Source organism: Dreissena polymorpha, chromosome 3, assembly GCF_020536995.1.
Source record: "Dreissena polymorpha isolate Duluth1 chromosome 3, UMN_Dpol_1.0, whole genome shotgun sequence".
Lineage (NCBI taxonomy): Eukaryota > Metazoa > Mollusca > Bivalvia > Myida > Dreissenidae > Dreissena > Dreissena polymorpha.
Window position 1 is genome coordinate 87,543,972 of NC_068357.1, and position 144,179 is coordinate 87,688,150.

A 144,179-nucleotide genomic window follows, 5' to 3' on the forward strand; every position below is an offset into this window, starting at 1 on the left:
TAATAAAAATCTTCCGTCAAAACGTCATCTTAAAAAAGACGGTTCGACTATGTATGTATAGATATTGACAAGGTAAATCACTCGCCATTTTCTAAAGCAACGGAAGTGCGTCATTATGCATAATTAAATCACTGTCACCCCGCTCGCTCATTGAAATGCGCGCGCAGGCCGGGAACCTCGCTCTTTATACACATACAAAAATGTGTATGTGTATGGGCGCCAGATTTGATTTTTGACGTGCTGATTTTTTTTCTGGAAATCACCATGGCGGACGAAATCAAGTTAAACAATTGGTAAGGAATGATTCATGTGTATGCAATTTACAATATCTTTTGTTGATTGCCCCATTAATTGAGTGAAACAATAGTTACAAGGATTTATCACATCGTCTTTGGATGTTTCTGTTGAAACTGTAGTAAATAGAGAAAGAGCGAGGTTCCCGGCCTGCGCGCGCATTTTAATAAGCGAGCGGGGTGACAGCGATTTAATTATGCATAATGACGCACTTCCGTTGCTTTAGAAAATGGCGAGTGATTTACCTTGTCAATATCTATGTACATAGTCGAACATTCTTTTTTAAAGAGACGTTTTGTCAGAAAATTTTTATTAATTTAGTATGTGTATGCATTATAATAAACAACGGGTAACTAAAAAACAAATAAATAAATAAAACATTGTTATTGACATCGAGCGCCTATGGACCGGTGATTCTGCAGACAACTCACTCTCTGCCAACTTCAATACCTCATCCACCTGACAAAAAATGACATGATATAATAAATCAGATTTTCATACATGTGTTGCTGTACCTTTGATATTGTTCATGTATGTTTGTTATATTTTGTCAGAACTGGTGCCATCAGATTTTTCAAATAGCTTTTTTCCATTACAAATTAAAGTGGTTTCATCATCTACTGTTCTAATTAATAAAACTGTGTTCAAATGTACCAATCATCATATTAAGGTTAGGTCATTTTTATGACCTTGTGCCAACAATTTTAAACTAATTCTTATGTTAAATAATAACTTCTAGTGGTAAAACTGCATATATATCATCTGTGCAATAAAACCATTTTATTAGATTTTATATCTAATTATAACTGGCAACAATAAGTGTGTTCTAAAAACACTGTATTATGTGAATTGGGAATAAGACATCAAACAGGGAATGGACACCATTTTGGTGATTTTCTCAAACAAAACTATACATTTCATGATCTACATTTATTTTTGCAATATAGTATTAGTATCTATAATTAAATCTTTATACCGGTAAGCAATTTTCCATGACTATTTCATTAAAAAATGATTGTATTTTTTATCATTTTAACTGTATTTTAAAACTGTGTCCATGCGCAGTTTCATTTCATGAGGATTTGTTTTTTAATTGATAAAAAAATCAAGTTTTGAAGAAAAATCTATTTAAATGATGCTAGTATATATGCAAGTATCTGTTTTAATTATAATTTGTCAAACTAAATAAATACAATATATATATATAAATATCCCAATTAAAATAATACAGTGTTTAATTAAAAGAAAGCAGAAGACAAGAATAAAATTGTAGATTGTTGTTCTAAATTAAAATGCTGATTTATAATTTTTGCATTTTATTTCATATCTTTTTTATAAATACTCTTCTATCTACTAGTGCAGTATGTTGTATATTCAGTTGTTATGATTACTGATAATCTGTTTGTTTTATTACTGTCAGTGCCAGATACAATTGATAACAGTAGATCACTGATAACAATACTTGACTTTACAGACACAAAGAGGACCATCTATTTAATGACACCAGCTTGATTTATGGCAGCTGTAGTGTGGTAATACACCAAATTCTGATAACTTGGTGCCTTGTTGGCATGGTGATTTGCAAAAGTACAGCCAGTTTAGTGACCAACTTATTTTGTACAGAAACCACCTAATTAAATCAACTTTATAAAATATAAAAATGATAACCCGAAAAAAGCTTATTTAATTTTACACATATTATAATGCTGTCATTTATTTTCTACATGATTTGTAACACAAAATTGTAATATAAAGTTAACTTTCTAATCATAATAGTAAAACAACATATTTTTCTCTTTCAACTTAAGAAATTAATCAAACAACACACCTTAAGTTCATTTAATGCTATAATGAAATCTCAAAATGATTACCGGAATAAACCCCCTTCGGAAGAAATCGCCTTCCCTAAAAAAGGCATAGCGGAACAAACCCCCTTTCATATTTTGCATACACGGAACAAACCCCCTTCCATAGCGGAAGAAACCCCTTTCCCTAAAAACGCCATAGCGGAACAAACCCCCTTCAAGTTTTTAGACAGGCGGAATAAACCCCCTTCCGAAGTGGTATCCAAAATCCATTATCAAAGTGTTATGCGCATCTAGCAGCATATGCTATGTTTTAAACTTTATGAGTGTGTGTCGCAACCGTTGTTTATTTTTTGGTGTTTTCACTTCATATATACTAATACTTGTAAATGCAGCATCAACATATCAAAACAATATCCAGGAAAGATAAAATAATGCATTGGAATATAAACCGTACTTTCGTTCTGACAATTGACGAAATTACTCGATGTACGACGTGAATCTTAATTTACTTTAAGTGCAGATTCATTCATACGACACACAGACACAATTTTGTTATACGGATAATTTCGGGACAGTATTTTGACATGTTAATTCTTTTCTTTTCAGCTTCAACTCAATTCAACAGTGAAACAAGGGACAAAATTGTCACAAAACCAGGTTTTCATTGTGAAAAAAAAATCTGATAAAGGGAGAAAACTCAAACTGAACTTTTGAAATGACCAAAAAAAATTAACCCCCTTTGTAAGTTTTTTTTTTTTTTTAAATCTATTTTTAGTCGTGGCGACCTTGACATTGGAGATATTGACGTGATTCTTTCGTGGGACACACCGTCCCATGATGGTGAACAAATGTGCCAAATGATTTTAAAATCTCACAATGAATGACATAGTTATGGCCAGGACAAGCTCATTTATGGCCATTTTTGACCTTTGAACTCAAAGTGTGACCTTGACCTTGGAGATATCGACGTAATTATTTCGCGCGACACACCGTCCAATGATGGTGAACAAATGTGCCAAATGATTTTAAAATCTGACGATGAACGACATAGTTATGGCTCGGACAAGCTCATTTATGGCCATTTTTGACCTTTGAACTCAAAGTGTGACCTTGACCTTGGAGATATCGACGTAATTATTTCGCGCGACACACCGTCCAATGATGGTGAACAAATGTGCCAAATGATTTTAAAATCTGACAATGAACGACATAGTTATGGCCCGGACAAGCTTATTCCGCCAGCCCGCCAGCCCGCCAGCCAGCCAGCCCGCCCGCATTCGCCAATCTAATAACCAGTTTTTTCCTTCGGAAAACCTGGTTAAAAAGCACATAAAATCACTTTGAATGAATGTGCGAAAATCGGATGAAAGAAGTGTACCGGCCTTTTGTTCACAAGTTGTTAATGATACACATTAAATATTCAAGCTGTGAATCTCAATTCGCGCATAATATCACTTTAAAAGAAGGTGTGAAAACTGATTAAAGGAGTGTATCGGTCGTTAGTTCACAAGTTGTTAATTCGTCTGTTTAATTAAATTTATTTCCAAACTGCTTTGTGCTGATTAAAGAAGTGTACCGGCAGTTTGTTAACAACTTGACAATGTTTAGATGGTCGTGTGAATTTTACTTGCATTCATTAAACTGAGATTATAAGAGTTTTATATGTTAAATTGTACTATATAGATAAAAATATGTTACAATAACCCCAAATAGGCAAGAATTTTTTTACATTGAAGACGAATTTAATAAAATGCAGCAACGACAAATTAGCGCCCCGCGCCGATCGTGACGACGATATTACGTACATATTTTCCTACAATAAAACGACGATATTACATACATATTTTCCTACAATAACCGAAGCATTCGTCTTTTTATTAGGATCGGAGTTACTGTTCCTGTGTCGTAAGAATAGCTAGCGTATTTACAAAATATTTTACAAAAACGTGCATATTCTTTCTTTATGGAAGGGGGTTTGTTCCGCTATGGAAGGGGGTTAATTCCGCTATGGAAGGGGGTTAATTCCGCATATGCAAAACTAGCGAAAGAGTTTATTCCGCGTATGCAAAATATGAAAGGGGGTTTGTTCCGTTTCTCGGGAAGGGGGTTCCTTCCGAAGGGGGTTTCTTTCGTACAACCAGATATTTAGCTGAAAGTGTACATTGTAGTGTATCTAAAACATGCGTAAGATACAGCTCACCTGGATGTTCTTAGATTGTGAAAGTAGTGAAGAACGGTAATTACTCGGCTTCTTCTTAAAAAAGGAGGTCATTCGGATATTTATTTTCTAGGAACAACGATTCTTATGTTTTATATTCCATTACATTTTATGACAAACATAAATTATTTATCATCTAACCATTTAGAATAAAAACAAACACATTTGTTTAGGTGTCATTACAAGCAGGGTATTTTATTTCTTGAAACACACGCACGGAGTGGGTGTTTGTATCTTACAAGGCTATTTACACATAAATGCAAGAAACAAATCTTCTGACGATTGTATGTGTTCAATGAGCAACAGATATCGACTCCAATGGCACCGCTCAGTTGAAGAGTCTCGAGACGTCAGTAAACGTTGCGACATCCTTCTCATATATTTAAGAACTGAAACGATACTAAATCCATTCTGTAGAGCACGTCGTTATACGTATCATTAAACATGCTCATGCGTTACATGTGAATAATTGAATATTATTAATACCCATCAGACGTCAAGCCTAAACTCAAAATCATACAATTGCACAATTTAACTACACAATTCAAAATCACAAGCCCAACCAAGGACGCCACGGCCCTAACAACCGCCCGACCGCCGCCGATGCCCAAAAAGCACCGAGGACGCCCCCTATGCCCATCCACAACGCCTATTTGCGAAAAGTACATAAAGTGAAGCATTAGTTTTTATTAAAGCAGCTGCGATAATTACAAGATTTATTCATTACCATCAATTAAGAGAAGTGCACATGATTTCACGTACACCCCAAACAATAATCGGTGGTAACGAACGATTCAGGTGTAACCGCGAGCGGGATACGCAACCCTACTGCTCATTTTTCATTTTTCTTTTAATGGCAGGGGGACGTATGAGGACCCATGGCTCAAGACCGGTGTCTAGGTGCCTTCATCACCTCCTGAAACCTCTAATTTTAGAGAAATCTACAAATAATCAGCTGTTACTATATCGTAAACGTTAAGTATTCTTTTTAGAAAACTATGTAAATCCCATGGTAAAATGTCCGGAACCAATGCCCCTTTCTATCTCAAGTCCGTCTGCTCTCATAAAACTCACTGAAACACATAAAACATAATATTAACATCAACACACAAACAGAGCTTAAATAAATAAAACGATTTAAATCAAGTCTTCGCTCTACCCTGCTTGCCTGTCGAATGACTAAACCTACAAATCTGTGCACGAGGAAATCTTGATTTCCGCACCATTGGACATATATCACCTTCAAAAACCTGTATAACCAGTTTATTCATTCACACAACGATAATAAATACATTTATGTTTTATATTCCATTACATTTTATGACAAACATAAATTATTTATCATCTAACCATTTAGAATAAAAACAAACACATTTGTTTAGGTGTCATGACAAGCAGGGTATTTTATCGACAGAAAAAGAACGGGGCAAAAAAACAACGCACAACTAACAACATACAACACCAAGTACCATATATATTTACAAATCCAAACGTGAAGAAACAATTGTTTGTGTTTCATCCGAATCTCTCACGCAGCGATCCTAAGCGCCAACAGTCTTCCACTGCCCGTGCTTTTTTTAACACTATCAGATACACCGCTATTTGCAACAGCAGTTGCTTCCCCTGACCGAAATGAATGCAACCCGTGAACATTAGGTTTAAGTCAAATTTCACGAAAGATGTGGTGCAAAACATCTAATTGCCTACTGTAACTCATCTGCTTTGAGCCAACTATAATGTATTTATTCATTTTCTTACAATTTGTTATGTTTCTAAACGAAACATATATTGCAATATTTAGAATAGTTTCTACCAAGATTCATTTTTTCAAGTAGAACACAGGGCATAAAACTGCATTTGTTTTACAAAATGTCAAAACCTGTTCGCCCTTGCACAAATGAACCATTTTACTATTGAAAATAATAATTATTGCACAATCCTCAAAAAATCTTGTATCGCATCCTTTCAATTCAAAGTCCCCAAACCGCAACCCCCCCACCCCTAAAAAAACGCACCAAACACACCGTTAAAAATCTCAAATCAAAGAATCAAAGCCTCTACACATCCGCTTTAGTCACTAAGCACCTCCGAACCAGCGGCCCAGAATTGGCCCTTTTCAATCCATCATCAGAAAACACAACCAGACCAGAATTACAACGACCACACGATCCCACAACCCCATGAGCCCACGAAATGCCACACACAATCGCGTCTACCCCAGAGGCAGACAGACACGAAACACACACACCAACATTTTAAATTGACTTTCTGTAACAAAACCGTTTCCCTTGCTTTCTTTTTTGCAAGTATTTTCCAATTTGAAATAAATATTACCCTTGCTATCTTTTTTGCAAGTATTATACTTTTAAAACTATTATTTTTAACCCTTGCTTTCTTTTTTGCAAGCACTGTTTTTGCTTTCTTTTTTGCAAATATTCCATTCCTCGTGTACTGTACACGACTTCGTAAGCACCAGGTGCAAACGGACATACACCAACATGGTTTCTATACATACTTAATGGCTATACAAAAACAACATCCATTGAATAATTTCTACACATATAAACACGTGAAAAATTCCAACTATACCATAAGTATAGCAAAACAGTCAAACCATTCATATCACCGATTCACATATAAACGACATATAGTATAGTTAAATTCGAATAGCAAGAACATTTCTTGAAAAAGGTCTTGAACTGAAACAGAGTGGTTATTACTCATACAAATAGTTTGCCCTTTGTCAAACACAATAATATCCTTCTCAAAGTGCATTTGTACATTACCAGCCTCAAATAAGAATGGCCAAAATGCTGCACTAGACCATCTGTGTACCACCAAAACGCCATATGCGTTGCATTCTAGAAAGTGCAAAATTGTTTTTCCTACGTGATAAATAGGGGCATCAACCAATTCAAATCGGCACCCCAAAATTGTGTAAAGCAATCTGCTTCCGTTTCAAAATCAAAGAATTTTGAATTATATCTTTAAGTATTTCTATTTTTAAAAGTAGCCAAGCGATCAATCAAAAACGGACCCGAGCTACCATTTAAATACTCAAAGAAATCTCGTGAGATTTACCAATCATCTGTATTGCTCATTTTACTTATACTGTCGGCAATGGAGTTTAATTCTCTTGGAACCCATTGTATTTCTAGTCCTATATTCATCTTCAAACACATACTAAAAATGCTTAGTGCTAGATCATGTTACTCAAGTTTAGAACTTCCTACCTTTACCAACTTTACACGTGATTCAGAGTCAGAAAACCTCTTAACAGCCCCCCCCCCTTAAAAAATTCCCATAGGCACGTAAAACTAGAACTACTCCATTAATTATTCTATAAGTAGAAATTGTATTGCAATCGTCATTTAACCATATATCGTGAAAAATGAAACCTTACATATCAACAATATAAGCCCCACCAACAAACCCACTTGCATCACTGTAAACTTTTAAAACTTCGACACATGTAGTTTTACTAAAATGTCTTGATTGTATGCCATCTATGCGACCTAACCAAAATATAAATTCGGAAATAAATAAGCTATCTGGTTCAAGGGCTATAACTCTATGCAATGACGGTCTAGAAACGATTTCAGAATAAAGATATCTAGTCATTTACCTTGCCAGACTACCTATAACAGGCATCATTGAAACAATTTTCCCCGTACATCTAGCTAAAGCCCTTGCCGAAACCATTGGCATGGAAGAAAATACCTTTAAAAGAGTATTTTTAAAATCAGTTATTTTTCTATCGGGAATTTCAAAAGAAAACATTTGGCTATCCCAGATTAATCCTACCCATTCTAGCCTCTGAACTGGTACTTATATTGACTTGTCCTCATTGATCACAAATCCAGCTTCCGGCTTCATTCACGGCTACACTTGATTGACTAACAACATGAGGGATGTCTTTAAATACTTCAATACAGCCATTATTTTACATATTCTGCACCGACTCGTTAACATCTGCTAATCTATCTGCTTTAAAGCTGATTGGTTATTTCCAGATACACATTTTTCAGGTAATTGTAAGAATGGTAATGTGTAAGCGCCGACAATACAGTCAATTATATCAGGATTGGCACCAATGATTTTCCGAAAAAAAGGACATGCCTCTCTTTAAACTACATTTTACAAGAGAAAAACGTGAGAAATGATACTTTTCTTCACAATGTGCGTATTATATGTAAACCAAACACGTCAATCAATTCTCCTCTATCCCCGAGGGCCTACCTTCTTGACCGCTGACACGTGGTCGCTACGTGTGTCCATTTACTGTGCCAGCCCTGTTCCCGTCCATATTAATAAATTGCCAACTCCAATACGAAACAAAAATAAATCAAATTTCACAATTAAATGTGGTTGAGAAAATAAATAAAACGATTTAAATCAAGTCTTCGCTCTACCCTGCTTGCCTGTCGAATGACTAAACCTACAAATCTGTGCACGAGGAAATCTTGATTTCCGCACCATTGGACATATATCACCTTCAAAAACCTGTATAACCAGTTTATTCATTCACACAACGATAATAAATACATTTACATGAGATTTCTGTGTGCACCGCAACGCTTATTTTGTAAGGTGCATTTAAGATGTTTGATTGGCACAAGCGCTATGTATAATCGTCGAATGCATATTTTAACTACCTGATAAAATTGCATATAAGATAAGTGCGTCGTTAAATTAGATGATGTGTTTACTTAAAGTGGTGTGCGGTTAAGAAAGCGTAGGCGAGCATGGGAATGTTATTGTATCATATAAAAAAGCAATAACAGATGAGCAATACAAATCGTTTGGTTAGCGAGCATGATTTCAATGCATTGGTCGTGAACCTGGGATAAACCGGGGTGTGTTTTGTGGTAATATAAACCAGCGTGTAATTTAATACACGTCTGAAGTAGATTAACCGAACTGGCAATGTTAAACAGATTGCGCCAATTGCACTGGCATAAACAAACATGAATCCGGACGATAAACAGGTCGAATAACAGATAAATAACATAACTGATAACAATTGTGAATGTGATTTAATTAGAGTCGAGAACTTGCGATACGTTTTGCAGTATTATCAGTCAGTTTGTTTTTTTACAGGCATAAACAGTCATGACTCCGGACGATAAAATCCGACATTTTCTGAGACTGTGGTTGCTTGTTTTAGTGCTGCATATCGGGCAATGTGTCAAGGTTAAAGTCGCCGTTTATGAACATGTTGTTATTTCTCATCCAAAAGCGAATGAGAGCTTAACAAGAGAGGAAGCGTTTGAGTTTATGAAGAAAAACTTAAACATTATAGAGACAAGGGCTGTTGAAGCTTCAAAACAGGCAAGTTGAAAATATTGTAGGTTATTGGTGTGTGATAATGCTTTTTACGCAACATTTCGAATTACCCAATAAAGATTAATTGTTGACTGTTTGCATATGAGTAATGATGTCATTTGTCTTTACATGGATGAGAGGATTCTTAAATATTTCATATGAAACGAAATTGTAACGCATTATAATGTACAAAGTGTTACTATAATGAATAATTCTAAAGTTATCGGGAAATTTTAACTAATTAATATGAATGATGGCTTACAATCACATTTTTAGCTCATCTATTTTTTTTTTTTAAAAATTTGAGCTATTGTCATCACCTTGGCGTCGGCGTCGGCGTTGGCGTCGGTGTCCGGTTAAGTTTTGCGTTTAGGTCCACTTTTCTCAGAAAGTATCAATGCTATTGCATTCAAACTTGGTACACTTACTAACTATCAAGAGGGGACTGGGCAGGCAAAGTAAGATAACTCCGGCGTGCATTTTGACTGAATTATGTGCCCTTTTTATACTTAGAAAATTGAAAATTTTGGTTAAGTTTTGCGTTTAGGTCCACTTTTTTCAGAAAGAATCAATGCTTTTGCATTCAAACTTGGTACACTTCCTCACTATCATGAGAGGACTGGGCAGGCAAAGTTAGATAACTCTGGCGTGCATTTTGACAGAATTATGTGCCCTTTTTATACTTAGAAAATTGAAAATTTTGGTTAAGTTTTGTGTTTAGGTCCATTTTATTCCTTAAGTACCAAAGCTATTGCTTTCATACTTGCAACACTTACTAACTATCATAAGGGGACTGTGCAGGCAAAGTAATGTACATCTGACTGGCATTTTGACAGAATTATGTGCCCTTTTTATACTTAGAAAATTGAAAATTTGGTTAAGTTTTGTGTTTAGGTCTACTTTATTCCTACAGTATCAAAGCTATTGCTTTCATACTTGCAACACTTATTAACTATCATAAGGGGACTGTACAGGCAAAGTTATGTATCTCTGACTGGCATTTTGACGGAATTATGGGCCCTTTATACTTAGAAAATTGAAAATTTGGTAAAGTTTTGTGTTTTGGTCCACTTTACCCCTAAAGTATCATAGATATTGCTTTCATACTTGGAACACTCGCAAACTATCATACGGGTACAGTAAAAGGACAAGTTGCATAACTCTGGATGTCATTTTTACGGAATTATGGCCCTTTTTTGACTTAGTAACTTTGAATATATGGTTAAATTTTGTGTTTCGATCCACTTTACTTCTTAAGTATCAAGGCTATTGCTTTCAAACTTCAAATACTTTCATGCTATCATGAGGTTACTGTACCGGGCAAGTTGAATTTTACCTTGACCCAAGAATCCCCCCACCCCCCTCCCCCACCCGAATCACCCCCTAATTTTTTTATTTAAGATTATCTCACAAATTACCACCACACCCTCACACTATACCCCCCCCCACCTCACCCCCAAATTTTTTTTTAAACGGTTAAAAAACACAAATATTTATTTTTATTATTTTATGTTTGAAATACCGTCCAACCATCGCACCCAAGAATCCCCACCACCCCCCCCCCACCCACCCCCACCCCCCCCCCGATTTTTTTTTTTGCATTTTTTTCGCATTTTTGGAAGATAATGGAATAAATGTCCACACCTCCACACTATACACCCCTCTTCACTCCACCCCTCCCTCCTTTGTGATTGAAAATGAGAGTCCCTTCACCTTTAAAAAGAAAATAGATGAGCGGTCTGCACCCGCAAGGCGGTGCTCTTGTTTTCATATTGTTATTTTCTTTTGTTTTAGGGTGCGAAAATAGTTATTTTCCCCGAGTATGGAATTGCGGGATTTGACCACACACGCAATTCTATAAGTCCTTTCTTGGAAGACATCCCCGATGGATCACTTTCGTGGAACCCGTGTGAGGAACCTGACAGATTCAAAGACACGCAAGTGCTGAAGGTCTTAAGTTGCAGGGCGAAGACGTCGAGTATATACATCATAGCAAACATGGGTGACATAAAACCGTGCAGCAAAGTTACCGATCCGTCTTGTCCCCGAGATGGTAGGTACCAGTTTAACACCAACGTCGTTTTTGACGACAAAGGACGTCTGATTGCACGCTATCACAAACGGAACATGTACGATGAGACGCCTTTATTTGATCCTGCGCCCAAGACCGAATTTGTGTTTTTCGATACCGATTTCGGGAGATTCGGAACTGTTGTCTGCTTCGACCTACTTCACGAAAACCCGACACAAACTCTCATTGAACAAAATGGGATTCGGAACTTACTTGTTACATCTGCCTGGAATGTGTTTTATCCGTTTATTTTACCGGTGCAAATGTATGCTGGAATTTCGAAACGCAATAACATAACCATTGCTGTTTCCAACGCTAGGAACTCTGAATACACAATGGCTGGATCAGGGATATTTGGAAATGGCGTCGATGCAAGTACAAGTATGGATTACAAAAATTCTGAGGGTCAGTTGCTTGTAGGAGAGATTGACACTTTTGACACCCGTGCCACTACAGTCAAACCAGAAGATCCTTCTTTACAAGGTATTGGTGGTATAGCTCCAAATGACTTTGCACAATACGTGAACTCTTCGATCATTGGGCGTCACTACTTATTTGGCATGAATTTGTCATTTGTAATGTTAACCGGTGAAAAAGGCCGGGTATACACTTGCTATGAGAAAGTTTGTTGCGCAGTACAGTACGACTTCAATGTAAAGGTCGGAGAGGAACTGTTTGTTTTGAGTGCCACAGACTTTAATATGCACAAACCTGGAGAAATTCATATGCAGTTTTGTGCCATCCACAGATGTGCCACAAATGAACCTGCGTCGTGTGGTGATCCGGTCAACAGCACATCGTCTACTTTTTCTTACGTTAAAATTCAGGGATTTTTCGACCCTGGCGTTGTGTTTCCTTTTGTTTCTACGTCCTCTGTTGCCAATTACCATACAATGGAACTTGACAAATATAAGTTCAGTAGAAGCAAAGCCATCATAGAGAGCGACGCATTTGATAAGCCCATGTTGGCAATTGTTGTTTTTAACAGCGTCCCGGCAGAATCCGGAAAGTCAAATAGTGATGCATCAAATAAAGCCAAACATTCGCTGCCGTCAAAAAGTCTCCATTGGATATGCATTGCATTTGTGTTTTTGTTTTCATGTGACACATTTGCTTGGCGTTTGAGCTTGTGTATTAAACAAATGTTCAGGTACATTTGCTATATTACTACCCATTTCGCGTTATCCTATACATATATATAATACATGCACTATGAAGTCTTTGTTAGTGTCATTGTGTACTTGAATTTATCGTGCGAGTTGAAAAAAGGTTTACACGACGAGGCTTGCCGAGCCACGTAAGCCTTTCTAAGACGAGTCGGATAAATTTAAGCACACTGACTGACACTAGTATAGTATTCTATTTATCCTACAATATTTATATAAAAAATCTTTGTTTATCAAAATATTAACGTTAAATTGTTTAAATGGCAAAAACATATTAAATTGGAACTGAATCAAACCTTTTGTAGTGATATCAAAATTATTTGCGATCTTTCTTGGTTACGCCACGTCAAATAGTCCGCAACAATTCAGTGAAAAAGCAGAGTAACTAGACAAAATATCGCTACATGTATATGCATCGATTCAAATTTAATCACCAAGTAAAACATAGAAGGATTTTCTTGAACTTAAATACTCGTGTCACCTAAGCAAAATACAAAAAAGTGGCTGTCATTTTTCAACTTACAAAATGTCTACTCCTAAGTTAAGCATGATGCGGCATTTACCCCGTCGATATTATAATTTTTAGGCTATAAATAACTCTTCTTTTGACTCACTCTGGACAACTGGCATATAAAAGTCCCACCTCTACAGCCTAATGATCTTCTCGCCAGTTCTTGTATGCATAAAAATCACCATGTTTATTTTCGTTCAGTTTTGTTTGCTTCCGTGATGAGCAGAAAATCTGCACGAAGATTACATGAAACATGTGTTCATCGCCATATTCCTTTTTCATTTTAAAAACGTTTGTGTAAGCAGACATTTTTTTGTGGATAGACATTCTTTGATCAGCTAACAAAGGAACGACCTATTTATCTAAGAAATTACCCTTTTAAATTCTACGTCAATTTCCGTCGAAAATTGAAAGAACAATGCACTGTAATTATATGATTTGAAGGGACTGGTTCACTTATTTTGGCATGTTTTGAAGTTTGTCATTAAATGCTTTAAAATGATAAATGTAAACATCGGGACTAAATAGCTCCTGTATAAAACAAGAACAAAAAAAAGTAATCCACACCGGGGCTCGAACCACTGACCATTGGTGCAATCCTCGTTATGTCACAATATATAACGATAACAACAGAACTCTCCAAAAGTATTCAATCGTTTTACGTTTGTAACGTTTTATAATTTTCAGGTTTTTAAATCGTCAAAAGATGCATAATTATTATGGAAATTTGAGAGCACGGTTAATGTTCAGTGTTACTGTTTCCTCGCAAATATCATAACTACAACGAAAATTTGAAAATTTGAAGCCATTTTTTTCAATTTTGTCAATTTACCAAAAACGTGAACAAGTCCCTTTAACACTCTTTTAAAGTAACTGACACTGTTCTCAATCCTTAAATAATTAACTAATGTGTTTAACAGAAACACGTTATTTAAAACATCGCGCTATTCGGGTACATTCTACATTATTAAAGAAATATACGATGCAATATCACCGGTTTTATTACAGCCATATAGTCCAACACTTTTATTCACAATTTATAACAATAATCCATCCTAGACACACATAAGTCATATTTTAACGCAACTGCGTTTCAAAATTCCCAGGCACAAGCGTCCTTGAACTGAATGAATTGACATGACGCCTTATCAGTGATCGCTCCGCCCACTTAATCACGTGGCTCAGCGGGAAGAAAACCTAGACAAGCTAACACCAAAATGGCTTCTTTGCCTATAGACTGCATATAGATTTACGCGATATTCCGGATGATTTTATGGACTTGTTTAACACCATATTACACTTGTAAAGGGGTTGATGCCATTTAGTTATTCTGCAAATGCAAAAAATGTACGATTAAAGAGAACATCAGCTATTTATAACGGGTAAATCGGTACATTAAACACGCTCTCAAACGCTTGCGCGCTAACCGAAATCGAACCCGTTATTACGTGTAATGGTGGTATTTGCAATAAATTGACACTTCACCGGTATTTACCCGTGTTATTAACAAAATATTTACCGAAACATTCCCCCCTACCCGTGTATTTGACACGAAATAGCGCTTTATAACAGGGAATTCGGTGAAGTTTTACGCGCTTTCTGACGCCGGTTGGGTACCTCAATCCCACATGTTATTGCGTATAAAAGAGATATTAATCATATTAAACATTGCTTATGGGACATTTATCAATCACTATAATTTAAAGCGCAAAAACAACACAGTTTGGACATTGTCTGATATAAAATTAGCGTTGTACGAAATGGAATACGGTCAGGCTATTATAAATTAATAAGGCTACCAATATCAGACGCTCGCGCAGGTACCGAATTCCCCGAAGTTACCGCATTTATTGGTTAACTAATATCAGTAATAATAACTCTTTTACAATAGCATTTATCGATACGTCTTTATTAAAATAATAACAAAATTGTTTTTACTTGTTTCTGACACACACAGAAACGCGATTTTTAACGGGGAATTCGTAAAGTTACACGAATTGGGTACCAAAATTCTCAATTATTTTACATGCACACGTGACATAATACATACTTAATAATGCTTAGTTATTGCTTATATGACATTTCAAGTTTTTGAAATAAATTAATGTTCTATAAAGGGGATCTCGGTAATTCTTGAAGCTTCCACTCGCTCTTGTCAAGACCGCATTGCCGCGTTGGAAATGGTATAAATTTAATTCATCTAACTTATCTTTCTGGATACCAAAATGTCAGAGATGCATTAAACCCTTTCTACACCGTTTTTGCCATATTTCATTTCCGTTTTTTAATCCGAACAAAATAAACGAAACTCGTTTAAAAAATGAGATCTAGGCATTCGAGCTCCTAGTGTGGATTAAAAGCGTTTATTGGTGACACCACATGAGTGCAAATGTGTAGATACCGTTAATAAGATAATATATCACATGTCACCTTCAAATAACATGTATGGTGTCAATTAAGTGTATTACTATCAGAGTAATAAAACACAGCATGAATTAGGCTTCATGCCGGGTTTTATTTATCTTTAAGTAATGCAGATGAACCTCGCTTCTGACCTAGTAACTGATAAAACTATTTTTAAAATAGTGAAATAGTATGTGATAATCAGATCGATAACATAAACTATTTAAATCTGCTTGTATATCCGATAAAATATATTATAATTGTCTTTGACAGTGTTGACGTTCAGTTGTTCGTGGTGACGACCGCATGTATTTATACATCTCTTACACTTCTCAAGATCTCTTTTCGGCTTTGGAAACGATATAAATTTACTGTCACCAACTAATCTTTCAGATTATCGATAGTCCGAGTTACATAGCCCCCATTGACACCGTTTAACCATTTTTAATCGTTTTTTTAAAGAGGAAAACAAAAGAAACTCGTTGGAATAAAAGTGAACCTAAACATGTAGCTTGTCTAAAAAATGGCGGACAGGTTGTTGCTAACGAGTGCGCCCGATTAATCGATCGCTGATTGGTGGATCAATTCTAGTGGGCGGAGCGATCATAGATAAGGCGTCATGTCAATTATGCAATCCAGATGACGTAATGTCAGCCGATAAGCGCGTGCAGTTTGGCGATGTGTTTTTCTTTCAGTTAAAAAATCTTTAGAATCGCTGTATTGTATTGATAACTTTTATTGTTATACGGTACATTGATTTTAAATTTGATCATTCAATAAATGTTTATTGAAATTTAAGAACAAATGAATGAGGATGTTGATACATTATAATGAGTTAAATCGTCTACAAGTCTGAACTGCATATGACATTTTACCGCAAGTGAAAAGCTAAACAAGTAGTCCACTATATACATATAGTAGGTGTATAGCAAACTAGGCGTGTAAAGCAAAAATGTACATGAAATGTAAAAGTTCCTTGTATAAAATCATTCAGTGGCAAATTAAAATCTGTAAAACTATGGAGCACACCATGATCACCATCTTCTCTATAACCATGCAACATCTTGACTACAATACTTTCAATACGTCGATAGCAGCTACAAAGTCTTACGAAACATAGCTATATTACGGTAACAAGACAGTGAATATCAAGGCATGCAATTATGTCATACCTCCATGTATTGAATATTCCTTGCCAATCTGCGACCCATTCTACGTAACAAGACATACACTTGCCATCGCATTGGACACTGTTTTTGTGAAGATTATACTTCTATACAAAGTCCCTCTTTATTAATTCGAATGATTCATACGTAACTAAACAAATAACGTGGTTCAGTCACCATGGTGTATATCGAGACATTATGACATCTCGGAATTCATAATTTACAACCACTCTCACAGTGTCACACTAGCAAGATACAAAAAGTCATAAACAAATAATATTATATAAAAAAAAGTCATCACCGGTAAAGACATCTTATTATAAAAGCATGCGTGCCTTTATTTATGACATTGGGACCAATCGCCAAACAGGATGGCATCGAGTTCCGACTCTGTCAGCAGATATACACAGCCTAAGCCAACAAGACCCATGCTGCTTTTATTGTTATTGTCAGTATTTGTTGTTTTATGCTACAACTCACGATCCTTTATCGCCTTGTTGATCAGCGAATGCACTGTTTTCGACAGAACAAAACAGAACATATAAGTACTTTATTAGTCTTCAAAAAAAACGAATCATTTTGCAATAATAAGAATATAAAGAAGTATATCGATATTCAGCTCCTAAACAATTTGCAGTCATGTTATTTTAGAAAACCAGATCTGTCCACTATTGAATTAATATAATCGTCTTCGATACCAAATTCTAACGGAAATTTAGACATTAAACACAACAGCTCCTCTAGTTGAATTTGATAAATTAAGCAGTGCATTTGCCTATTACGAGCATACCTCTAGCTTTTGTTTAATTAGATTGTACAATTATTGTTTAATAACGTTAATATAATAGGAGAGATAAATGCTGCGAGCACTCAAACTTGGTGCACATATGAGTTCTAGAGGTACAAAGGGAAATCTGTCTTACAGCCTCTGCAAAGGTGAACATGTTTACAATAAAATGAACTTCAATTTAGAATAAATGATGAAAATTCAAAATTGGAAACATGTAATGAACTAGAACAATTCAGGTTTAAATATATTTACCCCCCCCCCCCGCACCCGCAAGTAGAAAATATTCGATTGTGTGAAAGCCTATTAAAATTTGCATTCTGTCATACATTCTGCAATCCAAGTAAAACTTCTTATGAATAATGGCTTTGTTTATAACCTATTGTAGTGAAATTCATAAGTTACATAAATTTTTAAGATTTTTTTCTTGAAACGTTTTAAGTCAATATGAGCGTCGGCTACGAAATATACACAATTTGAATTTTGAACTATGCCATTTATTCCATAATTTATGAGCTTAACTTCACGAGTGATGTTGCTAGCCTTCAGTTATTCCATTCGGAATTATTAATTAACAAATCTGATTATTATACTTAAGAGGGCGTTTAATTGTGATAAAGGACCATGTGAATACTGGACACTGAATTCCACAATTATTGAATAATTTATGGTACTGACATCTCTAAATGAGTTCAATCATTGAATCCATACCCTCATTTAGCGCTTTTTAAATATTTTAGTCTGACCATTTTCTTTCACTTTTGTGTGATTTTTATGGCATACTGGTGTCTAACTGTGTGAAATGGAACAATTTATAAGTATGGTTAGTTGTGGTGGGGGCGGGACATGCACGAGTTGCAAACATCAATAGTTTCATTTAATTTGTTGACATACAAAATATCAGTCAAGAATAAAGCTCTATTTATCGTATTTATTAAACATTTGTTTAACTAGCGATTGTAACTGTTCCTTGCGGGACCGTGCGAGTGTCGATGTATCAACATTACGCAATAGATGGCACTTGTAATCTTTATCTTTAGCAAAGTGTAGTGTAACCTTATTTGTAAATCTCACAAAACGATAAATATTTCTATCATTCTAACGGACCAATGAGATTGCAGCGTGGGAGCTTCAACTTCAAAACAAACAAAACAGTGTTAAATAAATTAATGTAATTAATTTGACGTTGTAAGATGAATTAATATTGTACGTGTACAAAATTTTCAGTAATTTTTTTGAATTTCAATTGAAATTTAATGCAATGAGGTGAATCGTAAACACTGAAAAATCATAATCTCATGTTGTTATCCGAAAACATGTATGGTGGACGAACCAGTTATCGAACATCTAAGAAATTACGTTAAATTACATTAAAATTGAAACACTTAAATGACAAAAACATTTTATTTTAACAATTGACTAACAGTTCAATCATTGAATTATTTATCTGTAAAGTTTTCCAGCAAACTACCTTCAAGAATTCATAACAATGATTCCCTGATTATTGTCACCTCTTGCAGACAAAACAAAATGGCGGCCGATGTAAACATGACCTATTACCCGACACTTCATAAATACTACTCCAGTATATACAAAGTCACATGACTATCACGTGACCCCGACTCGGCGAAAAAATCTGCGTCTGCTGCAATCAAAATTGCAAACGGAAATATGCTTTTTGGTGTGTAAATGCGAGATATCCGAGATATCCTCAATAATTAGCGCTACTCGTAGGACTCAGATTTGAGTTGCACGTACAAATGTCATGTATGTATGTTCTCATAAAAGTTCGGAGCATTCAAGAAGAACTAGGCTCAGGTCGACATTATTGAGATTCTATGTATAATATATATGGACGATATTATCTTACGACAACAAAATTTGAATAATCAAAATAATGGTGAAATCTTTACATTCATGATTCAAAATTGAATTTTATAAATATTAATCATTGCACGTATTCAGTTTTTTGTTTGTTGTTAGTTTAATAGCCTATATTCACCTTTATACCTGCTTGTCGTGTCCTGCACCAAATTGTTGGTGTACATTAGAAATGTCATTAGATTGTGTTTTAAGATATTTTTTGGACAAAACACATTTTATATGAAATTATTCACGTCCGCATATATGCTCTGTTCTTAAGATACCGGTCCTATTAGACGTTACAGTGGATGCTGTAGGCTATAGTTTCAACTCACAAGTTATTTAAACGCAACAAAATATGGGAAAAACATTCAACTTTAATTTAAAAACCAAAATCACATCAAACATCAACGTTCAGTGCCTTCCACAGGAATATTTTCTGGCGCCCCGGGCCAATCGGGGGTGTCCCCTCCCGACGTTATATATAATATATTTTAAATTTAACGTGTCAATTGACGTTCTGTGGTGCGTAATAACTCTTAGAAAAACAGCTTCAAAAGACGTAATTTGGTGCGCTATGTTATGACTCTTTAAGAAAACCCCACCAGCTATAAAGTCATTTATAAAGATAAATTTTTTAATTGTTTTAAAAAGTTTCCCGCATAGATACTTAAATCCCGACACGAACGATTCCCTAATTCATCTGTATCAACCCGACTCTATTACTGCATACTTACTACTTTTCAAGTTTCTATTCATTACCCGATAATCCCATAATTATTTTTTCAAAACTTCTGGTAAATATTGACGTAATAAGTTCTTAATAATTTCTTTAAAACAAACTTTGCCATTTGTCTAAAGTATCAAAAGTATCAAATAAATTTCGGCATTAGTGTCTATTTATAGATTTGATGAAATATTGCTACTGAACATGCGTAAATCCCTTGCCGTGATGTGAGCTTGTTTGTACAACGCTCAATACACGCACGTTTTCTATGCAAATGACGCGACGTTGTACATGCTGCACACTTTTCGCGCCGAGACAAAGGTCAACACAAAATAAATTATCACTGTTATTAAAAGCAAGAATCGGTTAATCGAGTTAAAATTTACCTTCGGAAGTGTATTTCGGATTAGTAACGTGTTGACATTAACATTCGGGAGTGGGTTTCGGATTACAAATTTAACTATGCTCATTTGAGATTTCAACAACACATTAACAGTTGCGTTATGAATTCAACGATTATTTGTTAAAACGCTTTACCAGTCGAGTAAATGTTTTACAGTTTTTTGCATGAAATGAACAACTTCCATGAGGATTACCGCCGGTTGCCATCATCAGTCTTCTAAGAAACTGTCCAAGATTTCTGTGGCAAGTCTTCTGCATGATTTAATTACAGATAGTGCCTACCTTGAGTGCGGTCACTCATTCAAAGCGGGCGCTTTCATTGGCCAATATTGATTTTCCAAAATAGCGACGCTCCGCCTTTAGGCGGGCTTTAGTTGGGTAAAGAGAAACGTGATGTAATTGACAGAGGGTCGTAAATCGGCTCTCACAATTTTCGGCAAAGTCGATATCGCTTTGATCTTAAGAATTGCTAGTTGCCGTATCTGAAAAATATACACTGATCGGAAAAATTTTAGGCGCCCCGCAGACTCTGATTTCGAAATTCAAGTACCCCGGGGAGGGACCGTTAAATGGCCTGTGGAAAACCCTGACGTTATAATCTGTGACCACTACCTGAACATACTCGAACGTGACGATCTGCATTCAGAAAGCGCTTCTCGCGATACCGTTCTTTTCATTGGCCAAGTGCTGACGTCACAAACAATGATTCACTCGCTACGGATCGGCTCATGAAAGTCAATCCATTTGTAATAACTCAATTTAAAATGTAATCAACGTATGTAACTTGCAAATTGTATAATGCAAAACGGTTTTTAACAGATACAGATATGATAACGAGATTTAAAACATAAATAAAACTTAAATGTGAATTGTTTGCTGATTTGTTTGTTAATCCTCGCATTTTGGGCACACAAACTCCGACTGACGTCTGACGAGACGAACGGTTGTGCAGAAAGCTAGATGAACCCAATCGTCGCATTTATCACACTGTGCCCAGTTGACGATCTTCAAATGTGGATGGAGACTTAAGTCTGGAGGTGTAATCTGCTTGCAAACGCAGCACGGTACTGTGTCGTCCAGCGCATCATCATCGGTGTCCGTCTCCATGACAACATCAATTTCTTTGAAGACCACACGTGGGTGGTAGTGGACTGCTGGGCGTTATCTTGCTGGGGTCTTTGAGCTCCTTTCTCTGTGGTGTGTATATTGCGAGCTCATTTTTATACGAGTCTGACGTAATTTCTCGTCCTCCTGAGTTTGGTTTCTGCGTCCGTGGTTTTGCATTGTTGCAAGAAGGGCATTTCATTTCTGTTTGGCAAATGCTGCATTTCTTTGATGACGCTATGTCTTTTTCTATTTTTGAATAAAGAATTTAAGAAATGCGAGCACCGCATCTTTCCCGCCCTTTAGTGTCTCTACTTTGCGAACATGACTTTCTTCGTGGAATCCCTCACAAGTTATCAGCCTAACTTAACTTAGCAATTTTTCTTCAATATATTTTTTTTTAACTTTTTATGACACTGACATGTTATATAGTGATCAATGTTTTGTTTTTACAAGGCGGGTTATTAAGATCTGCGAAGAACTACTTTTATTGCGCATGAATTAAGTTGAAATTCAGAGTTTTTGGGAATTTGGTTTTTGGAAGCCAGCCAATTCGGATAGGCTCAGATATGGGTATACATCATTGTTTAGGCCTTTGTGCTACGCCCCAGGCCAAAAACAAGTCCTATATTGATCTAAAAGTTTCTGTTCCAAATCACAGCTTTTCTAAATATGAAGCAGCTTTAAAATGAAGTATCGGTCTGATATAGTTTATCAATAAAACAGTATGTGTGGTTGTGTGTCTTGACAAGCAGATAACTTTGCTTTCATATTGAGTGTGATTTATCAAATGTGGCATTATCTTGTCCAAAAGTTTATGTTTGCCAACGTTCAAATTGTTTAAACCTTACCAGATAAACTTCGATAAGTTCACAATATAAAGAAGTGAAACTCCAGCTGCTGGATTTTGAATTTTCGGTACAAACAATTAGTTGGTCCTTTATTTAAGGCAAGTGACCGATTGCCCAAACAGTACAAAACAGCACAATACAGCACAATATAAACCAACATAAACACAAAATATGAATAAAGCTGCGATCACCGCCTTGGAACGGTCAATGCAAAGCATTGGGGGTTTAAACCTTGTTATAGAGCGAAACCTGGTTATAGAGCGCTCAACCTCACACTTGGCCCAGCAATATTCATAATACATTTAAGTGTAAATAAAATTTAACGTCATAGCATTGTAACTCAAATTAAACAATAATAAAAGGGAATTAAAACGCATTCAATTAAATTACTATTTAATTACTCAATTACATTGAAGATACAAGAGTAACAGAGTTACAACTTTTTGACGAACGATCAAATAAAACTATTAACAATTGTCAACTACATTCCTTCTTTATAGAAAAGATTTGAGAATATAGCGTCATGGAGTTAATATCTCAGATAATCATCGCGCAAATACAGAAAGAAGCAGCAATAATGGGTGTAAAAATTCCATATTACATAGCTTGGTTGTTTATGTGACTGCTAAAAAAATATAAATAATTAAATCATACGAGAAACGCCTATCAGAGAGAAAATATAAATAAAATGGAACGTTATAAACAAGTCCCAATATACAGATTTAAGGAAAACAAGATACATGTTAAATATCTAAGGTTACACTTGTTTAATGAATACTAGATTTCAAACAATTTTCAACACTGGTAAATTGTATACCCAGAATAAATGTTTACAACTGAAAAATAAATATTGGTTTGATGTCTTGAAAAATGTTATATTGTATATTGAAAAGCCGCCAATAATTAAATGTAGGGATGCAAGAGGTTAACCGGTTAACCTACCGAAGCGATAAGTTAACCGGTTACTTTTTTGGAAAAGGTTAAGCTGATTTTTTTAAATATGCTTTTTTTCATGGAATAAATCGTTCGATTTTACTTTTTGCCTGCTAAATGCTTCCAACTTACGCTGGCGTCTAGTTAGAACAACATGCCACACCAATGACGGTAATAAATTGTGTCAACAAACACAATTATAAAGCAATAACTTAGTACCTTCGTGGTTTCAAACAGGGGGAACGTTTTGATAATAGGCACTTTTGTATTGTTTTACTCGCAAACTGCGAGGAATGGGGGCTATTAGCGTAGACGTAATTGACATTATTTTTTCGATGTTTTGTTAACCAATATCCAACACTGCTCGCGAAAATAAGGTGTTTATAAGTAACAATTTTATCAATATTTGCATTTGAAGTAAACATCGTTAACAGTTTATGTCTTATTTGTTTTATCAGAATTTAAAAATATTATTAGTCATAAATGTCATCAACTATGCCACCAAAACCGTCTGAGGAAAGTTTTAATTAGAAAAGCAAATTATTTAATCAATTTATTTACAAAACAATTAGAGTTTAGACATTGAAAACGGAATGAACAAAGAAACACAACATTGTTGGGAGCGATACGACGCAAACATAACATAAGCGGCAAAAAAGTATAAAATAATGACACATGTAAATAAACATTGTGTAGTTTTATGCAAAGAAACTTCCAAAATTTTTGGTTCAGTGCTTTTCGTGTATCTGTCACTGTTCGGATAACAGCTGCCATCAATAAACTAGATGATAATTGGCATACGTGTGAGTATCAGGAGAGGGTTTTATCCGGGCATCTACACGGATGTTAATACACCGCCGCTATTAATTTATTGCCAAAGGTAATTAACATGTTATTCACATTACTGTTTCGTTATTGAGATAACAGAGACTTACTTCTTCTTCGAATGGCCATTCATTTTAATTACTTTATCCATGTATTATATCCATTATTATATTCGCAGAATTTAGTAACTCAAATATTAACAAATTACATCGTGTTTTTCTGGAGTCCGTTCAGAAAAAATGTTTAACAAGTATAAAATTATCTAGGGGATGTAATCCAAATAATTTGGTATAGAGTGGAAAGTAATGAGAACTACGGGAGAACGTTTTCTGGAAATGTCTTATGAGAATAAAATGTATAAAGTAAAAACATTGAACATTATCTTCAATGTGAGTTTATTATCTGGATACTAATTAAGTATTAGTGAAACAAAGCATGGATATACAATTATGAATGCTACTGATATATACACAGAGCAGCATTTCATAAAACGACACTTACAACAACAAACAGTAGCATATAATAAACATAACTAATTTGATAATATTCGTGGCTCGTCGTATGTGTTAACATAGCATACAGTATGAACACTTTATCAACTTTTACTAACATGATTTAAAAAAAGCATATCATTAAACAACCACATAGATTTAAATTCTAATAATGAAAATAATATTCTGTATTTTCAGAAAAAATGAAAATATAAACTAAAACATACAACTGAAGAGTGAACAGCATTCAACTACATGTATCTGCAAACATATATACCTCTTAGATAACAAAGAAAGCTCTTTAAAAAACAAAACCCGTACATTGACATTGTATGAGTTTTTCACATGGTTCCAGCATCATCACTACATAACTTAAATTCTGAACGATAAATGTTGTTTAATACTTGGAAGGCTTCATTAAGAAGAACCGCATAATATGTTACTTGTTTGCGTGGTAGCGGGACAGAGGGATCGTTGGATCCCTCAGATTTTCCCACTAGCATTGCAACAGCATACAACGTCGTTTTCTTACTGTCAGTAGCACATACCATAGCACCGCTGTCACCAGGTTGACTGAACGGCTGATCCTTTCTGCGATCATGAACCTTTATCCACAGCCCATTTGTTGTTTCGAAATCTATTTTAGCAAGTGTCCCTGAGCCAGGCGATGTGTTTGCTCCCCATAAATACACTGGTCCTCCTATCCATTCCTTCTCATATTCGTCCCTTTTAAGTAAATGTTCATGCATCAACTGTCCTCCATCTTCGGTTTTGAATTTAGTTTCACAATGTTTTCTAAAACTTTAATCTACGTCAAGTGGAAGAATATCAACTAAAGGTTCCTGTTGGATATTATTTATTCCAGCAATTATATTACCATTAACACGAAGGTATAAGCATTCACCCTCTCTATTAGAATTTGCCACATGACGGGAGATGAGGGCAGTAAGTATTCCAGCTGTGTGTTCATTGCCTGGTGTTTCAACTGTGTGGTCATCACCTGCTTTTCCAGCCGTATGTTCATGGCTTGATTGTTCAGATGTGGGTTTATAGTCTGAATCATTTGTGCCAACTGTTTTTGTTCCGTTGTTTTATTCAAATGCCTTCCTAAAGAAAACCTCTGTGTAAAACCTCCCAGTGTTCCATTCAAAACACTGTCTCCAGATGAAAGGAATTTTGTGAACATACCATAAATAATTATGGCTTTAACGCTTTCATCTGTTTCAACGCTTTTAAGGAGCTGATTAACTCAACGTGTGGTTTAGTCGCTGCCCTTTGAGTTATCAACAAGGACTTCAATGTGACCAATATTCTTTGAGCAACCAATTACCCCTTCAATTTTGAGAAGGCCTTTGATAATCTGAAATAAAACGTAAAATTATAGGATGTACACTGCAATAATTTAAAGTAATCTAAAACAAAATATAAAAATATTTCGTTATTTCAGGTAGGATAATACACTTTAGTCTGTTAGAGTTGGAAGCAGAAAACACAACAATAATATCTATAATAACATTATTTATGTTTCTACATACATCGTCAATATTTTTTGAATATCGAAAAGTATTCTCTGGCAGTGTTAATCTTTCATGTATTGGTACTTCACTTCTCTTGTATGCTGTACTTGCGTATGTGTAAATGCTTTGCAATGTGTCTTCTTTCTCAAAGTCTGAAATAAAATGAATCAATATTTTATGCAAAAATAAAATGTACTAGAAAATCTGTCTAGGAAAAAAACGACAAATGGAAAGGAAGACTCGTACCCGCTTTGACCCAGTACGTCGTTCAAATTTAAGGCCGGTATCGGGCCCCATTTCCAATCGAAAAAAAGTATATATTTTTCCCAAAAGTGACCTAAAAATTCCAAAGTGATTTTTTTTTAGATCTTTACATTAGGTCTTCTCCCATCCAGCTCTATCAGTTGAATCTTAATAAATATAATATTGAAAACACTAATTCTCAATTTTGAAGCTTTTGTTAGCAAAATAGCAAAAACAATAATTTCCCAATTTAAGACAAAACACCACGATTGTTCCCAATCCAAAGGGACATCCATTCCCAAATCAGTGGGGGAAAAAACACCGCCCAGTTGTAGATCATGTAATAAGAAGCGTATCATGCAAGAAATGGAAAGTGAGATGTTTCATTTAAAACAAAGATGGCCTTCAGTCAGAATTTTGTAGTTTCACCAAAACACATCTCAATCTCAATTTATGATGTAGATCAAGGGACAGAAGTTTCTAAAACAATTGTCAAACACTTAAAATTGACCAGTAGGCAAATCATAGTGAAGGACTGAATTGAACATTCATTTGCTAGCAATATTTGTTTGGTGATGAACATAAGCTTGTGGTCGCACAACACAATCGATTGTGTAAAATGTCTGCAAATTGCATGCCTACTTTTTTTTTGAAAATGTTGTAATGATTATTGCTCGAAATGGCTGCATACTTGTACTCCTAAACTAAATGAGCTGTTAATTGTTATGTCAAAACATTGCAAAACGATCCAAACGCATTTTGTTTGACAATCCTACAAATCAATTTATGATATGTATAAAAAGCACTTCTAAACATTTACCTGAGATATTTATGGATTCTCCATATTTTTTGACGCACTTTTCAAGAAGGTTCTTTAAAACTGCAAATACGGTTCGCTCAAGAAGATTATCTGCAGCTACCATGATGTCCGATATTGTCGTCATGCTTTGAAACACTCCCCATCTTGGAGCGATATACTTTGTCTCTTAATCCTCGCCCACCAATAGCAAACACAAGCCCGTTATATCTTTATTGAGATTGCTAATCCAATGTTTAATCTTGTCGTGCTGTTCTTTGTCAACAGTAATTAAAGCAGGAAAGGAAATGTTTTACTTTTTTAAGCTAAACATTTTAACAGGAATAAGCAGCGCTGTTTTTTTTTGTTAACTTCTTTTATCTTGTCCATTAGAATAGACTTGGTATAGAGCTGAATCAATCCTTGATATACAATTTGGTTCTCGGTCTCATTAAAAAAAGGTTCGTCTAAAATGCTTGTTCCTCTGGTCACAATGCCTTGCAAAGCTCCACAGCCATGTTTGAACGCTGGGAATAAGGCAGTTCTGCATTCTGCCATGATGTCAATTTCTACTGCAATCAGTTAAAAAAAACATTTAAAATATAATCAGTCAAATAAACGGAAACATTTATGCAGCCACAAACATGTGAGAAATTTTACATTTTCGATTGAATAATTGTAAAGAAGTTTTGCAAGAAAAACTGTCAACTTTTTAAAATGACAATTTAAAATCAGTCATGGCAACACATTTTTTTTTCAAACAGTATAAGAAGCTCAGCAATATGTAGAAGTAGGGATAAAATTGTGTGTTGCATTAAACATTTACATAAAATCGTGTTGAGAACTTCTCATGAATGAGATTAACCCTAAAAGTGCTAAATTGATTTCAACTGTATAATTTGACGTTGCTGAATTGTTTTATGATTAACAGAAACTGATGTCAAATTATTTATATATATAATAAAAATTGGCATGTTAATTAAACTGTGTTATGTGTACATGAAAACCTATCAATAGACTGGCAAAAAAGGATAATTTCATATAAATATGTTACCATGGTAACCATAATAATATTAAGAATAATCTAAAATTTCCCTTTTTGTAATGCATGTTTTTTTTGTTTTTTTTTTGTATAGTTGTTAGTTATTCCTTTAAATATTAAAAGTTAATAGTGTAAAAAAAACTACATTTTTTTTACTAACCAATACAAGACATTATCACAATTAGTGTAAAGGTGCAGACAAATTATACCATGCATAGCCATATTTTACTGACAGCATACAGATATTGAGATACAGAATTGTTCATACATTGGGAAACAGAAAAACTATTGCTGTTATTTAAAAGAATGATCAGTGTGACTTGCATATATCTGTGTGTAAAGAGTTGTTTTAATAAGATCACACATTGTTGTCATGGTTACAAAACTGAAACAGTAGAACATTCTTCTTTGTTTTAATGATTGGCACAATTTTACATATTAGTATGTTTTGGGCTTTTTTTTCTGCAGTAGTTTTAATATCAATTCACCAGTTGATTTTTTTTCCAGTGCACTAAAAGAGAATATTTAAATGCCATGTTTATAAGAAGTAATCACACAATTATACATCCTAGAACAAACTGAATATTGTTATGATCTCCATCACGGTGGCTGGACATGTTGGTGGCACGGTGAATAGTTTACCACCTTTGTCTCAGATCAAAAAGGAAACAATCTTGATGAAATACTCCATATATATACAGTATTGGGATAATGATTTTAGGTAATTTGAATACCATCACTATGAAATCAGAAGTTGTTAAGTAATAGCCCTTGAGTAATAGATGATTGGCTTTTAAATATTTACAATACTTATGTCAAACATAGGCCATTTTTCTAATTCTATTCCAATATATATTGTATTATTTTAAATGCATGCATACATATTTAGTTATTAAATGTAATAATCAAGATGCATGTAATCACACATTTCATTTTTATGATATTAATTATTTCGTTATTATAACCCTAAGTGGGCGCTTATTTAAATTACGAATGTTTCTTCTTAATTCCTTCATTAGCGTTTTTCCATTTTATATTACGAAAAATATATATGGATTACATGTTGGTATAGAAAAAGTACACACTGATTGAACCAGATTTAAAAGTGTGTCAAGTTATTTTAGTATCATTATTTGTATTAGGAATTTATATATAAAATAAGATGTTATTAATGATACAAAAGAATATTGTGCAGTGTGAGCTTAATATATTATAACTTCAGGAAGACATACTGGAAACGTCTTCAGATCACTGAAGCCAATTTCCACAAAACATAATTAAATGCGTTATAAAGTGACCTCAGTTATTTCCAATTCAATAAAGTTTATTTCTGAAAACTATTTTATTTGTGAGAGTAAAAAGTAATTATGTTTATGTAAGAAAGCTTATGGTGAAAAAAACAAAACATCTAACCTACATGGACTTTACTGTACTCATGGTTTACTTACTCTTTGTACTTCCAAGTCATCACATACGAACATGATTATTAATAACCAAGAAACTATTGTTTTTAATAAAATCCAAGATATCCATTAAAACAATCTATGTAATTATGATTTTAAATGTTTGCGGACTGGGGCTTAAAGTGCTAACTTTTGCATGGCATTACGTCTCATATGCGAGATAACATCTGTATAATGAATTGAAAATTATTGCATGCGGTACAGAAATAAGAGATTTCATACATTCCTATGTGCATATATATATATTTATGTTCCCGGTTATAATTTACTACATTAAAAATTATATCACGGTATTAAACAATTTTGACAACTGAATTAATGTCGCCTATTCATGAAATTATTAAATATAAGTTTGACCAATCTGAATATACTAGATATTAACACCCATTAAAATAGTGACTTGTTATTTAAAGTATAGGGGAGATTATTACTAACACACATTCATGTTAACGTTCACATGGACAGGGCAGAGTAGGTTGTATAACTTAAAGGCAAACAAGATATATTTACGTATTTCAAACAATCTCCTCAGGTCGTCATTGGTTGAAGACTCGGTTGTTGGCTCCATATGTACAATATGTTCTTCCTGTAAAAAGAAATTGATTTCAGAATATTTCCATCAAACATTATACAATATAAACAAGACATATTCCTTTTTTTCACAAAATTATGTTATCTGCGCTTAGAATGTCACTTTCGATGTTGCCAAACACTTATTTGCCAATCAAACACCATCTCAGGTAAACAATTAAACGAATATTTTTAACAAGTTGTTTTGCATATATTGAATTTTTTTTTCAATAAATGAATTTGATCTTTGACTTAGATATTGACAAAAGCAATTCGCACAGAATACATACATGTACAATATGCTAAACATTTGTACAAAGCTATTTCTAAAACAATTAAAGCTTATGGCATTTTGTCCCCCTATATAGGATACCATGGCAACCAAATTTTCATTTCTCCCTATTTTTTCATTTTTTTATTGAACACATATAGTTTAAATTCTACTTTCTAAACTATAGATGATTATCTGGTCTTAATCTTTGCTTATTAAAATACTCAACAATTATGTCAATGTAAATTTTGACACACATTTGTTTGCTATGTTTACCAGAATATTCATAAATAAAGCCAAAACTCGGTTACTATGCTATATAATTTACTCACTTATCGGTGGGTAAAGAATTAATTTTTCAAATAATTGCCAATAGTTTTGAGTTTATTCACTATAAAGTTTTTGTCTTATTATTCATATAAATCACATATTAAGGGGACTGTTGATTCCCTTTTATTAATAAATATTATTGAAAATGTTCTGTGTTGCCATGGTAACCACCCTAAAATACATCTTATTTTGGTGTAAAATGTTTTGTATTAACAGTGTTATTGAGTGTTTTGCTTCACCATGTATTTTATGATTTTCATATCAATAGAATTAGGTAGATTCAAGAAAATAGAGAAAATGTAATGTGGTTTCTAAGGAAATTCTTAATTGTTTACATAGCAACAGACAAACATACACTCCAGTCAGTTGGCATTGTGATAAATACATCATCAGACACTTTTCAGACATTATTGTGCGGAAGGTTTGACTCAATTGCACACACAACATGTAAGAACTGCTGTCGCTCAGGGGTAGCATATATCACTTTTCATGTACAAAAATTACTTCCCTTTGAAATATTACACCATTTGTACAACATCAACAGAGAAGCAGACGATAGTTGACTGATTATCCAATGAGGGATTTTTTGCCATTTCAGGGTTAGGGTTAGGTAACATAAACAATCAAGTATGTACTGTAATTTGGATCTTTTACACCCAATATTGCTGCTTCTTCCTGTAGGTGCGCGATGATGATCTGAAATATTAACTATATGATGCACTGCTATATTCCTAAATCTTTTTATATAAAGGAGGGATGAAGTTGATGCATGTTCGTAATTTCATTTCATCGTGCCTCAAAAAGTTGCAGTTTTGGGGCAAATATTATCAATTATTAAAACATATGGGACACTCAAAACCGACGTTTCACGCAATCGTTTGCTCTTTTGTAAATAACTGTGAAAAAACACGTTTTTGAATTTACAAAATGTACTTGGCAATGCCCCTATGCTCTCTTGAGTAAACACCATTGTTCAATAAAAAATTGGATGCATCAATAATAACATTTGCAAAAATATTTCTTTTTGTTACACTGCTTAATATAAATGTGATTTATTTAATAATAATCAACAAATACATACAATTTTATACTAAAACCTGTAACTTGCTAAACATTAATTTTGCTGGCATGCTTTAATTAAATTTTCAGTTTTCATTGTCTGTTCACGGATTTATTTGTGAGACATATTATATGATACACTGTAGATCCAATATAACGCGCTCCGGTATAACGCTGAATCCAATACAACATGTTTTCTCCAACCTTCCATGTTACGCAACTTCATGCATTTTCAGAAAATCAACGATGGCGGAGCTCACAGTTTGATTGCTTTATTCGACAGTCCGTTTAACCGATTTTATTCGCTTAGAGGTTAAACGACACTCAGTTAATTGGTGTTAATCTGTTGTGTTATGTCAATAAAGGTGTGAAAACTTGTCAGTGTTTATTGTTCCGTATCAGAGTGGTTCATTGCGCTATATATGCAGAATAATTATCAAATCAAAGTTAATCAGAACGATAATAACATTCTAACTTTGATATTATTGGAGTTTGTCTACATGAAAGGATTGGCTGTCAAATATTCTGCGCCCAGTATTTAAAGTATAAAACAGAGTCTTTCATCTTTCATTATGTGGGAGAAAAAGAGAGATAATCGTGACGATTTATTTCAAGCAAACGCAGAGTAATTTTTTACAAAAAATCACTTCATTTTAACATTTCTTTGTCTCATATTGCATTCAATTTAAATTCGCTCGTCCATTGGTTGCCATAATTAAATCAGAACAAAACCCAATGAAAGCTCTGTCCCATTAATTTATGCAATGTACTCTTTATAGTTCTGAATAAATGCGTAGGCATATGTTCGTGGTTATGGATTTCTTAAACACATTTATCGTTATAGATGGTCAGGATTATTTTTTTAAGTGATGTAATTATTACGGATTATCGGATATATATGCACTTATAAAAAGATTATGTATACAGTTATTGATACGATTCGGTTTAAATGCATGTATTGTCGAATGACAACACAGCATGACAATAAACAGGGACCAATATAATACCTGTTTGTATAGGCCAAGGCAATAAATGCGTTCAGAACTTATAACGGAACTTTTTTGTTCTTTCCGGTCTTGTTTGTTTTGGTCTATTTTGATGCATTGGCCCAATTTCCCATGTAAATTGGGCAAAGCGGAAACACTGAAGAATAGTAATTCCTTTAAAAGTGAAAGTAATTTGTTTTGAAATGAGTTGTTTCCACTACAGTGGAATCGATTGTAGGACAAACGGCACCTGGACAATCGGCACCCAGTGTTTTTTTGCAATCCCGGACAATCGGCACCCGGTAAATTTGTCGACCCGGACAATCGGCACCCGATTAAATTGTAAACCCAGACAAACGGCACCCGATTTAAGGCTATGAAAGAATAAATGTTTTTTATTTAAAAAAAGGCATTTTACACCGTGTTGGACTTGATCGTACTGATAAGTCTAATCCGCGTATTGGTTTGAAACAAAGAGATTGCTAATTGTCAGGGTAAATAATACCGAACGGATAACACATTGCGATAATAGGAGTAATATCTCCGTGTACGGTATTGTTTTGTTTCCAAATCATATCTACACTCAATCAAATTAGTTTGATAAAACAGTTTTTTGACGGGATTTATTAATCATCTCTTTTACCGAACCAATTAGCAGATTAAAAAAAATAGCCCAACAAGGTGCTGACGAGTTTTATCAATCGCCTATAATCGGGTGCCGTTTGTCCGGGTTTACAATAATATCGGTTGCAGATTTTCCGGGTCGACTAATTTACCGGGTAGGACAAACGGCACCCGGACAATCGGCACCCGGCGTTTTTTTGCAATCCCGGACAATCGGCACCCGGTTGATTTGTCGACCCGGACAACTGGCACCCAATTAAATTGTAAACCCGGACAAACGGCACCCGATTATGTATGAGACATTTAATGTTTGTTTGTTTACTTATAAAGTCATTTGACACCTATTGGACTTTATTGTACTGATTAGTCTATTCGGTTTAAAAAAAAAGAGATCGCTAATTGTCAGGGTCAAGAATACCTCACAGATATTGCGATAATAAGAGTAATATCTCTGTGTATTGTGGTGTTTTCAAATTATAGCTCGTATACATATATAGGAAAATGCAAGCCAGTTGTAATGTCCGTCCTGTAATTTATTTTGTTGTCTAATAATAAATGTATCTATCAAAATTTAAATACATAGGTATTCCACGCAGTTTTATCAAGCGCCTTTAATCGGGTGCCAATTATCCGGGTTTACAATTAAATCGGGTGCCACTTGTCCGGGTCGACAAATTTACCGGGTGCCGATTGTCCGGGATTGCAAAAAAATGCCGGGTGCCGTTTGTCCGGGTGCCGTTTGTCCGGATACCGCCGTTTCTCCGGGATTGCAAAAAAACACCGGGTGCCGATTGTCCGGGTGCCGTTTGTTCGGAATCCGGACAGTATTATGCTTCTCTTTGCAATGAATGTGGAAATTTTATGAAGAGGACCAAAACAGTATGGAATATGGATTATTTAAGTTGAAGTAAGATTTTTAAATGCAGTTATATCCATTTTTCCTCATTTTAGTTGTAATTGTATTTATTTTCAAACTTGGTAATGTTAGTGAAAAAGAATACTCTAAGCACTTGCCTGTGAGGTCATCATGAGAGCTGCTTTCTTAATGTAAACAAAATGATAGATATCAGGAGGCGCTTGGAATAATCATATGTCGAAAAGATACTCATAAAAGCTCAGGGCATTCAAGAACCACTAGAATAATACTAAAATACTTAATACTGCTTATTACTGAAGTATCAGTATCAATCAATTATTGTGACCAGATTTACGAGTGCAGTTTCACATGAAAACTCTAATTTTCAATTTTCACAAACCAATTTTTCTATCTGCGCGGAAGAAAAATCAAATGTATGCTATCGGTAATGTTCATGATGCTCACTTTCACATCGTCAAATTTACCGTAAAAATGCATCGCTAAATTTGAAACAAACGAACAAAACAGCTTAAAATGGTCAAATAACTGTTGACCTTAATATAATTAACAACGTCTTTCGTTTACAAGCATTTAACTCCAAAGATCTGTGGTCTTCAGATTTCCTGTTCGTGATCAAAATGGCGTGGACTTCTAAACAATCGAACTTTCAATCTGGGCCCGGTTGCTCAAAGCATCGTTAAGTCTTTACGGACCGTTAAATGATAACGGGCCTGTTAAAATCAGCGTTAGCGTTAACATTGGGTTGCTCAAAATAACGCCGGCTTTTAACGGCCAGTTTAACGCCAGTTTCTGCCGTTAACTTTAATTGAGGTTTAAAGCACAATTAAACAGTTAACGCTAGGTTTCATAATGGCTGCTATAGCTGTTATGCCATTTAGGAATTTCGATTGTCACATCATCTTGATGAATTAACTAGTGAAGAGTTTATTGCACGTTATCGTTTTTCTAAGAATGGAGTCTCTTTCTTGGAAAATCTTCTTAAGGACGATTTGCAACGGCAAACAAACAGAAACCATGCGCTGACATCGATCCAACAAATCCTCATAACATTGAGATTTTTTGGTACTGGAGCATTTTATTCAGTCATTGGAGACACTCTAGGATTCCACAAATGTACGGTATCTAGAGTTGTTGAAAATGTAACAGATGCCACCATCAAGCACTTGCACGAGTTCGTTGTGTGGCCATCACCAGCGGAGAAGGAAAGAGTTAAACAAGGCTTTTATGCAGTTGCTGGATTCCCGAATGTAATTGGCTGCATAGATGGAACACACATCCGCATTCAGGCACCTCATGATGATGAAGCTTCATATGTCAATCGGAAAGGCTTTCACAGCATAAATGTCCAAGCTGTCTGTGATCATCAAGGTAAACTTAATGCTGTTTTATTGTTTCCATTGCACATATATATATATCATCTGAAATGAATAAATAAATGCATTTAGATCATGTGCTTATTTGTTTGTACTTGAAGATTTTTATTTGCAAAATCAGCGTTCATATGAAATGTTTTGTAACTTATGTAAGCATTGTTAGCAGTGAAATATCTAAATTAATCAAGTAAAATACTAAGGATATTATAAATTTATATCTGATTATTTAATATGTAAAATAAGTTTTACATGTACAACTTACCGGTTATTATTTTTCTTTATCAAATGTTTGAACGTTTATTTTTTGTTGCAAGGTTTTAATGGGAATATTAAAAACATGGGAGATAATTTATTGCAGCATTTTAAGAGTCAAAACGGTCGTTAGTTAAAACGGGTTTCGAAAGGGGGTAAATTATGCCTCATCTTAAATAACTTTAAGGTGTCACACTCAAATACAAAGCCTTCGTGTTCATGTATAGTTTGTGTGTGATTCAGGGAAATTTACAAGTGTCAATGCCAGTTGGCCAGGGTCATGCCATGACAGCCACAACTATAGGACGTCGGGTCTCTGTGCAAAGCTGGAGCGGGAGCATACAAACTTTGCAGATGGTTTGCTGTTAGGAGATAGTGGGTATGTTAAACTTGTTTTAGCTAAATAAAACTTATTGGTATATATTCAATGGAAACTAGGACAGAATAGTATTAAGTTATCACATAAATAAAATTTCATCTAGTGCGGGGCTCGAGTTTGCAACTTGCTTTACCAACTGAGCTGATCTTTCTGACTCACGCACAATTAACGCCTGCTGCAATTTAACTTTGACGCAGACTTCCTGATATTCCTACCTATAACATCTGGCCTCATATAGGTCACCCCAAAGGAAAATTGCGCCCGCTGCGGATCTCGAATCCCTGACAGACACAACAAAATCATAGCAGTCTTGCTTACCGCACGGCTGATTCTTTCAGAATACCTCACAATAGTTTTAAACAATACTAATATGGTTTTCATACAATTCAAATGTAACATTCCCATATTTAATCTTATTTTAATGAAATGGACACATGCAAATAGTTATGGTGTCTGTTCAAAAGCACTGAACAAATATAAACTTTCACCACTTTCAGTTACCAATGCAAAGTGTATATGATGACTCCTTTCCTTGCGACGGATTCTGTGGCAAAGGAAAGGTATCAGCAGGCCCAAACCCGGACACGTGCAGTCATTGAAAGAAGCTTTGGGAGACTCAATCGTAGATTTGCTGTTCTACACTCTGAGGTATTTTTTAATGAAGCAAAGTGGGTAGGACATACACTTTTCAACCAAATTAACATACAGTGAATATGTACATTTGCCATCTAACAATAACATTATGCATTTGTATATTTCCTTTTTTATTGCATTTAAATAACTTTGATTTCTAATTTTTTTTAACACTTGACATTTTTAAAATAATACAAAATATATTTTACCTTTGACCTTGAAGGATGACCTTGACCTTTCACCATTCAAAATGTGCAGCTTCATGAGATACACATGCATGCCAAATATCAAGTTGCTATCTTCAATATTGCAAAAGTTATGACAAAACTTTAAGATTTCTTAAAGTTTTGGACAGACAGACAGACAGACAGAATGACAGACAGACAGACAGGCCAAAAATAATATACCCCTTTTTTAAAGGGGGCATAACAAATAGTAAATGTTCATTACATAATTTAACCTAGAAATTATTAAAGGTTTCTATATTTAATATGCCCATACCTGTCATATAATTTCAATATTTGCAGGTTAGATTGAAGCCTGCAAAGATTTGCAATATAACAACAGCATGTGTGATACTGTACAATATTTGCATCAAACTAAATGAGCCTGACATTGGGGATTCTGATGAAAATCAAGACAATAATGATGCAGTATTCAATCTTGCGATGAACGGGAATGGAAGCGGGACACACATACGTGAATACATTGTGAATAGATATTTCACATAATGGAAAAAAATTGTTTCTCAAATTTATGTAAGGACATTAAATATATAGGGTATAATATAACACAATTATTGCTAAAAACACTTTTATTATATTCATTTAAAATAATTAATGTTAATCATTTTATATTCAATAAAGCACTGAGGCAACTAAGTCAATATAACCATTATATTTAGTCCTCGAAAAATTTTCCATTGATGATCTCATCAACAACGTTCTGGTCACGTCTCATTTCCTCTTTCAGCAGCATACGAATCCTTATATCAAGTAGTTGTTTCTGAAATATAATATTGCATTCTTAAAGACTGGTTCTTAACAAGTAATTAAAACTGAAACTTAAAACGTAGATCATTTTGATTTTTTATGCATTCACAGTACAGTAAGATAAGTAGTCAGTCTGAACAATTTAACATTAGTTCTTTTGAGACCTGGTGAATGTTATTGATTGAATTTTCATATTGTGTATATTTTCCTATACTGTTAATCACTAGTGTATTACAGTTATACTGTTTCATACAGAAAATTCTGTTAACAGTTGTCACTGTATCGATAGCAGTATAATTATTGATCAATACCTTTATCAGTAAATAAAGACTGTTTTAGCAAATGTTTTATTTAAATCTATGATTTGTTATTGCAATTATTGTATGTACTTAGATTCAACATTCTAAGTTAAATAATTTTGCATATTTTCCCTGTGCATAATTATAGAGTTCCATTCTGTTTACATTTGGCTGAGAACTAGGTCAGCCATCAGCTGATTGAACAGATGTATTTAAATATAGGTCATGAATATTCCCACGCACTGTCTACTCTAGTGGAGAATTTACTGCATTAATGTCAATTTGCTAGTAAAGGCAAAGGTGTAAATTTGTAAGAATAACTTACTTTATTTAAATTTGTGTGTTTATTGATAAAAAAATATTTAAAACATGTCAGGAGCCATTTTCTCAACAGAGGTAGTATGTAACAGGGTATTCACATACACTAATTATCATTTATTTGAAAGTATGATATTTGAGTAATAATATGGAATACATAATGCCACATTGTTATCACATTCTTACCTCCTGTTCCTGCTTTTCCACCTCCCCTTTGAAATATTGTACCTGCCAGTACTGAAGTTCTTCAGACTTTGTTGCAAACTTCTTTTGTTTCTTTGCTGGACCTTTATTACAACACTCACTGAAGTTAAAAAAATTATATATGCAATAAACACTAGGCTAATTTTAATCTTGAATTAAAATGTTTAATGTATGATACAATTATACTCTGGTTCAAAGTTGTTACTTTACCTTTCTTAAAATAGATTTCTGAGTGAAGTTAACCTTTTTTATGATTGGTTGATTTGTAAACTCGGGCGCACGGGTTTTTAAAGATTGTTTATACTTGTTTTTTGTAAGCGTTGAACACCCAGTGTTAAAACATTTGAATTTCCCACTTCCACCCTCCCAAATAAAAGTAGTTTTGCGTAAATCATTTTATAGAATAGGTTATTGTGATAAGAGAATTGATCATTTGTTATTGCTTACTAATTTGCTTTGTATCTTTGTTTGTAAAGTGCTTTGCATTTCTGACATTGTCTGTTTATTTACATATTTAATATTTGTTTTCAGCTTGAATTGTTATTAACATATTGTATAATGTTTAATGCAAGGAATGCTTGTATTATGCTTTGAATGCGTTTGCATGAATTTTCTACGAATTATTACACGTGACTTATAAATGTCATAAATGAAATTGTATGTATGATCAATTTATATTTTTGATTTACATTACGTCGTGTTCGATTTAGTAGTTCAATTATGATATTATTTGAATTAATTTTTCTGTGTTACAAGGCCAATAAAATTTGACTATCATTGAATTTGTTATTTATTGTAGTTATTACTATATATATATAATTTCTCATCGATTAAAACTTAAGGAAAGATATTGCAAATTGTATGATGAAGTACATGGAGTTTACAAATATTGTAAATACAGCATTCTTAACAGCATTTGATCATTTCATAGTACGTAATATAATTATCACAAATAATAATAGTAAATACTGATAGTAGAAGAAGTGTGGTTGGAGAGGCAGCAACTACTACTTAAGTAACTAGCCATTATATTAGTAACTACTTTTAGTAGCATTAACTACAATTAGTTAAAGTCAAAACTACTAGAAGTGGTAATTTTTTTTAGTATAAGTAAATACTAAAATTAGCAGTAACTTTTATTAGTATTTGTGTTATTTTATCAATACTTTATTCTTACGTTTACTGCTCCATAGATAGTTGTATTTGTGTTATTATTATTTTAGAAACATTATTTTATATACCTTGACTGCTCCATTTGTTCAACTGTTCCCACAGCGGGCGCAACTGTGGTGTTGGACAGAAAGTGACGACCATCTGTAAAAATAAACACAACACCATCAGAATTGTGTGTAACCTTTGCAGCTCACGACGGTGAAAATAAAACTCATACTGTAACCCGCAAATGGCGCAATGCCATGTGTCTAAGCGAGTGTGATTGTGAGAAATTGGATACTTATTGGACATAATTTCACATGAAATGGTGAGTATTATTGTTGCATTATGATTTGTGAATGTTTGTATGCAGTTTGAAATATCACATCAATAAAACTTGACTTAATTGTTGGTTTAAACAGTGTTGAACATGGGAAAAACCCTGTTACTATAAATAGCATATATCAAAGCAGACGGCCATTGACATTTCATTATTTACTTTTTTATAATTGTTTCAATTGGTAGTTTTTAAATGAAATATTAAAAAAAAAATTGTTAGAACAAACCAGCTTCATCGCTGTCCAATCCTCCAATAATCCCATTGAAGGATGCCGAATCTTTATACATTTCGGCGATCCGAACTTTTTTTTCATCGGCGACAGCTGTCAGTGTCAGGGTCCCTCCGCCCGTTTTACGCCGTTCTAACTTTTCACTGGTAACTGCTGCCTTGCTCTCTCTTTTCAAGTTCTGCCATTTATTACTACATTCATCCGCAGTTCTAACTGCAATTCCTTGTGCAGAAATTACTTCAGCAATTTTCGTCCACATATCTTTTTTCATTTTATTATTTACAGTGTTTGAAAATTTATTAGTTAATATTGAAAATGTTTTCTCATCTTTAACCAGCTCTTCCAATTTCAATATTTCTGTATTGCTAAAGTTAATGCTCCTTTTCTTTCTTTTAATTTCAGGTGAAGTCACTGAAGATGCGTCTGCTTGGGATGCCATTTTGGAATTGGATAACAGGAACAGGAAGTGGAAATTTGGAATGGATTGTGGGATTTAACATGGATGTTAAAGTCTTAACGCTGCGTTAATTAACGCTAGCGTTAAAACTTGTTGAGCAACATGAAGTTAACGGCTGATTAAATTACGCTGCGTTAGGGTACTTAACAGAGGTAAAGCTTAACGGTAATGTTATCTTAACGATGCTTTGAGCAACGGGGCCGTAAATAACAAATACAATAATAAAACAGGGGAAGTCTACCCTGTGTATAAGCAACCTGTTGTGATGATCCCTATCTTGTCAGCTCAATACACAGGCACCTGGCTACTGTACTGGAAAAAAGGATTTACTGCCAAAATAACTGATTTCATTTATTGCTTAATTGTTGTGTACATTTAAAATGAACAACGAGAATGGATCAATATCACCGTTGCACATTTTTATTAATTTCACAGTAATCTGTTCTTTAAATAGTGATAGCCTAATTAAAGACGGCGCTAATAAAGAATAAAGTGTGAAGGTGGATATCAAGAAATAAGATCCATTTTCGCATGACACTGGCAGTATAGAATGTAGTCTTATATAAATAATACACATTTAAGACATGGGTAAAAGATAACTAAGACACATTTGAATCTCTCATTTCTTCAAAAAAATAAACACGTAGTCACAAATAAATAAGATACATTAAAGAAACAGAAAATATATATATAAGATGCATTTGCATATTTCATTTCTTAAAAAAAAGCTTTTGAATCTGAAGCAATACATTTATTACTGACACATTATTCTAAAAGTCGACAGACAGCATAAGTTCAAAGAGGGAACAACAATTAAATAAGATCTATTTTCGCATGATACTGGTTGTATAGCAAGTAGTCACATATTAATTCTAGCTCGCATTAGTTGCGATAATTTTGTTAAGTGCGCGTGCCATTGAACGTTGAGTTAAGCGAGAGGTGCGAATTAAATTACACACAATTAAAAACTGATACTATTCTGTCAGCTTGAATTGTGCTAACATCATTAACTCAATAGTAACCACAAATTTACCAAGTTAATTGGAATCTTATAGGAATAATTCGTGCGTGTCTGAATTAATCAGTTTTTAAAGGGATCTTTTCACGGTTTGGTAAATTGAAAAAATTGAAAAAAGTTAATTCAGATTCGCAAATTTTCGGTTTAGTTATGATATTTGTGAGGAAACAGTATTTCTGAACATTTGCCATGGTCTAATATAGCCATTATATGCATCTTTTGACGATTTAAAAACCAAAAAATTATAAAGCGTTGCAACGCGAAACGATTGAATAATTTGGAGAGTTCTGTTGTTGTCGTTTAAATTTGTGAAACTACGAAGATTGCTTATACAAGGTATAAAATGCGCATCTAATGTATGCTTGGCAGGATAGCTCAGTTGGCTAATGCATTTTAACTTCAAGATTCCGGGGGTCACTGGTTCAAGCCCTGCTGCGGGCTATTTTTTTCCTTTTTATAAAATTTATTGTTGATTTTTAACTGGAGCTTTTAAAATTTAATGTTTACATTTATCAATATAAAGCATTTAATGACAAATTTGTATTTAGCAAATGTGAATATTCATAAAATTCTACTAAGTTAGTAGAACATTTAACAGTATTTATCACTGCTCCTGTGTGTATATGCATATAAACGCATGTCCTTATCACTCGACATTTGTTTCGTTCATGATGTTTTTTGCGATTTTAAAATAACTTGACACAAATGATTACCATGTGGAGACATGTGTCGCACAAAACACCCGTGCCTTAGGCTCCTATCGTCAAGATGAAACATAAAGATCAAAGCGAAAGAATGGCAATTCTATCAGAGGGTTTAATCCCGTGACGAGTACGATCTCAAATTCGAAAAGGATCGGGGGTGTAATATAACAAAATTACTGTGCACGGAGGATGATCTTTGACACTGTTTCGCACCAAATATTTTTGTATTCACGAAGGTAAAGGATACATGTGAAGGTAACTAACAGAAGGCTAAGTTCACCGATAAACGGTGATGCGGTATTTTTCACTAGATCGATACTCTGCAGCGAGTCAGTGACATAGAATACCGCTGCCTATATGTTAAGGATTAATTGAAGGCAACGATATTGAAATAATAAAAAGAACATATCATTCTACAGTCAGATCATCAGTATGCCAGTACAATCTACGGCATATGCCAGTGCGTGTGCAAAATAGTAATAGATTAACAAGAAATATCTTTAAAAAAGATATACGGCGTTGATTGTGGTCGATGTTTATGAACGATCAAAAGTTATCTCCATGAGATAAAAAGTAGCGGATGCCTTTTTTCTGCCCAGTTCTTAGCTACATCATAAGCAAATCAATTACGGGGTGTTGCGCCAGATTTCGTGGCTTATTTTGCTTTATGTGATATTATTGCTCAGATATCTATATTTACAGAATAGAAAAACACAACATGAAAATAAACGAGTGCATATAGGTCAGCCGGCAATACTCGAATCTTATTTAATTGAATAATTATAGTATAGTGAATTATTGTGCTCATGCTTAATAAACTGGTCTAAATGGATAAAAATTTCTAATTAATTTTATCAAAATTGGTCCTTATCATGCAAATGTTGAAACCATATTAAAAATCGATGATTGACATACCACAATAATATCGCCGAATATCTTTATTTAGTATCTTTCTGATCAAAACAGACTTCAAGTGCACAAAGTTTACGAGACGGCGTTTATATAAAGATTTCTGCAACTGACCGCAAACTGACCTTGATACTTTGCGGATTGAATGCAATGCATTACAGTCACTACGTTATTGTCAGTAAGACCGGTGTAACACAATGATCGCAACCCCTTCTGCGAACTCCGGTGATGAACTGTATATAAACTCTGACTTACACAAATGGCCGCTTTTGCGCTGGTAATTCTCTGAAAATAAAAGGTGAACGCACAAACTGTAATTATTTGGAAAATTGATTGTAAAACTGTTCTATCTATTGAGCCTTTTCATTAGAGATAAAATTGTTTCATGCAGTAAAACAGTGTTACAAAGACGCGGATATGTTTCCAATGTTCTGGTGTTATACTCAAATCACCCAATGGAATAAATGAAGTGTATTCATTCGTACCTAGCCGCGGGAAATTGTATTTGAGTATTATTGGACACTTACAAAGGTCAAGTCAGGGTGAAAAGCTGGCTTAATACAGCTTACGCCGAATAAAGAAAATGATACATGAACATGTATTCTTCTTCGTCACTTATATTTGAAGAAGATAACGTTTAAAGAGGCATCTATATCAATATTATCTATCACCCGTGGTATTAAATGACTTCTTTTAAAAAAAAATCTAAATTCTTTTGGTTTTTAAATCACATTTCTTTCATTTTAAGAAATTGATTTTTTGTTAAAATTACGCTTAGATTGTCTGCACTGATAGATCTACGAATAATCTTTTTTCGCTATAAGCATCGCATGTCTACTATAACTAGGTGCGTGAAGTTGGCTCGCCGTTCGACGTTCGACATTAGTTCAACATTCAAATTACCGAATGTCGAGCTGGCTCGGCATTCCAGCTCGACATTCAGTTCGGCATTCGCATATAATGTATGCTTATTTTTGAATGTCGAGCTGGCTCGGCATTCCAGCTCGACATTCAGTTCGGCATTCGCATATAGTGTTGTATGCTTATTTTCGAATGTCGAGCTGGCTCGGCATTCCAGCTCGACATTCAGTTCGGCATTCGCATACAGTGTTGTATGCTTATTTTCGAATGTAGAGCTGGCTCGGCATTCCAGCTCGACATTCAGTTCGACATTCGGATATACTGTTGTACATTTTTTTGAATGTCGAGCTGGCTCGGCATTCCAGCTCGACATTCAGTTCGGCATTCGCAAATAGTGTTGTATGCTTATTTTCGAATGTCGAGCTGGCTCGGCATTCCAGCCCGACATTCAGTTCGGCATTCGCATATAGTGTTGTATGCTTATTTTCGAATGTCGAGCTGGCTCGGCATTCCAGCTCGACATTCAGTTCGACATTCGGATTTAGTGTTGTACAATAATTTTTGAATGACGAGCTGGCTCGGCATTCCAGCTCGATATTCAGTTCGACATTCGGATATAGTGTTGTACAATAATTTTTGAATGACGAGCTGGCTCGGCATTCCAGCTCGACATTCAGTTCGACATTCGAAGATAGTGTTGTACAATGTTTTTTGAATGTCGAGCTGGCTCGGCATTCCAGCTCGACATTCAGTTCGACATTCGGATATAGTGTTGTACAATAATTTTTAAATGGCGAGCTGACCGATGGACGACCAACCGAAGACCGATGGACGACCGACGGACGGGAGAGGGATAACCGATGGACGACCGACAGAAAGATTAGGGACGACCGATGGACAACCGATTGGCGACCGATGGAAGACCTATGGACGACCGATGGACGGGAGAGGGATAACCGATGGACGACCGACAGAAAGATAAGGGCCGATCGATGGACGACCAACGGACGGACAAGGGTAGACAATTGACGACCGATGGACAGCCAACAGTTGGAGGAGGGACGACCGATGGACGACCGATGGATGGGCGACCGATGGGCGACCGATGGACGACCGATGGACGACCCATTGATGACCGATGGACTACCGATGGACAACCGACGGACGACCGATTGCCGACCGATGGTCGTCCGACGGTCGTCCCTGGTCCAACTGTTGGCCGTCCATCGGTCGTCCATTGTCTGCCCTTGTCCGTCCGTCAGTCGTCCATCTTTCGTCCCTTATCTTTCTGTCGGTTGTCCATCGGTAATTCCTCTGCCGTCCATCAATCGTCCATCGTTCGTCCATCGTTCGTCCATCGGTCGTCCATCGGTCGTCCATCGGTCGTCCTTCGGTCGTCCTTCGGTCGTCCCTCGTCCAACTGTTGGCCGTCCATCGGTCGTCCATTGTCTGCCCTTGCCCGTCCGTTGGTCGTCCATCGTTCGTCCCTTATCTTTCTGTCGGTCGTCCATCGGTTATCCCTCTCCCGTCCATCGGTCGTCCCTCGTCTAATTGCTGGCCGTCCATCGGTCGTTCATTGTCTGCCCTTGTCCGTCCGTTGATCATCCATCGGTCGTCCCTTATCCTTATGTCGGTCGTCCATCGGTTATCCCTCTCCCGTCCATCGGTCGCCCATCGGTCGTCCCTAATCTTTCTGTCAATCGTCCATCGGCCGTCCATCGGTCGCCAATCGGTCGGCCATCGGTCGTCCCTTATCTTTCTGTTAGTCGTCCATCGGCCGTCCATCGGTCGCCAATCGGTCGGCCATCGGTCGTCCCTTATCTTTCTGTCAGTCCTCCATCGGCCGTCCATCGGTCGTCCATCGGTCGTCTCTTATCTTTCTGACGGTCGTTTATCGGTCGTCCATCGGCCGTCCATCGGTCGTCCATCGGTTGTCGCTTGCCCAACTGTCGGCCGTCCATCGGTCGTCCATCGGCCGTCCATCGGTCGTCCCTCGTCAAATTGCTGGCCGTCCATCGGTCGTTCATTGTCTGCCCTTGTCCGTCCGTTGATCATCCATCGGTCGTCCCTTATCTTTATGTCGGTCGTCCATCGGTTATCCCTCTCCCGTCCATCGGTCGTCCATCGGTCGCCAATCGGTCGTCCATCGGTCGTCCCTTATCTTTCTGTCGGTCGTCCATCGGTTATCCCTCCCTCGTCCGTCGGTCGTCCATCGGTCTCCGGTTGGTCGACCGGTCAGCTCGACATTTAAAAATTATTGTACAACACTATATTCGAATGTCGAACTGACTGTCGAGCTGGAATTCCGAGCCAGCTCGACATTCAAAAAAAAAGTTCAACAATATATCCGAATGTCGAACTGAATGTCGAGCTGGAATGCCGAGCCAGCTCGACATTCGAAAATAAGCATACAATACTGTATGCGAATGCCGAACTGAATGACGAGCTGGAATGCCGAGCCAGCACGACATTCAAAAATTAGCATACAACACTATTTGCGAATGCCGAACTGAATGTCGAGCTGGAATGCCGAGCCAGCTCGACATTCAAAAAAAATTGTACAACACTTTCTCCGAATGTCGAACTGAATGTCGAGCTGGAATGCCGAGCCAGCTCGTCATTCAAAAATTATTGTACAACACTATATCCGAATGTCGAACTGAATGTCGAGCTGGAATGCCGAGCCAGCTCGTCATTCGAAAATAAGCATACAACACTGTATGCGAATGCCGAACTGAATGTCGAGCTGGAATGCCGAGCCAGCTCGACATTCAAAAAACATTGTACAACACTATCTTCGAATGTCGAACTGAATGTCGAGCTGGAATGCCGAGCCAGCTCGTCATTCAAAAATTATTGTACAACACTATATCCGAATGTCGAACTGAATGTCGAGCTGTAATGCCGAGCCAGCTCGTCATTCAAAAATTATTGTACAACACTATATCCGAATGTCGAACTGAATGTCGAGCTGGAATGCCGAGCCAGCTCGACATTCGAAAATAAGCATACAACACTATTTGCGAATGCCGAACTGAATGTCGAGCTGGAATGTCGAGCCAGCTCGACATTCAAAAAAAATGTACAACAGTATATCCGAATGTCGAACTGAATGTCGACCTGGAATGCCGAGCCAGCTCGACATTCGAAAATAAGCATACAACACTGTATGCGATTGCCGAACTGAATGTCGAGCTGGAATGCCGAGCCAGCTCGACATTCGAAAATAAGCATACAACACTATATGCGAATGCCGAACTGAATGTCGAGCTGGAATGCCGAGCCAGCTCGACATTCGAAAATAAGCATACAACACTATATGCGAATGCCGAACTGAATGTCGAGCTGGAATGCCGAGCCAGCTCGTCATTCAAAAATTATTGCACAACACTATATCCGAATGTCGACCTGAATGTCGAGCTGGAATGCCGAGCCAGCTCGACATTCAAAAAGTATTGTTCAACACTTTCTCCGAATGTCGAACTGAATGTCGAGCTGGAATGCCGAGCCAGCTCGTCATTCAAAAATTATTGTACAACACTATAACCGAATGTCGAACTGAATGTCGAGCTGTCATGCCGAGCCAGCTCGACATTCGAAAATAAGCATACAACACTATATGCGAATGCCGAACTGAATGTCGAGCTGGAATGCCGAGCCAGCTCGACATTCGAAAATAAGCATACAAATGTCGAACTGAATGTCGAGCTGGAATTCCGAGCCAGCTCGTCATTCAAAAAATATTGTACAACACTATTTTCGAATGCCGAACTGAATGTCGAGCTGGAATGCCGAGCCAGCTCGACATTCAAAAAGAATTGTACAACACTTTCTCCGAATGTCGAACTGATGTCGAGCTGGAATGCCGAGCCAGCTCGACATTCAAAAATTATTGTTCAACACTTTATCCGAATGTCGAACTGAATGTCGAGCTGGAATGCCGAGCCAGTTCGACATTCGAAAATAAGCATACAACACTATATGCGAATGCCGAGCTGAATGTCGAGCTGGAATGCCGAGCCAGCTCGACATTCGAAAATAAGCATGCAACACTATTTGCGAATGCAGAACTGAATGTCGAGCTGGAATGCCGAGCCAGCTCGACATTCAAAAATTATTGTACAACACTATATCCGAATGTCGAACTGAATGTCGAGCTGGAATGCCGAGCCAGCTCGTCATTCAAAAAAAATTGTACAACACTTTCTCCGAATGTCGAACTGAATGTCGAGCTGGAATGCCGAGCCAGCTCGACATTCGAAAATAAGCATACAACATTATATGCGAATGCCGAACTGAATGTCGAGCTGGGTGCCGAGCCAGCTCGACATTCGAAAATAAGCATGCAACACTATTTGCGAATGCAGAACTGAATGTCGAGCTGGAATGCCGAGCCAGCTCGACATTCAAAAAATATTGTACAACACCATATCCGAATGTCGAACTGAATGTCGAGCTGGAATGCCGAGCCAGCTCGACATTCAAAAATAAGCATACAACACTATTTGCGAATGCCGAACTGAATGTCGAGCTGGAATGCCGAGCCAGCTGGTCATTAAAAAAAAATTGTACAACACTTTCTCCGAATGTCGAACTGAATGTCGAGCTGGAATGCCGAGCCAGCTCGTCATTCAAAAATTATTGTACAACACTATATCCGAATGTCGAACTGAATGTCGAGCTGAAATGCCGAGCCAACTCGTCATTCAAAAATTATTGTACAACACTTTCTCCGAATGTCGAACTGAATGTCGAGCTGGAATGCCGAGCCAGCTCGTCATTCAAAAATTATTGAACAACATTATCTCCGAATGTTGAACTGAATGTCGAGCTGGAATGCCGAGCCAGCTCGACATTCGAAAATAAGCATACAACACTATTTGCGAATGCCGAACTGAATGTCGAGCTAGAATGCCGAGCCAGCTCGACATTCAAAAAAAATTGTACACCACTATATCCGAATGTCGAACTGAATGTCGAGCTGGAATGCCGAGCCAGCTCGACATTCGAAAATAAGCATACAACACTGTATGCGAATGCCGAACTGAATGTCGAGCTGGAATGCCGAGCCAGCTCGACATTCAAAAATAAGCATACAACATTATATGCGAATGCCGAATTGAATGTCGAGCTGGAATGCCGAGCCAGCTCGACATTCGGTAATTTGAATGTTGAACTAATGTCGAACGTCGAACGGCGAGCCAACTTCACGCACCTACTATAACTAACTTAATTAATCTTTGCATTGGCATAGGTCCTGGCTTAAGCGATTAACTCCTGTATCCGTTAAAACACTATAATTATTATCTCATTTAACGTTATAGCTTTCAGCGTTTATTACATGAACATATTTATTTGTATTCGTTTTGAAATCAAATGTTAGTGGTGCGTGATTTGAAAATTCGGTAAAATCTTGATAAAAGTCTGCTTAACAAATAATTAACCACGCTTTCGTTCTAACATATTTCGTCAAACATGTGAATTTACCAACACTCGCATCGCTCCCTAGTCGACCGTTACATATTCATAAATCACGAGCTATGCATAACTTCAGAAAACTGTCGCCAAAAGCGTTAGTTCGATTATCATTAGATGCCCGACGAATGTAAAAATCAGTTTCGTTATCTGCTGATTGAGAAACAGATCGATCATCGTACAAAAACCGATTTTAAGGCGTTTTAATCACACGAATACGCTACATTCCCATAATAAAAGAAATAATGCCAATCTCTAGCAGTAAGTCATTTTAAGTAACGATGTTCAAAAAAGGAAAATATACACCGCACATTTTTTTTTACTTGAATCAATCGTCAGACATTTATCAGTGCATATTGCTCACCTACCGAATAAAACAGTGGGCGTCTACGTTGTGTATTAGCAACCTGCTGTGATGATCTCTATGCTATCAGCTCAATACACGGGCAACTAACATTGTATTGGAAAAATAGGATTACTGCCCAAACGACTGCTTTATTGCTATATTGTTGTGTCCATTTATAATTAGCAACCTTAAACAGAATTATGTTTATTCAGGAATAGCAATAGATTTGTTTCGACCATCACCGTGACTACATAACAAAACTAGCCTACTTATAAAAATCTATACAATTATTAAAATTAGTATTTGCATAGGATTCAATAACAAGATTACGATCGGTAATCCTCGGACAATTCACTGTCCGAAGCGTTCAGTTTGAACAAGATTAATTACCTTAAAAATAATAATCGATTTTAAGGCAAAAATACCTTCAATCAAATAATATATAAAATAAAAATACATTAATTAAAGCTAAACGTTGCGATTTATACCGCACCAGTCATACCAGTTTTACCTCAGTTATGTACAACTAACACCTCGAGATCAAAATCTAACGAATTTTTCAAACATTCAATTAATAGAGAGCAATATCTGGCTGTCATCATCGAACCTTAATTTGGTTACAATGAAAGTCAAAATTGATATGTAATGTTTTGTTTTTCAACTTCTTGCTCCAGAAAATGTTTTTTATTTACTTTCTCCATGTACATTAGTTAGTCCGTTTTAGCGTTATGATTAACTCAACAATAATGGTGAATTGAGTGTTAAAGATTTTTTATCAAAGTTGTAGCATTATGCAGTTCATAAGGAAGACGTTATACGAAATATAGCAAAATAACGGCGCACAGACATTTCACTTAACAACCGTAGTAGGTGTACGTTTCGGCGGCTATTACGTCTGACTGCACTTAAATAATTACAATGCTATCAAGCAATGATCGTAAAATTATATTTGTTAAAACACACACGGCAACATAAAAAACGTTATTTCATAATATGTAAGCTTTCCGAAACGTCACATTTCAACGTTGAAACTTCTAAAACGCAGTAATGACCATAAAAAACCGCTTTAATAAATGTTAATAAATGTAAATACATGTTCTACCACAGTGTTATTTATTATCTTATTTGTTCTTACGTTACTGACGCTGTTAAACATTTGCGTTACATTTTGTATAAGCGAATAGAAAATTTGTTTGTGTTAATCGATAAAAATATTTGTAACAAAATATAAATTTGATTTATGTTTAGTTGCTTAAACCGAACACGAAAGTAAAAAGATACTGTTTACGCATATTTTAGTCGTTTCGAGTAGGAGTCCTAAACATATATCTTTAAGAAAGCAAAATGAAGTTGTAAATGCGATTGCAAATAACCCACAGCCGGTATATTGCTTTTTGTATAATATCAGGTACTTCGTTACAAACGTGTGTCTTATGCCGTTGATAACTGAATTTGTCATCCGTCCGCAATAATAATAGCGCCTTCAAGCGTTCCATACATAAACTGTGAAGAAAATGGTCGAAAACCAATAATCACTTTGTTAAAGATGTATTTGATTTAATATTAAAATGTATACGGTATCCGGCATTTGAGCGGACTATACCAACGCCGGGCACAAAAGTGATTGCGGTTACACATCACTGAATCATACAAACAGAAGTAAACTAAACACAAAAGCAACTTCCAAAATTATATGGCAAAAATATAGACAGAAAAATTAAACAGCAGATACTCATGCATATATTTCATCACAATAACAATATTCATTACTCATATATATACATGTATCTTGTTGTTACCCTGTTCAATGTATACTTTTCATTTTTGTTTCCTTTACTTTGTGTCTTTTTCCCTAAGTTTTCAACTAGTTTGCTATTATTTGCCTGCATGCATCCATATATTTTGCTGTTACCCTGTTTAATGTATGCTTTTCATTTTTGTTTCATTTACTTTGTGTCTTTTCTCACTTAGTTTGCTAATGGTTAGCTATTATTTGCTTGCATGTATCCATATATTTTGCTTCCCTCCAGCTGCTATGTATGTTTGTCAATATGTATGTAGACAATGTTTCTGCTAGGTAGCCAATCCTATGCTGCAATGCAATGTAATTTAGTTTCCAGTGAGGTAGATGCTGATCAGTTTTCTCAAAATTTGATTATGGGGGATAAGTGTTTTAAAATCTTTCTATTGGTCACACTTTTGTGTTTATATTCAAGTCCTCAGCGTCTTGTTTCATTTCCTTTTAGAGAAGTTTTTAGGCCTTCATGGTCAAAATCAGCAGATACCCAACACGTTTAAAGTTTAAATACTATATTCTGTTTTATTTATTTTAATTTATTTCTTACAAAGTTCTTTCGAGCTAATGCTATAAAGTGATATGCATGCATGTAACTTGCTATATTTTAGCCTCCGCCCTCTCTAGAGGATGATATAATAATACTATGATTGGTTAGATAAATAATCAATTGTGCTATGCAATATTGTATTGCCATGTTTTGTTCATTTTGTCATGCTATAATTTTAAAAATTTGTTTTAAGTAATGTAATTGTATGTGCTATTTTGTTATCATGTAAATGTTTAGCTTATAAGTCGGTTTAAAAAGCTCTTCAGAGCGTGTGTTGTAAAAATGTTGTATACATCCGACTTTATAAATAAATATTACTTGACTTGACTTGAAGAGTGTTCAGGTGTTACTATATATATATATATATATATATATATATATATATATATATATATATATATATATATATATATATATATATATATATATATATATATATTTATTTATATATATATTTATTTATATTTATATACATATATATTGGGTCCGGAACCGCAATGCACTTGGATGTCAGCCACCGAAGTTTAGGAGCCCGACAGGAGCCGGTGGAAATTGACCGGAAATAAATAACTTTCCGACCGAATCATAGAACGAACAATTTTGTAAGGAAGTTGCTGGGCCCCAGCACCGATATGCGCTTGGATGTCGGCCATGGGATTTGAGGAGCCCGCCAGGAGCCGGTGTACATTTACTGGAAATAATTAAAGAACTTTCCGGCAGAATCATCTAACAAAAAACTTTAGTCCGTTAATACGTTAATATTTATCATTGTTGTGATAATGTTGATGGGTGATTATGAAGATGATGATGATGACGGTGATGATGATGATGATGATGATGGTGATGATGGTAATGATGATGATGATGATGATGAAGATGATGATGATGATGATGATGACGACAAAGACGACGACAAAGACGATGACGACGACGACGACGATGATGATGATGATGATGATGATGATGATGATGATGATGATGATGATGATGATGATGATGATGATATTGATGAACGTACGTAGGCATGATTACGGGTATTGCATGTTAATCATAGATTGAGTAGAGATTCTCCTGCGTACCCAGGTATTGCTCTAATAACATTTCATGCATTTGCAGAAATTCTTTTTTAAAGTAGTTAGGCATGTTTCTAAAAATAAAATAGTCATGAATATTTTATCAAGTAAAGTGTCTGATCTAATATGATTTTGAAAACAACAAATGACACCGAACTACTAGAATGTTGAATGTAGAATGATCGCCGCGAGATATGTTGTCGCCCCGGACAATGCCTGCCATTTTTAACAGTTTTAACGCCATCGGAGGGGCGCTCTATATAGTATGTAAGTCTCGTTTACTTTCACTTTCGCTTTTGAACTTCCAGGTACATCAGCTATAGCATTGAGATGGCGTATTGCTTTGCCATTCATTGTGTGCACAGGACTGGGGGCAATGGAACCTGTAGTCTGTTCGGGTTCCCCATAAACCCAAAGGAGAAGAAGAAATGGGTTGATAGATGCAGGTATAGTGATTTTGTTTGCACAATCACAAACCAGTTTGTTTACCCGTGACGAGTGTGAACGCTTTCGGATATGATACGTTTCGGATTGTTAACGCCAACTTTTTTGTTTACATACATTAAACATTTATATTTGTAGAGTAAGTATCAAGTTTAAAGCATATGTTTTGAATCAAAGACGGCTAAGTTTATTTAGTGAATTGATTGGTATAACATGTATCCATAAACAAAAAAACACATTTTATGACAGTATAATTTGTTAAATGATTATATCAAATGGAATGTTGCAGATATTATTTACACCAATATCATACGTAATGAAAAAGAAATTAATTATTTCCAGACGAGCGGACAGAGATGTTAACGGGAATGACCGGATATGTAGCTGTCATTTTGTAGATGGCAAGAAAGAAAATGGACCAACTATTTTTGATTACCAGAAACAAGATCTACCTTTCCCAGAAATGAACACACCACTAAAGGTAAATTACTAAAATTATATACGGAACAAAATATTGTTAAAGTTAACTTTCTGTTATTTTAAATATCAGAGTAAAAAGAGTAGAATATTTATTATAACATGTTATATTTTGTTTGTAGTTATTTAACATAAGCAAATTAAATTTTCATTTCACAGTTTAAATTTGAATACAGAATTTGTAGTAGAATGTACTAAGTATATGTTCATAAAAAACAGTATTAAATCATGGTTCGCATTAACCATTCAATAGTGCTGATCCCAGATGTCCTCATTTTATGTTTATAGTTGGTATTCTGTTATAAAAGAAGTGGATAATAACAATAATTTCTCTTCTGATAAGGTTTCTTCAGTTTCCGTTTTTGCTGTATTAATTATTTTCTTATAACAGATGCAAAAGGCCGAAGTTGGAGGAAAGGGAAGATGTGAAAGAAAGCATACCAGTAGATGTTACTAAAATTTCCCAGGACCATAATCATTACACGCATGACTACAGGGCTTATGATGACATTGATGCTAAACTACCAACAAAATCTAGTATGTTAAAGAATTTTTTCAATTATGCTTACTTTAATACTCACACGAACACTGTATTATGTGAAGTTGGAATAAGACATCAACTTGGGAATAAATTGTGTTTTTTCAACTGTGCATAATATGCAGTTTTACATGTTGTATTTATTTAGTTTGAAAAATTATGATTAAAATAGATACTTGCATATATAATAGCTTCATTTAAATTGATTTTACTACAAAACTGGATTTTTTATGAGTTTTTATTATAATCCTCATAAAATAAAACTGTGTCCATGCCGCGCATGAACACAGTTTTAAAATACAGTTAAAATGATAAAAATACAATCACTGTTAATGAAAAAGTCATGGAAAATTGCTTTTTAAGCTTGAAGTATTGATAAAGTAAATTCAGATCTTAAATGATTAGTTTTGTTTGAGAAAATCACCAAAAGGATATCCATTCCCAGTTTGATGTCTTATTCCAAATTCACATAATACAGTGTTCGTGACAAGTGATTTTTTTTTTACAAATTTTCTAATCTGAGTCCTGGGACTCAATAACTTGCAAATCTATGAGCCCCAGAAATGAAAGAATGAGTCCAATTATTAAACAATATTATTTTTTGAGAAATTTAAATGCATTTTTGGGACTCATATAATTCGAAACTTTGCATCCCTAGAGGTTTTTGTGAGTACAGGATGCAGGACTTGCGTGTAAAATATCACTGATTGACATTCAATATACAGCAACATTTTAATAATAAAAGTTTTCATTATTTTTCATTCGCAGTTCAAGAGTTAGAAAGGGTGAACTTGGCCGCATGAAAGTGCGCCCATCCAAAATGTCGGTTCAGGACATTATTGGTGAAAACGATAGGGTATTTGTTTTTATACTTGTAAAATGTACTCAATGAAGAACTACATAACAAAATATATAATTTATTCTGGTTATAATACAAGTTTCTTTTTTCGTAATTGTTGTTCCATTTGAAATTCGGTACAATCCATCATTTCGATACTGTGCACAAGTATATGAATGACTGTTATTATGCTCCCGGTAGGGTGGCATAAGCAGTGGAACTGTCCGTCAGTCATTATGTCAGTCTGTCCGTCCGTCCGAAAAAAAACTTTAACGTTGGCCATAACTTTTGCAATATTGAAGATAGCAACTTGATATTTGGCATGCATGTGTATCTCATGAAGCTGCACATTTTGAGTGGTGGAAGTTCAAGGTCAACGCCATCCTTCAAGGTCAAATGTAAAAAATAAATAAAATATTTCAAAGCGGCACAGTAGGGGGCATTGTGTTTCTGACGAACACATCTCTTGTATACTTATAAGTGGCTAATTGATTTTCTTTTTAAGTTGGAACTCAAGAATAATTATATCACTGAATCCGAATGATTTTTTGTTACACAAATTATGGAGTAAAGTCAATGGAGTACAAATGTAATGTTGATTGCATTAAAAAGCTTTATTTGTATATAATTTCTAATCCTTTTTATTTCCTACCGCAGTTAAAACATTGCTCACTCACAACTCAATATGTTCATGTCACACTGTTTTATTTCAGATGCTGCTCTACACATCTTTTCCTGTCGATGTCTTCCAAGTCCTGGTGGGTGTTCTGAAGAGGTTAGCTCCTTTCAACTACTATGCTGGCTGGACTGTAGCCTGCTTCAGCCTAGAGGATCAACTATTAATCACCCTTATAAAATTACGTCTGAATTGTAAGGACTTAGATTTGGCAGTTAGATGCGATACAAGCAGAGGAACTGTTTCGAATATTATAAATACATATATTTCTGTGCTTCATGAAATATTGTTTGAAAGAATTTTACTTAAAGTAGGAATTCCAAGCCAACTCAAATGCAAGGGATCCATGCCGAAGTCATTTGAAGACTTTAAATTCTGCAAGAATCGAAAATATTAGAGTAACTTAAACCAGGTGACTTGATTTTGGCTGATAAGGGCTTCAATATTTTTGATAAACTTCCTGCTGGAGTTTCTTTAAACATTCCTCCTTTTCTTTCTAGTAAAGGTCATTTCACAAAAGAGGAAGCTTTACTTTGCTTTAAAATTGGATGGGGCCGAGTTCATGTAGAAAGGGGAAATGAAAGGATAAATAATTATGATATTTTAGATCATATTCCTGCAGAATACAGACATTTAGCGACAATTTTTTTCAATTGTGTTGTTGTCTTGTTAATCTTCAGGCTCCATTGTTAAAGGAAATAGCAAATACATATGAAATTGATTAAAACTAGAGCTTTGTCACAGACGTGACGAATACCACCACATGCCGCATTGATACAGAATATTTTGCATGTTGTCTTCACAAAAAACAGCCGACAACATGCTCAATGATTAAAACGCACTAAGTGACCCAATGAACTAGTTTTTGACCCGGCATGGCCCATGTTCGAACTTGACCTACACATCATCTAGAAAAAACTTCTGACCATGGTGAAGATCGGATGAAAACTACTTGAATAAGAGAGCGGACATCATGCTGAATGTTAAATAACGCACTAATTGACCCTGTGACCTAGTTTTTGGCTCAGCATGGCCCATATTCAAACTTGGCATAGAGATCATAAAACTTCTGACCAAGTTTGGTAAAGATATTGGATGAAAACTACTTGAATTAGAGAGCAGACAACATGCTGAATGTTTAAAACGCACTAAATGGCCCAATGACCTAGTTTTTGATCCGGCATAACCCATATTCAAACTTGATCTAGACATCATCTAGATACAACTTCTGACCAAGTTTGGTGAAGATCGGGTGAAAACAACTTGAATTACTTTGTGTACCTGTAAAATTCCTTCAAACAATATTTCGTGTATATGATGCTGTATTCCTAAATCTTTTAGTTGTGACTTGTATGTACCATGAAGAGTTGATCCTCTATGCTGAGACAAGTTTCAGTCTAGCTAGCATAGTAGTTGAAAGAAGCGAACCTCTTCAGACACTCTGAAGACAGTGCAGAGGAATGGTTATTACATTTTAGTTGGCAATTTGTATTTCTAATTTTAGCATATGCTTATGCCAATTTTATATGGAATGCTTGTTTGCCTGTGAATTTTTGTGTGTATTGTTTAAATCACAAATCATGCACATTTGGTTGTTCTGTATTTTTATTCCATAAACATCTAACAGACAGAAAGTATGACTGGTATATTCCAACCTATCGGAGGCATAAATTGTATTTCTAATTTTAGCATATGCATATGCCGATTGTATGTGGAATGCTTGTATTTTTGTGAACGTTTGTGTGTATTGTTTAAATATCAAATCATGCACATTTGGTTGTTGTTCTGTATTTTTATTTCATAAACATCTAACAGATGGAAAGTATGACTGGTATATTCAACCCTATCGGGGGGAGGGGCATAAAACACAAAGAACCAAATAAAAACAATTACATTTTATTGATTATGGCAACTCAGTTGACCATGATAAAGCTGCTGTTGAAAGGCATGTATTAATTACGACATGAACAAATGAAAACTTATAAAAAAAGCGATGTGTTTGTGAAACACTATGTCCCCATTTATTTGACCCTGAAGTATGACCTTGACCTTTCTCCACTCAAAATGTGCAGCTCCATGAGATACACATGCATGCCAAATATGAAGTTGCTATCTTCAATATTGCAAAAGTTATGGCAAATGTTAAAGTTTGCACAAACAAACCAACCAACCAACAGACAGGGCAAAGACAATATGTCCCCCAATATAGTGGTGGGGGACATAAAAACAACATTCTGCTGAAAATGTAGAATTAAAGAATATCTGTACTGTCACAAAATGGTGCATTTAACTTTATATAAACAATATATAAATAATCAACTTATTGGTAGTACATGTATTAACATATTTCTTCAAAGGGGCCTTTTCACAGATTTTGGCACGTGTTGAAGTTTGCCATTCAATGCATTACATTGATAAATGTTAACTTTGGATCTAAAAAGCTCCAGTTACAAAAACATTAATAAAAATAAAAGGTGTAGTCTTCAACTGGGGTCGAACCACTTACCCTGGAGTCCTGGAGTAAGTCTACCACATAGACCACTCGGCCATCCGTGCTCATACAATGAGGAATGTATTTTATACTTTATATAAGCAATCTTCGTAGTTTGACAAAATATAACGACTACAACAGAACTCTCCAAATTATTCAATCGTTTAGCGTTGCAACGCTTTATAAATTTTCAGGTTTTTCAATCGTAAACAGATGCGTAAAATGGATATTTTAGACCATGGTAAATTTTCAGTTTTAATGTTTCCTCACAAATATCAAGTGATCAGAATCAGGTCAATATCTGAAAGCAATTGTAACCGGTTTAACTTTAACTAGTTGGGTGTAACCCCTAATAGATTATTATGAGGGTATATAAGCAAGCGTATCATTCAGCACGATTTGCGGGAAAGCAGTCATCCATATTGGTTGAAGCAGTTGTTCTTCACTTTTATTCTGTTTTCTATAAAGGTATGTTGTATTTTAACTATGACTAGGTTCACGAAGCAGCTTTATATGCCCTATGAAATTGTAAAAAAATAAGTTTCAAAAATCATCATAAATTTGGTATATTTGTGGAGCTTAACATGTTATCTGTCTCATTCAAAAGCACTTTTGCCTTACAAATTGCGTTAAACATCTCTACAATTGACCACAAACATGTATAGTTCAGCAAAATAACCTAAATTTTGACAATTTTTGGACATTTAATGACATAATAGAATATGAAGGCAAGTTTCCCACACTTTCATATTTTAAGTTTTGATTCATATTTCGGAGTTAGATGCAATCAAAAAATTACTTTGTGTCGGAAATATGCCTTCATATTTAATTTTGAACTTTTGTGAATTTTAATATTGGTAGATGTAAGTTACAGTGTAACCCAAATGCCTCGTTGTTTTGCACATTAAAACACAAAGTAAATTATATGTGTTTTGTTGTTGATTGATACTGTGGTTATATTTAGAACACGTTTTCCATGCACAGTGTAATGTGTCTTTTCATTTATGCGAAGATAAAATATTTTTTGGTAAATATACGAATTTTGTTAACTACTGTTAGTAAGGGCATCAACTCTTGCATGATTGTTTACATCGCTCCATGACAACATGTAGTCAACACTCAGATCGATAATTTTAAAGGATCACTAGCATTCACGTAAGTTTTAATCTTTATTTTACTTTCATACATTTAAACTTACCATTTTAAATGTTTTATTATCGTAAAAATGGTGTTCCTTCTGTTGAAATAGTCAATAAATTGTTGACAGATCCATTCGATTATTCTGGTGTATTGCGACTGCAGACGACTCCAGCAATATTGTTGTGAAAACCGTTGTTTTCTATCGCAATTTATATATAGTTGTATAGAATTGGTTGAAAAAATGTTTAAGCTTTTGAAAACATGCAAGTTGAGAGAAATTACGATTTAAACAATTAAAACCATTTAAGATGACAAACGACACTTGCAGTGAACGTCATATTGCTCAATCAATATACATCATTATCGATATTTTTACGATTGTCTGTGTGGTGTAATGGATGAAGTGTCAGACTCCCACGCGGATGGTTGTAGTTCGATTCTCGATAAAGTCATTTTTTTTGTTACAATAACTGCAAAAATAAAAACGTAACTTTGTAAAAAATATTGCACCTAATTTTTTAACGTTTTTTAACCAGGTTTTCCGAAGGAAAAAACTGGTTATTAGATTGGTGAATGCGGGCGGGCGGGCTGGCTGGCGGGCTGGCTGGCTGGCTGGCGGGCTGGCGGAACAAGCTTGTCCGGGCCATAACTTTGTCGTTCATTGTGAGATTTTAAAATCATTTGGCACATTTGTTAACCATCATTAGACGGTGTGTCGCGCGAAAAAATTACGTCAATATCTCCAAGGTCAAGGTCACACTTTGAGTTCAAACGTAAAAAATAGCCATAAATGAGCTTGTCTGGGCTATAACTATGTCATTCATTATGAGATTTTAAAATCATTTGGCACATTTGTTCACCATCATGGGACGGTGTGTCGCAAGAAAGAATCACGTCAATATCTCAAATGTCAAGGTCGCCACGACTAAAAATAGATTTATTTTAAAACAAACTTACAAAGGGGGTTAATTTTGTTTGTTCATTTCAAAAGTACAGTTTGAGTTGTCTCCCTTTATCAGATTTTTTTTTCACAATGAAAACCTGGTTTTGTGACAATTTTGTCCCTTGTTTAGTATTATATTTGTGTTAAAGAGAAACATCTAATATAATTTTTCTTTTTCTTGCAGAATGCCTCTCAAAGCGTGTATTTTATGCGAAAAACGGCTTAAAATACACCAACGCCGTCCTGTAAATAAACATGTCGCAAAATATTTAAAAAAGAATTTCCTGATATAAACAACACAAGATCAATTTATTTGTGGCAAGTGTAGTCGGCCAGCGTATTACGCTGCATCACAACAACCTTCATGTGCACAACAACCTTCTTGTGCCTCTACCAGCTCATTGCCGCCGCAAAATGTTCTCCCAAACAGTCCTCCTTCAATCAAATTGAATATTGAAACAACATCAAAAAGCCATGCTTATTGTTTCATTTGCAAGAAACCTGGACCAAAATTGATTGTCGTTCCTACTTCTACAAGGACAGAAACCTTCATTCAACATAATATTTTAATAACAGCGGAAAGTAGGTGTTGTCCCGGTCATTTCAAGCAAAATGGTACATCCTTTGAAGAAAATGTAATTTCAAAATTGTCTACAATAGACAATGTTTTTTTAAACAGATCATCTCTTCTTAATCTTCTTACTGCAGTTCGAGAGTACTGCGTATGTTCAAAAAGTAAGAGGCTGTCGTTTGATGACTAAACAACTTTCAGTGAAGAAGACTTGTTAAATCTTACCGGCATTTCGGTGTCGAATTTTTTAGCACTCTTGAAAGCCGTCGAATTATCAATAAGAAACACGCCTGCTAGAACTGTAGCAACTACTATTGGAATTTTCTTGTTTAAGTTAAAGTCAGGTCTATCAAATAAGGTCCTGTCAACTTTGTTTGACGTTTCAAAATCAAGCGTCAGAAGAGCCATACAAACATCCAGAAAAGTACTTATGACCGACTTTGTGCCTTTTAATCTTGGCTTTTCACACATTTCACGCGAAGATGTAATAAATAAACATACGTGTAATTTGGCACAACTTCTTTTCACGGAAAATAAGGAACAAGTCATCCTCGTTCTCGACGGAACCTACATCTACATTCAAAAAAGTGGAAACTTTCAATTTCAACGGCAAACATATAGTATGCACAAGGGAAGACCATTAGTTAAACCCATGGTTATTGTAACAACATCAGGATATTATATTTCCGTAATCGGTCCATATTTGGCCAACAGCAAAAATAACGACGCATCAATTCTGCATCATATAATTAAAAACAACATCGAAGAAATTAAAAACTGGGTCAAGGAAAACGACATATTTGTTGTCGACAGAGGCTTCCGTGATGCCACCTCTCTGCTTGAAGAGCTCGGGATCCACGCGCAGATGCCGTCATTTTTGCCGCGAGGAAGCAAACAAATACCAACTGATTTGGCAAACTCTTCACGGCTAGTTACAAAGGTATGTTTGCTTTATTTGCACAATACACCGTCAGATTATACGCTAAAACATGAACAGCACAATGTGGAATAACTATGTGCCATTTATAGGACCCATGTAAGACGATTTAATAATTACTGAAAGGGTTATACCGTGTAATGCAGATGTAACGGGTGTGCAATACTATTTGTTCGGAGAAGAAACAAAAATCGCCTTTGTTTAAGCACCAAATAAACATTGACGATGCAAATCGAAATCTCTACTTTGTATTTTTGTCTTATTATTATTATTAATTGTATTGTTATGTTGAAACGGAAATGAAAATGAATATATAGTATTATTATTTAATCTACAAATGAGCCCATGCATGAAAGTCTTATGTCAGCATACCGATCTTAACTTAATTTCTATGCATCGGATCAATTAACTTATGTTTATAGGGGAAAACATCGAACGCTGTACGGTAGTGAGCTAATTTAAACCAAATATAAGCTGTAAAGTTGAGTTATTGACTTTTAAATATTTTACAATACCTTTTTAGGTAAGATGGGTAGTTGAAGCGGCTAACGCTAGAATCAAGCGGTGGAAGTATTTGGACCACATCTTGCCAACGAATCAAGTGCCATACATAGGCGACTATATTAAAATTATTTGTAGTTTATGTAACAAGTTTCTTCCACCTTTGAGTGCCAACTGTGAATCGTCTGAAGATTTTTTATGTGCGGAAAGGATGATGGCCAAACTAAAAGAAGAAAATAAATTGCAAAAATTTGTAGAAGATAATAACCTCCATCGCCGTAGTATCAGTAAATGGTCGTCTGTTAACGAATCTGTTTCCAACTTTCCTCAACTTGACGAAACAATGCTTAAACTCCTGACGCTAGGCGCCTACCAGTTGAAGCTCTGTCCGTCTTACATTCAAGAATATATGGGCTCTGAATGCACCATCGATGTGTTCAGAGAAACTTGTGATCTCATTCGTGTCCGTCTTCAAAGCCGTCATATTTCATCAAAGACTTATCAGGTCTGGATTCAATATGACTCAGACCATGTTAAAGCATGGTATTGTCAATGCCGGGCAGGTGCGCGTACTGTTGGCACGTGTTCGCACGTTGCATCTGTCATTTGGTATTTGTCTGGTTTATCCGGGCCAATAAATGATTGTGGCATTCAGGACTGGGGCAAATATATTGATGACGCGTCTCATGTGCCACAAACTGTGGACACTTCCGACTCCGAGTCAGATGTCAGTACTGTTGAGGAGTAAATAAGTCTTAAGTCTTTGGAATATTTTTGACGGAATATATCGACGACTAAGGTCTTATTTACTCCTCAATATGTCGGTATTTTCTACTGGTAAAACTATCTGAATTAGCTAAAGGCGTATCTCGACTTTTAACCTGTAATTGTTTCAACAGTCGGACATATTGTATTAAGCTTTTATATATTATGTAGCGAAAAGATACGTAATAGAAGTTTTATGGTAATAAAAATGTTTAAACCTGGCAAAATATACATTTTCACAAACAGATCAGCCTTAAGTACGGAATCCGGATAGTGCCAGTCATAATATCGATCTTTCATCAAGGGCGACACATGACACACGAAGCGATACCCGATATTTTGCGCGACAGTCGCGGCGACGCAGGGTAATTTGCGCGACAGTCGCGGCGACGCAGGATAATTTGCGCGACAGTCGCGGCGTCGCACTAGATATTCAACGCGACATATAGCCTTATGGGCTACCTACACAAGGGCGATGTATCGTGTTAAATATATCGTGCGTCACCGCGACTGTCGCGCATAATATGGTGCGTCGCCGCGATTGTCGCGCAAAAATTCGTGCGTCGCTTCGTGTGTCGCCCTTGATGAAAGAAGGGCGAGATTATAGATGGAACTATCCGGATTCCGTACTTAATAGATACATATGTGCGTGTCACTTATAAGATTTATGTGAAACACCCGGTACATTCGCTTTTATAGTCCCTTGCCAGCTGTTGTTAAAAGCTTTCGGCTGATAAAACACGTTAATCTTTTTGGGATGATAGGAATATTTAAATGTAATATTGTATCATTTTGTTACATAACTAAAATCCGTTGTCTGTGAAGTGAAAAGTATACACTCATAGATGAGACATTTGTACGTTATTTGACGTAATTAAGGTATATGCAGGACTGCTTGTGTCAGTAACATTTTGAAACGTTGATGCGTTTGTAACGCTGAAGACGTCAATTCTTGTATAAAATACTGTTGTTTATGATATTTAATACCATGAAGTGTTGTGCATTATAACAAATTGTTATCATATGCAGGACTGCTTATGTCAGTAACATTTTGATACGTTGATGCGTTTGTAACGCTGAAGACGTCAAATCTTGTGTAAAATACTGTAGTTTATGATATGTAATACCATGAAGTGTTGTGCATTATTACAAATTGTTATCATATGCAGGACTGCTTATGTCAGTAACATTTTGATACGTTGATGCGTTTGTAACGCTGAAGACGTCAAATCTTGTATAAAATACTGTTGTTTATGATATGTAATACCATGAGGTATTGTGCATTATAACAAATTGTTATCATATGCAAGTCTGCTTATGTCAGTAACATTTTGATACGTTGATGCGTTTGTAACGCTGAAGACGTCAAATCTTGTATAAAATACTGTTGTTTATGATATGTAATACCACGAAGTATTGTGAATTATAACAAATTGTTATCATAATGTAATACTGGGTAACTGGTTTATTATTTTAAATTGCCAACCGGATGCTTGATGTTAAGCTTGTATTTAGTATGTACATTATTTGTTTGCATTCTAATTAAAAATCCGTTACCATAGTAACATCTTAATCATCAAAGATTCATTTTTTATTGCAGTAATTAAACAATTGAATAATACAATAATTAAGATATATTTTTAAGTTGTTCGGTTTATGTTGTTTGCCGATCGATATTTACTGTAAAAAGTGGCATATATCATATACATTTAAATTGTTTCCATGGAAACGGCAATTGTAGTTTCAGAAATTATTAATTAAAACTTACCTGCATATATTCCGATCAATTGGGTATGCATTAGGCAAAGTATGCTGTGCATGTTAAATTATACTTTATATTCTTTGATTTCTTTGACAAAAAATGTAGAAAAATGTCAATGTCTTACTCGTTACCATGACAACCAAAAACTATTTGTTGCTTTTTTACAACATGCTGTGTGTATTCAATACTCATGTACAATTTTAAAATTTTCATGATAACGTATAATGTATATATATACGTTTGCGAATTGATTTTTATATACCATAACAAATATTCTCACGTATTTATCATGTTGCCATAGCAACCATAATAAAGCGATACTAATTATAAATATGTTGTTTTCCTATATACAATAGTTTGCCCTATAAGATAAAAGTAAATTCATTTAATTCTGAAACAGGGCATATTTCAACCCTTCGTGAACCTAGCCCTTTATTAGTAATATGCTAGTCTAGATGGACATTGAATAGTGCTTTTGTCGGTATTTTATTTATCAGTTAAATATGGTTGTTTTCATTGACCTTGGTATTGTTTATGATGGCAGCATAATTCTTTGTATTTAACAGTCATAACAAAGATCACTTTCTTTTCTGTATGCTTGCACATATGAGCTAATATTGCAGTCACAGCACTGGGCATCATCTGCAGTCAAGACTGGGGTCATAAGCTGTCATAGGAGGCCAATCCACAATTGGTATGTCATGTTATTGGATGTATTTTTTATCAAGTTCAGATTTGTATCTTTTATTATTTTGATGATTAGCATTGGAAATGTAATGCTAGTTCGATCTATTGTAAGTTGTCGATCTATTGTTAGTTTTCGTGGTATTGTGCTACAATATAGCGAGACCTTATATTGACGACCACTAGATATTATGAATAACATAGTATTTATTTATGATAACATACTTAAATGTTATTGTAAGTCTGTATCAATTTATATTATTGTAGAATATTGTTATTGTTATTTCAGGGCTTTGACAACTTTGCGACGCCTTTGTGATTTCTCTGAGACGCTTTAAATAAGCTGTTTATCATAGTTATTTCCAGAGATTGTTATAATTATGTAATCATTAAAAGTTATAGTGTTGAGGGAAAACTAAACTAAATGGACATGTAATGAACCCAGCTTGTGTGTTGTCTGTATATATTCATTTTTATAATATAAGGAACACAATTGCAAGCCACAAATGGCGCCCAACGTGGTTATATTTTAGATTTCTCTCATTTAAGAACTGAACATTAATTTTTAAAAAAATAATAAAAATAAATGAGTATTGATGACTGTTAAAGATTGTGGAAAATCTTTGGTTGTATGGAGGACGTACAGCTTATTCGGTAGCCAGTGGTCGGAACAGTTGGCGTGTGCAGTGGAGCAATCCAGGTGGCATTCTGAGCGATTATTTGTTGGGAGCGACGAGCGATCTTTAGGAGCGAGTAGAACATCAGTGCCTGCAAAGTGACTGGAGCGTGTGACATTGACATTTCCGTGTGATTGAGAAAAACACATTTGTATATTGTGAGTACCAATAGTGGAAGGCCATTATTTATTAAATTGCAGTTTAATTTCTTTATTTAGTTGTAAATAATCCATTGTGGTTCGTATGCTGTAAATAATTTGTTGTTGTTTTAAAACTTTTGTTTTTAACTGCAATTTTTTAAATATCCTGGGGAAAAAATTATATTATTAAACAATTGATTGGGAAAGTGTCACAATTGCATGATACCTTAGCAATTTTAAAACATATTCCTTGGTGATGGTTTCTTTAACTAACAAGTCTATTTAGTTAACTATTTGAAGCAATTTTACTATTCTTAAATACTTCGTAATATTGCCATCATATTGAAAACCTTACATACAGGGTATATTTGATTGGTTTTGTGTTATTACAGTACTTTTCAGTGGCCACCAAGTTTATTTCAGTGGTGTTGTTTGTCTGGAGGTGGTGACCAGCATTCAAATCGCACAGCTATTAAATTAACGGGTAGTTAATTTTCAATCGTGCTGAAAGCTTCACTTGCTTAGTATTATTCGTTGGGGATTTGACATTTCATTGACATGTACACTGTGACCTTGTCAGAAAATTGTTGACAACTATTTGACCTTGACATTTTATTTTCAGGAAGTACACAATTTTTATGAGTTTATAACTCATTTAGTGTATTATTTGGCAGTTTTGCAGTTTAATTGTTAAATTAGTTATTCATTCGTGCTGTAAACAGTGGGAATATTAATTTAATATACTACTTGTTTCCACCATTTTAGAGTTTCAGATTTCCAGAAAATTCTGTGTGTATTTTGTGAATTTGTCATACAAGTTTGTATTTATTGTACAAGTTTCAATTTTTATAAGTCTCTTTATTTATTAGTTGTTATATTTGGAAAAAAATAATGACTAGTAGGTCACATGAAGAGGAAGATTCTGATAAGAGTGGACTAGCAAGTGGTGGATGTGAACAAGAGCGTACACTTACAACAAAGGAACAGAAGCTGCTAGATGCCCTCAGAGAACTGAACATGGATCCTCAGACAGAGAGTGGAGAAGATATAGGTCTTTTTGTGAGACGACTGACAAAGAAAACAGACGAAGAGAGGAAACCTAGGGTGAGTCCATTTGAGTATTCCATGCCAAGATTTTCAAGTTATCCCGAAACAGGGACCTACCATTTCCCCAAACTTTCAGCATTCTCTGGAGAAGACAACAAAGGGGAAGCAACCTGGGATGCCTTTAGATACGAAATACATGCACTGTTGACAGAGGGAACATTTACAGAGAAGCAAATTATGCTGGGGCTAAGAAGATCAATGAAAGGTACAGCAGGTGATATTTTACGCAGATTAGGACCAGGTGCATCTCTACACGAAGTGCTGAAGAAGCTCGAGAGCACTTATGGTAACATAGAGTCCCAAGAGTCTGTGATGCGAAAATTCTACTCATGTACTCAAGGCGCAGAAGAAGTGACTGCATATGCTTCAAGACTAGAAGATCTCTTTGCCCGAGCCATAGAATTGAAGGCAATCAAGCGTGGAAATGATGAGATCCTGAAACAAGTTCTATTTCAAGGGCTGAAGTTAGACTTGAAACACATCGCCCAATACAAGTATGACACGATTGATGATTACGACAGATTCAAGATTGAGTTAAGAAGACTAGAAAAAGACCTTCAAATGACAGACAAGAAAAGGACCTGCAATGTTGCCCAGAAGCCAGAAAAAGAAGAAAAGTCAGAAATCAATGAATTAAAGGCCATGGTTCATGAGTTAAATAGGAAGATAGAAGACCTTCAGAAAGGAAACAACAATCCCAACTACTATGTAGGCAGAGGTATAAGAAGAGGCAGATTTCAACAACCACCACTACAAAGAGTAGGAAGAGGGATGTACAGACCTTCCAGACCACTGGGTAGTAACAATTTTAGAGGACCATGTTATGCATGCGGTGATCGGGGTCATTTTGCGAGAGACTGTCCCAATGATATGCAGAAGGGAAAATACGGAAACAGAAATTTAAAAGAGTAAGTGCTCTTATTGAGGGATCGAATGCGGGCACTTCATCTAAAGATCCCAAATTAGTAGGAGAATCCAACGAAGCAAGCATATCCATCAACAACATTAAAACACAAGCACTATTGGATACAGGCAGCTGTGTTAGTGTGATTTCCAACTCATTCTACACCAATAACTTTAAAGATATCAAGTTACAGCCTCTGACAGAAATTTTACATGTGGTATGTGCTGATGGACAGATATTGCCCTACTTAGGTTTCATTGAAGCAGATTTAACAGTTAAAGGTATTCCAAAGTCTGAAAATCAGCCATGTTTATTTTTGATTGTACCGGATACAGCTTATTCTGCACGAACACCTGTTATTTTAGGAACTAATGTATTATCTGAACTTTTAAGTAAATGTAAAGGAAATTTAGGAGAAAGGTTCTTACAGAAGGCAGATCTGCATGGTATCTATGTTTTAGAAGCATAGTACTCAGAGAGAAGAAATTAAAACAGAACAACAACTGTATAGCTATCGTCAGAAACGGAGTGCCACACCAAGTGATAATAAGACCAAATGAAACAGTGACAGTTCAAGCCTACACAGACAAAGAAATGGATTATCCAGTCACATCAGCTCTCATTCAGAGAGTAATCTACCCAGTACTGTAGAAGTCAGTCCAGCATTAGTTATGTCTGGGAAGAAGAGTTTAACCGTCACATTGACCAATCTATCTACCAACACAGTATGTTTGGCACCGAAGGCTATACTATGTGAACTACAACCAGTAGAAGTCACAGCAGAAGTACTTGACAGATTAGAAGAAGAAAATCTAGACATCAAAAGAAAGAATATAGTAAAAGAACTCAGCATTGATGAAGATAACATTTTAGATTCTGAACAAAAACGAGCCTTAACTGATCTGTTAATGAAACACAGGAGCATTTTCTCTACGAGCGACACAGATATTGGAAATTGTACATCAATCAAACACAGAATAGATTTGCATGATGAAAGGCCATTTAAGCAGAGACACAGAAGAATTCCCCCTGGAATGATCAATGAAGTAAGACAACATATAGAACAACTACTAGCCTGCAACATCATTAGACCATCTAAATCTCCCTTTTCATCCAACATAGTCCTTGTAAGAAAGAAGAATGGAAAACTGAGACTTTGTGTGGACTACCGTATGTTAAATGACAGAACCATCAAAGATTCATTTGCCTTACCAAGAACAGAAGAAATTTTTGACTGCTTAGAAGGGGCCAAGTACTTTACAACCCTCGATATGAAAGCAGGATATCACCAAGTGGAAATTCTAGAAGAACACAAGGAACGCACCGGATTTACAGTGGGGCCACTCGGTTTCTTTGAATTTAATCAGATGGCTTTTGGGTTATGCAACAGTCCCGCTACTTATCAAAGACTAATGCAGGAGTGTTTAGGTGATTTTAATATGAAAATTTGTGTTATTTTTTTAGATGACCTGATTATTTTCAGCCGCACTGTGTCTGAACATTTAGAACGGTTAGAATTAGTTCTTTCTAGATTGCAGGAGTGTAACTTGAAACTGTGTCCTGAAAAATGTCAATTTTTTAAACAACGTGTTAACTTTTTAGGTCACATTGTGAGCAACGAAGGCATAGAAACTGATCCCGAGAAGATTGAGAAGATACGAAATTGGCCAAAACCTCAAAACCCTAGTGAACTTCATTCTTTCTTAGCATTTGCAGGTTACTACAGGCGATTTATAAAAGATTTCAGTAAAATTACAAAACCTCTCTCAGAATTAATTCCACACCCCACAGGCAAGAAAGCACAACAGAAGAAAGATGCCAAAGAATGGACATGGACAGAAGAAAACCAGCAGATCTTTGATAAATTGAAAATAATTCTTACATCTCCACCTATTTTAGCTTATCCTGACTTCCAGAAACCCTTTGAACTTCACACAGATGCATCAACACAAGGACTAGGAGCAGTATTATACCAACAACAAGATGACAAAAGGAAGAGAGTGATAGCATATGCCAGCCGACAACTAACAAAGTCAGAAAAGAATTATTCCGAATTTAAACTAGAATTTTTAGCGTTGAAGTGGGCCATTACGGAGAAATTTTCAGAATATTTATCACATAGTCATTTTACAGTGTACACTGATAATAATCCACTAACTTATGTTTTATCTTCAGCTAAATTAGATGCCACAGGTCAAAGATGGGCAGCAGCAATTGGAGAGTATAATTTTGATATTTTTTACAGACCAGGCGTACAAAACACAGATGCTGATGCTTTAAGTAGATACCCACCAGGAAAAGTTTCAGACTCGAACAATCATGTAGTACTAGATAACAATGTGGTTAAAGTTATATGCAATTCTCTTCAAAGTATTGAATGTTATTTTGAGACGTTACCTTGTTTATCTTTAAATGTAGTAGACATAGCGGACAATTTCGGACAACCTTTGGCACAGATAGAAATGCGTGAAATTCGGAGAGCACTGATATCTGACCCTACCGTTGACAAATGGAGAAGAGCAGTTATTGACAAGAGCCTACCACAACAAATACAAAGTAAGCAAGACATTAACATGAAGAAGAACTTTGCTAATTTGAAGATCAAGAGAGGTATTTTGTTTAGAGATATTCAAGATCAAGGTACACATATTGAACAATTAGTGATCCCTGAAGTTTATAAAAGTGATATTTTGAAAGGTCTTCATACAGACGTAGGACATCCAGGAAAGGAACGAACGATTAAACTGATTCGAGAGAGATTTTTTTGGTCAGGAATGTCTTCAGAAGTAGAGCAATGCGTGTCTAAGTGTGACAGATGTTTAAGAAGGAAAACAGCAACTAACACAAGAGCACCTCTGGTAAATGTACACACAACCTACCCACTCTAGAGCTTGTTTGTTTTGACTATCTCTCATTAGAACCAGCAAAAGGAGGATTCAACAGCATATTAGTTATTACAGATCACTTTACCAAGTACGCACTAGCTATTCCGACCAGAAACCAGACAGCCAAGACGACAGCAGAAGCTTTCTACAACAATTTTATCATTCATTACGGTATCCCAACAAGACTCCATTCTGATCAAGGCGCAAACTTTGAATCTGATTTAATCAAAGAACTTTGTAATATCACCAACATGAAGAAAACACATACATCTCTATACCATCCACAGGGAAATGCCGGACCAGAAAGGTTTAATAGAACTCTACTAGACATGCTGGGAACTTTGGAAAACGAACAGAAAAGTAACTGGCAGAAATACATTAACTCATTAGTTTATTCCTACAACTGTACGCCTCATGAATCAACAAAATTTTCACCTTTTGAATTGATGTTTGGAAGGAAGCCTAAATTACCTATTGATGCTAAATTTGAAAGATCACAAGAACAATCATGTAATAAGACAAGTCAGGAATATATTGAAGATTTGAAAGATAGGATTAAAACGACAAGAGAAATTGTAGAAAGGTATATTTCAAAGGCAAAGGAAAAGCAGAAACATTCATATGACCTTAAAGTAAGAGGAGACAAGGTTGAAGTAGGAGATCATGTCCTGGTGAAGATAATGGCTCATGGTGAAGGAAAACATAAACTTGCAGACAAATTTGAAGAAGAACTATATATCATAACAGAACAACCGCGTGAAAACATCCCGGTATTCAGGCTTAAAGGTGTAGAAAGTGGTACACAGAAAACTTTACACAGGAATCATATATTTCCAGTGAAGGCTCGGGAAGATGTGGACAGAGAGAGTATACACGAGGTCATAGAGCAAGCGGGAATTTCTAAAGCAATAGGAAAGGATGCATCCGGAGTTGGATTAATGAAGGAAGAAAATGAACCGTCCGAGAGTGACAGTTCCGATGAGGATTGTACGAGTTTTATACATGTTCCCAGAACAAGTATTTGTGGGGACGCCCACAGACACGAGGAGAAGATTATTAACAGAAGAATGCACTCGAGTGATGTTGTAATACTCAGCCCATACCCGCTGGAGAAGAAGTGAGTGGAACAGAGAGGGAAGAAAACGCGATAGAAAATGGCTGTCCGGCTGTAGAAGCTGGTAGGAATACGGATGAGGAAGAGGAACAAGTGGGAAGGAGTGAAATTATCGCAGAGGCTGGGAATGGATCCACAGAGCCAGGAGTAGAAACCGATCAGAACACGACTCAGGACACTGCACTGCAAGAGCAAGATTCCAACAATGCAGCGCAAAGAAAGAGAAGACAATTACCTCTACAGCCTGTTAGAAAATCTGAACGGCATAGAAAATTACCAACTAAATATGATGATTTTCATATGTTTAGTTTAGAAAACAGACCTTTTGACAATAGATTTCATGCTTTAGAAGTATTAATGTCTTCAGGAATATTAAAAAGTATGGAGTGTGAAATCGCCAGAAAGATAGTAAATGCTATCATGAAGTAAATGTTTTATGAAATTTGTATAGATGTATTTTAACAATTTTTATGATTTTTAGATATTTGTGAGGACACAATTCCTTCAGAGAGGAGGAGAGATTGAATAATTGTTTGAATAATTGTTTAGGTGCTGTATTTAACAGTAATGTTATATTGTATTGTAAATTTGTTGCAGATAGACAGGTACATTGATGCTGCATCTGTATTTATTATCAAATAATTACTGATTTTTTTCGTTTTTCAGGTTTTATCTATAATTACTGTGTACATGTATATATATATAATGTTAAGTGCGAATGCTGTTGCACTTGAACTATGTTTTATATGTTGACAATGGACAAAATGAAGAATGAATATATATACGTTATGACTATGACGGGACGTCATTTTCAAAGGGGGGAAATGTGTAACCGGTTTAACTTTAACTAGTTGGGTGTAACCCCTAATAGATTATAATGAGGGTATATAAGCAAGCGTATCATTCAGCACGATTTGCGGGAAAGCAGTCATCCATATTGGTTGAAGCAGTTGTTCTTCACTTTTATTCTGTTTTCTATAAAGGTATGTTGTATTTTAACTATGTAAATTTATTAGTAATATGCTAGTCTAGATGGCCATTGAATAGTGCTTTTGTCGGTATTTTATTTATCAGTTAAATATGGTTGTTTTCATTGACCTTGGTATTGTTTATGATGGCAGCATAATTCTTTGTATTTAACAGTCATAACAAAGATCACTTTCTTTTCTGTATGCTTGCACATATGAGCTAATATTGCAGTCACAGCACTGGGCATCATCTGCAGTCAAGACTGGGGTCATAAGCTGTCATAGGAGGCCAATCCACAATTGGTATGTCATGTTATTGGATGTATTTTTTATCAAGTTCAGATTTGTATCTTTTATTATTTTGATGATAAGCATTGGAAAGGTAATGCTAGTTCGATCTATTGTAAGTTGTCGATCTATTGTTAGTTTTCGTGGTATTGTGCTACAATATAGCGAGACCTTATATTGACGACCACTAGATATTATGAATAACATAGTGTTTATTTATGATAACATACTTAAATGTTATTGTAAGTCTGTATCAATTTATATTATTGTAGAATATTGTTATTGTTATTTCAGGGCTTTGACAACTTTGCGACGCCTTTGTGATTTCTCTGATACGCTTTAAATAAGCTGTTTATCATAGTTATTTCCAGAGATTGTATTACAATTATGTAATCATTAAAAGTTATAGTGTTGAGGGAAAACTAAATTAAATGGACATGTAATGAACCCAGCTTGTGTGTTGTCTGTATATATTCATTTTTATAATATAAGGAACACAATTGCAAGCCACACAATAAGGAAAAAAGTCTGGAGTTCTGGGTATAAAAGAATGTGCATGTAATAAATTCTAAGATAGTACAATTTAACTATAACCAATTCATACCAATAACATTTCAGATTTAATGTAACCTTTATTCGTTTAGTGATGGTAAAAAGCTCGAAAAATAAAAATCAATCATTTTTGACAGATTGACCGACCAAAAATAATCCTTTGCTATTCTGATCACATGCAAGTCTTTATTCGTCCACACAACAAGATCGCATGTATTAGTTCCCGTTATGTGTAGCTGTCCTTGAATCTGATGCCAGTAGTTGTGTGCTTGCTTGAGGGAAAGCCGTCCATCAGAAGATTGATCTGAAATGAGTATGCATCCATGTGTTATAAGGCAATTGTCACCTAATAGCAGGAATTTCAATTGAAGCACAATCATGCTTTTTATGCTTTTGATTTTGAAATTGATGGTCTTTCGACTCCTGCAAATAATCTGCATAGCATCATTTTGACACAAATGTAACAAAGAAGCTAACTTCAAGATATATTTCTTATACAATTATTGTTTGCATAGTATGTCATTTTAGTATATGCAAAACAACATTTACAGACTATATAAAAATTATTCAGGAACAGATAACTTCATTTTTTGACCCCTGATAATTTTATTTGACCCCCGAAAAAGTCAAGCATGGGGTAATTTGACTCCTGGTTTACACAAATCTATTGAAATCCCTGTAGTAGTGTTATATACATAAAGAGATTGTAAAAGCAAGACCATCTCTTACATCACACTGATTTTAATTATAGGAATGGATGTAATTGCACGTTGTATGCAAAATGGGTAATTGATGCATATTTTTTAATTGTATATACTATACCAATATACATTACAACATTGAAAATGTAGAAATAATAGTTTTACCTAGGTAGAAATCCTTGATAGATGAACACGCCTCCTGGATAGTCATGTCTCTGGCGGTGTAGGGGCACTTTACTTCTATGTTGTCTGCACTACATGTTGCTTGGCCATGTTGTTGATGAACTAAACCCCTAAACACGCCTTCGACAAAACCATCTGGTGATGCACCCAAGACACCAGACTCGTGCAGCCAAATTCCTGTAATAAAATGATAGAACATAAGATATGACCTTAAAAATTAATTTTATTACAAAGCATAACTGCATTAACAGGAGAATAAGCACATTATGAAATTCTATTACAACTAAAAATCAATTCAAACTTATAAAAAACACATTTTCCACTTGCCTGTCGGGCGTAGAGCGACTCCTCCAACCTTACAGTATTCAGCTATGCATACCTGCTCATGTGTTACTCCCTATTGCACAGGTGCTCTTTTTTCCAGGTTATACGCGCTCAGAAGTTTATTTTCAAAGACACTGTCAGTCTTGAAAAACATATAAAAACACTTATTTATCTTGTATGTTATTTTACAAATAAACAACAGTATAAGTAACTGCAATGCATTAAAAACATGGCAGAAAAAGTAAAGCAAGTCTATTTTTTGATGTCGGGAAACATATATAAGGAGTTCATATTGACCACCCAATTTAAATTTATATTAACTCACATAACATGAAGACATGTGCGTCATATATATTAAAATTATAGCAATACGTACTAGCACTTACTTTTTTTTGTCAAACGCTGACAAGATATGTCCGAAGTTAGAGGCGGTAAATCTCAACTTCAAATCGAACAGCTGCCCATAAGGCATTTTCCCTCTGGCCAATAGTTGTTGCAGCTGTTTGGTTGACCTTTTCGTGCGACACCAGCAACTGTCGTCTCAGCCATGTGCGGGGGTCCTCAGCTCCCAGATAATCAGGATGGATCTTCAAGTCATCCAGGAGATGCACTGGTACATCCGGTGTCTGTGGCTCCTCTGCCATAATCCAATGCAGAGCTTCAAACATAAAAAGAACAGGTAAAATATTAGCAAAAGACCATTAAAATAATGCTCATGATTTTTTTTAATAAACAAGACCATGTGGTATTGATAATTTATGACATACCGAGGATATTTTGGAATTATTATTTGTAAGTCATACTATCACAACTACATAATTGCCAATGAGATAGCTTAATTATTAAGCTATTTGTACAGCATAATTTTTTTACATGAAAATCATTGCTTAACATACTGTATACATAATATATTCAAACGCTTTAAAGCACATACCTGAAATACTCATACCAACAGGAACCACTCAACAGTAACCAAAAATGCTAACAGGAAAAAATCATGATAACGGGTACAAAAGGCGGAATGATTTATGTTTATCTTTTAACAACACTAGGTCGGCTTCAATAATAGCTAAAGTAAACTAGTCAAGCGTATTTAACTACTCATCACCCTAGCGTCGATATTTGTATAGTACTAAATCAGATATATTGAACAATTAATTTATATTTATCCATAAAAAATACATTGGTTATGCAGCAGCTGTATAATAATAAATAATTGAAAAATATCAGATTTTCTTTATTCGTGTTTCAATGTTTACATAGTTATAAACATATTATTTTTCTTAATTACCTCCCTTATTATAGTTAATTTAAAATTTACCTCCCTTAAATGATTCCAATATACTAGTCTATATTTATATAAAATAAAATGTTGTTTTTTAATTTGTTTGTAAAACAATATGCAAAAAAGTATATAACTTTTTATAATTAACGTTTGTTTTATTATTCATATAGCTCTATAGTCATATGTAATTACTTACCCTACCAAAGTTTATTGAACATTACCTCACTAACAATACATTAAATGATTAAGATTTCAGCCCAAAATGTTATTTAAATGTGTTAATGAAGACCTGAAAAGCTGGGTAAAGCAGCTACGTCGAAAAAGCGCATTAGTGCTCTATACCAATGTTTAGTTAAGAGTTGTTAACACCGTGCGAACCTCTAGGGTAACAAGTTATGCATAAACAACAAAGTACGAGTCAACAGGGATGTCTTCTGAACAGTTTTAACGCTATGGCAGGGGAGCTGTATTATGCCGGTCCTTATTGTTAATTTTTACCAACACTTGGTCGGCTTCAAAATTTGCTAAAGAATAGTCGAGCGTAATTAACTACTCAACCCAAATGTCGGCGATGGTAATGGACTAAATTAGATATCTTAAACACTTAATTTATATTAAGCCATAAAAAATATTGGTTATGCAGCAGATGTATAATAATAAATTATTGAGAAATTTAAGAATTATGATGTTTGTGTATCAAGGTTTACATAGTTATAAACACATTTTTGTTCTTAATTACTTCCCTTAATATAGTTCATTGAAAATTACCTCCCTTAAAAGATGCGAATATGCTAGTCTATATTTATATAAAATAAAATGTTTTTTCATTTGTTGTAGAACAATTAGCAATAAAAAGTATTTAACTCGTAATAAATGACGTTTGTGTTATTTTTCATATAGTAATATTTATTACACATTTTGTAATTTCTTACCCTACCAAAGTTTATTGAACATAATCTCACTTACTATACATATCCTAATTAAGATTTCAGCGCGAAATGTTGATTAAATTCGTTAATAAAGACCTACCACATTTCATCAAAATAAACTGTTACGAAACAGTTTATAGATGGTCGCTTTAGCGACCGTCTAAAGTGCTTAGTGTAAAATTCAGGTCGGTACGGCCTACGTATGATTAACCCAATTCCCGCTTACTACGCGCAAGAAAGAGTTGTATAATTTATGCAAGAGGTTTGAGTTCTCCAATTGTGTTTATTCACAAATGGAAACATTATATTAATATCGTGTTAAATGCAATAGTTTCGAATGTTGTTTTATAGAAAAGAATAAAAAAACAATGATCGTATTGTACGTGTCGCGGAGGAGATTGTTTATGAATGATTAAAATAGTCCTCTTTCTGCTGCGTCTGCGTGACGTAGTATTTTCGCTCATCTCATTCATAACTCTGAGGCTGGCGATAAACAAAGAGGAGTCCGGGTGAGAATAACGCACTAGTATAAGGTTACGCTTGTTTATATTCACAGGTCTCAATTAATAATACGTTGACCACGAGTTCAACAATTATTACAGGGATACGATAGACAACATAAAAAATGTTTCATTATCGCTGAAACTGTTAAAAAACATTTAAATATAACAAGAATATTCTCTAAAAAATGTAGTTTTGCCGTTTTGAAATAAGGTTTGGAATTTTGGTTTCTAAATAACTTAATTCAAAACAAAAGATTAATTATAGTGTTTTTTACTTGTTAGTCGCATAGCAAACCATACATTAGTAAAATTCAATCTGCCTTCGCACATAGAAGGAAACGGTCAATTAGGTGCTGCGTTTCCTTTGCTTACTTCAGTTAGAGGTCAATTCTTTACGTAATAGCAATCACAAGGCTCCGGCTTCAAAGGAATTGCGTAGCGTTCTTACATAATCAAAGTACTGACAGTACTGGTGTGACGATGCTTTTGAGAGGATGGATATAAAAGCATCAAGTTAAGTTTATCTACATCACCACAATCACCACAATTGTGTATGTTGGAAAAATAAAATTTGGTACAAAAATTTTGCGAAAAAAATTTGGGTATGAAAACAAATTTGGGAACAAAAAAATTGGGACCGAAAAAAATTTGAGTACAAACAAAATTTGAGTACGAACAAAAAATTGGGGATGAAAAAAAAATTGGGTACGAAAAAAAATTGGGTACGAAAAATTTTAGGTATGGAAAAAAATGGGGGAACGGGAAAGTAGTACCTGTGGGGAACTTGACCCACACTCGCACATTTTCGGCCCTTTCCGTCAAACATCAGATATACCAGATATCACTAACTGGAATACAAGTGTCACATCATCTAGTTCAATGATTTTATATAAAGAATTGAAACCAATATTCGAAAGATCTGCGTATCTTGATATTGTTGAAAATAAAAAACATAGGAATATTATTGCTAAATTACGTTTGTCGTCTCACAAATTATTAATTGAAACGGGTAGACACCAGAACATTGTCAGAGATCAACGCAAATGTGTTTTATGCAACCTCAATGATATCGAGGATGAATATCACTTTGTTATTAAATGTCCTTATTATGCCGATATTAGGAATACATTAATTCCAAAGTATTACAGATCACGACCTAGTATGTTCAACTTTATCGAACTACTTAATTGTTCAAACAAAATAGTGTTAAGAAAACTTGCCATTTTTTGTTTAAAATGCTTTAAAATACGAGAAGATGTGCTATATGTGTAGTATAAATGATATATCTTCCACAAAGACAATAAGCTTAGAATAATGTTATATTTGTAACAATTATTAAATTTCGTGTTTACATTACATGATCACTTTGTATTAACCCCATCCATGTGACATTCTCACTAAAACATGTTGTATGTCATTACTTTTTAAATTGATCTTTCCTCAAAAGGATGTATGTTTTGTATATAATTGTCACGCATGCTGTTATTGCATATGTATGTTTATGGCGATGAGCTGTATGCTTAAGCTAAAATAAAATATTCTGTTCAAAAAAAAAAAAAAAAAAAAAGATAAGTTCCTCGAAGGCAATAGTATGAATACACATTTCGGAAGCGGTAATGCGGTTCTACCTACGCGCGTCAAAATGTAAGCGAAATATGTACACAAGTCTGTCAGGAATGATTGAATTAACGAAGAAAATCGTGTATTGATGTAAGTTTTTTTAAGAAATGTGCAGAAAATATATTAAACAAGAGCTGTGTTTGTGAAACACAATGCCCCCTGCTGCGCAGCTTTGAAGCCATATACTTTACCTTTGACCTTGAAGGATGACCTTGACCTTTCACCACTCAAAATGTGCAGCTCCATGACATACACATGCATGCCGAATATGGAGTTGCTATTTTCAATATTGCAAAATTTGACCTTTGACCTTGACCTTGAAGGATGACCTTGACCTTTCACAAATCAATATGTGCAGCTCTATGAGATACGCATGCACGCCAAAATTGAACAAGTTATGGCCAATGTTAAAGTTTTTGGACAGACAGACAGACGCTTTATATTTGACATTTGACCTTGAAGGATGACCTTCACCTTCACCTTTCACAACTGAAAATGTGCAGCTCCATGAGATGCACATGTATGCCAAATATCAAGTTGCTATGTTCAATATTAAAAAAGTTATGGCCATTAAAGTTTTCGGACAGACTGACACACTGACTGACTGACTGACAGTTCAACTGATATAGGCCACCCTACCGGGGGCATAAAAAGCAATGGCGATATTTTTCTCAGCCACATAATTGTTAATAGTTTGATATCACAAAATGAAAGTGAAAGTAGAACTGTCAAAAATGACAACCTGTCAACGTGTTGTTTTTGCTGGCACGAGAGTGCGTTTACACTCAATGTGTTCACATTTTGACCATAGGCTTTGTCAATGACCTTTATAGTATGGGTAGCTTTGATATTATTTATTGCTATCATGTAACTGCATGATTGTGTATATGTTTACAATACACAAAGCATAAATAATGATATAAATATACTGATTGAGCTTATAATAATCTGAGAACTATAGCCAGGTCAATTAAGGACTTAAAATACAATTTTGTAGTCCTGATTTCATGAAGAAATGACCATGCATGTCCTAGATTTCAAATGCAAGGCCCTGGTGTGACACATTGGTAGCATTACCGTTAAACTGTTACCAGGCTAATGAAATTAGTTTTTATTGAACTATCTAAGGAAATCTAAATCAGGCACTGATTTTTCTTTTTTTAATACAGTCATAGATCAGTTGTGGCCTCTGGGTAATGACCAATGTTTGCTTACTTGTCACACCCTTAAAACTTTCCGCACGTCTATAATAGCAAATCTGGATTTAGGTGATCTTCAATGGTACATTTAAACTTTAGCTCTGTTACAAGAGTGCCGGTAAATTCCAGTCACATATTTAAATCTAGGTCATGTCAAAATCAAAGTGTCATAGACAAATGAAAGATGCGTTCATTAATTATTGTCCAGTTGTTTACTACTGCTGTAAGTTTTTATATAATATGACTGATGAACATCATGTGAGAGAAAATTCACATTATCATTGTATCAGGTTTAGCAGCCTTTTAGATAACAAAGTATGCTAGTTTTCAATGTCGCTTCTGGGGATCAAACCCGTAGGGCTTTTAGGAAGATTCTGAAATTTTCGATCCCTCAAGAGCAACCAAACCAAAAATTAAGTCGAATATTGCCGACTCGGTTTTTTGAGTCGGTTCATGAGGGATAATGGAGCTCGATTGGTCATTGTCGGCTCTGGTACTACTTACATGTACCCCGGGTACTCTTAAGTATACTTACATGTACCCTGGGTACTCAAAGTATACTTACATGTACCCCAGGTGCGGTAAATAAACGTTATTGTACTCGGTCCATATTAGACTGTACCCGAGTTGTATTCGCGCACAAAATCCGATGTCGTAAAACGCGCAACTGATTATCTTAAACACACTTCTCTTCAAAAAACACTGCATCAACATGCTTTTTGAGTATGTGTTCCGATAATATAGAGGCCATTCTACAGAAAATTGACATCAATGTGCAGGGCTTAACACTAAGGCACGTCCGAACGACATTCACTGCCTGTACCTTGGTCCTGGCTAGCCAATGTCCCAGGAACATGCCCGACCGGTCGTGTGTATTTTGGGCGGGATTATATGTTCTATATCAATAAACTGCGTTTTAAATAAGCTTTTCAAAGATGCAAAAATCTTAATACAGTACGATCAGATGACAATTAAATCCCAGAGTGAGTTCGGAGACAACAAACGGATCGTATCTCGAAATAGATTCGGAACCCCCTGATTGCAATCAAAAAGAGGCCGACAATTTAGAAAATCCCCGGCGGTTTTCCTGGTAAAACATGTCAGTACCTATTTTTAAACGGAATGCCGCTAGACACGGTTTTTGATTGGTTTCCTCAAAGTGACGTGTTTTCTCAATGAAAATACGTTTGAAACTAAAAGCCGGGATCGCCCAGGATCGTCCGGAATGATGAAGGTATAAAACTCGACATTAACACAAAGCAACTATAAAATTAATAGTTATTTATCAATTTTAAATAATTTTAATTTGTTGTCATTATGGAAAAGTTATTCCATCCTTTAGACGATTAATAAATCCATTTAGAGGAAAATAGAGACTTTATTTAGATTAGAAGTGTTTTGACAATATTTGTTACGCAATTCAATTAGCAAAACTAATATTAATGGTCGATCCCGGCTTTTAGTAGAGAGTTAACCCTGTACAATTGTTACAACTACCGTAACACGTTATTTTGCTAAGATTCACTTACCATTTCTTGGAAGACGGTAACCCGGCAATCTATCTAGAAAAGGTTTTAACGTTCATGTCGTTGTTTAAGTTTGGCTTTACGGGTGAGGATGGGGGTTCCTTGGATACGAAAAGAAAAGGGAAGGAGGAAAGTAAGATAAAGTATGAGGAAATAAATAAAAAGAAAATTTCTCCAGAAATGGCGTGAAGATTATAAATAGATGTCTTAAATAGATGAATATTGAATTCAATAGCATTAGTAAGACAAGCTAATAAGAATGATTTAATCATAATTGCGCATCTCCAAGCACAAGAAAATACAAGTTGAATGATAAATATAAAGATTTTTATAATACTTGGGTCAGGGAACGTGAAAGATTGGTCAGGGATAGTAGGTTCTGCATTTACTAGCCCGAACGGGCTAGTTGAAAAAAAGTTTGTGTTAAGCCCTGATGTGTATATATAATTATTACAAAAAAATAGTCGACAACGACTGATTTGGGGTTAAATTTCCCGGGTACATTTTAGTATATTTACCGTACCCGGGATACATGTAAGTATACTTAAGAGTACCCGGGGTACGTGTACGTAGTACCCGAGCCGACATTTAACAATCGAGCGATACTGGAAGGTGCAGCATCTCTCGCGCCCCCTAGCATTGCCTTTAGCAGTATTCAATTCTCAACAGGAAAGTGCTGGAGTCATTGATCCCGAGGGACAAGAAAAACAATTGATTAATGTTCGAAATAAATCATTTGATTAATGACAATTCTATTATTTGAAGAAGGTCACAGGAAAAGCGCAGTCAAATCAGTATCCAATTAAATTATTTGTTATTGTCAGAAAAACGCTTTTAAGCAAACAGCTTTCAAGCGACTGCAGGCTGATCTAGATCCAAACTGGCCACAATCGCCTTAATGTCTCTTTTACTGTGACACAGTTCATTTAACTTTAAAATGATAAAAAGTACTAACACTAAGAAAGAGTATACAAACCAGTAAAGAGTTTGAAATCAATGTTGAATTTCAGGACAGCTTGGTGATCTGCAAATCCCCGATGAAATGTTGATATCGGGTATCATAGTCATTCAATAAGTCGCAAAATGCTCGAATACAATTTATAAAGCACAATGTGACTTATATTGATAACTAAAAATACTAGTATGCCAGTTTTGCCGTGTCAAGCTGTTACGATCCAGAAAGTCCTTCATTCACATCGAGTATATATCCTTCGAATTCCAACTATTGTTGTCATAAGCGGAGATTTAGTGAATAAATAATTCATATATCCTAAATGACAGCTTCTAAATAGCGAAACAAGCCAATTTATGCAGTAAGAAAGTTTTGAATCGAGACTCTCATGGTGGCGGCCATTGTTGAATGTTGAAACACGAACGACAACTCTGCTAGGAGAATGTTATCAATTACGAGCAATCTCCTACGCAGTGGCGAATGCAAAAGGGAAGTAACTGAAAATTGAGTTATCTCAATCGGTCTTTTACATAGGTCGCCATTGTGAAAAAAAAATTTGATGGTTATGATACCTTGGACGATGCTGTTCGCATCGTCAATAAAAGTCGTAGTCGCATGGTATTTGCGTTTAGCATCCTATTTGGTCACGTGGTTCTTTTTCGCGGGTGTTTTGGCATTCATGATATGAGGCTATTAATAGATGCGCCTGTCGATAAACAAAGGAAAGTTTACGGGTTATAACAACGCAATAGGTTACGCTCTCACATACAACTCACTGACGTAGTACAGGTCGTAAATTGAGAGATTCGGGAAAAAGTTGACGCTTATTTATATTCTCAATTTATAAACGTTGAACATAAGTTCAACAATAACTTCAGCGATACGATAGACAAAAACAAAACAAAATGTTTCATAATCGCTAAACCCGAATATAACAAACAATTTATAATAATAATACGAATGACCTGTTTCATAACCTCGTTCATGCTACTACAGCGGGTATTTCTGGAAAACGTTCTTTCTTTCTCAACAGATAGCGGCGATCTTTTGTATTTACGGGTGCTAGCAACGCAATAGTAGAAGGTTAGTAGAAGGTTTAGCTTGTTTATATTCACAGTTCTCAATACATAGACAGTTGGATATGAGTTCATCAATTACTACAGGCATACTATAGGCAACCTCGAAAATGCTTTATAATCTCTAAAACCCAAAACAACTAAATATATTATATTAAATATATTTATAACAATAAATGTCTTTTAAAAATGTAGTCGGCTTATACGCTGACTTTGAAATAAAGTTAGCAATTTACTTTTCTAAATAATTAAATACAAATAAACAAAAGTTAAACTATTGTGTTGTGTTTTTCACTTGTAAGCTGCATATTCACCGCATGAAATGTGTGTTAGCATTGTCAAACCACACATTAGTGTGAGTAAATAAAAAATATACTACGGGAGAGCACTTCATATGTGTCCTCATATGCCTTGTTATGAGTATCTTTCTTCACTATCGAAATATATCGTATGTTTATATTTGATTTAAACGCAGTTTTCTTTCGACACATTTAAATCACACGTCAATAGCGCCGTCATGCGAAAATGGGTCTTATGCGTTTCGGCAAGCGTTTGTTAAACCCAACATGTGCTTTTGCGCAGTCAGGCCATAGGCGATGCTGTTCGCATTAAAATCTTTCAATATGTTATGTTTCTCCTTACCAGAAGGAGGGATAGCTGAGTGGGCTATTTATATGATGGGCGCATATGGAATAAGACCCATTTTCGCATGACGAGGGTCATTACAAATCTCATTGCGAATTGAAAATGCCACATCTAAGAACAATGCTTTTTGATACAAAATTGAATTCAAAATAGCAAACTTGTTAATAATGGCAGCCTGTCCACACATTAAGGAATGATTTCCAGACGTGCTGACCAAGTACGGCAAACATTGTGGTATGATAATTAAACGATTTTCTCTTATCGTGACACTATACTATTTCCTAATGATTGTTTTCTCATCTTGGAGGCGGAAGTGAAATTCTGCGAGATGGATTGTAACGCGTAATTGTAACAGGGCAACAATTTGTGTCGTTTGAGCATACAGAGAGTAGTCCGGAATTCCTTACACTGAACAGTGCTACATCCTTTGAATTGAGCACATACGCAGTGATGTAGCAAAAATTCAGAGGTTGTATCTCGAATCAGCTTATTAAATATTCGAAAATATTCATGCGTGTCTGTTGGCGTTATGTAAAAGTCACTAAGATGAAAACTGAAACAGCTATGCCTAAAAGCGCATTAGTGCTCTATACCTATGTTTATGTTAGCGTTGTTGACACCGTGTGAACTGCTCGGGTAACAAGTAAAGTATAAACAGCAATGTTGATATACTTTTATTCCTCCATATACAAGATACGAAGATTATTGTATATTTTGAATTTGTATATGATGTCAAAAATCAAAATTTGTATACGAAACTTTCATTATGAATTTATATTCTTGGTGAGATAGTCATTTGATATTAGAAAAAATATTTCTTTAATATGATCGTGACTGCAAATTTTCTTTATATTAAGTTCTCATTACCATTTTCATCATACTTTCTATTCTTTCAGAACTTCCAAAAAGCATGTTGTTTTTATTTTGTCTTAGTTATTTCTATGAAATAATAAGGATGATAAAAAGTGCACACAAAACTCGACCCGTGCGCTATGACACACACTTTATAAAGTTGAATGGCGTGTGTTCATTTCAAACTTGCGATTGATTTTCAAAAATGAATGGCGTATTAAATTATGCAATAGCGTACATTTTCAGTGCCTTCAGCGCTTTGATTAACCTTTCAATTGGGCCTGTGGGATATTAATTCAAACTTTGCATGGCTTTAATACTACCCTACATTATGTTTGGCTATGCGATATTACCTGCAGTCGCAGGATCGGCCGTTTGGTCCGTGTATACACATTCTTTTCGTTTTTCGTTTTGCATTCGTCTAAAACTTATAAAACTAGTAGGAAATTGAAATATAATAATAATAATAATAATAAAAGCTTTATTTACAGAAGCTTACACATAAAGACAGTGGCACATTAGACGTATTATGCAAATGAATCAATACTTTTTTACAATGTGGCCTTCTTAAACTAACATACACAAATAGGTCTATAAATAAAAATATTCAAACAATATTTTCTTACACCCATACATAACACACATAGATAGACACAAATGAAATATTATTGATTATAATAATAATAAAAATAATAATAATAAAAGCTTTATTAACAGAAGGTTACACATAAAGACAATGACGCATTATGCATATTATGCAGAGGAATCAATACTTTTTTACAATGTGGCCTTCTTAAACTAACATACACAAATAGGTCTATAACAAGTAAAACATTTAAACAATATTTTCTTACACCAATACATTACACACATTTTGCCTTTTAGACAGACACACATGAAATATCATTGATTAGGAAAAAAAACATATGACATATTATTGATTAGAAAATATATGTGCTTTATATTGCCTTTTAAAAGCAGAGATAGAGCATGCCATTCTTATTCCAATCGGTATACTGTTCCAAATATCCATGCTATGGTATGAAAAAGCTCGTTTCTTATAACCTGTATTTGCTTTGGTATAAACAATATCGCTATGGGTGGCAGATCTTAAGTTATATTTTTGATTTTGAGAAAAAGTTATAATATTATTTAAATATTCTGGAGTCTGATTGTTGACACATTTATATATCAAGATTGCCGTGTGGTATTTACATCTATTATTAAACGAGAGCCAATTAAGCTGTAAAAACAATTCTTTGGATGGTGTTCTATTTGGTTTTTGTAGAATGACTTTCGCTGCGCGTTTTTGTAAAATATTCACTTTTTTAAATTGGTTTTATAAGCGTTGCCCCAGATCGTACAACAGTAATCGAAACATGTTAGAATATATGAATTATGAAATAATTTCTTCATTTCAAAAGTGAGATAATTTGATATCTTTTTTAGTAGAGTTATTTTACTGCTTATTTTAGAGCATGTTTTATCAATGTGTACTTTCCATCGCAGATGTTTGTCAATATAAAGTCCTAAAATGTTATGGCTAGTGACATTTTCAATAGCATTATTATCTATTTTTAGATCAAGGTTGATATTCTTAATTTTTTGTTTTGATCCAATAAGCATGCATTTTGATTTATTAGGGTTTATCATCATGTTATTGAGGGTGCACCATTATTGTATGGAATAAATATCATTTTGTAAGTTAGTTTGAATTTCTGAAGGATTGGCCCCTGTAGCATGTAGTGTCGAGTCATCAGCATACAAGTCTATGTCTGATTGGTTTAGTAATAACCCAATATCATTTATATAAATTAGAAACAAGAGAGGGCCCAAAATAGAACCTTGAGAGACACCACTCTTAATAGTAAGAGGGGTAGAAAAACTAGTTCCTAGTTTAACGCATTGTTGTCTTTGACTAAGATAAGAATGAAAAAGGGACAAGGTACCATCCGAAAAGTGATGAAGTTTTAGTTTGTATAACAGAATTTCATGATCTACTAAATCAAAAGCTTTTTTCATGACAATAAAAACAGAACCAATACAATTACCGTTATCTACATCTTTGAGCCACTCATCAATAAGTCGAATCAGTGCTGTTTGGCAAGAATGATTTTCTCTGAAGCCTGACTGATGTTTGTTTAACACATTTGTTATTCGAAAGAATTTTTCAATTCATTTGAAAGATGTCTTTCGAATATTTTGGATATAGTTGGCAAAATTGAAATCGGACGATAGTTATTACAGTCCTCTCTGTCTGAGTCTTTATATATTGGTAGAACATACGCTTGTTTTAACAAATCGGGGAAAATTCCTGTACGAATACAATTAATAATTATCGAGGTAATTGGTAAAACAATATGCTTTCCACAGTATTTTATCATTTTTGCATTGAGCCCGTCGAGTCCCGTAGCCTTGTTAACATTTAAATTGCCAATTATTATACTTACTTCGAGAGGGGTAATGTAATTTATAGAAAATTCATGCTGTTTTAAAGATTTGTCGAGATATAAATTCAAATAAGCAAAGTTTTCTTCGTGAAATTTAAGCTAATCAACTATATTTGTCATTATTAGATATCATTTTCAAATTTTTCCAAATATTTGTCGTACTAGTACCATTTTTAACAGCATTGTTGTAATATTCTTTCTTGCTTATGCGAATTAATGCCGTAGTTTTATTTCGAAACAGTTTATAATTATCCCAGTCTTGAATTTTGTGGATGTGATCTCTATCTTAATAACATCTTTGTTTATCCATTTTGGCATATGTGTGCTTTTTATTCTCTTTTGCTTGTAAGGGGCGTGCTTTTCTAAAACGTTATTTAAAATTATATATAAAGATTGAAGGGACATATTTGGATCGTGAACAGTTTCAATTAAGTTTAGTTGCGAAATTGATAGATCAAATTGGAAATCAGATATTGAAAACTTTTTAAAGCATCTATATCTAATATTCGAGTGAGTGCCTTGTTTCGAGATTTTATAGTTAATTTTCCTTGTCATGCATACCGGATAGTGGTCGCTTATAGATATTTGTGGGACACAAGTAGTACTAACTCTGTCAGTTCGATTAGTATATATATGATCAATTATTGAAGACAATTTATCTGTGACTCTGGTTGGTCCGTGTATACCGGTATACCGTCTGTTCGTTGTTCGTTTTGAATTCGACAAAACGAAACATGAAAATCAATGAACTTGAATGCGTTGATTTTCATGTTTTGTTTTGTCGAATGCAAAACGAACATCGAACAGACGGTATACCGGTATACACGGACCTCGTATCTCGTCTATTCCCGGCAAACACCCGACGTTGAATAGACGTCGAATATTGATTGAATTTCGGTTGCGACGACGGCAATCAAAATACAACGTTGATTCAACGTTAGAATGGCGACGTTTAAACAACGTCGGGAAAAGACGTCTATACGACGTTGTATTTTGGTCATAAAATAACTATGTTGAAGAAATGTCTACCTAGCTAGCACGTAACGTTCAAATAACGTTACGCTTAAGTTCTATTTAGGTTATGATCACACAGAACGTTCCCATAACGTTTTCAGAACGTTGTAACAAAAATCAAACTATCAGTATTCGTAACTTTTTTTAGATACTAGTATATGAAATATATGTTATGAAAGTCATATTTGAACAGTATATTTCTACGATCCTAGGATGTATTGGTGGACTTTAAAAGTGTAACAATCTTGCAACGTTCTTACAACGTTTTTGTCGGAACGTTATCGGGAAACCAAATTCAATGTTACATTCCTAACGTTCGCGCAACTTTATAAGAACGTATAATAATCACACAATATAAACATGTACATTAAAAATGTTTTCGTACAGAATTTGAGCTGTTTTCCCCAAAATACGTTTATAAGTTGATTTGCATTTTTGACCCGTTTGTGTATCTTCGAATGCTTGCAAGCGCGATTCTCTTGTTATCTAAACCAGCAGATCTCCCGCGTGCGCGCCACTCGATTCCTTTGTTCACTGACCTACTTGCTAATCACGCCGGGTATGCGGATAATTTGATAGCAGATGGCACTTCGATACCAGATAACAACAAAAGCCACGCGCGAGAGTTGAGTTCTTCAGCTTTTTTTTGCATTTATGTTCTGTTCATTTGGTTTTCAGACACGTAACATTGTTTGGTCGCTTAATGGTATAGTACTTCGTATTGCGGAGCAAGAAAGTCGTCAAAAAAAAAAGTGGATTATAAAAAAAGAGACATCGATAACCGTCATGAATTCGATGATCAGTACGTATTTCAACAAAATAAAAATACTTGGAAATAAATCAAGAACGTGCCAACTAATCGAAATAAAAGATCAATATGTCCATTAATGTAACAACATGTTTTATTTTAGTTGAATAACGTATTTAAGGAAATTCAAATGTTTTACGAGTTGGATGCCAAATTTTCATGGACACTTCTTTTACCGATCATCTCAACAGCAATGGCACTTCGATTCCAGATAACTCGACACTTTTTACCAGATATAAGGCACTCTATTTAGTGAATCAGAAATGCAGAATTCGCTGTCCCAGCAAACACAATAACGTTTTAAAAACGTTATAATACCGTTATACATAACGTTGGTAAAACGTTATTTTACAACGTCGATACGACGTGATTTTCTGTTTGTTTATTTTTATAAAATAACGTTATAAAGTAACCAAAATGCAACCTTTATAAGACCTTAATGTACCATTGACACACTACTCGACACGCCATATTTTAATTATTTTATTACAAAATTATAAAACAATCAACACACCGTGCAATCGACTAACGCATCGTCTGCGCTTCATCAATCGGCTGCGTAAGTGTATTCATGTCGGGTAAAAGCGGAGTGTAAGTATTTCCATATTCTTTCTGTCAAACTCTAATTACACAGGATTTAGACCAAAGATAAATATGAACAACATTTTATTGAAATATTTAATCATTTCTCTTCGGTTATTCCAAATTACAGCATCCATCATGAACACACAACATTTTATCTACGTCTAAATTCGAGTGGGGTTGGAAAAACGGCTCAAGACAACGGCCGCGGCTACTTATTGGATGGTCATGACATCGGCTGCAAAAATAAAATTATGCTAAAGCCATCGGCTGCGGCAATGAACATTGGCATGATGAGATGTGGACGTTACTCATTGACCATATTCGAAAGAACTATCAGATATTTTGATCACAAAAACAGTTTTAAGATTTTCATTCGTATTTTGAAATAAAATGGGATGGGTGAGTGGATTTCGTTTAAAATAATTCATACTTTGACATTATTGAAACAAGTCATTTACACGCAATATGTCTCCACATCATGTAGAGTACACTTGACTCTCGCTATGCCGAAGACGGATATATCGAAGTAATGGAAACTTCGAACATAAATGTTCATTCACTTCTCAATTTTGAGATACAAGGTTTTCCTTAATTGAAACGCATGAATGAATTTACAAACTTATAGACAGCTACATAAAGGTTGACAGTAATGTTGGAATTTCCTATAGGAGAGCTAAGCGATACACGAAGCGACGCGCGAGAATGTACCACGAAATATCGCCCTTGTGTAGGTAGCCCAAAAGGCGACATATCGCGGTAAATATCGCGGTAAATATCGCGTGTCGCTTTGAGTATCGCGCAAAATATCGTGTCTCGCGTTCATATGGCGACACACGATATGTTGCGCGATACACGAGGCGACACATATTGTTTTGCGCGATACTCAAACCGACACGCGATATTTTGCTCGACACACGAAGCGACACACGATATTTTGCGCGATACTCAAAGCGACACGCGATATTTATCGCGATATGTCGCCTTTTGGGCTACCTACACAAGAGCGATATTTCGTGGTACATTCTCGCGCGTCGCTTCGTGTATCGCATAAAATATCGTTTGTCGCTTTGTGTGTCGCGCAAAATTTACTGTGTCGCTTTGAGTATCGCGCATAATATCGTGAGTCGCTTCGTGTGTCGCGCAAAATATCGTGTATCGCTTAGTGTGTCAAGTGTCGCCCTTGATGAAAGAAGGGCTAGATTATAGATGGCACTATCCGGATTCCGTATCTGCGTGATAATTAAACGTTCAACTTGTTAATTTATTTGAATGTGTGAGTTCTATACAGTTTCAACTATATCAGTCGTACCGCGACAAGTCACATATGAATACCCATGGTCCTTAAATTCCAAATAGTATAATCTTGAAAGAAAGCCGCAACCGATATATATCGAAAGTTAGCTCGTAATAAGAGTTTTGCCATAATTATCGCTATTTAAACAAAAGGATAGAAGGAAATCATATAGTACAACGCATGCCAAACACATTTGACAATCTCATTCGAAGTACAATGGAATCTCAAAATGTCGAAGTTCATAAACCATACAAATTATTTCGAGATAAAAGATATTCGAGTAACCCCATTTATAACAAGACAAGACAATAGAAGACATATTTATTCAGACTTGCACAGTGTACATCGTCTAAACACTATAAATTTCACAATCAAATATGTCACAGAAATAAACATAGTAAAAATATAAACATAAGCAGCATCGTATACGGTTACGAAAATTCAAGGTAAAATACTTCTTTTAAATATGGAGGATTACTTTTGAAGTTAGGTAACAACATTAGAAATATTTCTTAAAATCATAGCATCTTTTAAAATTTTGCTCATTTAATTAGTTCAAATTTATTCGTTGTATTCAACAATTGGTGGAATTTATAAACAGAAGGCCTAACATAGTAACATTTCTTAAGGTAATTTCTTCTAATATCAATGTACAAAGGGCATTTACAAACAAAATGAAACTCATCTTCGACATCTAATTCGTTACAACTAAGGCAATAACGTTCGTTTCGAGGTATATTTTGACCAGCATATCTTCCAGTTTGAATTCTAAGTGGCAGACTCGAAGTTCGACGCTTTGTGACGTAGTGTCTTAGTGATTTAGGTAGTAAATCTAAATAATTTTCGTAAGCAAACATAGGCTTAAATACACGGTACATATCTAAAACAGAGCTGTTTTCAACAGATCGAAACCACTCTTGTTTATAGGTATCAATAACAACATTTTTAAAATGTGGTATAAATATTTTAACATCAACAGAGCTTGGATTATTAAACACGTATGACAAACCGTAGATGTCTAACAATTTATTTATCTTAGATACCCAATTAGAACGACCATTTTGGCAATCATTTAGAGCTTGACTATAAATTGATTTTAAAATTATGTTATCGGTTTGAATAAGTTTAAACCAGTATTTAACCATCCTAACATATCTATGAATAAATAGTGGGTATCTTCCTAATTCGCCGTACACTACAGCATTACATACATTTTGCTTAACATTTAAAACTCGTTTGCAGAACTTTAAGTGTACCTTTTCCAATTCAATTGTCTTTGTTTTACCCCATAACTCACAAGCGTAATTCAGTATGGATCCAACAAAAGCATCAAATAGCTAACATTGTGTTTTAGGATTTAAGTCGAATTCTTTACATTTGTTATATAATATATTCATAGCTTTAAGTGCTTTTCCACATAAATGTTCTTGATTTCGCTGAAAATTTCCAGTATAATTAAAAACAGTTCCCAAATAATTAAAATCATTTACTACTTCAATTTTCTGACCTTCAAACGTCCATGATTCAGATGGTAATAAATTACCCCGCTTGCGAAACACCATTATTTTAGTTTTTTCAGTGTTTACCTTTAATCCCCAGCATTTACAGTAATTTGATAAAAGATCCAAGTGTTTCTGTACTTCCCCGGGCGATTTACCGATTATGGCCATATCATCTGCGAAAAGCAACAATATAAATACAATGTCATCAATACTTAGACCGGAAGAGGGATCATTCTGTAAAAATAATTCTACTCTTCTACAAAAAGGGAAAACAACAAAGGGGACATAACTTCACCTTGCCGTAATCCTACAGCATAGTTAAAATATTCAGAGTATGAAGCACAATGCTTAACACATGACTTAACATTTTCATACATATGTTTTATTATTCTAAGTAATTACCTTCTATGCCGGCTTTGTATATTTTAAGCCACAATGCATTACGATAAACAGTATCAAAGCATTTCATCATATCAACATATATAACATAAAGTCTTTTATTTTCATTAACATATTTTTGAACTAATGACATTAGGATGTATATAGCGTCAATTGTTGAGCGCCCTTTTCAGAATCCGAATGGGGCGTCCGAAATTATATTAAAGTTACTACAAAAATTTTCTAATCTAGTGTTAACAACTGCTGTAAATAGCTTAGATTAACAACTTAGAAGAGTTATCCCTCTATAATTGTTTACATCAGATTTATCGCCTTTCTTATGTAAAGGGATTATAATACCTTCCGTCCATTTCATTAGAAAACGACCCGAGTTCAACACAGCATTAAACAAATCACATACAGCAATGCTAAATTGTCAAAACATTCAATTAAATATTCGTTCAAAATATAATCACTCCCATATGCTTTGTTGCGCTTCAATCGTTTTACAGACAATTTAATCTCCTCAACGGTAAATGGCTGATCTAGTTCGGGGAAACGCCAATTCGGGAAAATTAAAATTATGAGTACTGCAAAATTGTTCAGCCTCATCATTTACACAATCAAACAAACCATGACTTATATCAGAGAAAAAGTTTTGAAAGTCTTCCAAAGGAATATTTTCGTTTTTTGTTCGATTATTTGATTAAAATATTTCCAAAATTCTTTAGGTCTACGATGTTTTAAGCTTTCTATCTCATTGGCCTTATTCCTTAAGTAGTTTTTTTCTTTCTATTGATAATTCGTTTGTATTCGTTTTGATATTGCAACAATTGGAGTCTATTTTCTTCCGACTTATTACAATTAAATTGTTTTAAAAGAGAAACATAGCGACCGTGTGCTGTTTTACATTCAACATCAAACCAATTGGCATGTCTAACAGCGCTACACTGTTCAAATTTGGGTGTATTTGTTATTAAATATTCTTTCGAAAATAAAGGATCAGCAACATTACGTTTAACATCAGTAAATTTTATTTAACGCACTATTTATAGAGTCACAACTTGAACAATCTAAATCTTCTACAATTCTGTTAAACATAGGTAGGTTGCTTACCCAATCTAAATTGGTTACGCAATGAATCATCCCATTTAAACTTCGTTTCCGTGTATGACAATTGATCAACTGTTTTGTTGTTACAATATAATGAAAACGATAACGGTGCATGGTCACTGAATTCATTAAAAACGTTCACCACAAACTCTTTAATAAGTGCAAAATTTCGTTCATGACAAATCAAATAATCAATTGTGGATAAACCATTGTGAGAGAAGTAAGTGAACTGACTCGTATCTCCTATTCTTTCATTGACAACACGATCATTAGAGGATTTACATAGATCAAGCAATTTAATTCCGTGATTGTTGTGAGATCTATCAACGGAGGCCCTAAAAGAGTACGTATCTGGGTCATAATCAACATCATCTATAAAACTATTTACAACATCATGAATAACAAAATCCGATTTGGACCCAATCCTACTATTAAAGTCACCACAAAGTAAAACACGTCCTTTATTTTCATAAATAGAAATATCATTTTCGAGTAAATTAAAAAAATCTACACTTATGATATTGTATGCAGGTGAATCTTTGCACCAAACATAACATCCGCAAAGATAAATATCTTCATTCAAACCAAAAAAATGTCGATCTTATTTTACCCATATAATTGAATCTTGATGATTGTGTATTATGTCAATGCCATCTTTTAAAGATTATACATAAATATATAATATAACACGTACACTTCTGACTAGTTATAACTACATACAGGTGACAAACGATTGAATCATTCTGAAAGCTCTCCAGTAGGAAATTCCAACATTACTGTCAACCTTCATGTAGCTGTCTATAAGTTTGTAAATTTATTCATGCGTTTCAATATAAATGTATCCCGGAAAAAGCAACTTTTTGGAAAAACCCACTAATCTGCTGGTAAAAATAAACATGACCCATTTATAATCCTTTCAAAATCACACTCCGTATCAACCGTTATTATTTAAAGTAAGCTATCATTGGTTGATTTAATGGACAAGCGTTGTTTGTACCGGGGTGTACCGGGGTGATTAGTGGGGTTTTCTAAACTCGTGCTTTCCGGGATCAGTCTATTAAGAAAAACCTTGTATCTCAAATTTGAGAAGGGAATGAACATTTATGTTCGAAGTTTCCGTTACTTCGATATATCCGTCTTCGGCATAGCGAGAGTCAAGTGTACTCTACATGATGTGGAGACATATTGGCTAAAACAATTAACTTCTTGTAACCATGTCTATTCAGAGCATTTGTGAAAGGTTACCCAGTTAAAATCACAAAACTTTCTAAATTACATCCATGGAATTGTCACAACTTAATATATGTAATGCATAGAAAAGAAGATACATGTATGCATATTTTACCTTTTCAAGTGTAATCACAGATATTTATTTTTTTCAAAATAAGGTTGAAGTTTTGTAAGAACATGTTTTTCTAACCTCATAACTTCCTTTTTTTTAATCAAAACCTTCAAACTTAAAAACCAGGAAGTTCATACTTCATTTTTGAAGACCCTGTCTATTATACAATAATAGAGCAAATTGTCTACAACTGCAAGAAATTGAACATCGATATAAGACGTAACAAAGTTGTTTGTTGCCCATAACATATCGCCAAAAAACCAGGGTAAGTAGGTCACCGCAACTTTGCAATCTAATTTTTTACCTTTACACGTTATTTTCCGCACAAAAAACGTAATTCCAATGATAAAAGTCGTACAATTGTCTATGCAACATCATTTCTATTAAAGTAATAGTATGGGCATTGTGCACTTTTAAATTGAGCTGAAAGGAATTTACAGCTCAAAAGAGTTAGTTAAAATGTGGTTACTGATCAATTATCTGCAACTCTTGCTACCAGTTGTTTATAAAAATATATTTTATATTCGATATTCTTACGTGACCCACCCAGTCCTGTAAGCCGAAATGATCCGTAAAACAACATTGTGTATTTGTGTCGTATGAACGAATGTGCACTAAAACTAAATTTAGGTTCAAATCGTACATGCATGATCAGTTGTCAAACGAAAGTACGGTTGATATTCAAATGCATTTTTTTTTATCTTTCTAGGATATTGTTTTAGTATGTTGATGCTGCATGAACAAATATAAGTGTATATGAAGTGAAAACAACAAAAATAAACAACGGTTGCGATAGACACCTATAAACATAGCATATACTGTAAGATGCCCATAATATCACTTTTAGTCTGTGATGGCAAAATCATAATTTAATAAAATAATCCAGTTTAACAAATTCAATACAAAAACTTTACTTCAAATGACCAAACTATGTTAAGGGTCCGCAAAAAAATTAGGGTCGGTCGGGTCAGTGGAAACATACAAAGTTTTGCAGGCCTTACAGACAAAGCCAATAATTTTTTTATAGCGCAATGTTTCAGTATTGGTCTCTTATTAATCACACAAATTGTTTTAAAAAAATCAAGTCGCTTGTGCATTACTTTTACAAAGTTTAAGAGCATTCCTATTGCTTTCTTTTCATACACAGAAAATTCGTTCTCGACACACGTACACAGGTAAACATTAACAATTATGAAAGTATATAAAATTTGCAAATTTTCCAGGTTACAAAATTAAAAATAGTTAAACATACAAAAAAATACTTTTTAATATTTAAGACAATATCATTTCGTTACATGCCCATAAAGTGTCATAGAAAACATTTTCTGAGACCAACTGGCGATTCCATCAAGCAGACCCCTACAAATTTTACGTCATTGGTATTTAAAGTGATACAAAAGTTAAACAATAGCACCGCATAACGGGTCCCAACGCTCGGCTGCGAAAGCTTGTCAGAATATTTTTTTAGAGGTCACAGTGACCTTGACCTTTGACGTAGTGACTCAAAATTGGGTGTGGCGTGTAGAACTCATCAAGGTGCATCTACATATGAAGTTTCAAAGTTGTAGGTGGAAGCACTCTGATTTTAGAGCCAATGTTTATGTTTTAGCACGACGCCTACGGCGGACAGCTGACGACGAGCTGGCTATGACAATACCTCGGGTTTTATCCGAAAGCAGCCGAGCTAAAAATACCAAAACAAGCCAGGAAAAACCTATTTCAACCATAAGGTAACATATAATATATAGCCGCAGTTGTGTGACTTTCACGGAAACAATGTGTGCTTGCTTATTTAAATGTTCCAAAAATATGTACACATATTTTTATGGGGATTTCTCAAAAATGTTTAAAGTAAGCACAGCTACATGTAGAACGTTACGGTATTTTCGAGACAGAAGAACACATAATCGTGACATTTGATCAAACTATAAATGAATATGTCTGGTTCATAATATCACTATAACTAGTTGCTATCTGAATCTTGCACAACAGCCTTGGGGAGCGTTTCATTCTGGCCTGTAGTCTGGTCGGACATTTTTTTTTCTGTAAAAGAAAGACAAACACAACAGGTTAATAAATTACTGAATAACTTTATCAATCCGCAAGTCCGTTTTTTAAATTGTGAGAGCAAAAACGCATGTTATTCCGCAAACAAGTAAGCTTAAATAAACGATTTTTATAGATATTTATTTTTAATTATTTTTTATTAGAAAAGATTGTGTATAGCTGTTTTAAAAATAGCTTTTGATGTATTATTTTACCACGCACCTTATACTGTTATCCGCCGTGCTGATATGGTGCGTGTTTTAAGAAATCTGTAACGGTGACTTCTACCTCGGATCTCGCCATGTTCGATACCTTCCGTATTCCATCTGCAAAGATATTAAAACACAGTTTATAACGCAAATGTTTGTAACAACTATTTATTATAATTTAAGGCCCGGTAAGTGTCAGACCTTAACATGTACATGTTTGTCTGGGTAAATCATTTACTAAATGTCCGCCTTTAACAGTTTATGTTGGGCCAGGGAAGACACTTTACACGTTTATGACATATTTCGTTTAAATGAAGTCTCTTCTTAGAAAAATCCAATTTTGGTGGAAAGTGTCGTCCCTGATTAATCTGGGACGACACTTTACGCACATGCATTATGCCCAGTTTTCTCAGAACGCGACACATATGTTTATGACTCGAACATTTTATGGATGACTAGAAAATATTTTTATACCTAAGGTCCTGAAAAATACAGAACTTTATATTAATGTATTTATTCAAATGACAAACAATTTACATAAACACGTTCCACTGGAAAGCATTTGCTAATCATAGAATCACAATAATGTAAAAAACATAGCAAACCAGTACCTCTGGAATCAATTTGCTAAAGAAATGGAAAAAATACTGGATATCGAGTTACCTTCTTGGTAAAAAACAAAGTACAACATTTAACAATTAACAATAATAGGATCAAAATAATGTAAAAATAATGTAATAAAAAGTATCAAAAAATATTGAGCATATACCAGTACCTCTGGGATAAAAATGGTAAAAAATGGAAAGCAATACTAAATATCACGTTACCTTCCTGGTAAATAACATATGATAAGATTTAACAATAATAAGATCACAATAATGTAAAATATATAAAAGTATACATTACAATTATAACGAACCAGTACCTCTGGAATAAATTTGCTAAAAAAGGAAGAAATACTATACATCCATTCAAAGATCAAAGCAACTGCAATGTTTATTAAACTAAACTATAACAATCATAGGGACCCGGCACAGTGTTGGGATTGAATATAATTGCTTTTTATGCAATTCCAACACTTTGCCGGGTCCCTATGATAACAATACGATGGCAGAATTTGAAAGTCAATGCTCATCACACTCCCTGCTTCTAATTTAGAAACAGTGTCTCTAATAACTTTAAGAGTCTCTGTACAAAGGGATTTCAATGGCTTAATGTAATAATTGCAAGGCCAAAATACCCCCCCCCCCCACCACCAAATTCATCTTGCTCAGGCCATGGGAATGAACTTGTTGTTGGTTCCCCAAATGCTTCAGCATAGACTTGTCCCCCGCGTCAAGTACAGTTCTAAAGCAGGGAGCCAATTCTCTTGGTGCATGACCTTCTGGTAAACCTGCAATATCTGATAACATCAAATGGCGTTTGTCATCAGTGACCATGTTATGTAAGTCTTTGTCAAAATCATCCACTTGTATCCAGACGAGACAGGAGCTCACATCATGAATGTTTAAATATTCTCTGTCCACTTGTAACTTGGTAGGTGGATCTGTGATAAGGGGCGAATCTTATAGTGGTGATAGCCTTTAATTACACAGTTTTTATACAGATGCACTTATCGGACAACGTGTCTGGCAAAGTTGACGGCCCTGATGAATGGTTTGGAATACTCTGCACTGCATCAGTCTTTGGAACCTGAAATATTAGAATTTTAGCATAACAGCGGATAATATATGCCAAACCTTTAACTTTCACGTCAATATATATTAACTACATTTCAATAATCAAAATTCATGCAAAATTCCTTTAACAATATTTTACATTTGTTTATGATAAACTGCACTATACTTTTTATCTTGAAAAAAAAATATTGACTGGATATGGCCGCATTATTGAGGTAACAAAAAATTAAGTTGACCTTTTAGGGAGCAAAATATACAATGAAAATAGAGGTAAATTGTTACATGTAAATACAAAAGTTATCAAATTCGAACAGTAAAAAAACAACACTTTTTCTTAAAAATTCTGCTTGTACAGATGGTTTACTAAGGAATTTCCTGTCATATTTGGCTTTCAATCACTATCATTACTCACACCCGGGACAAGAGAGTGGTGAATCGTCATTGTCTACGATAAAGTCGTCACTGCAACATTCCTTGTGCATCCAGCTATCACACTGGTCACACTGGATCCAAATACTGCAAGTTTGAAGTAACTGCTCCTCCTCCCATGTCATATGACATCCCATACACTTCACTTCTAATTATTTCGGTTTTTCAGAGTTTTTCTTATCGTTCTTGTTAGCACATTTTGATGATTTTGGTAAAGTCTTTGATTTTATAATCTCATTTGACTTCTTAGTAAGATTTTTCAAGTATTTGGCCTTTGCCATTTTTTCTCGTTTGATAGACTGTCTTATCTTATGTAACTCTTTCAATGTTATTGTCCTTAAGGCAGATGGTGATGTCAGATTATCAGGCATATCCTGCAAGGGACCTGTCCGTTTGGCCTTTTTTGATGTTTCTGCTACAGGGTAAATCAATCTTTTCTTTAAAGCAGGGGATATCATCAGATCACTTGTTTCAGACTAGTCATTTGATACACCTTTTTCATTTTCAGTTTGGCAACAAACAACAGATGCAAGCAAATCTAAACCACTTGATTTATTACATCCTTCATTCGGAGTTGTAACAGTATTGTTCAAATCAGCAGCATCATGTGCCTTTGATAAACATGAACCCGATACACAATCATCACAGCTCGAAATGGTTGCAGTGGATGAGGTACCTGATGTATTTTCTCAAATACAAGGTCTTGTACACCTTAAAACGAATGAAACATCTTGTATATCATAGCTCTCTTCTATTCGTTTCTGGTATTTGTTACGAATAGGTGTGTCCAGTGCACTTTCAAGCGAATAAAATGCTAATAAAGAAGCACTGTCTGTGCCATCGTTTTTGGTTGCAGACCTGCATTCTCCATGGTCTTCTGCATTGAAGGTCATGCCAGGTGTCAGCCTCTCTGATGTGATCACATTTCCATCTACAAGATAGATACCAGCACTATTGAAGCTGTTGATTACAGTAAGTGGCTTATAAAAAAGCAGGAAGGCCTCCTTCAGTAGTTTAGCAAAGTTTGCTTTTCCTACAGGATAACCGGGATTGTCCCTGCTGTAACGCCGCAGCACTTCATGCCATCTTTTTTTCAGGTGACCAAATACTCCAACGTTCAAGGGCTGCATGATGTGAGTGGCATTTGGGTGTAACCTGTATAGTTCAATACCTTTTGATGAAGCATACTCAAAGACTTTCATTTCAAGATGACTGCTCACACTATCGATGAGAAGCACAACTGGCCTATTTAGTCCACAATTCTTATCAAAATGTTCAAGGAATTTCTTGAATGCTGCTGCGTCCATCCATCCTTTCTTTGTGTAGGCAATTCCACTGTTTTCTATCGAAACAGATAATGGATTGTATCCCTGTGGAACTGGTAATGGATAGATGAAAAATGGAGGGATAATGGTTCCATCTGCTGAACCACAGAACATGACAGTAAATCTTTGTTTGCTATGGCCACCAACAACATGGGGAACTTGACCTTAATCAGCTTTAAGTGGTCCTATCACTTTACCAGATTTGCTGGCCATAGAAAATCCGGATTCATCAGCATTGAATATCTGTTTTGGTTTATCTATTAACCCAAGGTTCATTACAAAATTCTTGTAACATGAGTACCACTTGTCAATGGACTCCTTACTTAATTTTGCTCTACAAGACTCTAATGGTGTTTCTTGTCTTAGTTGAATAACGTTGCTATTTCTACTCATGAATGCGTTATACCAGTCATAGCCTGGACGGTCATCCTTAAAAGTTGTACTTTTATTTTCTTCCTTCACTACTTTTTGTACAAAGTCAAGGAATTCACCGGGTTTCAAACCCATTCCTCGTGCACTCATTTCCTTTAACCATCGCGCCATTGAAGCTTCATCTGCGTCAGAAAATATTGGCCTTGGTCCATTCCTACTATCAACATTAACTTCACCACTTAGCCTACGATAAAGGTACCCATAGGAAACACCAAACTGCTCAGCAGCTTTACGTATTGGTACCTTGTCATTCTTTATCGTTAGTAATGCACGTTTGACAAGATTCGCCTTGCTGGGAGATTTCCTGGAGTATTTCCTCTTCAGCCCCTTCGCCACAGACTGTGCATGGCTCCCGGGCTGTTTAGGCCCCATGAGTTCAACTTGACATGGTCTGAAATGCAAAATCACAGCATAAATACACATTAACAATAGGATAATTGTTTAAAATATTGTAATGCCGGTCCGTCTGGTGGCCGTCAGACGGTGCCAACATAATAAATTTTCCTACTGAATAAAGAAAATAAAGACTGCATAAATTAAATATCGCTTTTTATAATAATATAGTTAAATAATTCCAATAAAACAATACATCAAATTTATGAGAAACATGGCAATATTAATTTCTTATATAAAAAACAACTTTACTGGTAGCTGGAGCTTAAAAATATTACAAACACAGTATTTAAACAATAAACATCTGTTTTGAGATTTTCCCCAATCAGCTGATCCGCAACTGGCATGTACAAGAGGTGCAATTTCTATGCTTTTATTTCCTTAAATCATTGACATATACTAAAATCACTCATAGGAATTAAATAATAATAATAAATAAACAAATTCATACCAAATTTACTACCATATACCGACGAAATACGTTCCGAGATCGTCTTTTAGCTGTGTTTTAGTTTGACGGTGCGACGGCAAAATGACACGACTGTAATAGTTACCACAGCGTGATTTCCAATGAAAACAATGTTGAAATTAGGAAGCAAAACTTTGTTCTTACTTAAAAAATTGAACACATTTTCCAAAAATAACAGTTATATTTATATGACAATATCTCTTAGACTAATATTTAAATTAAATCATGAAGTTGATTCGGAATTACCCGAGATCCGGAACTACCCGACTGACTGTACCAAACTTCTTTTAAAGAAATGCCTGGAGATGCATCAATATTAAAGATGCATGAAATTAATGTTCCATGATTCTATTATTATTATTAATTTCATAATTCGGAATTGTATTTTCACTTCCCATTCACTTCCCATTATACGTTTACAAGGCGAATTGACCGGGTTCGAACAGGTATTTGGGGCGAAACGGAGTCGTAATCCTTAGCTTAAGAGTTCAGGTAAACTAAATCATGCCAACCGCGATCATATATGCAAATTGATTAAATACATTTAAGAAAACACATGTCGTTTACCTGTAAATGTAGTTATTTATCAACATGTTTTCTGGAATTAGTGAATTTTCGTCTTTGTTCACACCGCTTCTGCGTGTCTTTGTCCCTTTGTTGACGAACGCGCCAAACAGGCAGCGAAAAACCGCGGTTTCGTATTCAGAATATTCAAATTTGTTGAGTTGCAAATGTATATTTTAGCGTACAAACCTATATATGTGTATCTTGTATGCAATATTTTTGTGAATATTAAGTATAATTTATTGTTCACAAGTTTAATTCATACCCCAACGCATAAAAATCGCAACTAAAACTAGCTCTAAAAGCTTTTTCAAAATGCTTCGGAAAAACTGTTGAAATATTTATGTAAAATTATAGATGGTATTTTTATTTAAATCGTTAACCAAAGATAACAGATAATAATTATTACATTAAAAAAGGATCATTAGATGGTATGACCAAAAACGACGTTGGTACAACGTTATGTTAAAACGTTGGATAAACGTTCTATAATAAAGTTCTAAAATAACGTGTAAACAACGTTATTTTAACGTTATTGCAAAGAAGGTAGAAAAAACAAAAAAACAAACATGAGTTTTGTTTTTATTTTTTATCAAATTGTTTTCTTTTTCTCGTTTTATCAATGTACATCAAATTAAATTAAGTTTTACATAGTTATTGTAATATAACGTTGCCACAACGTCCGCATAAGGTTATTTCATGACCTGACCAAAATACAACCAAATCACAACGTTGTTATAATGTTATGTGTTTGCTGGGGTGGAATACTGCTATAGTGAGCAGGCAATAAATAAAAATGTATGTAATGACGTAAATTAAAAACGAATTACCGAATCATGTTCTTATCCATTTGGGATATGATAATGAAAAAAGGGAAAGGGAAGTGTAAAGGCAAGTGCTTCCTATAAGTAGAGCTCAATATAAAGAAAGTTTTCCAACCTCTTTTAAATTTTGTGGCTACGCATTAGTATCGTCTTCATGATACGATTCTAATGAGGACCAATGACAAAGGATTTTATGAGGTGTATTGGCCGCTTTAAGACCCCGTGCTAAACTTATCTAGAGTCCTGCTATAAGTTCAATTGAACACATTTGTGTTCATCCACATGATCCGTTGTATTTTCAATTCTCTTAATCTCAATTTACCACTTAAAAAAAAGTTTATTATTTAAAAAATTATTTTCGGTCGTCACTTGAAATATATTATAATTTCTGAAAACGAACAACGCCATCGGTTTTATTTTACATGTGTATGTAATTACGTTATGCATAGATTCCCAATGTGTCGGGCTTGGCAATGCAAATTGATTCATACTTTAAAATGTTTGGTAAGAATAGCCATAACATACATAAATGCGTTTCAGGTAGAAGATAAAACTCGGCTATCAGAGTTCCCAATTTGTTGAAAGTCTCTGTTTTCCGAAGTATCCTATATCGGGAATCTAAGTATCCGCAACTTCACGAATACAACCTATTAAAACATGCTCTATCCTCGTTTATATTTCATTGAATACTATCAACATTGCAGTATTTGAAGCACAGTGATTACTCTACATGCTGGAATATCAAACAATTCTTGCAATATTTCTAAGTATTTTTTGTTTTGTTGAAATGTTTACTGTTCATCCAGTTTATGCTGTTTTCCGACCGAATTTTCTATTTTTGGGGGAAATATCTACCATTTTTCCGTGATGTTTTTCTTTGCAATAGAAAATGATACACCATTTATAAACTCGACCATGCGCCTTGTATAAAAAACTAATCTTTATGATATAACTTTAAAAAAAACTGATGAACATACCTCTCGCGCGTGGCTTTTGTTGTTATCCGCATACCCAGCGTGTTGCTAATTGGATTTTCAAACTTTGCTGTTGAATGTTAACCTTTGTGTTCAATAATAAGAGAAGTTGGATCTACAATCGACGATAAACAAGAGTTTGCGAGGTAGGATTTTATAGTTATTTCAACTTGTAATATTAAAATTGATATCATTATGCACTTGCTTTAAATTCAAATTCGGAATTACAGTGTATTGGGAAACTCGTACCATGTAGACTTCGTACCACTTTTGAATGTACTAACGTTCATGTAAAGTCATTTTTGGTAGCAATTTGTTGTTGAAAATATTCTTGAAAACACATGTTATTACGTGAAAAAAAAAATATGTACACTATTAAACACCGTTATTTCGAACACCGATAATCCGATTTCACCGTTAATTGAAAAACAAATAAAATTCAAATTTTATCTTAACTTCAATTATTAATTTTATTTAAGTCTAAAATTGAAATATATAATTTATGTACAATGTAGTTTATAAAAGTGTTTGTTGGTCATGACATGATTAAACATTTATCTTGTAGGTTAATTAATTCAAATTTAGCTATGAATTGGTACAGTCATAAAATGCATTATGAATTTTAAAGATGTTGTAACGCTTGATATTTTACCATTTATGATAGAAAAATCGGTTTCATATATGTGTCTGTTCAAGATGACGCATATATGTGTGTTTTCTTGGTGTTATACATGCGGTACATTTATGTCTTGTCATTTTTTCTCCGTTTTATTTAAAAAAAGAACAGTTGGTCATTCTGATATTTTTTGTAATTCCAGGACAACTGGGAAGACAACCGAACAGATCCGGATTCAAGACAAAAAAGAACAACAATGCGATGATATGTATTTGTAAAAATTACATTCATGCAATAAACTTGTGTAAAATAAAGATGTGTTGGTTTTCAACCATAATATGAAAATTAGATTTAGGTTCGTTTTAGGTTAAATTATAACGTTATTCCGCAACGTTTCGGGAACGTTAAGCGAACCATACATTTAATAATAACGTTGCAAAGTGGTTGAATTTTGGTTGCAAAGTGGTTGTAGAATGATTTTGGTTGAAAAATGGTTGAATTTTGGTTGTAATTAACATGACGTTGAATCATAAAATGACGTCTACAAAAACTTTCATTTACATTCAAAATTCAACGGTCATTCAACGTCATGGTACAACGTATTTTAAACGTCTATTCAACGTCATATGTTTGCTGGATTGACACGTTTCAATGGGGCGTAGGTATCAACCTGAGATAGGTTACACCATTGTTATGCATTAATCGAGCGTTATCAGGTACTCACCTTATTTGTCAGCGTAATTCGCCTTCAGATTCACGATCAGATAATTACATGTATGCCAATTTGGTACACACTTCAATGTTGCAAGAAATCTAAAATGTCCATCAGGTTTGTATGTTCAACAATTTTTTAGTGTGAGCGTTAGTTCACGCTAAAGTAGAGAGGCAATTTTGCACAGTATGCTTTAACTACGCTAAGGACGACAACTGCAGCTAGTAAAGATAACCACTGTCTGTTTACACTGTAGCAGACAGCATGTATAAGGTTTAAGAGCTTGTTCAACAATATTGGCCAGTCTAGTGTTTTCAAAAGCTTGTGCGACGACATTTGCCAGTGTATCATTGAAAGGGAAAACGGGGCTTAATGCTGCATTAAAAGTTTGTCATGTTTGGCAAAATTGTTGCTCAATATTTTAAAGAAAATAGATACACTATTAGATACACATAACACAACATGTACATGATTATAGGCTTGTTATTTTTTTAGCAAGGAAACAAAATTCTAAAGATGGTTGCCAGTGCAGCAACCAATTGTGAAAAAAGACATATTGTTGTTATTTTGTCTAAGTTATCTCTATAACATAAATATAAGGATAAACAGTGCACACACATCTTGACCTGTGCTTTAAGACACACTCTTTATAAATTTGAATTGGTTGTGTTAATTTCAAACTTGCGATATAAAAAGCTATAACATCATTTTGAAAATTGAAGGGCGTCTAAGATTATGCAATAGCGAACACTTCAGTGCCTTCAGCGCTTTGATTTTATAAAAGCATTCCAATCCATTTTAAAATAACGTGTACAATAACCACGGCTGGCCTTTGTCTTCATGCTCACCTTTAGGTAAACGACACGATGTACGGGTTTTCCACACAGTGTCAGAAACACACACAATACACGCTGTGATAAAAGCCCATAAATCCTCAAAATCAACGAATATTTCGCACAATATTTCGTGTGTCGTATGAATAGATATCGTTGCAGGAAATTGAAATGGAATATACTGTGCCACCAAAAAATAACGAGAGCGCCGATGGCGTTAAAAGCATAGGTGCAAGATACAGGGAAGAATGGCGTCACGTGGTATAATGTAGTTCGATATCGCCATCCGCGAATTTCTCAAATCAATAATTTCAAACAATTACCGACTATTTAAATAGATAATCTTTCCATTTACATCAGTGTTTGAAACGCTTATGAAAAATAATTACCCAAGCCTTTCAAAATTTAAGCACGGACAGATCTGTATCGAACTATTGTTTTCACAAATGAAAATAGACGCTACCCTATTCGTCTGCGTCAAGAATTTGTCGTAAAACTTGTGGTAAGCGTTAGATGCAGACGTGCACAACAGATTGAGTTCTGAATACAGATTTCTGAATGCAGATTTTTATAGAAACTCCTCACAGCAGTTACTTCCCTTGCTTCGCCCGGTCAGTAACTAGAAGTATAAGGGAGGCCACTGCGTAGGAGATTGAGATTTATAGTGCAGATAGAATTGTTTTACGAACGAAATTTGTTTTAGGTTATAAGAAGATTTTTTGACATAAAACGGTCTTAGAAAAATTCACTAAAAACGGTGTCAGCAATATTCTTGGAAGAAAACGTTAGAAAAACGTTTCCAAAAAAAAAATTGTAAGAATGACCATATACTAAATTAAATAGATATTTCGTCTGATTTTTGATCAGGTAAGGCTTCATAAAGAGCAACCAATCGATGTGGATTTTTGAAATGTGGTATATACCATAAGCATAGGTGCGTAAACGCACCTATGCTAAAAACGAGGATTTTGTATCTAGCTTACATGTATCTATGTAACGATACCACATCTAGCGTTGAATTTTTGTCTTTTGCTTTACGGAACATTGATTTTATGGGTTTAATTTATTTTACGAAATATTTTGCGAAATATATTTCAGTATTTATGTTTCTTTAAATACATGCATCTGCCGATAGTTTTCATCATCCAATGTGGCGTATTGTAATGACTAGTAATGATTCATTAGACGCAATTATATTTTAAACACAGTTTCTATAGTTTGTATTTCTAAAAGAATTATCACATATCGGCGCACATTTCGGGCGATTTTACCGATCTTTACGGTTGTGCGAATAGAATTCCGGATATCACATTTAGAATTCAGACATCCGTTGATCTCTGGGTAGCTTTCTAACGGAGATTTTCACCAGAATTAAATGACACTAATCAAAAGCTTATGAAAGCTGCAGAAAATTTCCGCCAGTAGACCCAAATGAATTGATCTGAACATGCCATTGGATGATTTGAGAGAAAAAAAACACCAAAACGTTGCCCACACACAACACTGCGACCTTTTGTAGATGAACGCGTCAGCGTGTACTATGTATCACAGTTTAGTGTATGGAAATCATGACTGCTCTGTACATATTCATACGACACATATACATTTGGCACAGTAAAAATAACGATTTCAATTCTATCTCGCAGAATTTCAGTGTAAGTACTCGGTCTTAAAATCGTCAGGGGAAGAGTACGGAATCCGGATAGTGCCATCTAAAATCTCGCCCCTCTTTCATCAAGGGCGACACTAGACACACGAAGCGATACACGATATTTTGCGCGACAGTCGCGGCGACCCACGATATTTTGCGCGACAGTCGCGGCGACGCACGATATTTTGCGCGCTAATCAAGTCGACGCACAATATTTTGCGCGACAGTCGTGGCGACGCACAGTATATTTAACACGATATATCGCCTCGAAAGAAATTCATCAGCAATGTTAATTGAAATTCATGAGAAGGTTCTGTGTACATTCCAAGTAAATATTTCACATACCGTGACAGTTTCGATCCACCATTGGTGAATCTTCATCAGACTGTGACTTCGCGGGAAGGGTACGTCACAGGGCGGGCTTACTTCCGGACTGGTTCCCTTTGGATAGACCAAAAGGCAATATATCGTGTTAAATATATTTTAAGTCGCCGCGACAGTCGCGCAAACTTTCGTGCGTCGCCGCGACTGTCGCGAAAAAAATGTGCGTCGCCGCGACTGTCGCGCAAAATATCATGCGTCGCCGCGACTGTCGCAAAACATATCGTGTATCGCTTCGTGTGTCGTGGCTCGCGTTCAAAGGTCGACGCACGAAAAACTAAGCGACGCACGATATTTTGCGCGATAGTCGCGGCGACGCACGATATTTTATTATTCAAATATCGCCCATATTATCCGAATTTTAATATTATTACAGCGATATTTGAACAGTACAAATATCGTGCGTCGCCGCGACTGTCGCGCAAAAAAACGAGTATCGCTTCGCGTGTCTAGTGTCGCGGTCTGAAATTAGACCGCGATAAATGATATTCGGATAATATGGGCGATATTTGAATAATAAAATATCGTGCGTCGCCGCGACTGTCGCGCAAAATATCGTGTATCGCTTTGTGTGTCTATTGTCGCCCTTGATGAAAGAATGGCGAGATTATAGATGGCACTATTTCGTAGAAGAGGGTATTGGCTCTCGATAAACGCATTATGATGTTACATTAAATTCAATATATGAAATAACAAAAATTCTAGGTAAAGAAATGAATGAAAACCTATTTGTAAATTCCAGTAATTTGCATTGGGAGAAGCCACTACCGAAACACTTAAGTGTAAAGGAAACATGATTACATTATCTGACTACGCATGCGTGACGTTCATTTCCAATAGCACGAGAGCATGACATAAAAAAGGATTAATTATTATAAAGATACGCATGAACGGTGGACATAAAATATATAATCCAATATATTCGTGTAAAACATCGCGAGATATACCATAATTAATCGAATAAACTTTACAAACTATGTATGCAGTAACTTATAAAGTTGCTTATATCATTGATTATCAACGGATGCACGATAATCAAGCGATGCGCGTTTAGCATGATTAAGTTTTTAAATAAACTACATGCAATTATCTAAATTTGTATATTTTCAACTCGAATGCTTTCAATTAATTAACGCCGAATATTTGTTAAAGGTCTTGTTCAATTTGATAGGGGAGATAAGTTTTAAATCGTAAATAAAACTACTAAGTTTTGAAAATTTAAAAAATCAAGTGTTGATTCAAACATTACCAGGTTTATATTTCAAAAGATTAGCAAATATATTATGTATTCATCTATGAAGTCATTGTACATATTTAGCGGGATTTTTTACTAAATGCCGACGCCGTGACGAGTTCTAATTATAAGCGCTCGACTAATAATAGCCAATTTCGAAGCCAACCTCGCCTTGGTGCATTGTATCGTAATTTTATTGATATTTTATTGATGTCTTTTTAGGGCACATATGCATTAACACTTTCGATTGATACTAATACAGCACATGTTAAGTAGAAAAATCTAAACTGTGAATTAAGCGGACGTTTACATTCTGGTACTTCTGTGCCGTAACAAGTTAAATATTATATTAAATATGAGTATAAAAACTATTATACGCATTTGAAAATTATAAACAGCAGAAATTCTTTTCGCAAAAATTCAGTGTCAATGTTGAATCAATACCAATCAAATTATGAAATGGCTAAGCTAATTGATGATGCATGTTGTAGAGCGATGCCAGAGGATAATACAGAACAGAACAGAATTTTATTACACATAAACTTTACAGTTTCTATTGTTAAACAAAATGATAATACAAAATACATGAATATAGTAAGTCGTTGTTTTTTTTTACAGAAATATCATAATTTGGTAATGGATGAACTTTACAGATATTTTAGACAAACATGATAACAGTGTATCTAGCTATATATGGAACTGCTTTAATATGTCGTTGTATCAATAAAAAAAATCAATATCTAAGTAAAGAACAAAAATTAATACAATTTGAATCACAGTCAAATGTTAGTAGTACACAGAATACCGAATTTTATTTATACTTCATGTTAATGCAACAACTCCATTGATCAGCATACAATAGTTACACAACATGATCGATAAAATAAAACAATATCTTTTTAAAAAACAAAAGATAATACAATTTGCATCACAGTAAAATGTTAGTATTACACAGAATACCGAAATTTATTTATACTTGATGTTAATGCAACAACTCCATCAGCATACAATAGTTACACAACATGATCAATAAAATAAATCAATATCTTTTTCAAGAACAAAAAATAATACAATTTGCATCACAATAAAATGTAAGTAGTACACAGAATACCGAATTGTATTTATACTTGATGTTAATGCAACAACTCCATCAGCATACAATAGTTACCCAACATGATCAATAAAATAAATCAATATCTTTTTAAAGAACAAAAAACGATACAATTTGAATCACAGTAAAATGTTAGTAGTGCACAGAATACCGAATTGTATTTATACTTGATGTTAATGCAACAACCCCATCAGCATACAATAGTTGCACAACATGATCAATAAAATAAATCAGTATCTTTTTAAAGAACAAAACATAATACAATTTGAATCACAGTTAAATGTAAGTAGTGCACAGAATATCGAATTGTATTTATACTTGATGTTAGTGCAACAACCCCATCAGCACACAATAGTTGCACAACATGATCAATAAAATAAATCAGTATCTTTTTAAAAAACAAAACATAATACAATTTCAATCCCAGTTAAATGTAAGTAGTGCACAGAATATCGAATTTTATTTATACTTGATGTTAATGCAACAACCCCATCAGCACACAATAGTTGCACAACATGATCAATAAAATAAATCAGTATCTTTTTAAAAAACAAAACATAATACAATTTCAATCCCAGTTAAATGTAAGTAGTGCACAGAATATCGAATTTTATTTATACTTAATGTTCATGCAACAACTAAATCAGCATACAATAGTTACATAACATGGTTAAATGCAGCCTATCACTTTATAGCATAAAGGATCATAATGAATTCAGTCTACAGTTATACATATAACAATACAGTTATACATATAACACAATTATACATTACTATGAGTATAAACTTGGCGATTAGTTAGTGCTTCTGATATGAACTTGCCTAACTTGAACATTTCACTTTTACTTTGTGTGGTTAATAACTGTGTGAGTTTGAACATGCTTGGTCTGACTCTATAATAAGTTTTAATGTAAAATACAGAAGAACACACAAAGTTAATTACTAACTGCTTATCTCACTAATAAGACATGTCTCGGATGTATGATTTCATGTAAATAGCGGACTACCATCTGTTTGTCTTTCGCATATCATGTTACTACGCTACATTTGGGCATGTAGTTGTGCACAAGATCCCGTCGGAAGTCGACACGTCAGCATTTGGTGTTCCATAGATCATGGTCTCGTGATCATAGAAAAATAATATTTCACTCGTGGCTGTGCCACTCGTGAAAATATATTTTACTATGATCACTCGTGAAATAACAAACGATCTTACACTAGCATGAACAAATATCCTCTATTTCTTTAGTAATCAATCTATTATTACTGGATTAAATCTATTGTTACTGGCTTAATTACTTATTGATCAATTTTACCAACACTAGGTTGGCTTCAAAATTAACTATAGAAAAATAGTCGAGCGTATATAACTACGTATACCCTAGCGTCGTCGTACCGCAACGTTCTAAATCAGATATATTGAACAATTAATTTATATTAATGCATAAACAGTAAAGGTTATGCAGCAGATGTTTAATAACAAATAATTAAGGAATTTAAGAATTATTTTATTCGGGTATTACTGTTTACATAGATACAAGTACATTATATTTCTTAATTACTTCCCTTAAAATATTATATATATTGAAAATTACCTCCCTTACAAGTATAAACATACCATACATTTATTTAAAATATTAAATTCAATACATTTTTACATTCAACCCTCAGAACAAGTTATAACTATTCAGTGTTTACATAAATTGTAAAAAAAATACATCATGCAACAAGTTCTTTACACGTCTAGTCTACTGTTTAAGCACAATTGTCACGGCACTGTTAAATCTACACTCACTAAACAAGGACTTCGGCTGGCTACTAAAATTTGTCAAGCTCAAAGTTCCCCCTGGACTGTGCGTGACGCGCAGGTCTAGTGTCTGTACTCCTGCTGGTCCCGTGGGGACGTTACTATGTGATACACTAGTACTAGTGCCAGTAATTTTTTCATAATTATGCATGGATTGTAAAGTCTTTTGTCTCTCCTGTGATGCAGCGATAAGTTCATCGTCAGACATTTCGGTATCTAAGCTTGTTACTATAGCTGATTTGACGGGTTTGTGTATCATATCCGACAGTTCCTCTTGTCTGGCCAAGCTAAGAGTATGGTAGTGATTGAGACTAGCTAGGTTTTTTTGCTCCAGACAGTTGTGCCCTCTCTGTTGGTGGGACAGCTTTATCAAACAAAGAAGTTATAAATGTCTAGTTGCAATAATCTAACTCCGAGCTATTGAAACACCGAGTCGCTGTACGTTTGTTGTCATTAAAGCTCAAAGCATTCGAGATAAAGCATGTTTTAATAGGTGGCATTCACGTAGTTGCAGACACTTTGATTTCCGATAAAGCGACACTTCGGATAAAAGAGACTTTCAACAAATGTGCTCTCGGATTATCCAGTTGTATCTTCTACCTGAGATGCATTTATGTATATATGAGCCGCTTTCTGAGAAAAATGGGCTTAATGCACGTGCACAGGCTAATCAGGGACGACACTTTCCGCTTTTATGGTATTTTTAGTTTCTAGGAAGTCCATCCTTACCGAAAATCAAGTTTAGACGGAAAGTATCGTCCCTGATTAGCCTGTGCGGACTGCACATCGTACACGATGTCGTCATAGTTCTGTAGGTTTTCCCCTCTTAAGTTTACTCGCCATAACGACATTAAGTTAAAGTCTCGACGTAAACGTTTCCTATGGAAGCATATATGGTACACCCTGATGCTGTGATGATATAAACATTCTATGACGGCATTAGTTACATGAACTTACGTGTAAACAATATGGTGTCAAATGCAATTGCTTACCATTTCCAAACCAGTTTCTTGTCGTAAAGGTGCTTGATATCTTCGCTTGTGAACGGATCGGACCGATTGCTTTTTTTCCCTAGTCCCTTTCTTTTTCAGATCTACAGACTTTGCCTTCAAAATCTGTCTGGAATGGCGAAATTCCGTGGAGTTTTCCGGGTCTACACTATAGAGGATAGTTCCTATCCGTCAGATATCTTCTAATGCTCGAATTATTACCACGTAGGGTCACAAGTTCTAATTCCTAGTTATCTTTCACTTTTCTCGCCGACAGGAAAAACCTGGCCATAAACATATACAAGACTTCTGAACTAATGTCCTCCAGTTCCCAGCTCTCCCCTTCCACAGAAAGCCATGTTCTGAAGCGATTAATGTCTCTTTTGTCTTTTTTTACTGTGGATGTATTCTTCTTACTGTCAATAAACTGGTATGTGTCCTCTGCCGATACAGCTATATGTCTGTCTAGGTCCATTAGTCTGTTGTACAGTCATTCCAGAACACCTTCAGCCATTTTATTGGCGCAGTGGCCAGTTATTACATAACACGTTGGCCGTAACGTCACGCTTTAGCCCCGGGGCCGATTATCGGTTATCAACATTTGGCCCTGCAGTGTCAAACGTGATAATCACCTTGCTTTGACCGATAATCACGTGCATCGAGTTAATGTTGGTACCATATATAGAAACATAAGTATTAATTAGAGGTTAATACCTCGTTGCTTGAGGGCCAGAAGTGATGATCGGCCCGCAGAGTGAATAATCGCCCCGAAGGCCTGAGGGCGATTATTCACTACAGGGCCGATTATCACTTCTGGCCTTCAAGCAACGATGGTATTAACGTCTTTAATACTTAATCCCCGTTAACTGTACTATTGATTACAGAACCAGCTGTCCGTGTTGTAACAAGTGTAACTATTGTTACAGATATAACCATAACTCAATGTTGATTCAATACATTCCATATATTTATATAACTGTTATGTCACTAACCAATATTGTAACAATGGGATTTCATTACTGTGGCAAATGTATATATGAATATGTTGTTATTGAAGTTAAATGTAACAAGTGAAACTATTGTAACAGATATAACCATACCTCAAAACCTCTAATGAATGTCTTACATGGTATTGTTATTTAATAGGGTTCTAAGGAATAATGTTATGATATTAATTCTGATTGTATGCTACTTAGCATTTGCTCAAGCTAAAATGTTGATTCAATATATTCCATATATTTATATAACTGTTATGTCACTAACCAGTATTGTAACACGGTGATTCATTACTGTGGCAAATGTATTTATGAATATGTTGTTAATGAAATTTGGCTTATATGAGCTATATAAGCAAACGTCGAAAAAGGCCACCTTTTTATTTATTTAATATGACATTGTTTTAGCCTGATGGCTAAATGGGGTTGTATTTGGTAAATGCATTTAATGCAGTTTTTCTTATGTTATCAAAATCAACTTACTTGTCAATTGTACCGGTAATTCTCATCCGCCATCTTGTTTGGAAGCTGTCAATGTCTATTTTGGAAACCGGCGTTTGATATCACATTTTTGTCTGTTGAAACCATATGTGGTGCCATTTTATTCATAAAATATTGTTCTTTCTAAATATCAAGTAAACGCTACATTATACATTGTAAATAATTGTAGTTTTGCATCAGAAGCAAAATTTTCTCGGAATCATTCATTTTAGAACGCCAATGTCACTTTGTAACGATTGTTTTCATTGGTCTGGATTTCATAACGTGCTGCCTGATTTGCTGACACTGTCTTTAAAAGAAAGAGTTTCAGAAGGCAGATTCATTCAAATTTCCAACTCTGAATCGACAACATCAAAAAGTAAAAATAAGATAAATTAAATATAATCTAAATAAATCGTAAATTTAAACTCTAAGTATACCCAAATTAAAACAACTTGAAATTAACTGTCAAAGGGTGAGCCTTAGATGTACTTTATTATTCACGTTATATTTACAAATGTTGTTAAACTTGTTAAGTGTGCCTGGTGATCCAGACTTTTAAAGACGGAAAAATAGAACGTTCACTTAACCGTTAAAATCCTTCGTTATTTACTTTATCATCAACGATACATACGCGACTACTATAATATATAACTCGCCGTCCTGATAGTCTTACAAGTGGTGCGACAGAAGTGGGATATCCGTCCGAAAAATTACGTTGTAAATCAACGGGACAGCTTCCCTTCGCCTGCAGACGTCATTGAAAGCTAAAGCGTTCTAAAAATAACTTTACGTGGGAAACCATACAGTACGAAAATAAATACCCAAATGAATAAATCTGAACATGCCACTGGATGATTCGAGAGAAAAAAAACAACACCAAAACGTTGCCCAAACACAACACTGCGACCTTTTGTAGATGAACGCGTGAAGTTTAGTGTATGGAAATCATGACTGCTCTGTACATATTCATACGACACATATACATTTGGTACACGATTTCAATTCTATCTCGCAGAATTTCAGTGTAAGTACTCGGTCTTAAAATCGTCAGGGGAAGAGTACGGAATCCGGATAGTGCCATCTAAAATCTCGCCCCTCTTTCATCAAGGGCGACACTAGACACACGAAGCGATACACGATATTTTGCGCGACAGTCGCGGCGACCCACGATATTTTGCGCGACAGTCGCGGCGACGCACGATATTTTGCGCGCTAATCAAGTCGACGCACAATATTTTGCGCGACAGTCGTGGCGACGCACGATATATTTAACACGATATATCGCCTCGAAAGAAATTCATCAGCAATGTTAATTGAAATTCATGAGAAGGTTCTGTGTACATTCAAGAAAATATTTCACATACCGTGACAGTTTCGATCCACCATTGGTGAATCTTCATCAAACTGTGACTTCGCGGGAAGGGTACGTCACAGGGCGGGCTTACTTCCGGACTGGTTCCCTTTGGGTAGCCCAAAAGGCAATATATCGTGTTAAATATACATGTATTTTAAGTCGCCGCGACTGTCGCGCAAACTATCGTGCGTCGCCGCGACTGTCGCGAAAAAAAATCGTGCGTCGCAGCGACTGCCGCGCAAAATATCATGCGTCGCCGCGACTGTCGCAAAAAATATCGTATATCGCTTCATGTGTCGTGGCTCGCGTTCAAAGGTCGACGCACGAAAAACTAAGCGACGCACGATATTTTGCGCGATAGTCGCGGCGACGCACGATATTTTATTATTCAAATATCGCCCATATTATCCGAATTTTAATATTATTACAGCGATATTTGAACAGTACAAATATCGTGCGTCGCCGCGACTGTCGCGCAAAAAATCGAGTATCGCTTCGCGTGTCTAGTGTCGCGGTCTGAAATTAGACCGCGATACATGATATTTGGATAATATGGGCGATATTTGAATAATAAAATATCGTGCGTCGCCGCGACTGTCGCGCAAAATATCGTGTATCGCTTTGTGTGTCTATTGTCGCCCTTGATGAAAGAATGGCGAGATTATAGATGGCACTATTTCGTAGAAGAGGGTATTGGCTCTCGATAAACGCATTATGATGTTACATTAAATTCAATATATGAAATAACAAAAATTCTAGGTAAAGAAATGAATGAAAACCTATTTGTAAATTCCAGTAATTTGCATTGGGAGAAGCCACTACCGAAACACTTAAGTGTAATCATAAAGGAAACATGATTACATTATCTGACTACGCATGTGTGACGTTCATTTCCAATAGCACGAGAGCATGACATAAAAAAGGATTTATTATTATAAAGATACGCATGAACGGTGGACATAAAATATATAATCCAATATATTCGTGTAAAACATCGCGAGATATACCATAATTAATCGAATAAACTTTACAAACTATGTATGCAGTAACTTATAAAGTTGCTTAAATCATTGATTATCAACAGATGCACGATAATCAAGCGATGCGCGTTTAGCATGATTAAGTTTTTAAATAAACTACATGCAATTATCTAAATTTGTATATTTTCAACTCGGATGCTTTCAATTAATTAACGCCGAATATTTGTTAAAGGTCTTGTTCAATTTGATAGGGGAGATAAGTTTTAAATCGTAAATAAAACTACTAAGTTTTGAAAATTTAAAAAATCAAGTGTTGATTCAAACATTACCAGGTTTATATTTCAAAAGATTAGCAAATATATTATGTATTCATCTATGAAGTCATTGTACATATTTTGCGGGATTTTTTACTAAATGCCGACGCCGTGACGAGTTCTAATTATAAGCGCTCGACTAATAATAGCCAATTTCGAAGCCAACCTCGCCTTGGTGCATTGTATCGTAATTTTATTGATATTTTATTGATGTCTTTTAAGGGCACATATGCATTAACACTCTCGATTGATACTAATATAGCACATGTTAAGTAGAAAAATCTAAACTGTGAATTAAGCGGACGTTTACATTCTGGTACTTCTGTGCCGTAACAAGTTAAATATTATATTAAATATGAGTATAAAAACTATTATACGCATTTGAAAATTATAAACAGCAGAAATTCTTTTCGCAAAAATTCAGTGTCAATGTTGAATCAATACCAATCAAATTATGAAATGGCTAAGCTAATTGATGATGCATGTTGTAGAGCGATGCCAGAGGATAATACAGAACAGAACAGAACAGAATTTTATTACACATAAACTTTACAGTTTCTATTGTCAAACAAAATGATAATACAAAATACATGAATATAGTAAGTCGTTGTTTTTTCTTACAGAAATATCATAATTTGGTAATGGATGAACTTTACAGATATTTTAGACAAACATGATAACAGTGTATCTAGCTATATATGGAACTGCTTTAATATGTCGTTGTATCAATAAAAAAAATCAATATCTATGTAAAGAACAAAAATTATTACAATTTGAATCACAGTCAAATGTTAGTAGTACACAGAATACCGAATTTTATTTATACTTCATGTTAGTGCAACAACTCCATTGATCAGCATACAATAGTTACACAACATGATCGATAAAATAAAACAATATCTTTTTAAAAAACAAAAGATAATACAATTTGCATCACAGTAAAATGTTAGTATTACACAGAATACCGAATTTTATTTATACTTGATGTTAATGCAACAACTCCATCAGCATACAATAGTTACACAACATGATCAATAAAATAAATCAATATCTTTTTCAAGAACAAAAAATAATACAATTTGCATCACAGTAAAATGGTAGTAGTACACAGAATACCAAATTGTATTTATACTTGATGTTAATGCAATAACTCCATCAGCATACAATAGTTACCCAACATGATCAATAAAATAAATCAATATCTTTTTAAAGAACAAAAAATGATACAATTTCAATCACAGTAAAATGTTAGTAGTACACAGAATACCGAATTGTATTTATACTTGATGTTAATGCAACAACCCCATCAGCATACAATAGTTGCACAACATGATCAATAAAATAAATCAGTATCTTTTTAAAGAACAAAACATAATACGATTTCAATCACAGTTAAACACCGGGGATGAACAACTTTTGTCACGTGACCGCAAAAGTCAACGCCGGTTGCAGAAACAGATTGTAATCTTGTACATTAAGGTAAGTTTTGTTGTTTTTTCATATAATCAAAATTTCAGTTTTTAACAAGTGATAGCCTATGACACAGTATACTAAATAAACTTTTATTTGAAATGATTCCATTGCCTTTACTGTTTCCACTTTCCGAGAACACTTCGACACAAAATTCTGAAATGCATTGCAAACGCTGTTTGTTTATGTGGTGTTGATGATTTTCTTTCAACAATATTGGTTTAACGACTGAATTAGTATGATTTTACACTTCATTTTAATATATTTAATAAGATTCATGACAAAAATAGCGGTGCAAATTGAAAAATATCTTATTTTTTTGTTTTGTTTTGTTTTGCAAACGCAGGTTGGTATTTCTTGAGCAATAGGAAATGGCAAACGCAGGTTGCGAGAATATTCAAAGGATAATGAAACGCACACTGTACACATTTTTGAAAGTCTTCTAAAATATGATATGGTTACAAATACGAAAATATTAACTATTCAACACAATATATGACTACGGAACTTCAATTGAGGACATTTAAACAGAGCGGAAATATGCTTATCAACACATTAAGTACTGTTACAAGTATATTGAACCACAACGTGCGTTGCCTCCTTTAAGCGGACCTCGAATGACGCTAAACGCGCCAAAACTCACGAAAATCCCGTGCATTAGTAAACACGCATGTTTATTGAACTGTGACGAAAAGAATAGCAGATAGTGTGTCACATCCAATCACTTGCGTTTCATATCTCTTTTGGTGTAGTCTTTAAAACTTTATAAAAACATTTTAGAAATATATTTTAACAAAAAGTAATTCTTTCATTACAGAAACATGACGCTCGTGTGTGAAATCTGTGGAAAGACATTTAAATCGAAGTGGGGGTTAAAGCTTCATGATAAGCGCCACAGAGGGACTGGACGATTCGCCTGTTGTGGAAAAACATTTTACACAAAACAGGCGTTCAACAGACACAGGTTTGTATTTTTTTTGTTTTTAGTACAATGCTAGGTTCTGTCGGTTTAAAAATCAAGATACAATTCAACATAGGTCATTGCATTCTGAGCGAAAGTATGTTTTTATAACCTAGTTGCAAAGCACTATTTAAAATGTTTTGAATGGTGTTTTCGAAAAAAGCCGGCTTTAAAACACTTAACACATTATTACTAGTGTGGTGCATATTGGTGTGCTCATTATAGTATTTAGTTTTTAACGACCATAATTGTCCAGATAAATTTCAATGCAAATTGTCACTGAACAATTGGAATTTACACCGTATAAATCCAGAATGTACGCGTTCCGATACTTCACGTATGTAATTGGACCCTTAAACATATTATTTAATGCGTATTTTGGATTTTGAAATGCGTAAATACGCGTTAACGCGCCTTATCTGGAGCGCTTCTGACGACCATCATTTTGTTAAGTTCCACATTGTTATGGATAATATTCTGTGTGTATTTTTCTGTATTGAATAATAATTCAACAGTTCCATTTGTTTTTGTTATATAGATGCAGCATTCATGGTGTTGAAAAGCCGTTCCCCTGTGAACAATGCGGCAAAAAGTTTTCAACCAAAGATGACCTGAATCGTCACGTCCGGAGGGAGGTTGCTGCAAAGCAATTTACCTGCTCAATTTGCAATGCAACGCTCCGGGAGAAAATTGACCTTCAGGCCCACCTTGCCACCCACAATGGAGAGAAAAACTTTGCTTGTGATATGTGTGAAAAGAGGTACAGGCACCGCAGTAGTCTATCAAAGCACAGATCTGCAAAGCACCGGGCCTAGTCATCTGTTGCATGACGATGATAAGACCAAGAATTATTTTTAATTCTTACCAATGTGCCGTGGTTATTTTCTTAATTATTGAAAATACAGACTGTCATACAATAATATATAGTATTACGCGTGTTTTTGCGTCTTAAACATTGTGTTTCATATCGTTTATCTTGTGTTGTTTTGTTTGATATTCCTGTTTTTAATAAGATTATTGTTGTAATATTTATCATTCTAATTTAAAATGATTATGATAATGGTTGATCTCATACAAATTATTGTGTTCATTATTGCTCATCTGTGATTACTGTTGATCTCAGCCCATGAATTGTGATTTATATTGATTATCTGTGATTATTGTTGATCTTATCAAAATAATTGTAATTTATGTTGATTATCTGTGAATTTTTTATCTTAACCTATTAATAGTGATTTATATTATCTGTGATTATTGTTGATCTTATCAAAATCATTGTGATTTATGTTGATTATCTGTGATTATTGTTGATCTCAACCGATTAATTGTGATTTATATAACCAGTGATTATTGTTGATCTTTTCAAAATCATTGTAATTTATGTTGATTATCTGTGATTATTGTTGATCTTTTCGAAATCATTGTAATTTATGTTGATTATCTGTGATTATTGTTGATCTTTTCAAAATCATTGTAATCTATGTTGATTATCTGTGATTATTGTTGATCTTTTCAAAATCATTGTAATTAATGTTGATTATCTGTGATTATTGTTGATCTTTTCAAAATCATTGTAATTTATGTTGATTATCTGTGATTATTGTTGATCTTTTCAAAATCATTGTAATTTATGTTGATTATCTGTGATTATTGTTGATCTCACCATATCCGCTGGAATATACATTTGAGCCGCGCTCTGTGAAAAGGGGGTTTAATGCATGTGCGTAAAGTGCAGTCCACATAGGCTAATCAGGGACGGCACTTTCCGCTTTTATGATATGTTTTGTTAAAAGAAAGTCTCTTCTGAGCAAAAATCGAGTTTATCGGAAAGGTTTGTCCCTAATTAGCCTGTACGGAATGCACAGGCTAATATGTGACGACACCTTACGCACATGCATTAAACCCCCTTTTCACAGAGCGAGACTCATTTGTAATCTGCGATTTTTGTTTATCTATTTCGAATCAATATGATTAAAATATATTTTTGGTGAGTTAGCTTTTTGTCTCATTGGAATCATTGTGCGAATTGTCAACAATTACATGTAAAAATGGGTTTAATGCATGTGTGTAAAGTGTTGTCTCAGATTAGCCTGTGTAGTCCGCACAGGCTTATCAGGGACGACTCGTGCCGCTTGTATGATTCTTTTCGTTTCAGAAGTCTCTTCTTAGAAGAACGCCCAGTTTAGACGGAAAGTGGCGTACCTGATTAGCCTGTGCGGACTGCAAATGCTAATATGGGACAACACTTAACGCACATGCTTTCAACCCCCTTTTCACAGAGCGAGGCTCAGTTCAATTTTGCTATTATATTAAATTTATACTGGTACGTTGCTAACGGAGACGCCGTGCTACAACCTGTAACTCGAGCCCATTGTCGTAAAGTGTCTCAACATTCAGGTGTTCAATACGTTTTCCCAAACACCGTATATTTTGTTTTTATTAACTTTCAACATTTTAGTAAAATGCTCGTGTGCCGAAAATATAGTATTATGAATTGCGGAACAGTAGCAACACTGTAGAGATGATTCTCACAGTTCTTCTATAAATTGTTCCCTCAATCTTCACAGCTGAGCAAAACATATGCATACAATTGTGTTCATTCAAATTGCATTCTTTAACTACCAAATCTTAATATTAAGATAATATTTAATATTAAATATATTTGGACAACTAACAAAACAGCATGAGAAAAATAACATTCCGACAAATTATTTTTCAATTCTTTTGAGATCTTCATTTTACAATACTCCGCTCCGAATCGCGATTTATTTTATGATGATAATGGCGATGAAGATGGAGATGATGATGATGAAGATGTTGATGATGATTTGATTTGAACAGTACATATCGAGTATCGCTTCGTGTGTCGTGTGTCGCGGTCTGAAATTAGACCGCGTTACACGAAATTCGGATAATATGGGCGATATTTGAATAATAAAATATCGCGCGTCGCCGCGACTGTCGCGCAAAATATCGTGTATCGCTTCGTGTGTCGTGTGTCGCCCTTGATGAAAGAAGGGCAAGAATATAGATGTCACTATCCGGATTCCGTAATCTTAAACAACCTGCGTTTGCCATAATCCAGCTTCAGCAAACTGCGTTTGCTCAACCAACCCGCGTTTGTAAATTTTTGAAATAGCAAGAACTGCCCAAATTAAATATAACAACAACAACTTATATCGCAAATACAATAAATCATCAAAAATTAAGCATCGTGTGCTCTCATTTTTCTAGAAATATGATTTATTCGTGAATGGAAAGTAAAAAAATATAAAATCAAACTGCGTTTGCATCGAAAATCTAAAGTTTGTGTCGAAGTGTTCTTAAAAACTGCAAAGCTTCGAAACAAGTGCAATGCGTCTTAATATGCGAAAAGGTATGAAGCATGTCATAAGCTTTGTATTGTCCAGAAATTTTAACATATTCTCTATAAAAAGATGAAAATTACCTGACGGAGCGGGATTCCTGATGTAATTCAACAACCTGCGTTGACTTTTGTGGTCACGTGACAAAAGTTGTTCATCCCCGGTGTTAAATGTAAGTAGTGCACAGAATACCGAATTTTATTTATACTTAATGTTCGTGCAACAACTAAATCAGCATACAATAGTTACATAACATGGTTAAATGCAGCCTATCACTTTATAGCATAATGTATCATAATGAATTCAGTCAACAGTTATGCATATAACACTACAGTTATACATACAACACAATTATACATTACTATGAGTATAAACTTGGCGAATAGTTAGTGCTTCTGATATGAACTTGCCTAACTTGAACATTTCACTTTTACTTTGTGTGGTTAATAACTGTGTGAGTTTGAACATGCTAGGTCTGACTCTATAATAAGTTTTAATGTATAATACAGAAGAACACACAAAGTTAATTACTAACTGCTTATCTCACTAATAAGACATGTCTCGGATGTATGATTTCATGTTAATAGCGGACTACCATCTGTTTGTCTTTCGCATATCATGTTACTACGCTACATTTGGGCATGTAGTTGTGCACAAGATCCCGTCGGAAGTCGACACGTCAGCATTTGGTGTTCCATAGATCATGGTCTCGTGATCATAGAAAAATAATATTTCACTCGTGGCTGTGCCACTCGTGAAAATATATTTTACTATGATCACTCGTGAAATAACAAACGATCTTACACTAGCATGAACAAATATCCTCTATTTCTTTAGTAATCAATCTATTATTACTGGATTAAATCTATTGTTACTGGCTTAATTACTTATTGATCAATTTTTCCAACACTAGGTTGGCTTCAAAATTAACTATAGAAAAATAGTCGAGCGTATATAACTACTCATCACCCTAGCGTCGGCGTACCGCAACGTTCTAAATCAGATATATTGAACAATTAATTTATATTAATGCATAAACAATAAAGGTTATGCAGCAGATGTTTAATAACAAATAATTGAGGAATTTAAGAATTATTTCATTCGGGTATTAATGTTTACATAGATACAAGTACATTATATTTCTTAATTACTTCCCTTAAAATATTATATATATATATTGAAAATTACCTCCCTTACAAGTATAAAACATACCATACATTTATTTAAAATATTAAATTCAATACATTTTTACATTCAACCCTCAGAACAAGTTATAACTATTCAGTGTTTACATAAATTGTAAAAAAAATACATCATGCAACAAGTTCTTTACACGTCTAGTCTACTGTTTAAGCACAATTGTCACGGCACTGTTAAATCAACACTCACTAAACAAGGACTTCGGCTGGCTACTAAAATTTGTCAAGCTCAAAGTTCCCCCTGGACTGTGTGTGACGCGCAGGTCTAGTGTCTGTACTCCTGCTGGTCCCGTGGGGACGTTACTATGTGATACAGTAGTACTAGTGCCAGTAATTTGTTCATAATTATGCATGGATTGTAAAGTATTTTGTCTCTCCTGTGATGCAGCGATAAGTTCATCGTCAGACATTTCGGTATCTAAGCTTCTTACTATAGCTGATTTGACGGGTGTGTGTATCATATCCGACAGTTCCTCTTGTCTGGCCAAGCTAAGAGTATGGTAGTGATTGAGACTAGCTAGGTTTTTTTTGCTCCAGACAGTTGTGCCACCTCTGTTGGTGGGACAGCTTTATCTAACAAAGAAGTTATAAATGTCTAGTTGCAATAATCAAACTCCCAGCTATTGAAACACCGAGTCGCTGTACGTTTGTTGTCATTAAAGCTCAAAGCATTCGAGATAAAGCATGTTTTAACAGGTGGTATTCACGTAGTTGCAGACACTTTGATTTCCGATAAAGCGACACTTCGGATAAAAGAGACTTTCAACACATGGGCTCTCGGATTACCCAGTTGTATCTTCTACCTGAACTGCATTTATGTATATATGAGCCGCTTTCTGAGAAAAATGGGCTTAATGCACGTGCACAGGCTAATCAGGGACGTCACTTTCCGCTTTTATGGTATTTTTAGTTTCTAGGAAGTCCCTCCTTACCGAAAATCAAGTTTAGACAGAAAGTATCGTCCCTGATTAGCCTGTGCGGACTGCACATCGTACACGATGTCGTCATAGTTTTGTAGGTTTCCCCCTCTTAAGTTTACTCGCCATAACGACATTAAGTTAAAGTCTCGACGTAAACGTTTCCTATGGAAGCATATATGGTACACCCTGATGCTGTGATGATATAAACATTCTATGACGGCATTAGTTACATGAACTTACGTGTAAACAATATGGTGTCAAATGCAATTGCTTACCATTTCCAAACCAGTTTCTTGTCGTAAAGGTGCTTGATATCTTCGCTTGTGAACGGATCGGACCGATTGCTTTTTTTCCCTAGTCCCTTTCTTTTTCAGATCTACAGACTTTGCCTTCAAAATCTGTCTGGAATGGCGAAATTCCGTGGAGTTTTCCGGGTCTACACTATAGAGGCTAGTTCCTATCCGTGAGATATCTTCTTATGCTCGAATTATTACCACGTAGTGTCACAAGTTCTAATTCCTAGTTATCTTTCACTTTTCTCGCCGACAGGAAAATCCTGGCCATAAACATATACAAGACTTCTGAACTAATGTCCTCCAGTTCCCAGCTCTCCCCTTCCACAGAAAGCCATGTTCTGAAGCGATTAATGTCTCTTTTGTCTTTTTTTACTGTGGATGTATTCTTCTTACTGTCAATAAACTGGTATGTGTCCTCTGCCGATACAGCTATATGTCTGTCTAGGTCCATTAGTCTGTTGTACAGTCATTCCAGAACACCTTCAGCCATTGTATTGGCGCAGTGGCCAGTTATTACATAACACGTTGGCCGTAATGTCACGTGCTTTAGCCCCGGGGCCGATTATCGGTTATCAACATTTGGCCCTGCAGTGTCAAACGTGATAATCACCTTGCTTTGACCGATAATCACGTGCATCGAGTTAATGTTGGTACCATATATAGAAACATAAGTATTAATTAGAGGTTAATACGTCGTTGCTTGAGGGCCAGAAGTGATGATCGGCCCGCAGAGTGAATAATCGCCCCGAAGGCCGTAGGCCTGAGGGCGATTATTCACTACAGGGCCGATTATCACTTCTGGCCTTCAAGCAACGATGGTATTAACGTCTTTAATACTTAATCCCCGTTAACTGTACTATTGATTACAGAACCAGCTGTCCGTGTTGTAACAAGTGTAACTATTGTTACAGATATAACCATAACTCAATGTTGATTCAATACATTCCATATATTTATATAACTGTTATGTCACTAACCAATATTGTAACAATGGGATTTCATTACTGTGGCAAATGTATATATGAATATGTTGTTATTGAAGTTAAATGTAACAAGTGAAACTATTGTAACAGATATAACCATACCTCAAAACCTCTAATGAATGTCTTACATGGTATTGTTATTTAATAGGGTTCTAAGGAATAATGTTATGATATTAATTCTGATTGTATGTTACTTAGCATTTGCTCAAGCTAAAATGTTGATTCAATATATTCCATATATTTATATAACTGTTATGTCACTAACCAGTATTGTAACACGGTGATTCATTACTGTGGCAAATGTATTTATGAATATGTTGCTAATGAAATTTGGCTTATATGAGCTATATAAGCAAACGTCGAAAAAGGCCACCTTTTTATTTATTTAATATGACATTGTTTTAGCCTGATGGCTAAATGGGGTTGTATTTGGTAAATGCATTTAATGCAGTTTTTCTTATGTTATCAAAATCAACTTACTTGTCAATTGTACCGGTAATTCTCATCCGCCATCTTGTTTGGAAGCTGTCAATGTCTATTTTGGAAACCGGCGTTTGATATCACATTTTTGTCTGTTGAAACCATATGTGGTGCCATTTTATTCATAAAATATTGTTCTTTCTAAATATCAAGTAAACGCTACATTATACATTGTAAATAATTGTAGTTTTGCATCAGAAGCAAAATTTTCTCGGAATCATTCATTTTAGAACGCCAATGTCACTTTGTAACGATTGTTTTCATTGGTCTGGATTTCATAACGTGCTGCCTGATTTGCTGATACTGTCTTTAAAAGAAAGAGTTTCAGAAGGCAGATTCATTCAAATTTCCAACTCTGAATCGACAACATCAAAAAGTAAAAATAAGATAAATTAGATATAATCTAAATAAATCGTAAATTTAAACTCTAAGTATACCCAAATTAAAACAACTTGAAATTAACTGTCAAAGGGTGAGCCTTAGATGTACTTTATTATTCACGTTATATTTACAAATGTTGTTAAACTTGTTAAGTGTGCCTGGTGATCCAGACTTTTAAAGACGGAAAAATAGAACGTTCACTTAACCGTTAAAATCCTTCGTTATTTACTTTATCATCAACGATACATACGCGACTACTATAATATATAACTCGCCGTCCTGATAGTCTTACAAGTGGTGCGACAGAAGTGGGATATCCGTCCGAAAAATTACGTTGACAGGACAGCTTCCCTTCGCCTGCAGACGTCATTGAAAGCTAAAGCGTTCTAAAAATAACTTTACGTGGGAAACCATACAGTACGAAAATAAATACCCAAATGAATAAATCTGAACATGCCACTGGATGATTCGAGAGAAAAAAAACAACACCAAAACGTTGCCCAAACACAACACTGCGACCTTTTGTAGATGAACGCGTGAAGTTTAGTGTATGGAAATCATGACTGCTCTGTACATATTCATACGACACATATACATTTGGTACACGATTTCAATTCTATCTCGCAGAATTTCAGTGTAAGTACTCGGTCTTAAAATCGTCAGGGGAAGAGTACGGAATCCGGATAGTGCCATCTAAAATCTCGCCCCTCTTTCATCAAGGGCGACACTAGACACACGAAGCGATACACGATATTTTGCGCGACAGTCGCGGCGACCCACGATATTTTGCGCGACAGTCGCGGCGACGCACGATATTTTGCGCGCTAATCAAGTCGACGCACAATATTTTGCGCGACAGTCGTGGCGACGCACGATATATTTAACACGATATATCGCCTCGAAAGAAATTCATCAGCAATGTTAATTGAAATTCATGAGAAGGTTCTGTGTACATTCAAGAAAATATTTCACATACCGTGACAGTTTCGATCCACCATTGGTGAATCTTCATCAGACTGTGACTTCGCGGGAAGGGTACGTCACAGGGCGGGCTTACTTCCGGACTGGTTCCCTTTGGATAGCCCAAAAGGCAATATATCGTGTTAAATATACATGTATTTTAAGTCGCCGCGACTGTCGCGCAAACTATCGTGCGTCGCCGCGACTGTCGCGAAAAAAAATCGTGCGTCGCAGCGACTGTCGCGCAAAATATCATGCGTCGCCGCGACTGTCGCAAAAAATATCGTGTATCGCTTCGTGTGTCGTGGCTCGCGTTCAAAGGTCGACGCACGAAAAACTAAGCGACGCACGATATTTTGCGCGATAGTCGCGGCGACGCACGATATTTTATTATTCAAATATCGCCCATATTATCCGAATTTTAATATTATTACAGCGATATTTGAACAGTACAAATATCGTGCGTCGCCGCGACTGTCGCGCAAAAAATCGAGTATCGCTTCGCGTGTCTAGTGTCGCGGTCTGAAATTAGACCGCGATACATGATATTTGGATAATATGGGCGATATTTGAATAATAAAATATCGTGCGTCGCCGCGACTGTCGCGCAAAATATCGTGTATCGCTTTGTGTGTCTATTGTCGCCCTTGATGAAAGAATGGCGAGATTATAGATGGCACTATTTCGTAGAAGAGGGTATTGGCTCTCGATAAACGCATTATGATGTTACATTAAATTCAATATATGAAATAACAAAAATTCTAGGTAAAGAAATGAATGAAAACCTATTTGCAAATTCCAGTAATTTGCATTGGGAGAAGCCACTACCGAAACACTTAAGTGTAATCATAAAGGAAACATGATTACATTATCTGACTACGCATGTGTGACGTTCATTTCCAATAGCACGAGAGCGTGACATAAAAAAGGATTAATTATTATAAAGATACGCATGAACGATGGATATAAAATATATAATCCAATATATTCGTGAAAAACATCGCGAGATATACCATAATTAATCGAATAAACTTTACAAACTATGTATGCAGTAACTTATAAAGTTGCTTAAATCATTGATTATCAACAGATGCACGATAATCAAGCGATGCGCGTTTAGCATGATTAAGTTTTTAAATAAACTACATGCAATTATCTAAATTTGTATATTTTCAACTCGGATGCTTTCAATTAATTAACGCCGAATATTTGTTAAAGGTCTTGTCCTATTTGATAGGGGAGATAAGTTTTATATCGTAAAAAAAAAAACTACTTTAAGTTTTTAAAATTTTAAAAATCAAGTGTTGTTTCAAACATCACCAGGTTTATATTTCAAAAGATTAGCAAATATATTATGTATTCATCTAGTAATTGTACATATTTTGAGGGATTGTTTACGAAATGCCGACGCCGTGACGAATTCTAATTATAAGCGCTCGACTAATAATAGCCAATTTCGAAGCCAACCTCGCCTTGGTGCATTATATCGTAATGTTATTGATATTTTATTGATGTCTTTTAAAGCACATATGCATTAACACTTTCGATTGATACTAATATAGCACATGTTAAGTAGAAATCTCTAAACTGTCAATTAAGCGGACGTTTACATTCTGGTACTTCTGTGTCGTAACAAGTTAAATATTATAGTAAATATTAGTATACAAAATATTATACGCATTTGAAAATAATAAACAGCAGAAATTCTTTTCGCAAAAATTCAATGTCAATATTGAATCAATACCAATCGAATTATGAAATGGCTAAGCTAATTGATGATGCATGTTGTAGAGCGATGCCAGAGGATAATACAGAATTTTATTACACATAAACTTTACAGTTTCTATTGTTAAACAAAATGATAATACAAAATATATGAATATAGTAAGTCGTTGTTTTTTTCTTACAGAAATATCATAATTTGGTAATAGATGAACTTTACAGATATTTTAGACAAACACGATAACAGTGTATCTAGCTATATATGGAACTGCTTTAATATGCCGTTGTATCAATAAAATAAATCAATATCTATGTAAAGAACAAAAAATAATACAATTTGAAACACAGTCAAATGTTAGTAGAACACAGAATACCGAATTTTATTTATACTTCATGTTAATGCAAAAACTCCATTGATCAGCATACAATAGTTACACAACATGATCGATAAAATAAATCAATATCTTTTTAAAGAACAAAATATAATACAATTTGCATCACAGTAAAATGTTAGTAGTACACAGAATACCGAATTTTATTTATACTTGATGTTAATGCAACAACTCCATCAGCATACAATAGTTACACAACATGATCAATAAAATAAATCAATATCTTTTTAAAGAACAAACAAGATGTGTTTGTGAAACACAATGTCCCCCTATATGATGTTTGACCTTGAAGGATGACCTTGACCTTGTGAAGGATGACCTTGACCTTGACCTTTCACCACTCAAAATGTGCAGCTCCATGAGATACACATGCATGCCAAATATCAAGTTGCTATCTTCAATATTGCAAATGTATTCATAAAATAAGCGATTTGGGCCACATATATTTGACCTCTGACCTTGAAGAATGACCTTGACCTTAGCCTTTCACCAATCAAAATGTGCAGCTCCATGAGATGCACATGCATGCCAATTATCAAGTTGCTATCTTCAATATTGCAAAAGTATTTATCAAATAAGCGATTTGGGCCACATATATTTAACCTCTGACCTTGAAGGATGACCTTGAACTTTCACCACTCAAAATGTGCAGCTCCATGAGATACACATGCATGCCAAATATCAAGTTGCTATCTTCAATATTGCAAAAGTATTCATAAAATGAGCGATTTTGGCCACATATATTTGACCTCTGACCTTGAAGGATGACCTTGACCTTGACCTTTCACCACTCAAAATGTGCAGCTTCATGAGATACACATGCATGCCAAATATAAAGTTGCTATCTTCAATATAGCAAAAGTTATTGCAAAATGTTAAAGTTGGCGCAAACAGACAGACAGACCAACGGACCAACAGACCAACAGACAGACAGGGCAAAAACTATTATAGTGGGGGACATAAAACTGATACAATTTGAATCACAGTAAAATGTTAGTAGTACACAGAATACCGAATTGTATTTATACTTGATGTTAATGCAACAACCCCATCAGCATACAATAGTTGCACAACATGATCAATAAAATTAATCAGTATCGTTTTAAAGAACAAAACATAATACAATTTGAATCACAGTTAAATGTAAGTAGTGCACAGAATACCGAAATTTATTTATACTTAATGTTCATGCAACAACTAAATCAGCATACAATAGTTTTTTTTTTGGGGGGGGGGGGGTGGGGGGGCTGGGGGTAAGTATTTCATTTCTTATTAAGTCTTAGATGAGGTTGGCAGATTCGGTCGCAAGACCGACACGTAAAAATAGAATGGGAACAATAACGAGCGAATCACTTTAAAGGGATCTTTTCACGCTTTGGTAAATTGACAAAATTGAAAAAAGTTGTTTCAGATTCGCAAATTTTCGTTTTAGTTATGATATTTGTGAGGAAACAGTAATACTGAACATTTACCATGGTCTAATATAGCCATTATATGCATCTTTTGACGATTTTAAAACCTAAAAATTATAAAGCGTTGCAACGCGAAACGATTGAATAATTTGGAGAGTTCTGTTTTTGTCGTTAAATTTTGTGAAACTACGAAGATTGCTTATATAAGGTATACAATACTTCAAGTATATGTACTCGGCGGAATAGCTCAGTAGGCTAAAGCGTTTTTACTTCAGGACTCTGGCAGGACTCCAGGGGTCACTGGTTCGAAACCTGGTCCGGGCAATGTTCTTTTCCTTTTTTTAATTTTATTCTTGATTTTTTACTGGAGCTTTTACGATCCAATGTTTACATTTATCGTTATAAAGCATTTAATGAATAAGTTAAAAAATGCCAAAATCTGTGAAAAGGCCCCTTAAAATACAGCCTATCACTTTATATCATAATGTATCTTAATGAATTCAGTCAACAGTTATGCACATAACACTACAGTTATACATATAACACAATTATACATTAATACGAGTATAAACTTGGCGAATAGTTAGTGCTTCTGATATGAACTTGCCTAACTTGAACATTTCACTTTTACTTTGTGTGGTTAATAACTGTGTAAGTTTGAACATGCTAGGTCTGACCCTATTATAAGTTTTAATGTATAATACAGAAGAACACACAAAGTTAATAACTAACTGCTTATCTCACTAATAAGACATGTCTCGGATGTTGTATGATTTCATGTAAATAGCGGACTACCATCTGTTTGTCTTTCGCATGTCATTTTACTTCGCTACATTTGGGCATGTAGTTGTGCAAAAGATCCCGTCGGTAGTCGACACGTCAGCATTTGGGGTTCCAATCTATATTAATACACTGTTCGTCAGTAGCGGGAGGTTAGTTATAGAGCGAGAGACCGCCGAACATAACGGTCACACAATTTGTTTTTGTCTTGGGACCAAAAGGCCATTACATTTAACTTACGGTTTAGATTATTTTACGAACATTGGGAACGTTGTGTTGAAATTAAATCAATAGAAATAAATCGTGATGAACATTGAAAAGGACTTGTGTATGTTTATTCTTATGTGTGTCAAAGATTATGTCACACTTCTATGGTCACTATATTTTACAAAGCTATACCTCCATTAGAACTAGTTCTAATAATCTAGCTCCCAGCTATTGAAACACCGCGTCGCTATACGTTTGTTGTCATAAAAGCTCAAAGCATTCAAGATAAAGCATGTTTTAATAGATCCGTGGTATTCACGAAGTTGCAGACACTTTGATTCCCGATAAAGCGACACTTTGGATTTGGTCAGAGACTTTCAACAAATGGGCACTCAGATTACCGAGTTTTATCTTCTACCTTATGTATATATTATGACAATTCTTACATTTTTAAATACGAATCAATGTGCATAGTCAAGCGTGACACATTGGGAATCCATGCATAACTTTATTTACAAACACACGTGAAATATAACCAATGGCGTTGTTCATCTTCAAAAATCACATTACTATTAATTAACACAATTAATATTTTAATTGTATTTTTTTCTGAAGAATATATTTAAATTGACGACCGGAAATAATTGTCTACATAATGGACTTGTTTTGTAGTGGTAACTTTAGGTTCAGAGAGATGAAAATACAACGGATTATGTAGATCAACACGAACGAGTTTAATCTAACTTATAGCAGGGCACTAATGCATAGCCACAACATAAATAAGTGAAGGGAAAGCTCCCTTTTTCTTTTATACCTAATGATAAAATATGACATTTCTGCAATGAAATAACAGCAGTAAAAATAACACAATTGTTCTTTTCACCGATGAAAAGAACACATTTTCGGAATTCTTTTTTCTATTTTTAGAATATCATATCAAGATGTACTTCCCTTGTTTATACGGGCAAACGCCCGAAGGGCGTTGATCGTTTATTTGTATCACTTTTTGAAATACAAATTTACTTATCTGATAGGGTATTGAAGTCAAATATTTCCTGCCCGCGTCGTCTGTTTTCGCGATGCATAGGCAGTTAACTTGACCGATGTAGCAACACAGACACCTCGACAAACGCCATATCGCATGTATTTGCATACCTCAATCAAAAATACGACAAGAAATTTATTATTTTGTAGGTAATGGTACTCTATCCCCTTGCATTAAATGATTTTCTACGATCAAAATACGTCTATTTGCCTCCCTGTGTGTCACTTCCTGTTTCCCATAATGCATTGCAAATTGAAAATTGCTCTAGATGTTGTTAACAAAATCTTAAAAAAGATAACTCGTCTAAATTATTTGCGTACTTCCGGTTTACAATACCGAATAAGATTAGTTTCGAATTAACTTCTTCAATAAACCCAATGTTCTATAGTTAATATTATCCCTTTACATAAATAAACAATTGTTTAAAAGTTTAATTTGTTCACAACATGAACGGCCGCGTTTCTTTCGTCGACAACTATATATGTCTGTGTGACGTCACTGCTTTCGTCAATACGTCATTAAGAAGTGAAAATTGAAACTGACATGCTCTGGTGGATGTTTACATTGTTGAAATTTAATAAATTAATGGAATACACTTGATTGGTAAGTAATTATTCAATTAAAATATTGCGTTTGGTTATATAAAACATCAATCTATATAATATTGCTAAAGATTACCTTTGATAACATGGGACCTGTTTTCGGCACATACAAAATTTCGCCGATTTTAAATTTAAGGTCATTATTATTCAGTCAAACTAACGGAACATAAAAGTTATCATTTTATTAAGTTTTGGAGTTATTTCTTGAGTATATTCTACGTGATTATTCTAAAGACCCTTTCTTTTGTGATGTATTAAGTAACGTTGTGATTGTAAACAATATTGCATCTCCGACTCATACTCGATCATTTTCGTACCAAACTGTTTCAAACTGTAAATATTCAAACTGTGCTTACATACACATTGGAAATAGACTAATTCATATGTACATTTTATGGATTCTCTTTGATTTTCTTTTAGAAGCTGCTCTGTCAAATGCTGGACTTCACACATTCCATGCAGCATTCTGCTGAGCAAAACTGACTGCGTGCTTTGTACTCAACAACGAAGCAATTCTGGACCTATAAAGCTTGACCGGGACTGAAACATTAGCAATTGTGACTTTGAAATGTTCAACGTTAGTGGACTGTAAAGAAACTGCGATTATTGTGAAGAGACTCTGTATGTCTGTAAGCAAAAAGAATATACAGCATAACAAATATCAGGTGTGAAAACAATGTGAAAGAATAGTGAAATTAACAATTTGCAATCAAGCATGTCAAATGAATTGTTGATATTAAAAATGATAGTTCCCAAGCAGCTCTAGACGTTGTTTTCTGTATTTCTATTACTAGTATTAATTCATAAAATGTATGCCACAATTAACAAGAGTGTCAAACTGTCACAAGATACGCCCGTTCGAAGGTTTTGGACACCATGCTCAATGCTTGAAATGCACTGAGTGACCTCGAGACCTAGTTATTGACCCGGCATGACCCATGTTTGAACTTGACCTAGATATCATTTAGACGTAACATCTGACTAAATTCGGTGAAGATCAGACGAAAACTACTTCAATTAGAGAGCGGACATCATGCTATATCAGGGGTTTTTTTTCCCGATTTTATAGCCGAAATTCGGCTATGTTCCCAATCCCAACTAGAGCTTTGTCACTGAATGTGACTTATACCCCCATACCACTTTGACGCAGGATAAAAAGTTGTTTAAAAGTTTCGGATGAATACAATTTGAATTAGAGTCCGGACAAAGTGGTGCCGTTGAAAATGCACTAATTGACCCTATGACCTAGTTCTTGACCCGACATGACCCATATTCGAACTTGACCTAGATATCAACTAGATGCAACTACTGACCAAGTTTGGTAAAGATCGGATGAATACAATTTGAATAAGAGTCCGGACAAAGTGGCGCTGTTGAAAATGGACTAATTGACCCTATGACCTAGTTTTTTACCTGGCATGACCCATATTCGAACTTGGCCTAGATATCAACTAGATGCAACTACTGACCAAGTTTGGTGAAGATAAGATTTATACAATTTGAATTAGAGTCCGGACAAAGTAAAATGCACTAATTGACCCTTTGACCTAGTTTTTGACCCAGCATGACCCATATTCGGACTTGACCTAGATATCAACTAGATGCAACTACTGACCAAGTTTGGTGAAGATCGGATGAATACAATTTGAATTAGAGTCCGGACAAAGTGGCGCCGTTGAAAATGCACTAATTGACCCTATGACCTAGTTTTTGACCCGGCATGACCCATATTCGAACTTGGCCTATATATCAACTAGATGCAACTGCTGACCAAGTTTGGTGAAGATCGGATGAATACAATTTGAAATAGAGTCCGGACAAAGTGGCCCCTTTGAAAATGCACTTATTGACCCTATGACCTAGTTTTTGACCCGGCATGACCCATATTCGAACTTGGCCTAGATATCAACTAGATGCAACTGCTGACCAAGTTTGGTGAAGATCGGATGAATACAATTTGAATTAGAGTCCGGACAAAGTGATGCCTTCCGCCCGCCGCCCGCCGCCCGCCGCCCGCCCGCCCGCCGCCCGCCCGCCCGCCGCCAAGGGGTTTCACATAATACGTCCCGTATTTTATACGGGCGTATAAAAAGCACACTCTGTTTAGAGACCATTGTGTTGTCTCATTGTGTGATGATGACTTTGAGTATTACATTGTACATTAAACAATATCTACTAAGTTGTTTTTAAGTATCAGATTTCTTGTTTATTATATAAATGAATGTTAATTTTTGCTTAAATATAAATGTGCATAATGCAGTGCCAGTAACACACTTTGAAATATTTTTATAACAAAAGAGTGTGTTGTACGATTGAACGTATACCTATAATTAATAATCCTTGCCTAAAAATTCATTTGACACACCTGAGACCATGTTGTGTATTACCATTATTATTTTGCACATTATGCTGACACTTTGAAAAAATTGCAAATAAGCGAAAAGCAGAAGTTTAGTCTTGTCAACTGTCTCTGATTAATTTTTTGAAGACCATATAAGAAGCGAAAGTGTAGGATACGGTATTCATTTTATTTGATGACTGCTTGTTATTATTTCTTCATAGAAAGTATACTGGATGAGTGGGGTATTTTTTTTTGGTTCTACATATTTGATGAAGTCAACTCATTGACATTTAGTGCCATGACTGAGCGTGTTTTTTAACTAACAAACGCGTGGTAGGAACTTACCGAATATATGCAAACTCATAACAGTGTATCTAATACTACATGTGTTGAGTGAACAGAAACAAGGGCGAGAAGATAAGGGTATAAATGAACATACTGAATGTGTTATTTTGTTTATGAGCTTGAACATACAAAAACTTGACTTTAATCGATTGGGATGTACATGCAGTTTAATTATCGGGTTGTTATTTTATAACCATATTCATGTGGAAACTGCCTCATTCACATGCAATACGCAGCTGCTGTCTATATGTTTAATGCCACATTCCATAATGACTGAATATTTTTACTTTCAAAACATGAACATGAATTAAATGAAATGAAAATAAACGAAATAATGTAATTTAATTCAGGTGAAAAATATTTGATAATATTTTATTTAAATATGGTTTGGTAAATTATTTACTGGTAAAACAATTCTTGTTGATAACAGTAAATTCGTGATAATAAGTATGTTGTTGTTTATTTTTTGTCTCACACATAAAGTGACAGGTACACTCATATATTTAGCGTTAAGCTTATGATGTGGGTCTTTATCATAAATCTAAATTTTTGCTACTAGTATTTTCTCCTTAACACCAACCTAGTAATGTTCAATCTGTGTATGCCATAAGCGATAGTTTTTACCAACTGTTAATTCCTGAGGATTCAGAAAAATACAATAAGTTTACCACATTTCATGACATAAGCTCTAACAGTGCGGAAGATATGCAAAGAGTATTGTGTCCAAAGCCAAAGGTGAAATTTCTGGTCTGTGTAATTTTGCGCAGTGAATGAGGTCTATGCACTTCTTTCAAGATAGACGCAAACACTCCCGCAAGCATTGTTGCATTAATATGTTTATTAACATTAATTAAGTACAAAAAGGTATTCATTTACATATGAAGGGGATACATTTACGATGTCGATGATTTAGACATGGGACCAAAATAATGAAGTACGGCACCTTTCTTTTTAATGCTTAAGTTAAATAAAATCGTTTTAGAATTAATCTCGCCCTAAAAGATAAATGGCATCCCTGCATATGGAAAACATCAATAAAACACAGTTTCGCGAGATTTTTTTTGTTTTAAATTCTAACATTGTTTTTAAAAGTAAACAAAAAATGATATACATGTTTAAGAGTTTGAAAACAGTACAAGGGGTTACTATACATAAAGCATAGCTTCATAAACTTGTTTAAGATTAAAACAAATTATATTTTATTGCTTTGCTAAATTACATATTGTTTTGTAAAGAAATTGAATGTTTTGTTGCATGATAATGTGCAGACATATATTACCCGTGTTATCTTTAACAAACATCAAATAAGCTTTTGCCCGTAAATTAGGTAGCACATATTATCATATTATCCTTGTTTATATTTTTCTATGATCACGAGTGAAACAAAATCGATATTCCACCGAATTCAACCCGTTTTCTTTTAGTTTTTTGCTTTTTGCACCGTTTATTTACATTGTAAAAGTTTAAACTAAAGAATTTGCCTGGAATAATGACGTTATTTCGTCTACAAAATGACGTCATTTCGTCAACAAAATGACGTCATATCAATGTATTGAGGCACGCCACGGGAGAAACTCCGAAAAAGGGGAACTTTTCAGCTGTTAATAATTTTCTTGAAAAAAAGGGGCATAAAAGAAACAGAAAATTTGTTCATGTCAGTGTAAGATCGTTTGTTATTTCACTCGTGAAAATATATTTTACTATGATCACTCGTGAAATAACAAACGATCTTACACTAACAAGAACAAATATCCTCTATTTCTTTTATAATCAATATATTGGCTTATTAACTTATTGTTTTTATTTTTACCAACACTAGGTTGGCTTCAAAATTAACTATAGAAAAATAGTTGAGCGTATCTAACTGCTCATCACCTTAGCGTTGGCGTATCGTTACGTTTTAAATCAGATGTATTGAACAATTAATTTATATTAATGCATAAACAATAAAGGTTTTGCAGCAGATGGATAATAACAAATACTTGAGGAATTTAAGAATTATTTCATTCAAGTATCAATGTTTACATAGATACTTGTACATTATATTTCTTAATTACTTCCCTTAAAATATTATATATATATTGAAAATTACCTCCCTTACAAGTATAAGCATACCGTCCATTTTTTAAATATTAAATTCAATACATTTTTACATTCAACCCTCAGAACAAGTTATAACTATTCAGTGTTTACATAAATTGTAAAAAAAATACATCATGCAACAAGTTCTTTACGCGTCTAGTCTACTGTTTACGCACAATTGTCACGGCACTGTCAAATCTACACTTACTTAACAAGGACTTCGGCTGGCTACTAAAATTTGTCAAGCTCAAAGTTCCCCCTGGACTGTGCGTGACGGGCAGGTCTAGTGTCTGTACTCCTGCTGGTCCCGTGGGGACGTTACTATGTGATACACTAGTACTAGTGCTAGCTGTAATTTGTTCATAATTATGAATGGATTGTAAAGTCTTTTGTCTCTCCTGTGATGCAGCGATATGTTCATCGTCAGACAATTCGGTATCTAAGCTTGTTACTATAGCTGATTTGACGGGTTTGTGTTTCATATCCGACAGTTCCTCTTGCCTGGCCAAGGTAAGAGTATGGTAGTGATTGAGACTAGCTAGGTTTTTTTCTCCAGACAGTTGTGCCCTCTCTGTTGGTGGGACAGCTTTATTCAACAAAGAAGTTATAAATGTCTAGTTGCAATAATCTAACTCCTAGCTATTGAAACACCGAGTCGCTGTACGTTTGTTGTCATTAAAGTTCAAAGCATTCGAGATAAAGCATGTTTTAATAGGTGGTATTCACGTAGTTGCAGACACTTTGATTCCCGATAAAGCGACACTTCGGATAACAGAGACTTTCAACAAATGGGCTCTCGGATTACCCAGTTGTATCTTCTACCTGAACTGCATTTATGTATATATGAGCCGCTTTCTGAGGAAAATGGGCTTAATGCACGTGCACAGGCTAATCAGGGACGACACTTTCCGCTTTTATGGTATTTTTAGTTTCTGGGAAGTCCCTCCTTACCGGAAATCAAGTTTAGACGGAAAGTATCGTCCCTGATTAGCCTGTGCGGACTGCACAAGCTAATCTGGTATGACACTTTACGCACATGCATTATTCCCAGTTTTCTCAGAACGTATTATCGCAATTCTTACATACTGAAATACGAATTAAGCGTGAAACATTGGGAATATATGCATAACTTTATTACAAACACACGTGAAATATAACTTATGATGTTGTTCGTTTTCAAAAATAACATTACTATTAATTTAAACATTCAATTGACGACCGGATATAATTGTCTACATAAAGGACTTGTTTTGTAGTGGTAACTTGAGGTTCAGAGAAATGAAAATACAACGGATTATGACATCATTATGTAGATCAACACAATCGAGTTTAATCTCATTTATTGCAGGGCACTAATGCAGCTCCCTTTATCTTTATTTATTAATCTATTGTTACTGGCGTATTAACATATGGTTCAATTTTACCAACACTAGGTTGGCTTCAAAATTAACTATAGAAAAATAGTCGAGCGTATATAACTACTCATCACCCTAGCGTCGGCGTATCGTTACGTTCTAAATCAGATTTCTTGAACAATTAATTTATATTAATGCATAAACAATAAAGGTTATGCAGCAGATGTTTAATAATAAATAATTGAGGAATTTAAGAATTATTTTATTCGGGTATCAATGTTTACATAGGTACAAGTACATTATATTTCTTAA

The 144,179-nt window shown here is 34.9% G+C and overlaps 4 protein-coding genes, 1 long non-coding RNA gene and 1 pseudogene across 7 annotated transcripts; 4 read left to right on the forward strand and 2 right to left on the reverse strand.

The window, feature by feature from the left end:
• Positions 1 to 8,902: 8,902 nt before the first annotated feature.
• Positions 8,903 to 13,177, forward strand: LOC127875148 (vascular non-inflammatory molecule 3-like). 2 transcript variants are annotated; one of them, XM_052419985.1, is made up of 3 exons: positions 8,903 to 9,308; positions 9,421 to 9,651; positions 11,440 to 13,177. In XM_052419985.1, exons 2-3 carry the CDS (start codon positions 9,433 to 9,435, stop codon positions 12,916 to 12,918), a joined length of 1,698 nt encoding a protein of 565 aa, XP_052275945.1. In that variant the 5' UTR covers positions 8,903 to 9,308; positions 9,421 to 9,432; the 3' UTR covers positions 12,919 to 13,177. The 2 variants fall into 2 exon arrangements, with proteins under 2 accessions (XP_052275945.1, XP_052275946.1); XM_052419986.1 differs by having other exon boundaries at positions 8,903 to 9,176.
• Positions 13,178 to 38,156: 24,979 nt separating this feature from the next.
• Positions 38,157 to 41,532, reverse strand: LOC127873638 (uncharacterized). Its single transcript, XM_052417526.1, has 4 exons — positions 40,892 to 41,532; positions 40,415 to 40,487; positions 39,156 to 39,273; positions 38,157 to 38,365 (listed from the first exon to the last, which is right to left on the reverse strand). Exons 1-4 carry the CDS (start codon positions 41,331 to 41,333, stop codon positions 38,261 to 38,263), a joined length of 738 nt encoding a protein of 245 aa, XP_052273486.1. The 5' UTR covers positions 41,334 to 41,532; the 3' UTR covers positions 38,157 to 38,260.
• Positions 41,533 to 54,400: 12,868 nt separating this feature from the next.
• Positions 54,401 to 55,532, forward strand: LOC127874534 (uncharacterized). The gene is made up of 3 exons (XM_052418907.1): positions 54,401 to 54,528; positions 54,869 to 55,007; positions 55,395 to 55,532. The coding sequence occupies exons 1-3, from the start codon at positions 54,413 to 54,415 to the stop codon at positions 55,458 to 55,460; spliced, it is 321 nt and encodes a 106-aa protein (XP_052274867.1). The 5' UTR covers positions 54,401 to 54,412; the 3' UTR covers positions 55,461 to 55,532.
• A 4,388-nt stretch (positions 55,533 to 59,920) lies between these two features.
• Positions 59,921 to 67,695, forward strand: LOC127875181 (uncharacterized). Of its 2 annotated transcripts, none has more exons than XR_008047316.1 (3): positions 59,921 to 60,014; positions 66,789 to 66,859; positions 67,487 to 67,695. It is a non-coding gene; the product is annotated as an uncharacterized LOC127875181 (long non-coding RNA). The 2 variants fall into 2 exon arrangements; XR_008047315.1 differs by lacking the exon at positions 67,487 to 67,695 and adding an exon at positions 67,139 to 67,270.
• Positions 62,464 to 66,302, forward strand: LOC127875164 (uncharacterized). Its single transcript, XM_052420022.1, has 2 exons — positions 62,464 to 63,140; positions 63,661 to 66,302. The coding sequence occupies exons 1-2, from the start codon at positions 62,631 to 62,633 to the stop codon at positions 64,384 to 64,386; spliced, it is 1,236 nt and encodes a 411-aa protein (XP_052275982.1). The 5' UTR covers positions 62,464 to 62,630; the 3' UTR covers positions 64,387 to 66,302.
• A 7,801-nt stretch (positions 67,696 to 75,496) lies between the features above and the next one.
• Positions 75,497 to 104,257, reverse strand: LOC127872388 (uncharacterized; annotated as a pseudogene).
• Between the last annotated feature and the right edge of the window lie 39,922 nt (positions 104,258 to 144,179).

Bases quoted from the DNA above. Each gene is read 5' to 3' on its own strand.
- LOC127874534 (XM_052418907.1), top strand. From the start codon at position 54,413: ATGGCGTATTGCTTTGCCATTCATTGTGTGCACAGGACTGGGGGCAAT. The intron at 54,529-54,868 runs GTATAGTGATTT...AATTATTTCCAG, and splicing joins AAATGGGTTGATAGATGCAG to ACGAGCGGACAGAGATGTTA. The intron at 55,008-55,394 runs GTAAATTACTAA...TTCTTATAACAG, and splicing joins AAATGAACACACCACTAAAG to ATGCAAAAGGCCGAAGTTGG.
- LOC127873638 (XM_052417526.1), bottom strand. From the start codon at position 41,333: ATGGCATCCCAAGCAGACGCATCTTCAGTGACTTCACCTGAAATTAAA. The intron at 40,488-40,891 runs GTTTGTTCTAAC...TTATTTTTACAG, and splicing joins ATTGGACAGCGATGAAGCTG to ATGGTCGTCACTTTCTGTCC. The intron at 38,366-39,155 runs GTAAGAATGTGA...ATTATATTTCAG, and splicing joins TGGAAAAGCAGGAACAGGAG to AAACAACTACTTGATATAAG.
- LOC127875164 (XM_052420022.1), top strand. From the start codon at position 62,631: ATGACCGACTTTGTGCCTTTTAATCTTGGCTTTTCACACATTTCACGC. The intron at 63,141-63,660 runs GTATGTTTGCTT...ATACCTTTTTAG, and splicing joins CTTCACGGCTAGTTACAAAG to GTAAGATGGGTAGTTGAAGC.
- LOC127875148 (XM_052419985.1), top strand. From the start codon at position 9,433: ATGACTCCGGACGATAAAATCCGACATTTTCTGAGACTGTGGTTGCTT. The intron at 9,652-11,439 runs GCAAGTTGAAAA...CTTTTGTTTTAG, and splicing joins CTGTTGAAGCTTCAAAACAG to GGTGCGAAAATAGTTATTTT.